The sequence below is a fragment of the Grampus griseus genome, assembly GCF_964374135.1.
Source record: "Grampus griseus genome assembly, chromosome: 4".
Lineage (NCBI taxonomy): Eukaryota > Metazoa > Chordata > Mammalia > Artiodactyla > Delphinidae > Grampus > Grampus griseus.
In genome coordinates this window covers 137,120,605-137,264,783 of record NC_138997.1, presented here as the reverse complement: position 1 = coordinate 137,264,783, position 144,179 = coordinate 137,120,605, and positions in this window count along the sequence as shown.

Here is a 144,179-nt window from a genome sequence, read left to right as displayed (position 1 = left end):
CTCACATGTTTATTTTATTGATCGTTTTTGCTCAATGCAGAGCTCATGACAACCGAATGTCCAAGAATAGATTCTCATTGGGACCCTGATATTTTTTCCTCTTTCAGACTTTTGTTTAGAGTGTGCACACTAATCAAATGTGTTATTTGTTTGAAATACTTTGGAGCACAACAGGCTGTGTAAAAACTAGTTAAATAAATCAGCCCCTTTTAAAATGTTTACTGCCATTGTTTTGGAATTGCTTAGAGGCAAGTTGAAAGAATCTCTCTAGTATGAAAGGATATCAACTTTTTTTCCTCTGTTTTTGAGATGTTCTGTACTGCTAAGATTATCCTCAGGAGATTTTTATAATTGAGTTAGCTTCATCTTCGCTGAGTTAGGTCTATGAACACAAAAACATAACAAAACAAAGTAAAAATAACGATTACATCACTTACTAGTAAAGCAATACTTAAGTAGAACATTAGAAGTCTACAAGAAATGACACCCTCATTTCCATTAAACAAGGTATTTTAAACATTGCCTACATATTAGAATTTCCCCCAGAAGCTCTGTAGAAAATACTGAGGCACAGATTTTACCACCACAAATTCTTAATTGTTCTGTGACAGAGTTTGAGCATTATTTAATTATTTAGCTGTTGCACACCTACTTTTTAAATCTATGTCATTTTACATATGATAAAATGCACTCATTTTTAATTTTTAGTTCATATATTTAAAAATGTTAGTATCTGTGTAATCACCACACATCAGGATATATACTGATAGGATTTTTATTTTCCATTGCCCCCCAGTTCCTTTGTGCTGCTTTGCACTAAACCCACCCATCTATCCTTGGCTCCAGGCCATCACAGATTGGCTCTCGGTCACTGTAGGTTAGTCTTGCCTGACCTAGAATTTTACATGAATAGAATAATTCAGTATGTATTTTTTTTTGTATCTGGCTTTTTTTGTTTGGCAAAATGCTTTTAAGATTTATCCACGTTGTTGTGTATATCCATATTCTTTCTTACTGCACAGTTTTATATTGTGAGTTTATAGTATATATATACTGAGGGACGAATGTATGTATGTATGGGGGATTGGTGTCAGGACCCCTGTGGATGCCAAAATCCGTGGATGCTCAAGTTTCCTACGTAAAATGGCGTAGCATTTGCATGAAATCTACACACATCCTATGTAAATTCAAGTATTGCTTTGGGGGATTTCTGGATTTTTAAGAAATATTTTGGAGCCACGGTTGAATTCGCAGATATGGACCCATGTAATATGGAGGACCAATTATACAGATATATATATAAATATATATTATACAAATATATGTATATATTATGCCTTTTGTTTTTTGAGTTCTTTTTAAGATCTTTGCCTTTCCTGTCTGTCCTATGTTGGGGGAAATTTTTTCTTATATTTATTTCTAGAACTTTTACATCTTTATCTTTTTTATATTTAAGTGTATGACTCCATTTGAGTTAATAACTGTTTGGAAAGAGGAAATGGTTAAGATACATTTCTTTGGATATCCATTCCACCATTCCACCACTACTTAGTAAAAAGACTATTTTTTGTCCACACAGAACTGTGAAAAATCAATTAACATGATTTTGGAAAGGTTTATTTTTTAGTGAATTGAGCAGATGACACAGGTGGATTTTAGCAGAGGTGAATAGTGTATTTCTCTACTCTTTGAATGGTTTCATTTGAGCTGTAAGTCTGTCCTTAAGTGAATACCACACCACTTAGAACCTTAAGAATGTGTCTTAAAATGTATTAGCGTAACTCTTCCAACTTTGTTATATGTCATTTTTATTTTAGCTTTTTTTGTGACTTTGTACTTCCTACAAACTTTAGAACCAGTTTGTCGTCTTCTACCAAAACAAAACCAAAAAAAAGGTTTTGGGGATTTTTTAATTGAGATTATGCTGAATATATGGACCCATTGGGGGAAAAATAAGACCTTTACAGTATCATTTATTTCAACCCATGAAATTGGTTTGTCTCTCCAAATTTTAAGTAGTCTTAAATTATTGTCAGAAATGTTTTGTAATTATCAGTAAATTGTTTTTTCACATATGGTGTTAAGTTTATCCCAAATTATTTTACATTTTTAATGCTAGTTTAAATACTTTTTTTTTTCATTTACTGATTATTTCCCAGTGTAGGAAAATGTGGTTGATTTTTCTTCAGTGTCTTTGGGTATTCCATCAATTATAGAATCTTGCTTTCTGTGAAAGAAAATATTTTTACATCTTCCTTTGCAATAAGCATTCTTTGAACTTCTTGGGTTTTTTTCCTTTGTTATACTAGATAGAACCTCCAGAGAAATGTTACCCAGAAGTGGTAAGAATGGACATCCTTGACTTCTTCAACTTAGAGGGAACACAGTCAGTCATTCACCACTAAGTATAAAGTTAGAAGTAGGTTTTTCAAAGATGCCCATTATCAGAATGGAAATATTCCCTTTTAGTCCTAGTTGTATGACAGTTCTTATGAATGGATGTTGAATTCTGTGACAGGTTATTTCTATATCTCATTGAAGCTGCACTCTCCTTCTTGGGTGGGACTTGAACCCACTCACACCTCAGATTGGGACTTAAACCCATGATCCCTGATTAGGAGGGGACTCAAACCCACTGTCTTTTTTTTTTTTTTCCAACATCTTTATTGGAGTATAATTACTCTACAATGGTGCATTAGCTTCTCCTATATAACAAAGTGAATCAGCCATACATATACACATATCCCCATATCCCCTCCCTCTTGTGTCTCGCTCCCACCCTCCCTATCCCACATCTCTATGTGGTCACAGAGCACTGAGCTGATCTCCCTGTGCTATGCAGCTGCTTCCCACTAGCTATCTATTTTACATTTGGTAGTGTATATATGTCCATGCCACTCTCTCACTTCCTCACAGCTTACCGTTCCCCCTCCCCATGCCCTCAAGTCCATTCTCTACATCTGTGTCTTTATTCCTGTCCTGCCGCTAGGTTCTTCAGAACCATTTTATTTTTTTTTTAGATTCCCTATATATGTATTAGCATTCGGTATTTGTTTTTCTCTTTCTGACTTACTTCACTCTGTATGACGGTTTCTAGGTCCATCCACCTCACTACAAATAACTCAATTTCATTCCTTTTTATGGCTAAGTAATATTGCATTGTATATATGTGCCACATCTTTATCCATTTTTCTTTGGATGGACACTTAAGTTGCTTCCATGTCCTGGCTATTGTAAATAGAGCTGCAATGAACACTGTGGTACATGACTCTTTTTGAATGATGGTTTTCTCAGGGTATATGCCCAGTAGTGGGATTACTGGGCCATATGGTAGTTCTATTTTTAGTTTTTTAAGGAAACTCCATACTGTTCTCCATAGTGGCTGTATCAGTTTACATTCCCACCAACATTTCAAGAGGGTTCCCTTTTCTCCGCACCCTCTCCTGCATTTGTTGTTTGTAGATTTTTTGATGATGGCCATTCTGACTGGTGAGGTGAAACCTCATTGTAGTTTTGATTCGCATTTCTCTAATGATTAGTGATGTTGAGCATCTTTTCATGTGTTTGTTGGCAATCTGTAAATCTTCTTTGGAGAAATGTCAGTTTAGGTCTTCTGCCCATTTTTGGTTTGGGTTGTTTGTTTTTTTCATATTGAGATGCATGAGTTGCTTGTAAGTTTTGGAGATTAATCCTTTGTCAGTTGCGTCATTTGCAAATATTTTCTCCCATCCTGAGGGTTGTCTTTTCATCTTGTTTATGGTTTCCTTTGCTGTGCAAAAGCTTTTAAGTTTCATTAGGTCCCATTTGCTTATTTTTGTTTTTAGTTCCATTTCTCTAGGAGTTGGGTCAAAAGAATCTTGCTGGGATTTATGTCATAGTGTTCTGCCTATGTTTTCCTCTAAGAGTTTCATAGTGTCTGGCCTTACATTTAGGTCTTTAATCCATTTTGAGTTTATTTTTGTGTATGGTGTTAGGGAGTGTTCTAATTTCATTCTTTTACATGTACCTGTCCAGTTTTACCCAGCACCACTTATTGAAGAGGCTGTCCTTTCACCACTGTATATTCTTGCCTCCTTTATCAAAAATAAATTGACTATATATGTGTGGGTTTATCTCTGGGCTTTCTATTCTGTTCCATTGATCTATATTTCTGTTTTTGTGCCATTATCATACTGTTTTCATTACTGTAGTTTTTAGTATAGCCTGAAGTCAGGGAGCCTGATTCCTCCAGCTCCGTTTTTCTTTCTCAAGATTGCTTGGCTGTTCGAGATCTTTTGTGTTTCCATACAAATTGTAAAATTTTTTGTGCTAATTCAGTGAAAAATGCTATTGGTAATTTGATACAAATTGCACTGAATCTGTAGGTTGCTTTGGGTAGTATAGTCTTTTTCACAATGTGGATTCTTCCAATTTAAGAACATGGTATATCTCTCCATCTGTTTGTGTCATCTTTGATTTCTTTCATCAGTGTCTTATAGTTTTCTGAGTACATGTCTTTTACCTCCTTAAGTAGGTTTATTCCGAGGTATTTTATTTTTTTTGTTGTTGCAATGGTAAATATGATTGTTTCCTTAATTTCTCTTCCTGATATTTCATTGCTAGTGTATAGGAATGCAAGAGATTACTGTGCATTAATTTGGTATCCTGCTAGTTTACCAAATTCATTGATTAGCTCTAGTAGTTTTCTGGTAGCATCTTTAGGATTCTCTATGTATACTATCATGTCATCTGCAAACAGTGACAGCTTGCTTCTTCTTTTCTGATTTGGATTTCTTTTATTTCTTTTTCTTCTCTGACTGCTGTGGCTAAAACTTCCAAAACAATGTTGAATAATAGTGGTGAGAGTGGACAACCTTGTCTTGTTCCTGATCTTAGAGGAAATGGTTTCAGTTTTTCACCATTGAGAATGATGTTGGCTGTCGCTTTGTCATATATGGCCGTTATTACATTAAGGTAAGTTCCCTCTATGGCTACGTTCTGGAGGGTTTTTATCATAAATGGGTGTTGAATTTTGTTGAAAGCTTTTTCTGCATCTACTGAGATGATCATATGGGTTTTTTCCTTCAGTTTGGTAATATGGCTTATCATGTTGATTGATTTGTGTATATTGAAGAATCCTTGCATTCCTGGGATTAACCCCACTTGATCATGGTGTATGATCCTTTTAATGTGCTGTTGGATTCTGTTTGCTAGTATGTTGTTGAGGATTTTTGCATCTATGTTCATCAGTGATGTTGACCTGTAGTTTTCTTTCCTTGTGGTATCTTTGTCTGGTTTTGGTATCAGGGTGATGGTGGCCTCGTAGAATGAGTTTGGGAGTGTTCCTCCCTCTGCTATATTTTGGAAGAGCTTGAGAAGGGTACGCATTAGCTCTTCTCTAAATGTTTGATAGAATTCGCCTGTGAAGCCATCTTGTCCTGAGCTTTTGTTTGTTGGAAGATTCTTAATCACAGTCTCAAAATCAGTGCTTGTGATTGGTCTGCTTATATTTTCTATTTCTTCCTGGTTCAGTCTTGGAAAGTCGTGTTTTCTAAGAATTTGTCCATTTCTTCCAGGTTGTCCATTTTATTGGCATATAGTTGCTTGTAGTGATCTCTCATGATCCATTCTATTTCTGCAGTGTCAGTTGTTACTTCTCCTTTTTCATTTCTAATTCTATTGATTTGAGTCTTCTCCCTTTTTTTCTTGATGAGTCTGGCTAATGGTTTATCAATTTTGTTTATCTTCTCAAAGAACCACCTTTTAGTTTTATTGATCTTTGTTATTGTTTCCTTCATACTTTTTCATTTATTTCTGATCTTATCTTTATGATTTCTTTCCTTCTGCTAACATTGGGGGTTTTCTTCTTCTTTCTCTAATTGCTTTAGGTGTAAGGTTAGGTTGTTTATTTGAGATTTTTTCTTGTTTCTTGAGGTAGGATTGTATTGCTAGATATTTCCCTCTCAGAACTGCTTTTGCTGCATCCCATAGGTTTTGGGTCATTATGTTTTCATTGTAATTTTTTTCTAGATATTCTTTGATTTCTTCAGTGATCTCTTGGTTATTAAGTAATGCATTATTTGGCCTCCATGTGTTTGTATTTTTTACAGATTTTTTTTCCTGTAATTGATATCTACTCTCACAGCATTGTGATCAGAAAAGATACTTGATAGGATTTTAATTTTCTTAAATTTACCAAGGCTTGCTTTGTGACCCAAGGTATGATCTATCTTGGAGAGTGTTTCATGAACTCTTGAGAAGAAAGTGTATTCTGTTGTTTTTGGATGGAATGTCCTATAAATATCAATTAAGCCCATCATTTTAAATTTATCATTTAAAGCTTATGTTTCCTTATTTATTTTCATTTTGGATGATGCCCATTGGTGAAAGTGGGGTGTTAAAGTCCCCTAATATGATTGTGTTACTGTCAGTTTTTCCCTTTTATGGCTGTTAGCATTTGTCTTATGTATTGAGGTGCTCCTATGTTGGGTGCATAAATATTTACAATTGTTATATCTTCTTCTTGGATTGATCCTTTGCTTATTATGTAGTGTTCTTTGTCTCTTGTAATAGTCTTTATTTTAGTCTATTTTGTCTGATTTGAGAATTGCTCCTCCAGCTTTCTTTTGATTTCCATTTTTCCATCCCCTCACTTTCTGTATTTGTCCCAAGGTCTGAAGTGGGTCTCTTGTAGACAGCATATATATGGGTCTTGTTGTTGTATCCATTCAGCAAGTCTATGTCTTTTGGTGGGAGCATTTAATCCATTTACATTTAAAGTATTTACCAATATGTATATTCCTATTACCGTTTTCTTAATTGTTTTGGGTTTGTTATTTTAAGTCTTTTCCTTCTCTTGTGTTTCCTTCCTGGAGAAGTTTCTTTAGCATTTGTTCTATAGCTGCTTTGGTGGTGCTGAATTCTCTTAGCTTTTGGTTGTCTGTAAAGGTTTTAATTTCTCCGTCGAATCTGAATGAGATCCTTTCTGGGTAGAGTAATCTTGGTTGTAGGTTTTTCACTTTCATCACTTTAAATATGTCTTGCCACTCCCTCTGGCTTTCAGAGTTTCTACTGAAAGATCAGCTGTTAATCTTATGTGGATTACCTTGTGTGTTATTTATTGTTTTTCCCTTGCTACTTTTAATACTTTTTCTTTGTATTTAATTTTTTATCATTTGCTTATGTATCTTGGTGTGTTTCTCCTTGGATTTATTCTGTATAGGACTCTCTGCGCTTCCTGCACTTGCTTGACTATTTCCTTTCCCATATGAGGGAAGTTTTCAACTATAATCTCTTGAAATATTTTCTCAGTCCCTTTCTTTTTCTCTTCTTCTTCTGGGACCCCTATAATTTAAATGTTGTTTAATGTTGTCCCATAGGTCTGAGACTGGCCTCAATTCTTTTCATTCTTTTTTCTTTATTCTGCTCTGTGGTAGTTATTTCTACTCTTTTATCTTCCAGGTCACTTATCCATTCTTCTGCCTCAGTTATTCTGCTGTTGATTCCTTCTAAAGAGTTTTTAATATCATTTATTGTGTTGTTCATGATGGTTTGTTTGCTCTTTAGTTCTTCTAGGTCCTTGTTAAACATTTCTTATATTTTCTCCATTCTATTTCCAAGATTTTGGATCATCTTTACTATCATTAGTCTGAATTCTTTTTCAGGTAGACTGCCTATTTCCTCTTCATTTGTTTGGTCTGGTGGGTTTTTACCTTGCTTCTTCATCTGCTGTGTGTTTCTGTCTTCTCATTTTGCTTAACTTTCTGCATTTGGGGTCTCCTTTTCACAGGCTGCAGGTTTGTAGTTCCCGTTGTTTTTGGTGTCTGCCTCCAGTGGGTAAGGTTGGTTCAGTGGGTTGTGTAGGCTTCCTGGTGGAGGGGACGGGTGCCTGTGTTCTGGTGGATTAGGCTGGATCTTGTCTTTCTGGTGGGCAGCACCGCATCCAGTGCTGTGTTTTGCAGTGTCTGTGACCTTATTATGATTTTAGGCAGCCTCTCTGCTAATAGGTGTGGTTGTGTTCCTGTCTTTCTAGTTGTTTGGCTTAGGGTGTCCAGCACTGTAGCTTGCTGGTTGTTGGGTGGATCTGGGTCTTAGCGTTGAGATGGAGATCTCTGGGACAGTGTTCACCATTTGATATTACATGGAGCTGGGCGGTCTTGTGTGGACCAATGTTCTGAACTTGGCTTTCCCACTTCAGAGGCACAGGCCTGACACCCGGCCAGAGCACCAAGATCCTGTCAGCCAAATGGCTCGGAAGAAAAGGGTGAAAGAATAGAAAGAAAGAAAGTAAATAAATAAATAAAAAGAAGTCAATTCATTAAAATAAAAAAATGTTAAAAGTAAAAAAAATTAAAATGTAATAAAAAAAGAAGAAAGAAAGAGAGAGCAACCAAACCAAAAAACATATCCACCAATGATAACAACTGCAACAAGCACTAAAAATTATACTAATAAAAAAAAAAAAAAAGCAGGCAGACAGAACCCTAGGACAATTGGTAAAAGCAAAGCTATACAGACAAAACCAGACACCGAAGCATACACATATACACTCATAAAAAGAGAAAAAGGAAAAATATATATACATTATATATATAAAAAAAGGAAGAGAGCAACCAAATCAATAAACAAATCTATCAATGATAATAAACTCTAAATATTAAACTCAGATAAACATAAAACCAGAAACCAGTCATTCACATACAGCAAACCCCAAGTCTACACTTACTCCCAAAGTCCACCGCCTCAATTTTGGGATGATTCATTGTCTAGTCAGGTATTCCACAGATGCAGGGTACATCACGTTGATTGTGGAGATTTTTTTTTTTTTTAACATCTTTATTGGAGTATATTTGCTTTACAATGGTGTGTTAGTTTCTGCTTTATAACAAAGTGAATCAGTTATACATATACATATGTTCCCATATCTCTTCCCTCTTGCGTCTCCCACCCTCACTCCCTCCCTATCTCACCCCTCTAGGTGGTCATAAACCACCAAACTGATCTCCCTGTGCTATGCGGCTGCTTCCCACTAGCTATCTATTTTACGTTTGGTAGTGTATATATGTCCATGCCACTCTCTCACTTCCTCACAGCTGACCCTTCCCCCTCCCCATATCCTCAAGTCCATTCTCTAGTAGGTCTGTGTCTTTATTCCTGTCTTACCCCTAGGTTCTTCATGACTTTTTTTTTTTTTCTTAGATTCCATATATATGTGTTAGCATACGGTATTTATTTTTCTCTTTCTGACTTACTTCACTCTGTATGACAGACTCTAGGTCCATCCACCTCACTACAAATAACTCAATTTCATTTCTTTTTATGGCTGAGTAATATTCCATTGTATATATGTGCCACATCTTCTTTATCCATTCATCTGTTGATGGACTCTGAGGTTGTTTCCATGTCCTGGCTATTGTAAATAGAGCTGCAATGAACATATTGATACATGACTCTTTTTGAATTATGGTTTTCTCCGTGTATATGCCCAGTAGTGGGATTGCTGTGCCATATGGTAGTTCTATTTGTAGTTTTTTAAGGAACCTGCATACTGTTCTCCAGAGTGGCTGTATCAATTTACATTCCCACCAACAGTGCAAGAGGGTTCCCTTTTCTCCACACCCTCTCCAGCATTTATTGTTTCTAGATTTTTTGATGATGGCCATTCAGACCAGTGTGAGATGATATCTCATTGTAGTTTTGATTTGCATTTCTCTAATGATTAATGATGTTGAGCATTCTTTCATGTGTTTGTTGCCAATCTGTATAACTTCTTTGGAGAAGTGTCTGTTTAGGTCTTCTGCCCATTTTTGGATTGGGTTTTTTTTTTTTTTTTTTTTTTTAATTGAGCTGCATGAGCTGCTTGTAAATTTTGGAGATTAATCCTTTGTTAGTTGCTTCATTTGCAAATATTTTCTCCCATCCTGAGTGTTGTCTTTTGGTCTTTTCTATGGTATCCTTTGCTGTGCAAAAGCTTTTAATTTTCATTAGGTCCCATTTGTTTATTTTTGTTTTTATTTCCATTTGTCTAGGAGGTGGGTCAAAAAAGGATCTTGCTGTGATTTATGTCATAGAGTGTTCTGCCTATGTTTTCCTCTAAGAGTTTGATAGTGTCTGGCCTTACATCTAAGTCTTTAATCTATTTTGAGCTTATTTTTGTGTATGGTGTTAGGGAGTGTTCTAATCTCATACTTTTACATGTACCTGTCCAGTTTTCCCAGCACCACTTATTGAAGAGGCTGTCTTTTCTCCACTGTATATTCTTGCCTCCTTTATCAAAGGTAAAGTGACCATATGTGCATGGTTTATCTCTGGGCTTTCTATCCTGTTCCATTGATCTATATTTCTGTTTTTGGGCCAGTACCATACTGTCTTGATTACTGTAGCTTTGTAGTATAGTCTGACGTCTGGGAGCCTGATTCCTCCAGCTCTGTTTTTCGTTCTCAAGATTGCTTTGGCTACTCAGGGTATTTTGTGTTTCCATACAAATTGTGAAATTTTTTGTTCTAGTTCTGTGAAAAATGCCACTGGTAGTTCGACAGGGATTGCGTTGAATCTGTAGATTGCTTTGGGTAGTAGAGTCATTTTCACAATATTGATTCTTCCAATCCAGGAACATGGTATATCTCTCCATCTATTTGTATCATCTTTAATTTCTTTCATTAGTGTCTTATAATTTTTCTTCATACAGGTCTTTTGTCTCCTTAGGTAGGTTTATTCCTAGATATTTTATTCTTTTTGTTGCAATGGTAAATGGGAGTGTTTCCTTAATTTCAAATTACAGGGGTCCCAGAAGAAGAAGAGAAAAAGAAAGGGACTGTGGAGATTTAATACGCTGCTCCTGAGGCTGCTGGGAGAGATTTCCCTTTCTCTTCTTTGTTCGCACAGCTCCCAGGGTTCAGCTTTGGATTTGTCCCCGCCTCTGCCTGTAGGTCGCCTGAGGGTGTCTGTTCTTCGCTCAGACAGGACAGGGTTAAAGGAACAGCTGATTAGGGGGCTCTGGCTCACTCAGGCCCCGGGGAGACAGGGTTACGGATGCGAGGCAAGCCTGCAGCTGCAGAGGCCAGCGTGACGTTGCACCAGCCTGAGGCGCGCCGTGCGTTCTCCCGGGGAAGTTGTCCCTGGATCCCGGGGACCCTGGCAGTGGCGGGCTGCACAGGCTCTCCAGAAGTGGGGTGTGGATAGTGACCTATGCTCACACACAGGCTTCTTGTTGGCGGCAGCAGCAGCCTTAGCATCTCATGCCCATCTCTGGGGTCCGCGCTGATAGCCGCGGCTCGCGCCCATCTCTGGAGCTCCTTTAAGCGGTGCTTTGGATCCTCTCTCCTCGTGCACCCTGAAACAATGGTCTCTTGCCTCTTCAGCAGCTCCAGACCTTTCACTGGACTTCCTCCCGGCTAGCCGTGGTGCACTAGCCCCTTCAGGGCTAACCGCCAACCCCAGTCCTCTCCTGGCGCTCTGACCAAAGCCCGAACCTCAGCTCCCAGCCCCACCCGCCCCCGCCAGTGAGCAGAAAAGCCTCTCAGGCTGGTGAGTGCCGGTCGGCACTGATCCTCTGTGCGGGAATCTCTCTGCTTTGCCCTCCGCACCCCTGTGGCTGCACTCCTCCAGGGCGCCTAAGCTTCCCCATCTGCCACCCGCAGTCTCCACTCGCGAAGGGGCTTCTAGTGTGTGGAAACCTTTCCTCCTTCACGGCTCCCTCCCACTTGTGCAGGTCCCATCCCTATTCTTTGCCTCTGTTTATTCTTTTTTCTTTTGCCCTACCCAGGTACGTGGGGAGTTTCTTGCCTTTCGGGAGGTCTGAGGTCTTCTTCTGCCAGCGTTCAGTAGGTGTTCTGTAGGAGTTGTTCCACGTGTAGATGTATTTCTGTTGTATCTGTGGGGAGGAATGTGATCTCCGCTTCTTACTCCTCCACCATCTTGAACATCTCCCCCAAGAAGGCTTTTTTGTATCACCTAAATTGTCTTCTTTAATTAATTTTTTTTACAGTTTTCGGCAAAGAGGAATGGTATCCTAAGCTCACTGCTAATGGCCTCCTGAACGAGGAGACACACAGGACAGGCACGCTGATCCGTTTGAGTTCACTGTTCTTCTCGTCATTTCTGAGGGCCATGGGTAAGTCACTCTAAGATTTGAGCTCTGCTCCCTTGCATGCAGCTCTCCAATCCAAACAAACTGTATTTTTTTAAAAATTATATTTATAGACACACACACACACACACACACATACACACACACATATATACATACATGTATATTCTTTAGCTAACCCTTGGGTTTCTCAGAGCCATATTAATACCTAAGAGGAATGTGCTTTTGGGTTGAGGATTTTGTGGTATTTTACAGTGTACCTCTTTGCACAGAAATTTTCTTGAGGTTGTTGTTTAATATATATCAGAGAGGGTCCAGGGTTTATTAAAGTTCCCAGAAATGTTCTGGGGTCCCAGAAGGGTTCCAGGATAATTACACTGGAAGTCCACATCAGGTGGCATCCATTATGGGACTCACAAAGCCTTAAGGTAAGCCCACAGCATAAACCACTAGAGGACTTGGGGAAATAGATTAAGACAAGAAATTCAGACTGTTTTGACTATCAAAATCAAAATCTAAATAGGAGTAAGTCAGACTATCAAAAGCCATTAAGGTGTCTACCTAGGGTTCTATAGAGAACTCACCTCCTAAAAGGAATAATGGACCTATTGGTAATAGGTACTTTGAAGCCAAAGTCTCAAAATAGGTGGGCAGAGATCAAGTACTTAAAAGCTGTTAGAGCACTTGCCACTTAATTTTAAGACACCCATGCTAGGATAATTTGGTCACAGAATGGGTTAGGTTGACACTACATCACATACTATCCTCCAGAAGGTTCTGTACAATGAGGTACACTGTAAAACACCCCACAATCCCCAACCCAGTGACACATCCCTCTTGGGTATTAATTTGGCTCTGAGAGAACCAAGGATTACCTAAAGGAATGGAATCCTCAAGTTTCAAAAAGTTGAGAGTATCACTTTCTGGCACATCTGCTTATTTTATGTCTAAGAACTGTGGTCTTGGAAAATCTAGATATCTACAAAAATGGCAAAATCTTACTAAAACAACCTAGAGTTACAATGGACATTATGGGGAACAGTCCAACTAGACAAGATCATTCATTTAAGAAGTGCACCTGAAAGCAAGGATTTCCAAATCCAACAGAATGGGATACCTATTTTAATTGGCATGCAGAAGCCTCCAAAAGACTTGAAAATTTCTAGCTTCATTGAAAGGTTCATTGTAAAAGGCTAAAAAAAAAAATTAAAGACACAGGAAGTACCTAAAACAAAAGACTGTAAGACTGATGTGACTTCTGCTACTGCCCTCTATCTTTATTTACCTGAATATTTAGTCTAATAATTCTCTATCTGAATTTCCTTTCCTCTCTGAAAAGACTGCAACACTCTAAACAAAAGTCAAAGCTTTCCACACCAACTCCAACACCCCCATATCTACCCTTGAAGGTGGGCCCTCCCAGGGTTGATGGGATGTTGAGGGATTCTCTGGCAAAATGCTACCAGTTATTCCCTCTAGTAGTCAAGGAGAAACTAAAATTAAAATGAATGGAAACCTTGCCATATTCTAGTAGATACTGGGGTTACACTCTCTACTTGAAACTTACTCACTCTGGAGCCTGCAGATGGGATCCAGGGAATATTGGCAGAAGCCAGCGAAGGATGAGAATTCTTACTAGAGTCAGCTCTCCTGGATCTCTGTAGTGTCTAGTTGATAGAGGAAGGTAAAATTTTATGTTGCCCCTTATTGGTTATCAATCCTTTTATCTCCTAGGGACAGCTGTTGCCTTCTTGCTTGTCTCATTTTCTGTCCTGAGAACTTGTCTTGGCTTTTTGCCTGCCTGGGACCTGCAGGTTGTTGGTTCTTTCATATGCAGGCAGCTCAACTATCAGGTTGGGGGTCCCAAAATATGTCAAGACAGAAATGTGGGTTGCACACCATTTGGGGCTACATATTGCCAGACAAAATTGGGTGCACTACATTCATAGCTGGGGTCCTACTGACCATTGACAGCTCTCAGGGAATTGTCTTTCTTTCATTGGGCTGTATTTGAGAGTGGCTCTGAAGCTTGGGAAGGTAGTATCTTTTGTACCCTCTTTGGGGATGCCTCTTAGGTCCATGCGGTTGTTTAATACTGCCAAGAATATTTATTGTTTGTCTCAGCTGAAACCTGACAAGATATTTGAAAGGATATATTTTTTTAAGTAGCTCTACAACCCTGGGAGTCAGAAGTTGGCAAAATTGAAAACTGACATTCAGAGCCTGACAGGAACTTTTTTTAAAGGCCTTCTCTTCTAAGCTAAATGAAACTATGTACCCAGAGGGAAAGAAAAACATTTAAAAGATAAACAGCTCTAAATCTAGAATATGGGAACCTTTTGATTTCTGTCTTAGTTGAAGATCTTCTCCCTGATATAAAGAAGCAAACTGATAATATTGTACTTCAGTGGGTGGATCAGTCCCTTGATATCATTCCCGTTGTACCCCCATTCTTTGAGAAATTAAGAACAACTGTTTTACAAATTGAGGACAAACTTGTACAACTTACTTACAAATTGAGTCTTTACAAGAACAGAAAAAGTCCACATATCCTTTTGACCAACCCCAAAAGCTCCCCTATTCATCTCAAAATACTCGTAGATGTCGTAAAAATTCTGGATTTAGGAAACAAAAATCCTTCTTGCAGGAACTCACACTCTTTGTCTGTGCCTTTGCAATGTAAATGTTCTACTTGGTCTTCTCTAAGACCTGAATCTCTTTGAAATGTAAACTCGAGGGATGTAATTTATCAGAAGAAAGAAAAAGGGAAAGGATATTTGAAAACAAGGTGAATGAAGAATCTTAAGTCTTCTCCACAAATATTATGAAAAAGTTTAAGCCATCCGAGCAGGTAACCTTAACTTATTCCATCTGCCAGCAACACAGTTTGGATTCAACTGTTCTTTTTCAAACTAGTGAGTTTTTCATTATCATACCCAACTCATGGCTAAAAATTTAAAACAAAAGCTATGAAAGTCTGTCTGTGTATTTATGTATGTCTTTGTATGCGTGCTATAAATGTATGATTTTTTTCTACCTTTGGATGGTATTATATGTAAAGAGCTCTATTCAAGTTCCCAGGATAATCTTCAGTAAACAAAAGCTAGTTTAAGTTTGTTGGTTTAATTAAAATAGGCATGTCTTTAGAGTTATCAGCATTGAATATAATACTTTTATTCTACTTAGGTTAACCAAAAGTCCAATAAGCTTATGTTATCTCTTACAGAATTTGTCAGCAGGATAGATGACTTAGGTAATGGTTAGCTGTTTAATGTCTCATGAAAATTCCATGAATAATCTAAACATAATTGTTAAGAACAAGTAAATTGAGTAGATGTAAGTAAGATAAAATTTTATAAATGGATTTTTCAGCAATAATTATGCTCTATGGTATGTATACTTAAAAATAGTTTTCAAGATCTTTTTGGCACCTTCCATCCTTAAAGTTATACTGAGTTAAATTAAATGATGGATATTCATTGACTATCTAAATCATTTCCAAATAAGATACTGAAACATTAATTACTGAACAAAGATTTATCCACTTTTGGCTTCCTTTTACAGAATAATTAAAAATATTTGTGTGTATATTAGTAAACACGTTTTGTACCACATTGAAAAATTTACAAGTAAGACTATACTTCTAGAAATTCTGAAATATATTTATAAATCTTCTAAGCCACAGAATGGTAGTATAATAGTTCACAAATTGCTTTCTTCTAATTTCACTAGGAATTAAGGATTCTAAGGGTTATGGATTCTAATTAAGATACATAAATAAAACTACTAGAAATAATAAGGGAAACATGTCTGTGCAAGGGAATTAGGTTATGTTTTTGGTAAGAAAAGGTATGAGGTATGGAGATGTGTTTTTGTTAAGGGAAAAAGAGTAATTTTTTTCTGAAGTAAAACAACCGATTGTTCCAGAAAGAGAAAGATAGAAAAAAGTAGGACAAAATCTGAATGAATATAAACAGTTGTAGAGGGTTTGTGGAAAAGGCATCATGGGAAAGAATTTTATGTGTGGTCAAGCTGGCTAAGGTTAGAATGGATATATTTAAGTTTTGTTTTATTTTTAATGGGTTTTACTATCAAAAGCACACTGGTACAAAATTAGTATTTGATTTTCTCTCCGTTAAAAGGACAAAGTTTTATTAGTTTATTGGTCTGCCCTTAATAATAAATTATAAACCTTTTAAGTAATCTGCCTGGAAAGCAGAGATTTTTGTGTGTCTTACCAAAATAATTTACTGTACTTCATGTTTCTTTATCAGGATTTTGATTACATGAGAAATCCCAGTCTTCTCAATATTAACAGAGCTGAGTTTTTTTTACAACTATGTAGCATTCTATATTTGTTTTCAAAGTCTTTAAATCTTACTTTGATTAAATGGATTTTTATTTTTTTTTGAGAAACTCCCTCCAAATCAAATTCTAAGTAAAGTCTTTTTGACCTTGAACTAACTTTGGGATTTTTCAAAGGGCTCCTGGAATGTCTACAATGATTTGTTCTCTCTTTTTATAAAAAGAGCAATGTTAAACTAATTAGGCTTATTTGATATGTTAAGTCACGTAGTAAACATTCTCAAATGAGAAGTGATGTTTAACCTTTTTTAGGTTATATTTGTAAGTTATTAATATCAGTGTTCTAGAAATTGTATAACATTTCTAAAAATCCAGTATGTCCTGGTATAATTCTATTAGTCATAATTCCAGTTATCACCTTAAAGTGTTGTGTGTCACAAAAATAACCAACATTCCTTGTCAATTCCAGTATAATGAACTCTCATCAGATCTTTAACCACGGGCTTTAAGTCTTTTGTCATTTACAGACAGTTATTGTTTCATTCTGATGCTTTTTGCAAAAGTAAGGGTCATGGAAAGGACCCTAACAAGTACTCTTGACGCTGCTGCCAAATTACAAGGTGTCAAGCCTTGAGTGCATATTTCACAACTGAAGAAGGTTCTACCTGACATCTGCTTCTGTGTAAATGCCAGAGGCCTAAAATCAAATTCATTAAGAAGAGAAGTAGCTGACATTGGGGTAGACTGCTTCAACCCAGGATGTCAGATCAAGAGCATTTCTTTCCATTCATTTTGCCCTCTCTGATCATTCTATTCCTAATTCTTAGACCAGGAAGGTTGTTGTGATTCTTCTGTTCACCTTCTTCCTTGTCCTGGCCAGAAAAGATAATGCCATTGTTCACATATCTTCGGTCATTGGGTAATCCAACCTCCAACCAGCTGTCGGATTTACTGTGATGCTGGTGATCCTGTAGCTCTTGGTGTTCTTCACAAACTTCTCCCTGATTTCCAGTGCCTCAGTTTCTCTGGAACAAGCTTGCTGGATAAACACTTCTGGGAAAATAGAGACACAGTTACATGAAATACATAAATAGGCCACTGGCTTACAGAAGTGTCCCCCTCTTGGGATCATTTCTTGACTTATCTGATTCTAGCTGGTTTGGGTCATGGGTACCCTGGGTCAGGAGTGCTCTATAAACCATGGGCCTTGTTTTGTTGTCTCTCCAATATACTATATTCTTACAAAAGTTTTCAATGCATATAGGCAGCCATCAACCAGCTGACAGATGATCTCTTTTCTGACTGGAATGACAAAAGAGAACAGAAGACTAATCAGCTCTAAGAATAGCCTGAAATCACCTCTTGTGAATACTACTCAGCATGGTATTCACAAGACTGAGAGTCACACTAAGACTGATATTTTTTTATCAAAGCTCTTGAATGGTCAAGAGGATGGTCAAAAGAGGGAGACTGATGAAATAAATTTCTAGGTCCAGGATGGAGCTGCCCCTGCTGGGGGTGCCACTTCAGGAAACCAAAATTTAGATAACTTCTGTGTTTCTGTAAATGTTCCACTTGCCAGGAGATTCAGCATATCCAATCAAACAAGCCCCAGATCCCAAGCCAGTTATAGGCCTTTTCACCCCCAAGTTGACTATGTGGTCTCCACCAATCAGATCTTTTCTATCTTTCTCTTCCTTGTTCTTATTTTTTTAACCCTATAAAAGCTTCTGGCCTTCTGCCCCATTTTGCAGTTCCCCAAAAGGAGGCTGTCCACTTTATGAAGTGGTAAGTAAAGTTTGTGTCACCTAAATTGTCTGCTTTAATCATTTTTTAAGAATATTAACCACTACTATAAAGTTAAATTCATTGCTATCTTAAATTTCGTGAAATTACTTCTCAGCAAAGTCTGTTATTCAGAACCCTTTCTTATAAGTAACAAAAATGAATTCCCAATCATTTAAAAGAAAAATGCATTTACTGAAAGAATGTTGACTGGCTCACAAAACTGATGGGTGTGATAGTCAGGCTCAGAAAATAGGCACGCACCGAAGGAGACTCAGAAGCAAGTGTCACAGCTAGACTCCTGCCACAGGAAGTGGCTGAACAAGGGAAGTGCCACTAACGTTGGACACTGGAGACTAGTGTTGTCATCTCTGCCCCTACCAGCACTGGGCAATATTCCTCCAGTGTATCTTCATCTAGATATGTTTTTGTGCCATGGTCATCACATGCCTGATAAATTCTTCATTATCCCTGAATCACACACTTATGATTTTCTGTCTCAGATGGCCAAGCTCAATCATACACAAATGCCCAATCTGCTAAGTAGGAAGGGAAAGTGAGAGCCAGGCTGTTCAGCTTCTTTGCCTCAGTGGTCAGTACTCCCCAAATTGAGTGGGAGATCAGATACTGGTTTGGCGTGAAAAGACATATACCCCACTTTCACTTATCTTGGTTGATTTCTGTGAAGGGGAGATGTGTCATTTTGCCATCCTTACTACTGTGGCCCTCCTTCAACAACATAGCACACTAGGACCCTGGCCCCTTGCATGAGAAATCAATCTTAGTGAGCCTGTTTTCTATCTTTTATCAAAAGCACAGGTAAAAGAAACATAAAGGAAATCTTTTAGTCAATTCTGAATTTTATTTCCTCCTCCAAATAATCTAAATTCTACCTTTGGAATCAGTTCATCCTTTGAAAATATACATATTCTAATTGTACTGGTTTTGTCCTCAGAGAACCATCATAATAGTGTTGTGTTTTATTTTCTGACCTTTACTTTTTTTTTTCCTGTCCTTTTGTGTCATAAAATTATATGGAAATCGTGATATGTTTACTTTTGTAAAAGCAGTGTTTAGAAACTTCTCATGACATCAGTCTTAAGATTTATTTAAATTTTTGTAGGGGTGAGTGGTTAAATAATTCAGTGTAAGAAAGCTATTAACTTCATCTAAGGAATTGGTGTCATACCGAATCTTAAATAATGTATTCAATACCTGAGAAAGCTCAGATTCAAATATAAAGAACAAACACATTACTGTGTTTTCTTTTTATAGTTTCTAACCACTTGTCATTATTTTAACCAAATTCCAAATATGTGTAAGTTTACCATAAGTTCATTCCAAAAATCGATACGTATTGTGATGTGTGTCCATATTCCTCATGAACCACCTAAAATCTCCTTTAAAAACATGTGGATGATAAGTGATGCCTAAAGAGTTCAGATGAAACAAGAATAAAATGTCAATTAATAAACAGTAGAATTCATTTACTATACAGAAAATCATTAGGGTTTGCAATGTTTGACTTAATATTGGAACTTTTAACATTGTAATTGTAGAAGTTTATGTTAATAATAAAAATTAGAAATGTTAAAATAATAAGAAGTAAAAACTGTACTGTAAATCCCACCACCCAGAGATAAGTGCTATTGACTTTCATCAATATATATATCCTTAGATTTACAGAGATGTTTATCTTTGAAATTTAATTTAATTTGGTATGATTTAATTTCCTGTTTCATTATGCATATTAACAGCGTTATTAGTGTCATGATACAGAATAGTTCTTGATTTCTTTTTCCAATTCCTCCAGTAAACTTACACTCTGATTAATAAATCTACTATACCTATGAGAATAGGTACTTTCAAGAATTTCTTGAATATTCCAGTAAAGTAAAATCACTCTCTTTAGAAGCTTGATCATAATTTTGTATTATTCCATCTTTACTTCGAATTTTCCTCCCTGGTGATATTTGTCTCTCACTATAAATAAACAACAAAGCATTAAATATGTTAATAATGGCTCTGTTGTATAAAATTGACAGGGTTATTTAAAATATTTGTTAACCATGAGAAAACTGGTAGAACTAATACAAAATTAGACTGAATGGCAAAAGAAATATCAACAATTGTCAGTTTACAAAAATATTCAAATGGTGTGTTCATTATTCCACAATAATCAAAATATTTAAAAGAGCAATTATGGTAGATTTTATAAATCTCTGTGGTTGTTCAATAGCATAATAATAGTCACAGTTTTGCAGCCAAGAGGATACTTCTGAAATTGTTTCTATTTCCAATAAACTTGGACTTACAGGACTAAAGCAGAGTAAACTTGAAGAGCAGTCTAGACGCTAGTACTGAGGTATATTTTGTATTTGTAACAGCTACTGCAGTGTTTCAGAACCTATGTTTTCCTTCCTGGAATTTGCAAACAACCTAGACTCTTTCGCCTGACAGAGTAGTTAGTCTTTTCATTTATATTCATCATAAGAGAATAGCACTTAATGCAAGAAATGCCTTAAGAGGATGCATGAATGTAGGAATGCTTTCCACCTTTCCAACACTGCTACTGTATCAGTTCTCATAAGGCAGAGAAACGCTGTTCTTAGGATAAAAAAGAGTTTAAGAGCAATTTTGATAAAACAATTTTTTTCTGAATGATTTTGTATTTTTGTGGTGAAACCCACTTAAAACTAATTCTCTCTCAAATTGAGAAGTTGACAAAGAATTAAGAAAATCATGACTGCCCATCACTCAATTCTAGACAGGAACGAAAGAGGGAACATGGAAGCCTAGAGAGATGTTCTCCCAAACTTATGAAACTCTTTTAAGGAGCTAAAATCATCTTGTAATATTTGAAAGCACTTTATCTAATTAAGGTTCTATTCAATTTGTTATTCTAATCATCTAATGAGTTCTTTCCCATTATCAAAAATTTACTAGATATATGGGCTTAATTGAGGTCTTCAGTAATTAGATCAGGATAATAATCTTTGCATTAACTTAATAAATAACTTATTTAGTCATTTTTTTCTGAATAGACTATATGATATATAATTTGTATAAATTACCTAGCACAAATCCTGATTTAAAGATTCCATATGGCAAATATTCTTTTCCTTTCAATTTTTACATTTCCCACAAGTAAAACAAATTTTACCTAAGTTTATCATAAATCTTACAGTAAACATTATTTATTGTTAATGAATTTACTCCCTTTTAATACTTGTAGCCTGATGGATCACAGGTCCTTTACTAGATAGTGTTGCTACTTCTCAAAACGAAAAATAGAGAGACAGAAAGGGAGGAAGGAAGGAAGGGAGGGAGGGAGGAAATAAGTGAAGAAACCAGACTGACACATTAACATTGAAATGAACAATGAAGTTTTCTATTTGGATGAATTACAAGCTTTCTACAGTAAATTTCCAAATAACAGGTTACAAGTTAAGAAGGACCATTATGTTATCAAAATATGAAAGAAAATATAATGAAAGAAATAAAAAGACATTGTAGAGTCCTTTTCAAAAGATACTCATATTCTTCCAGAATTAGCTGTCCAATAAAACCAGCTCTCAGTTTCTTTTCTCAAGACTGCCAGGGAATTTGGTGTTAGCCCCCAAGTGTGTTTGATCTTCCTGTGACTTCAGTCACTGCCTTGAATCTCAAGGGATGAGACTGATGAAAAGGCTGACTAAATTGGAGTTCTTGTCACCCTTTAATACTTTCTGTACCTCTATCCTGAGTGTTCCCTTCGGATTAGAAAACATCCATGGTACTAGTTATTTTGACGAATGTCAAAAAGCATTGTTGCCTTTTAGCATCAAGTATCTCAGATTTACCTATTCAGTGATAATTTCTCTAATTGTAAAGAGTTCTCATCGTTTTCTGATGAGCTGGATGCCAGCATGACATAATAAAGCCAACAGAAAATCAAAGAACCCAGAAGGAAACTAAAAAGCTGGGAGTCTCAGATGCTGAGCTCCCATGGCTATCATCATTTTCTTCATTATATTAGAGTTGGGCAGGTTACCTGAGTAAGGAGACCTTAGCATCGTCACCCTTCCCAGCAAACCTCCAGTGTGGTCTTGAGGCTTGAGTTTGTAAGCTGCTGAAACACTGTAGTATATACAGGAAAAACATTGAAATTTTTACAACGTCGAAGTATTCCTTAGAGTGAAATAAGTAGTTGATAAAACTATCAAACTATCTAACCTTTAGGTAATAATCAGATTAAGATTATCAATTCATCCATATTAACTCAAAAAATATAATGGGATACAGAATCTGTACAGAAACCAAATGAGGTTTCTACTGATAAATGCAAAGTGCTATGGAAATTTTTCTTAAATTTTTAGTTAAGACTTTTTAAAATGTTTTTTATTTATTTATTTTTATCTGTTGGGCAATTAAAATTTTTCTATAACTTAGTAAGGAAGAAATTAATAAAGGACACCCAACTTAAATGTAAGATTGGTGGCCTGAAATCAACTTTATGAGTAGGGACTTGGCAGAATCCTAGTATTTTCCAGTTAATTATCCTGTAATTTAAAAACTTGGGTTCTGTAGTGTATTCCCATAATTGCACTGCAGTTAACATTCCAGAGTCTTTCAAATTTTAATGAATTCATTATTTGAAAAAATTTCCACAGTTAACTTTAGAGCCAACAGTATATCAATGTATATTTAGTGCAGCTTGTTGTGACACAGATTGAATCAAGTTCAATATCTTGTTCTTAGGAAAATAATTTTTTTTCTTGAGCAACACTGATTACCAGGGAGACAGGGTAAGAAAATGTGAATGAATCCGTGAAAATCCATCCCCATGCTGGGAAACAACAGAGTGCATTCCTTATGGGTACTGTGTCAGTGCCATCATCTCTGTTTACAAATGACAAATTAGAATTAGAATCAAATAAAACAGTTTTGGCTAATTTGTTCCACAACTCTACTAATTATTTGCTAGTGTGAAGCCTAATGAATAAAGTAAAAAAGTGCCATTCCATTGCATTTCTTTATCATTTTCTGCATGGGAAATATAATTTTTTAAATGACCCCTTAACCTACCATGCTAGTGAAATTAGGGAGCATAAAATGCATAATTTTGACAATATTAAAATAGGAGAACATTTTAAATAGATTTGAGCTTATACAGGGCTACAACAAAACTGTGGTGCATGAAATTAAAGCAAGTGAGATAATTTTTTAATCTGAGTGATATTTGTTTTACTGTTTTTCAGAATTCCTACACCTAAATAGGTATACATAAGACTAAAAACCATGTCTTCTCATTTTTATTTTCATATTTCTTATTATTTCATAATTATGTGTTATAAGAGATTAAGATCAAATCCAAAATAAGAATTAGAGGGAGAGAATTAGGGAGAGAGGGAAGGAGGGAGAGAAATTGACTGTTGGATGTGAAGTCTTCAAAATATATATTTGCTCCTACATATAAAGACTTTATGGAATGAAGTCAACCAACTATAACTCAAGCCCAAAGAGATTCATCTCTCACAGAAAAAAGATTAAAGTTCATTAAGAAACTGCATACATATGTAGATATGACATCACAAATCAGTGTTAATTTCTCTGGTTTTTTAAAGAGTTCTCATTGATGAATGTAGTTTTTAGTAAATGGTGTTGTGACAACTTAGTAATCATTAGCAAAAAAGAGAAATTAGAGCCATACTCCACTGCATATTAGAGAATAGCTCTAAGTGGATGAGAGATCCAGAAAGCAAGGACATGCTTCAAAACTAATGGGAACATGTCAAAATGCATAGGATCTAGTGAGAAAGGGGCCCACGGGGGTCAAATTAGTGACAAATACACATCATAAAAATAGAGTAACCAGTTATAACACAATGAATTAAAGTGCATTATGCATGAGTCCATAGTAATACTTTAAAAAAATGGGGAAGGAGAAAAGCTGTTTTCTAACATAGGAATATTAGCTAATACATGTAGTAGGAAAACAGAAGATCAGCATTTGTGACTACTGTAATAATTTCTTATTCAAGCAAAGATTATCAGTGAATGTTAAAATTCATTCACACATGTTTTAAGTAATACCCCACATATTATTTGCAGAATACCAAAGGAAAAAAATTTTTTTTCCTTTCTGATGTAAAGATTTAGAAGGCAATACCAGATAAAATAATCATACCTGGCATTGGTTGATAAGAACAAAATGGTATTATGTGCCTCATAATGTTGTTATGCAACAGGAAATCACCCATGTAGTATTTTTGACACATACACAAAAATGTTTTACTCAAACTTGATTTATGAGGAAAGAATTAGAAAAATCCATATTATATGGTTTTCTATATAATATTTGGCTGCAACTGTTAAGAAATATCTTCTTCCACATCCTACCTGGCTGGAAGAAACCTCCAGCATTATTGTGTCTGCCCATTATGGCTGGTCACCATAAATAATTGTTTCCCACTGTGAGAAAAAAAAATTCTTTGAGGCTTAAGCTATCTAGATGTATCTAGTCGGCCTCTCATCTTGGTTTTCAGGTTCAGAGACTTGGTAACAATGTCTACTGTTAACTTGAATGTGTGAATTACATGTCAGGTTCAACAGCCATGTTCTTTTCACTTCACTTTCAGTGATTTCTCTTCCATCCCACTCAGTACCAGATTCCTATACAGTTCTGTGGACCTCAGCATCAAACAGTAGTACTCGAACCACAAACATAAACTTTAGTGTTCAGCCTTTAATAAGTATCAACTTATTAAAGTGGAATAATAAGAGGGCTCCTGCTGGAGCCCTCTTTCCTTTAAAGTAACCACATCTGTTCTTTAGTATTTTTGACCTGAAACAAATGGACAGTTATTTCTCCAGAAAAAAAAAAAGAAAAAGGTTTAATGAGGATCAGCAGAAAATTGCAGTTCAAGCTCTGCAGTCATGCTGAGCCATGTGCAAGTGCTCACCCGGCAAGGGAGGGAGCACCCTTTTATAGAGGGGAAAAAGAAGTTGGGAGGGCAATAGGGCAATAGTGAACAAAGAGTCCATGACTTTTCATTGGCTGAGTTGTTGCCAGGAAAGAAGAGGAGCCTTTCTTCTGCTGATTGAGCTCTGCTGTCCTTGCAGAGCATGACAGCTTCCCCCTCTGGTCTCCTGACTATTTAATTTAGGCTTCTGTTTATTAATTTTTTATAGTATCATTGGGATCTTCAGTCCCTTGGACCATTCTTTTTTTCTTAGTCTATGAGCCTCAAACTCCTTGTTTTCATGACTTCTTAGCATATGTGTCAGGTACTTCACTTGAACTTTCATTCTTCCCAAATCCTCAACTCCTCCTTTCCCTGAATTTTACACATATATGTTCAATCGTGGATTAGTCCATCCCATGAAGTGGGCATTATTGAGGGCATTTTAAACTTCAGGTAAATAAACAGATAATATTTCAAGGTTTTAAAAATGTATATCATCAAGGAAAACGTACTGTTTAATATAAACAGTAAAATACTTTCTTACCAAAAGAAAATGTTTATTTAATGAGACCAGGCAATAGGCAGTTTATTGAGAGCAAAGAGAAACAGGCAGACTTTTGGCAATTTATACTGGGTCAACATTTGTGGAAAATTTTGCAACATCAAGATCCCTTTAAATTTTTATATATTTGGCTCAGTAATTCTACTTCCGAAAACATATACCAAGGAAAAATCCTGAAATACCATATAAATGCACCACATGCTTATGATTAATTTATTCCCTAAATTTCAACACTAAGACATTTTCATATAAATTAATTTGCTGACATATGATGGAATATAATAAAAATATTTCAACTATTTTTACACAGTTGTTAACACTGGAAAATGATTATGCATATTTAAATGAAAACAGGCTTTTTCCTATATGTCTATCAGATTCAAATAAATTTAAAATGTTCAAAGTAAAATCACCAAAATATTAACAATAATAGTCTCTGAGCAGCAAGAGAATGGGAGATCTGTATTTAATTCTTTGCATTTTAAAAATTTCCTAATTATAGTTAGGAGGCAAAACATTTGTTATGGTTACTCATTTGCTTGACTGTTTAAAATAAATCTTTTAAGTGTTATTTTTAGGAATGCTTATATATTTCAGATATTCCCTTTGTCAAATCAAAAAATCTAGCATATCATGCACCTCCAGCTTTACCTTTAATGTCAGGAATTCCCAATGATTTTACAGTATATGTGGACATGATATGTGCGTGGAGGGGTGGGATGGGCACTGTTTTTCACTGTTCCTGTCTCCTAAACATGGATTCATAGATTCAAATACATCTCTTTGAGAGCCACAAAGCATTAGCCACACAGTTTGATTCCTTTAGCTCTGACCACAAGACCACCAGGTTTCTGGGCAGGAGAGACAGTGACGGGAGAGGAAGAGGATTGCTCTTCCTTAGTGTTGCTTTCTGTCAAGGGATCATAATATTAATTTGATGTCAAAACTCACCCAGGCTCCTAATTCATTATGAGTTACTTATTTTTCCAGTTCTTGGTATGGAAACATAAGTTTAATTTCTATACTCTGACTCACCATACCCTACCTCCACATATAAATAGAAATGTACAATTTTATATAAAAATATAGTTTTATATAAAATATAGCTTCCCTGGTGGCGCAGTGGTTAAGAATCCACCTGCCAATGCAGGGGACACGGGTTCAAGCCCTGGTCCGGGAAGATCCCACATGCTATGGAGCAATTAAGCCCATGCGCCACAACTACTGAGCCTGCGCTCTAGAGCCTGCAAACCACAACTACGGAAGTCTGGGTGCCTAGAGCCCGTGCTCCACAACAAGAGAAGCCACCGCAATGAGAAGCCCCTGCACCGCAACAAAGAGTAGCCCCCGCTCGCTGCAACTAGAGAAAGCCCGTGCACAGCAACGAAGACCCAACGCAGCCAAAAACAAATTAAAAAAAAATACATATATATATATATATATATACATATATATAAAATTTTAAATGTCTACAAAAACCGTTCTTGATTTTTACCTCTTTCTTTACCTATAGATGTAAGCAATTCCCTCCCATGAGAAAAATAAGCAGTCCATTCTCAAATCAACCCTTTTCCTCCATTTGCCTCTTTACTTTCACACCTGATTTACTGTCTAGTTCATACCTCTAACTTCAGCCACACTGATGCACTGAAACTGTTCTCATTGAACCAATAGCTGTCCGATTGCCACAGTAACTTGTATTTTCCAGCTCTTCCCATTCTCTTTAGCATTTGACCTTTTACCACTCCCACCTCCTTGCCAGAACACCCCTCTTCATTGGCTCCCTTGGGCCATCATTCTGACCCTACTGCCTTCTTTGTGGACCCTTCTTCCTTGACCCCTAATTTGAAACTCATGATCTCCTGGAGTCTATCTTGACTTCTTTTCTCACTTTCACCAACCTCTTGGGTGATAACATTTACTTCAGTAATGTAAACAACACCCAGCCCTGCCTATGATGATCCCAGGTAGTTTGCCATCCTGAATCCATCATATGCTAGCCAGTCGCCAAGCAATAAAGGACATTGGCTGGCATTTGAATCATGGGTCTTCTGTCCTTGTTTGTTCACAACATTTTTCTAATTTGCTCATACTTCCATACAACTTTTTAACATTCAGTTCTTTGCCCTACCCTGTTGGTTCCTGGATTTTTTGCTTGTCATTTTCGTCTCCTGAGCTGTTTCATCTGGGTTTTCCATATAGATCTTTGTCTTAGATTGTCTCTCTGATTTCCAGCTCTTAGAATATTTCTCATGACATACCTGCTTTGTAGTTTCCTCAGAACCTGATATACTAGTACTTGTGAGCTCTAGACAAGTTCAAATTGGAAAAAGGTTTCAGGAAATTTTTATGTTTTGCCAAAGACCAAGAATATGTCCCTGACTGAAACAGCATTAGTGAGTTTGTCTACATTTTCCAGTCCCTGACGCTTAAGAATATGGTACTAAAGAGAAAAACACCATGCATACAATATCGTATTTTTCTTAACTGGGATAATCTGCTCTCCAAACTCACAGATCTCACCTCTCACAGCTGTGAAAGCCCACTTCGTTCAGCAGTGCCTTTTTCTGTGTGTTCCAGAGAAAAACTGGACAGCCTATTAAAAAGCCACTTGAATTTAACATGAAGCTGTATATTTTCTGTGATTCAAAATAGGATTCTACTGAAGAAACCAGAAGGGTCTCATTTCTTATATCCTGCTGGCCAGAGAGGAGGAGTGATGAATTAACTAGCTCACGCAGATTGTCCTTTCAGCAATGATTACAGATGTTTTCTAATCATCTTTCCAAGAAAGCTTCATAATGCTGCTTACAATGATACAGGAAAATTTGCAATCTATTTTCTCCAATAAGGGGAAGATATAGGTGGCCAGTGTGCTACGAAATAAGACATCATCATTTCTTCTTTCTAGAATGATCCACAGTCAGAAAATGATTGAAAAGACTCTCAGCTAAATGCTGCACGATAAGACAACTTGTGCTCCACAACCAACCAGCAGGATGAACAAACACCTTTTTATATTTGAATGGGGATGCAGATGAGAACCCATCTATGACTTCTAACTGGTTGTTACTCAAGTTGAATCAATTAGTTGAGGTGGAGCCAGTGGAGTGGAAAGGAAATGATGGAGCACAGCCATCACTTTTCCCCCTACTGTCAGAAGAAGCACAAATGAAAAGGGTAGCATAGTTTTCTTATAGTGAAACCAACCCCATTGTTGTGGAAGCAAAGTGTTTATGGAATAAAGCCTGTTACTAAAGACACCACATTCTGCCCTCCTCAAAAGCCCAAACATGAGGCACCTCAAAGCTATAGAAAACATGAATTCCCTAGTGAAAAGTTTTTTTTTTTTTCCCAGTTCCGGTAAGCATAGGCAGGACTGATCTCCAAACCCTCCTGTCTTAGTCTGTTTGGGCTGCTGTAACAAAGTATAAAAAACTGAATGGCTTATAAACAATAGAATTTTATTGTCCTCAAGTTCTGGAGGCTAGAACGTCCAAGATCATGGTGATGGACCATTCAGTGCCTGGTGAGAGTCCACTTACTATTTCATAGACAGCTGTCTTTTTGCTGTAACATCACTTGGCGGAAGAGGCTAAGGAGCTCTATGAAGTCTCTTACAAGAGCATGAATCCTATTCAGGAGGACTGTACCGTCATGACCTAAACACCTCCCAAAGGCCGCATCTCCTAATACCATCACTTTGGGCATTAGGATTTCAACAAATGAATTTTTAGGGGACACAAACATTCAGTCCATAGCACTTCCAATAATAAACCCTGGAGCTCTGGACGATGATGCTGTTCTTGTAAATGGAGCTACAGTCTCATCACAGGTTCATGCAAAAATAGGCGGACCAAACCAAGAGTGCTGAATTCCACTATGTGATCTGAAATGGGAGAATCCTGCTTGAGTGTACTTCTTCTCAGCCTGTGGGGAAAAAAAAGGTTGACATCGATCCATTGGCAGGTGTTCAATAATGACTTCATTTTTTTGCATTGGGGTACACAATGTAATGGGTGATATTTATAACCTCCCCAAAATGCACAAGCCAGTGGTCTAAGCATGCTTAAGTCCTGCACAGCAGCCACACCGCTAGGCTAACAGGTGTTTCTGAAATGTGGATTTGAGTTCCGTGGCTACATTTTGTCCAGCTGTTCTAATCGTAAGTCAACAAGCACCACAGACCATGCACAAATAAATATATTCTTCCTTTTAGAGGAAACTAAACGAGTGTTCATTCAAGGAAGACTTTCGTATTATGTTTGTCCAATTTCAGCGCCATATTTGAAACAATTCAAACAACAGTAACAACTAGGAACCTCAGGTATTTCCAGATTAAGCCGATCCTGTTTGTTCTGTTCTTCAAAGTTCAAACATGTTATTTACCAGTAAGTCATAAATAAAGATATTTATGATATCTTTATTTATGACTAAATAAAGATATAATTTCAGGGAATGGAAGAAATCACCCCACACCAGAAGATCCTGTAACTGAGTAATTCTACAACAGTTGGAATTAGCCAAGGTAATCAGTCCAAAATAAATGGCCAGTTACTAAATAGTAATGCCTGTTCCTCCTCTGTTTTCCTTACATTAGATTTGCCCCTCAGATTCATGCATCAATTATATATCTACCTCTTTGATATAGCTATAAAATATATTTAAATCTAGGTATGCTGCCACTGATTAAACACATATATTTGCTCTCTTTCAGTCCTTAAAAATCAGTAAGAATTTTAAAAAAATTTTTTCATTAAAATTATATAAAATTGAGATTTTTAAAAAATGACAAAAAAAAAATACCATTGCATACGTATGCTGAAAATTTTACAAACAATAACTGTCTTTAAATGAGAAAATGCTTCCAGTGCTGGGTTGCATGACTCAAGCATGGTCAAGTAGTTAGCATATCCTATCTAAACTAGCAGGAGAGGGCATGTAATGTCACAGGGTTTATTTCTATTCTATTAATCATTCCTCCATGTATTACAGTATATCTAAATTAAACAACATTTCAGTATAAATTGGTTACTGTCAAAATACCAGTTTTTAAAAAAAATCTGTTGAATAATGACTTTGAATTAGATAATCCATAATTATTGTCCATCATTGCTGCACTCACATGAATACACCCTGAAAGCATAAAGAACTTACTTATTTTTACATGAGCCTAGTTGGCTGATTTTGTTTTCTTTTGTTTTGTTTTTTGGTGGGGGGATACAGGAGAGTAGTTATTAACATTTTTCTATTTAAGGATTCTTCATTGTGAAAACCTAAGATGGTGAATTTGTGCTAAATCATTGCAAGCATATCTGATAATCATAATTCTAAACGTAAACTTAGTAGAGTGAAAACACCAAGGCTGCCTTGACCTAGGAAGGGAATGATGCCTTTGGTTTAACAATCTCACGGAACTTTCTCAGTTCAATGCCACCAGGCATTATAACATTATTCTGTAATAAAAACAGAACATGTTTTCCAGCACCTTTTATTTATTAAATATCTCCATACTTAAAAAGTAGTACAGTATAATAGTTACAGCACAGGTTCTGATGGGTTGCAACCTGGGTACAAAGCCCATCTGTGTGTACTCTGTTAATGTTTAGCACCTCATTTAGCCTTTTCTTCCTCTGTAAAATAGCACTTCCTAGGGCTGCTATGATAACTAAGTGGGATGATAAATTTTAAGTGCTTTGAAAAGGATGTAGTGAATGTTTTTAAAGCTCGAAATAATTATCTGTTATCCTCATAAGAGTTCTATTCATCCAGTAGATGTTGAGTACTTGTTGTGTGGTACATATTATGCTAGGTCTTGTGGGGAGTTAGTGCTGGATAAGCACAGTGAGTTTAACCACAAAGAAAAACGCTAAGTGAGGTTCTAAAAATTAAAATTCTTTCAGCATTTGGGTAGGTATTTTTCTTAAAAATTATTTCATAAATATGAACTCCCAATGCTATAAGTGACATTAATAGCATTACTGTCTGCCAGTCCATTTCCAGAGACAAAGTTTAGTTTAAAAAGAAAAAGGCATGACATGAGTACTTTACAGATGTATAAAACTCTCACATAAGTTATTACTGTTTCATGTTGGCAAATGTGGCCTGCTTTCATCATAATATAATGTATTAAAATCCTTCATTTGACTAAACACGGGCAAATGGCACAACAGCTGGTTTTGAAGTATTCTAGAAGACCTTAAAAATTCTGGAGAAGAAATGAGTTGCTAAATGTTGTGATTGAATCACGATTTTCTTGTCAAACATAATTAGCTGAACATGGGAAGAGGTCAGTGGTCAGACTTCTCTGTCAGTCCCCAACCACTGGAAATAGCTTCAGGGAGGCAAGAATCCCATATTTTAAACCCAGATCAAAGGGAAACTATGAAGAAGGGAATAGGCCTTCCACAGCTGCATGGCTTAAAATTTAAAACAAACAAACCAACAAAAAAAACTATGTTATTCAAGCTGTCTTGGCAACAGTTTTCTCATAGGATAATTGTCAATCCTAGGATACATGGATGGTGTGGAAACCACATGTGTTCGCAAGATACGTCCAATACAGTCACTGATGATTGAAGGCATTATCATGTTCCCATTGGCATTTGCCTCCTATAAAGTGAAAAATAACCCTTGTAGTAATCATTCCTGCAGTGACCTTATAACAGCAGAGCTGTTACATGGCTTGTGAAATTTAAAATATGATCCTCTTATGTTCAGCACCGACACATACTATGTTAATTCTCTTTGGCAGTGTTCTTCCTTCTGATGAAAATTCTATTTGCCCACAGAGATACCATGTATATCTTTAAGATTTACTCTTTACTCCAGAACCTACACATGATGACTTTATTCATTTAGCAAAATAAAAAATAATAATAGTTGCATATTTTGTGGCCACCCAAAGGTGAAAGACCTACTGAGCAGCAAATTTACCCAGAAAGAGTAAACTGTGTCTGCCTTCTGTTTTGGGGTGCTCTATTAGTTTTTATACTGAACTGGCATGTCCTATCTCTGATTAGCTTTGTAATTTCTTCAGGACTTTCAACATCAAGGTAGATTTGGTTTCTTCATGTAAAAAACTGGGTTACAGAGTTAACATTCAATTGACTATAAATAATACAACAACAAAATTTTAATTTGCAGATATTTCAGAGAGCTTTAATATATACACATTTCCATTTTCTGCCCCTTGCAAACTTTTTGATAAATGTATGTTTCATCTGTCAAGCAAACTTTAACTTGTTTTAGCTATAGATTGAAAGTCCAACTTATTCATAATTATTTTTTAATCATGTTGTGGTTGAATTGTACATCTCCCCACCCACCTCCAAATTACTCTAGTATGTTGCAGTCCTAACCCTGAGCACCTCAGAATATGATTTGATTTGGATATAGGATCTCTTTACATAGATAATCAAGCTAAAATGAGATCATTAGGGTGGGCCCTGATCCAATACGCGTGGTGTCCTTATAAAATAAGGAAATTTAGAGATAGGCACGCAAACAGGAAGAGAGCCATATGAACATGAAGGCGGAGATGGGTGATGTTTCTACATGACAAAGATTGCCAGCAAACCTCCAGAAGCTAGAGGAGAGGCATGGAACCACTTCCTTTCTCGACCTTAAGAAAGATCTAATCCTGCTTGTTACTGAGTCCAAGCTCATACTTCTTGCCATACCGCAGGCCAACAAATCGAGAGACGAGTTATTGGGGCAAGGAATAGTGACTTTATTTGGAAAGCCAGCAGACCGAGAAGATGGTGGACTAGTGTCCCAAAGAACCATCTTATCCAAGTTAGAATTCAGGCTTCTTTTATAGTAAAAGGGGAGAGGGTGTGTGATTGGTTGTTGGAAACTTCTTGGTGCCAGAGCCCTTTGTTCTTGCAGCTGTCCAGTAGATCTAGTCACAGTGTTCCTATAAACCTCCAACAGGACAATTGTTATTTTCTATTCTGCAACTTTTTATCTCTATATGAATAGAAAAATGTTATGCCTTTAAAGGTCAGAGCCTTGAGAATGGGCTATCGTGGATATTTCAAGCTGTAAGCAACATTCATCTACAAAGGTGTACAGCCAGCATGCCTAAGCACAGGCAGCAGAGCACAGGGGTTAGAGCTAAAGGAACAGATCCAATATGGAGTCAGGTTTGTTCTCCTTTGTTACATGCTGATACTTTGATTTGGGACTTCAAGACTCCAGAACTGTTAAACAATGAATTTCTGTTTGTTGAAGCCACGATGTTTATAGGACTTTGTTGAGGCAGCTCTAGCAAACTAATATAAATTAGATGTAGAGATGAAAAATAAAAATAGAGATAGACTAATTTTGCTGTTGATTCTCTTTTAACATATCCACTTGTTCCCACCAAGAATTGTATTTCTTACATCTAACTGATTCAAGTAAAAAAAATAAGGATTTGGGTCACTTCCAATTTTACTTAACATTACCTTCTACAGTGACTTTGGGGGCAGTGGAGGCAGGGATAGCTCTTCTCTGTCCCCTTGTTGACATGTTCACTAAGTGGAACTTTTGATGATTAACACCACTCATCAGGTCACCTCCTTCCTCCTCAGGTATCATAAAGGTCTCCTGCAGCTCCCAGCAGTGTCATACTAATTCAGTACCCTAGCAAAATTAGCAGCAGGAAACAAACCTTTTGTAATTTTCTTCCTTTATAAATAGCATTGTTCATTCAGTAAAGGATAGCAGTTCCTGCTGTAATTGTTTCTGCACTGAAAAGTTACTTTCTTTCCATCAGTCTTAAAAATCAATCAAAATGAATGCACATACAATCAGCCAGCCTACTGACAAAGGGAACATTCCTTTTACTTTGGAACTCCTCTGATTTCATCTTTCCCAGTGGGTCTGTTGTGCAGGCATTTTTTAGGAAGCATTCAATACATTTAATGTGTCTTGAAGTTGCCACTGGAGAGAGTGGAACTACAGATGGAGCATGGGTGAGAGCATGTGAATCTTTTTATCTCAAAAAAATGATTTTTTTCTCAACAAAACAGTTAATTTTTAATATCATTTGAAGGTGGAATTTGGGACTCTGTGGTTTCCAAAGGTGAATACAAAAATTGTAAACCAAAGGTAGTGCTATGTATAGAAGAAAAATACATAGAAATCTTAATTTCTTAGTATGGAAGGAGTTTCATCTCTGAAGTAGTGTAATACATCTTCTTTTGCAATTGCTGTGAGGAAAAAACATATCAGATTGGTTGATATTTCTCCTTTATCTTAACTCCAAGTAAATAAAATTGAAAAAAAAAAAGGCATCTCTCTATATAGACAATAATAAAGTGATCAAAAACAATTATTTTATACAAATAATAAGAAAAACATTCAGAACAAACTATGCAAAAACAAAATTTAGAGATGAGGGAAAAATAAATGAGTAAACATGGATCAGTATATTTAATGCTATGTATAGAATTAATAATTTCACTGTATAATAGAAGTCCATCATGAGCCCTAACTGAGCTCTTTGCTGGGTTGCAAACGTGTCTCTGGAAATGAACTGACGTGACTGGGCAGAAGTGCAAGCAGAAGAGCTTGGAAGCCCCTTAGAAAGAAATAGTCAAAGTCTTGGGGAAAAAAACTCTTTTAAGGAGTTTGTCTTGCACACCTGCTTAGAATGACAGGATTGTAGATTTCAAATTTCCTGGGTTTTATACATGTCAACTGTTGATTAAAATACATGTTTGTTTCTCCCCCCTTGAATATACCATGTCCAGTCTCCTATGTGCTCAGGACTGACTTTAAGATTGAGACAAGGTAATAGAAAAAAAAAAAAAAACCTGAAAACTGTGTTTTTGTTAAATTTCAATGCTATATGTAGAGAAAAATCAGTGTTGTTTTGAAACTCATATAACATAGTATAACTGTAAAACGCAAGATAAATATTTTCTGTGTATTGACATAGAACATTATATTAAAGACCAGTCAATAATACTTTCTTTTGGTCGGGGACCCAGCACTATTATGCCCAGCACTATTATGCACAAGGGTAGCACTTGTGTAGCACTTCCTGCTAATGATAGTGTCATTTCACTATTGTAGCACTTCCTGCTAATGATAGTGTCCCCGACAATGACAAGGGAGATATATCCTAGAAGCAATAATTTACATTTTGTAGAAAGCAGTTCAGAGACAAATACTTATGACAGTCTTCAAGTACATTCAGGGACCAGTTGCTTTGCTAAATGGGAGTGGCCAAGAAAAAATATGTGCATTGAGAAACAAGTATTTTTTTTTTACAAATTGATTTTTAAATTGCTGCATTCAATTCTATAATTTCCAATTTTGTCTAAGCTTACCACTAGGAAAAAAACAATTTTTAGAGTAGTTTAAGGTTTGTAACAAAATTGTGAGGAAGGAATAGATACTTCCCATGTAACCCCTGCCCACACACATGCATAGTCTCCCCCATTATTAATTTAACTCACCAGAATGATACATTTTTTTTTACCAAGTTTGAACCAAAATTGACACATCGTCACCCAAAGTCTATAGTTCATCTTAGGGTTCATTCTTGGTGTTGTACATTCTATGGGTTTGTGGAAATGTATAACATGTATTCATCATTATAATATCAGAAATTACAGTGTTTTACCCTAAAAATCCTTTGTGCTCCTCCTATTCATCTCTGCTCACTACCACCAACACCCCTGCAAACACTGATCTTTTTGCTGTCTCCATATTTTACCTTTTCCAGAATGTTGTATAGTTGGAATCATACAGTATGTAGGCCTTTTGAGGTAGGCTTCTTTCACTTACTAATGTGCATTTGAGTTTCCTGCATATTTTTTCATGGCTTGATAGCTTATTTCTTTTTAGCTCTGAATGACATACCTTGTCTGGATGCACCACACTTTATCCATTCACCTACTGAAAGGTATCTTGGGTGCTTGGATGCTTCCAAGTTTGGGCAATTATGAATAAAGTTGTTATAAACATCTGTGTGCAGGTTTTCTTGTGGACATAAGTTTTCACCTCTTTGGGTAAAAACCAAAGAGCATGACTGATGGAATGCATGGCCAGAGTCAATGAGTTTTGTAAGAAATCACCAAACTGTCTTCCAAAATGGCTAAACCATTTTGCATTCCCCCCCATTTTCATTCCCAACGATGAATGATTCCTGTTGCTGCACATGCTAGCCAGCATTTAGTGTTATCAGTGTTCTGGATTTGGCTGTAGGTGTTTGGTGGTATCTTGTTGTCTTAATTTACATTTCCCTGATGATGTATGATTTGGAGTATCTTTTCATATGCTTATTTGTCATCTGTATATTTTCTTTGGTGAGGTGTCTGTTAAGATCTTTGGCCCATTTTTAATCAGGTTTCTGTTTTCTTATTACCAAGTTTTAAGAGTTCTTTGTATATTTTGGATAACAGTCCTTTATCAAATGTGTCTTTTGCAAATATTTTCTCCTAGTATGTGGCTTGTCTTCTCATTCTCTTGAATTATCTTTCATAGAGCAGAGGGTTTTTATTTGTTTTGTTTTTTATGAAGTCCAATTTATCAATTATTTCTTTCATAGATTTTTGTGTTTGGTGTGTTGTATCTAAAAGTCATTGCTATACTCAATGTCATTTAGGTTTCTTCCTGTTATCTTCCAGGGGTGTTATAGTTTTGTCTTCTTCATATAGGTGTAGGTCCATTCTGAGTTAATTTTTGTGAAGAATATAAGTTCTCTGTCTAGATTCTTTTTTTTTTTTTTTTTGCCTGTCATGTAGATGTTTAGTTATTCCAGCACTATTTGTGTAAGAGGCTACCTTTGCTTCATTGTATTGCCTTTGCTCCTTTGATCATATTTATGGAGATCTATTTCTGGGCTCTCCATTCTGTTTTATCGATATGTCTATTCTTTTGCCAATTCAACACTTCCTTGATTAATATAGCTATATAGTAAAATTTGAAGTCAAATAACATCAGTTCTCCAACTTCATTCTTATTCTTAATATACTTCATCCTCACCATCTCAGACTTTATACATAGAATCCTCCAAATGGAGGGAGTAGGGGTTTTCTATTTTTCCCCCCAAGTGGGTGAGGGTAGGAGAAAGGTATGTATTTAAAGAATCATATTTAATAAAAGGTTTCTCTTAAAAAGGAAGAGCATGTGCCTCTTGCCTCTCCATATGAACTTTAGAATCAGTTAGGTGATACCCATAAATTAACTTGTTGAGATTTTGATTGTGATTGCATAGTTCAGCATGCTTTTGTGCTAAGAAATCAATCAGTAAAGGCAATATAATACAGATGACCCTTGAACAACATGGATTTGAACTGCGCAGATCCACTTATATGAGGATTGTTTCAATAGTAAATGCTACAGTACTACATGATATGAGTTTGGTTCAGTCCACAGACACAGAACTGCAGATATGGAGGGCCAACTACAAATTATGCTCAGATTTTCTATTGCACAGATGGTTGATGCCTCTAACCCCCGTGTTGTTCAAGGGTCAACTATACTAGCAAAATTTTGGAAAGAGTAATTCCTATAAGCCTAATCTTACTGCTGAGTTGAGAAGAAATGAAAGAATTGCTCCATGACATTAAACTCTATTCTCCATAGTATGTCATCTAAAATTAGGAAACTGTAACTACATTCCACAACTATTTGGTGAATGTCAACTGAAAAACTTCAAAACATAGAGACTGTTCAGCATCAGTATCGTACTATCACATCGTGTTCGTATCCATGTATTTTTGAAGAGTGCCGAAATAGGTGATTCATCTGAACTGCCTGTTTGTTTTGGTGTCATGCAAACAGCTTGCTAAAGATAGTCTGTGTTTATGTTCTCTTGTGATTAAGTTGGGTTATGCATTATTACTTACTATTACTAAAGGCAGATTAAGTTCTAAAAACTGATTTTGTCTACCAAGTTAAGAGAAGTGATGAGTCATGCATTTAAGATAGGGAAGTAAACATAATTTTTTGTTCAAACTTGACACATATATTTAAACTGTAATTTCTTGCTCATGTATGATATCTCTAAAGGAGGCTATTTACTTCATCAAGGCAACAATTTAATGACTAATGTGTTTAAACTCTAATGGCCATATATACCAAAAAGAAAAAATACCTACAAAGGTAGCAAACAAGTTTTTTTAGACTGAGTAAAAATGTCTTGCTATTTATATTATTCTTATTTTTGGACTTGCTGAGTTGAGCAAAAGAACATGAATGAGGATCTAGCTGAGATTATTTATTCAAGCAAAAACAGAATTAGAAAGGGCGGTGACACATACATCATTGCCACTGTTAGAAACAGCTTTGAAAATTCAGTCTCAGTTGAGTGTATTAAACTCTATGAATGACTGGGCAGGCAAAATTATAGTCCACTTGGATAATTACAGTCTACAGTCATATCTAATGGGATCTGCATAAATCAGGGTATTGTTTGCCACAAAGTATATTTATACTTGCCAAATTATTGAAATTGGACATTTACAAAGGACCATTTCAATTCATAAACATGACTTTTTAAATGAATATTTATAAAGCACTTGTTAAAGAAAATAAATTTACTCAGGTAATTTTGAACTGTGATTTTACAGCATGTAATACAAAACCGTTTCTTACTAAGGAAACCTTTACTAAGTGTCTGCTGATGGCAAAGCTCAAAATTAGATATACATAGGATCCTTTCAGCAGTTCACAGGGGAAAATATTTCATAGTATCTACGTGTCAACAACCACAAAAAACACTAACGTAAATTTAAATTCTAAGCCATGGGGCTAATTTTTGTGGAAGGAATAACACCAAGACCATATACATTGGCCACAGATGCATACCGCATACTTGTACAACTTATATAAAGCCTGACAGATAAGTCTACCTATATTGTAGAACTTTCCCAAAAAGTTGAGTAATGATTTATTACAAAAATTATCAGGAATTATGATGTTCAATAAGGGTTTTAGACTACCAAATATTCTACTTTGGAAAGCTCATTTTTTGAATTTGAATCCTTCTTCATCTTATTCAGTATTTCTTTCTTTATTAGTCAAATTAACCTTACAAAACAGATTCTTTTCATAGAGTCTTTGACTGCTAGGGGCATTACCTATTTTGGACAGTAAATATCCAATATAAGGACCCAGTTCCTTAAATCTTTGACTAGCTGTCTATACTCTGTGGCTACTTCTGTTAAACTGATGATTATATATCATGGACAACATTACTGGGAAATGCACTCTCATTTATTGCTAGGACATGGAAAGAAAGGGAAATGAAGCCAATCCCATGACAGAGAAGTTTTTGTGGCCTATTTATTCGTGCTTTCTTCTCAGCGTGGGATTGGCTTCATTTCCCTTTGATCATCCAAGGTTGACTTCTCCTCTAGGTTACTCAGAACTATGCTAACGTAGCAGCTGGTTGAGATGGAACAAGGGCATCTAAGGGCAAGTCATGTGAGTCAGAAGAACATATTGCCCTTTTAGTTCTAGGTATGAACAGTTTATCCTTACTGGCAAAACTTCTTCTTCCACCTAACTCTGCCGCATAGAGGGGTCTAGTTTTGTTGTTGAGACATGCGTTTTCTCCTGCACGTACAACAAAGCCGTAAGTCTTCAGGAGGAAAGACAGTTTTGAGTTTCCTCTAGAGACTGGAATGTCACCCTAAGACTCTACTTAAATTAGGGATTGCTTGTTGTTCCCTGATAGGAGCATACGCTTTCACAGTTGTAATTAGCATCTACTCTGTTTTCTTACAACTTTCCCATTTGTCTTTGACAGCTTAATTTATTTTCATCATTCAAGATTCAATTAAACCAATATATTGTCTTTAAATCTTTTTCTCTCACAGTCTGCATCAGATACTCTTCTCTGAAATTTCTGCATATTTGTGACCAAACTTTTTGTAATATTTTAAAAAACTATATCCCCTAATATGTGAGTTGTCCATACTGCACTCTTGATTCATCTTCATTTGTAACTCTCACATTTATGATGATTACATATGTAGGTGAAAGCATCTGGTTACTTAACTGTGTCTTTTAATATTGAAAGGCATCATTTCATTACTATTGTCTTATATATCTCAATTATATTACAGTTATGTTTTTTTTTTTAAAAAAACTATATTCCCAACTTAACTGTGGGGTCCTGTGTCCAGAAGCCTGGGTCATTAAACTCTATATTCTTAGTACCTACACCTAGTCAACACCTTTTAAGTATATGAAGGGATTGTGATAACATTTGTGAAATTCTTGATCTCTAAGAAATATATCCCACCTGTTCTAAAACTTGAATATAGTTCCTAGGTTGTATTAACCAATTAAGACAATTTGTCTACATCTGAAAGAGAAGCACCTGATTCAGAAAAAGGACATATGGGCATGATCTCAGAGAGACAGCAGTGAGTGGTCCTGAAGAGAGATCTTAGTTCTCTGCCCAGGAATTGAACCTGGCTAGCCTGGATGAAAACCAGGAATCCTAGCCACGAGAGCACCAGGGGCTAGAGGCTAGAAGCAAAGTGAGCCCTGGCTCTTTCCCCCATTTGAAAGCAAGAATGTTTCAAGGAGGCAAGAACTGTAAAAACAGGTACAAAGTTTATTATTAAAGACACAGCACGACGTATGGGAGAGCACACAGAGAAACAGTTTATTTAAGTCATAAGTAGAGCAGAAATACATACCGGGAGAGGAGGGCGGGCGTCCCGAATGCAGAGCACAGTAAAGAGGTGACTGAAATCACTTATGTAGGGCAGTCCTTCTGGATCTTTGTTCACATTTGGCCAACTATCTTGTTTCTTTTTTCACACCTGACTGGTCCCAGGACCCTCTCCACCATGCGTGCACAACTTTTTGTTAAAATGGATCCCACCGCAGAGGCCTGTGGGTGCATGTCCACACCACTTATTATGGGGTGGTGCCCCCTCCCTTTTTGACCCCAAGGAGCCTTCCTGCACATGGACAGACAGGGAAGTTTTTCTTGACCTCAGGAGTGGTCATCTTATCTCTTTACTTCAGCAGAGCTCAGCTTCTGCCACTAGCTTTGTCCTTGGAGTGTCTGGGTAAGAGCAAAGCTTCAATTTTACTCCACTCAACAAACCCCAGCTGTCCAGCCCGCGGGCCCATCTATCTCCTACCTCAGGCAGAGGACTAGAAGGGAAATTTAGAGCATGTTATCAATCTGGGCAAAACCTCCCAGTGCCTTCCCATATTTCAATCTGTAGTTATCTATATACCTTCCTATACTCTCTCCTGTACTGTAAGATATAGAAACCCTAGTATCACCCTTATCAAACTCTCTTTCTGCAAGGATTATTATTGTGATTAACATTCTGCCAACCAAATATATTTATATGAGACTTTTGAGATAAAAAAGAATACAAAATATTGCTTTCTTTCACAGTGGCAGTGCGCAAACACATGGCTTCACAGACATGACATTTTGCAGCAACTTCTAGATTTTTCCCCTGTGAGTGCCCTGGGATACCATCACAGTAAAACATTCCGGTTGTCAAAGAAGGTGGCTTTTACAGAAGCACTGAAAGCATTGAGGGGAAAAATCATCCATATCCAAGAGGTTTATTTTTATGAGGACAAATCTCTGGCCTTTCCATACTGAAAAGAATCTCCTAGAATTATCTTGCCACCAAGTGACTGGATGGTTTCCTTGGACATAAAGCCCTATTAGTGAGTCAGTGTTGACCTTTGCTGTTGGCTGGTAGACACTCGGCAACAGAGGTGGTGGCAGGTGAGTCTTGCTGAGGGAAAGTTCATGTTAAAAGCCTATGTGTAAGCTCCACCTGGACTGTCTTAGCCACACTGAACATGAACCAACTGAGCAAACATCAGGGTGGCAAAGAAGTTATCAATGAATTCAGGCTCTGTCAGCTCAGAAAACTCATCTCAGATTTTCATTTTGGGTCTATTTCTCAGCACTATTGTTGAAATACTGTATGATTTAGTATCTGGCAAAATGTCCAACACAGTATTGTTTAACAATGGGGACAAAGAGGCATAGGTCTGTATCTCAGGAGATTTTCTCTTTGGGGGTACCATTTAATACTCCCTGGAGAATTGTAGGAACTCACTAAAGATGGGATCAAAAAAGTGTTCAACCCCTTCATGACTGAAGATTTAAATCCTGCCAGCTAGATGCTGACTGAGAGCAAAGAAACAAGGAATGGTTAGTGGAAGGAGAAAATTAAAAATGCAAACTGCTACTGTGTGACCCATTGCCGAAAAGAGAGCTTTAACAACTCTGCACGTTTATATTTCTTAGTTGCTTTGTTATGTATATCTTTGTCTATATAAGTCAACTTATCTTCACTCTTCACTTACTAATTTACATAAAGTGTTGATGGTTCATATAAATTAGTTTTTAGGGACTAAGTATATTAAAGGTAGGTTGCAACTGAATTTAAGGAATAATTAATATCACTCAGGGATGGATTTGGTGATTGATGGTACTTTAGGTGCCTATTGTGGGACAGAAATTGGGACATCTTTGTATGAAGAGTAGCCGCTATTATATTAGAAAGAATCATATTGTTTTTAGCATTGCTGCATGATGACATTTTAAACATTGGCCAAAGTGGTTTATATTCTGCTACCTATTATTTATTTTGACACCCAGCATTTGTTTTCAAGATCTCCTGTGCTCTTCTTTCTATCACAAGAGATAAAAGCTGGTAACTAGATTTTTCAGACTCCCTTATATCCAGGTTTCAGTATGACTCTATATTTTGATTTGACTCTAAAGATGGGCTAAAGCCCTATCATTATATAACAAACAATGTATTTTACTTACATGTTTTCAGTCTCCCACACTAAATTGTACAAGAGTAAGGATGTTTTGTCAGTATCTTTCACCATTACACCTTCAGTGCCTACAACAATATCTGACACATATTAGGGGCTCAATAATATTTGTTAGTTGAAATGATTAATAAATGAATGAACATTAAAGCTAAGAGGAACTATAAGAAAAACAATGATTTTATGTGGATTTGCACATTGAAATGTTTTAAAGACGCAAGGATCATCTCAATCTTTTGGTTGCTAACACACAGTTAGACATGGGCTTGGCTAATTTTTCATCTCATAATTTTGCAAGAATATTCAAATTACATCAGAATCTACAGCATTCAAAAAACAAAAGTACAGAAAAGAAAAGAAAAACTGAGATCTCAGGTAAATGTGAAAGTAAAATTTCTTAAATATGTGAAAAAACAGTAAGGAAATAAAACATATGAATAGAAACAAATCTCGTATATTAATGCATATATGTGGAATCTAGAAAAATGGTACAGATGAACCTATTTGCAGGGCAGGCATGGAGACACAGACATAGAGAACAGACATGTGGACACGTGGAAGGGGTGGAAGGGGAGGGTGGGACGAACTGGGAGATTAGGTTTGACATAAATACACTAGAAGGGTAGATATATGAATACATATAGCTGATTCACTTCGTTGTACAGCAGAAACTAGCACAACATTGTAAAGCAACTATACTCCAAAAAAAGAAAGAAAGAAAAAAAAATAAATTAAAAAAAAGAAAGAAAGAAAAAAAAAGAAATTAAAAAAAAGAAAGAAAGAAAAAAAAAGAAATTAAAAAGAAAGAAAGAAAGAAAAATTGCCGGTGGTTGCATCATTGAATAAAGTCACTGATTACACAGGTTAAATGAATGTCACTAACATCTATAGTAAAGAAAAATGATAGTGCAATTCATTGCCTGCAATTTTCTTATCCTAAACACTGGATGTTATTTACTTTTGCCCTTCTACCTACATTAGAGATGTTCCCCCACTACTAGTGTTTATGTATGTTTCTCCTAAGGAATTATCTACCCCTGGAGGGCAAGGTCCACGTATTGCTTATCTTTGTATTGCTCAGGTACAGCATAGCTCTTCTCACAGAAGAGGAAAAATACATTTTATTGAATCAAATTGAAAGGAAACATTTGAAGTGGCTGAATAGCTAGCTAGAAATACTCTGTACTTACTGAGTTCAATTTCATATATGCTAATAGCACATTGACTAAGGGCAAAAAAAAAAGTAACACAAACTTAACTAAAAGTGCAAGTTTTCAATAATGGATTGATAAATGATTCTTCCCTACAGAGGACATTTAATAACATTTAGTATTCCCTTTCAACCAAGCACATCCTTGCAAAATAAACATCGGAATCATTTCTTTCAAATTACTTAAATAATTCTTAAATTAAAACATTTATATCATAATTGCATTGTCAGTCATTTGAAAATTCTTATATCAAAGTGAATATGTATCATTTCAACAATAATTAACCCCAAAACTGTCATCCAAACTTCATATAACCGTCTTTATTTGGACTTAGGAAAAAAGTGCATACTCATCTATGTCTTATTATTCAGCTTTTGACCTTATTTAGTTAATTATATATTTTACGTTTATTATGACTCTCTTTTAATGTAGATGAGTCTCTTTCCCCCTGTAGTGGCTCATTGAACTGATAGTTTTGACATTTCTTCCTCAAAACAGCATGCATAAAGTGTCATCATAAAATCTAATTTACCACTGTCCTACATTTGAATATGACTGTTTCTGTACACTCAGCTTAGTCATACCACTTGTTAAATAAATTTGCATGTCATATGTGAGATTTTTGTTGATGAAATGTATTCTGTGAGAGACTCAATTGTCAAAGTGTTATCTTCATCAGCTTGAGATTTCAAAAGCAAAAATCAACAACCTCTTTCATTTCACTTTTTCTGAAGAACTGTTTTTCAATAACAATTGTTAGATAGCAACGCCCATACTCTTCATTTCAGAAAAAAAGCTTTACTAAAATGGTGCATTTTGGGGGTTAGACTCAATGCTGTTATTTGTTGTAGAAATACAACTCTGAATACTCTCTCTCTATCTATCTATCATTAAATGCATTCAGTAGATATCTGTAAGGCTAAAATGCCAGGAATTATTATTCATTTTAAACTTTATTAAATGGCACAAATTTCACTTAAAATATTTCTACCACTAGGAAAATCTATTACCAGGAAGTTTGAAATGATTGTTGGGTGATTTAGTAAATTGTGCTCTAATTACCTACAATATATGAGAAGCACCACCAAAGTTCTGGTCATTCTGGAGAGACTGAGAAAGAGAAAAAAGAATGCTTGCCTGGGAGCAGAACTGGCTTCTAATATTGGATCTATTTGTAATGATTTAAAATTGTGACGCCCTCATTTACTCATCTGCAAAATGTAGAGTATAACACTTGTCACTTGGTTCTGGTTTATGGTAAGCAGCATTTAAAGTTCACAAAAAGTGCTTTTCATATTGCGAGGTGCACAAAACACATAAAGTAGCATTACTATATCTTCTGTATCTCTGGAGGAGAGAGCAGGTCAAAGTTCAAAGACCTGCAGTGGAACTCCATGCAGCCAAATGGCAGAGCGAGGGCTATGGGCAGCTGGCGAAGAGAGCCTGCAATTGGGAGTCAGAAGAATAGGAAAGATGTGTACTTAGAGTGTGACCTCCAGGCAAATTTTCTTTCTCTCTCTTACGCACATATGCTTCTGACCTATCCTGTACCTAACTTCCCATCTTCCCTTCGGATGTCTCAAAGCAGAAATCTCTGGACATTTCACAGCATTTCTCTTTATCTCTTTATGTTGAATCATTTACCAAGTCCTATCAATTTTATCTCTGGAAAGTTGCCTTTTATTATCTAGTACACAATCCATGTAAAGCTTATATTACATTAATATTTTATATTATTATTTAACATGGTGTTAACTTAATTTCATCATGTATACATGTGTAGCATGATATTTTTGGAATCCATTGATCTCTGAGTTCTCCCCCGTACTCCCCAGCTCAAAAAATTAGTCCTGTTGTGAAAGTAAGTAATCATTTCATTCCACAATACAATGTTGCCAGGTACATTAAAAAAAAAAAGAGAGAGACAAATTTAAAACTGAAATAGAAACAGCACTCTGTAAAACATCATTTTTCTTAACAGAAAATATTTGTGCGCTGTCAAGGGGATGGAATAGATGAGTTAATATGTTTTTGCATATTTAATTTCTGCGATCCTATGAGGTCGGTTATTTTAAAAGTAATTAAGAGGAATTACACAATTACATTTAACTTACACTCATATATGATGTTTAATTTTAAAATGTAACTATATCATAGAGTCAGATTTCAGGAAATAGTGGGTATGTGAACTTAATATATGACTATTTTTAAAAAAATTTTGATTGGAGTATATATGACAATTTTAAAACAGCTTTTTTTAACATAAAAAACTAAATATATTAGTGCTGTGGTAAAAACCCTTTCAGTATTTTTTTCCTAAGTCAAATTCACTAATTAGTCGAAATTTATGATAAAAATCTTCTAAATTTTGAATTTTCAAGCTCCTTAATAACCTTACAGAGAAATGTAAGCAGTGCCTTAGGGTGTGTCTGTTAAAGCTAATGGAACATAGTGTAACATATTCTGTTCATTTAGCTTGTTTTCATGATAAAAGTAGTTAACTATATAGTGAGCTCTTGATGCTAGGAATCAAGTGTTTTTTTTGTTTGTTTTTTTGTTTTTTTGTTTTTGCGGTACGCGGGCCTCTCACTGTTGTGGCCTCTCCCATTGCAGAGCACAGGCTCTGGACGCGCAGGCTCAGCGGCCATGGCTCGCTGGCCCAGCCGCTCCGCGGCATGTGGGAATCTTCCCGGACCAGGACACAAATCCGTGTCGCCTGCATGGGCAGGCGAACTCAACCACTGCGCCACCAGGGAAGCCCCTGGGAATCAATTTGAAAGACTAAAAATATTTGCAGTGTAATAATCTGGTTTAAAAGTTATGGGCCATTTAACTTCTAATGTTATTTTTGAATTTGTTGTTTTTACAATTGTTGTGATGCATTCAGTATCAATCAACTGTAGTAGCAGGTTTTAATAATTTATACATCATGTGCTAAATTGAAGGAGAATTACAACAGAAGTGCCCATGCTATTTCGTAAAGCCCCTCCTCTGTATTCTTCAATTCTGTAACCAAAACTTAAAATTTGAAGGTATCCTTCATTCATATGCCTCATTTGATTTTATTTCTGGAATATGTCTCGTGTCTGTTTTGAACTTTCCCTCCCCTTTAATTTGGATCTCATTGCTTCTCAATTTCACTCCTGTATGAGCTTCAAAGCTTTTCTTCAATCCATCCTTCCTCTGCCACTTTCTTATTAGAGCTTCAATACTTTTATGTCAGTCTTTCACTCAAAATCTCTTTGAAGCTTTCCCCCAATCCTTACTGAAAAAAAAAAAAATTAAAGCTCATAGTCTAATCCCAAAGCTCCCCCACCCCTACACACACACACACACACACACACACACACACACACACACACACACACACACACACACACACACACACAGTCTGGACTCAATAGACGTTTACAGCCTTACCTCTTGCTGTATACCCCTATGTCCCTTCTATTCTAGGGACGTTAGCTTACTGGCCCATTACAACAGATATTCACATTTCTCCAAGGCTCTGTTTTGCTACCAGAGTCCTAATACCGAAATGCCTTTCTTCCTTCTCCTCGCCCTCAGCCGTCGCAGTCTGTTCAGTTTCTAAGTAGACTTGATGGACTTGCTGATTGTCTTCACAGAACTTTTCCTTTCTCGCCCTATTAGGAATTAATTTTCATCTAATTTGTACTCTTTCTGGCATAGTACTTAGCCTGTTGTACCTGAATTAGCATTATTACAGTCCAGCATCATTTTCTCCACTACATGAGTACTTGTCAGCAGAGGAAATCTCATATTCGTTTTCATCTCTTCTTCCTTAGTGCTCAGAGGAAAGTTTTCCATGGAGTTGAATATCAATAAACATTTTTTTGAAGGAAGAAAGGAAAGGAAGAAGGGAGGGAGGAAGGAAATAATATTTCCTGATTTTCCTTTGCTCAGTATTTCCTTTCTGAATTTATACTTTAATGTTCTGATAGTTTATACACATGTCCATTACATATATGTCATGTTTCAATAATGAATTTATAAGGAACCACATGGCAGGTCTTCACTCACACTCCTTGCTCTTCGGAAGTTTGATATTTATGGGCAAGTCTTGCTTAGTGATCCCGTCTACTTATTTGTCATGGGTTGAATCATAAGCTGATAACCAATATCCATAACCCTGTCATCGAAACTAGCCTTACAAAAATCCCTCAACTTGTTCTACACAACGTTCAATCCAAAGCCCACTTTTATCTGAAGAACAAATAAAAACATTCCTTATTTTCTCATGCATAGTTTCCTATTTAATCTCGATTCAAACATTCTTCTACTTAGAATTTCTTTGTTAATTACAGAGAGACTCTGGAAATCACTCTCTCACACATTACTTTCAGATAGTTCTTGAGTTCTTTTCCTAAAGGTATAACTTTGCCACATAATAAGAGTTAAAACAGGCTTTTTTCCCCCCACTTCTATATTTAGTTCGGTATATATTAAAGTGAGTGAAAATAAAGTAGCAGTGTAATAAATGCTTATTACTCTCCAAAATTCAGCTAACCCCTGCAATTTTATGCAGAGATCTAAATGTATTGCTCGATTCACTTAAGATTCTGACTTCATTTTTTTTTTTTTTGGCTATAATTATAGAACCAATTAACTTCTTTTTAATATTATTTATTTACTTGGTTGCTCCAGGTCTTAGTTGCAGCAGGCAGGCTCCTTAGTTGCGGCTCATGGGCTCCTCAGTTGTGGCATGTGAACTCTTAGTTGCGGCATGCATGTGGGATGTAGTTCCCCAACCAGGGATAGAACCCGGGGTCCCTACATTGGGAGTACGGAGTTTTAACCACTGGACTGCCAGGGAAGTCCCAGAACCAATTAATTTTTTAAAGTCACTTATTAAAAACCATATCTTAAGAAATACAATAGTTATTTCTTTTCTTTCCTTTTGTTAAGAATTCCCCACTTAACCTGAAAAGAGCTGGCAGTGTCCCCAGTTAATAAGAATTCCAGCAATAATTGCATGAATTGTGTAATTACTGGCATGAACAGCCTATAGCACTCACATTCACTGCAAATATTTCTTCTTTTAGTATTGCCAGGGTAATTACATGTGCTAGTAGAATTCTAATATAGTTTTTAAAATTAAAAAAAAATAGTTTTGCCAGGTGATATCAGCAAACAGCACTTTTTCAGTCAGAAAAAAAAAAAAAATCACAGAATCTAAAATAACCACATCATTGCTGGCAAAGAATGACTGGGTGAAGAAGCAGCTGTGACAGAGTAAAATTGCAAAGGGACAGTGACATTCTGGCTCCCTGGGTTGGAGTCTCTGATAAGCCAAACCCACTGTGTGGTGTTGGCAAAGCACTTTTCACTTGTCTTATGTGACGCTGTAATTATCTGTCTTCTACAATGTGAATAGCAGTTCATGCCTCGTGGGATTTCTGATAGGGTTACATAAAGTAATGTATGTGAAAGCCCCTAGGATAATGGCTGGCATTTTTACAACAGTAACTGCAGTGTAATGAGTGCTTTTGCCATACCATTTGCTCTTCTGAGAATTTAGTGTGTATCTTCTCAATGATATGCAAACTTCATCTTTCAATATTTGGCTGCATTAAGGACATACCTCTTTTTTTGCTTGATTCTCTTTATAATGAACTCATTTTTTCTTGTTCTGTGAAATTATGGGTCTCCTAATTACACAGTTTTTCCTGTCACACACACATACAAATATTTTTATGCAAATATGCCACTATTATAATATTTTACTAATACTTTTCCAGTCCCAGCTTAATGCACCTAATATACCACTGGTGTTACACACTCCTGGTTTCAGAAATGCTACCCTATATATTGTAACTCTTATCACAGCTCACAACCTCAGAGGGGAGGGAGGGTAGATGTTATCACCCTTTTTGTTTTTTGGGGGTTTTTTTGCAAATAAAAAAAAAAAAAAAGCAAAGAAAATGTAAGTAGTTTTTTTCAAAATAGCATCAAGATTTAACGTGACAGAGCCAGGTTCCAATCCCAGACCTGACTAGCCTCCAGTTCTAGCCTCTTAACACCTCTGTCATGGCATATTTCTCATGAGTAAATCGGTGAAAGTTTCTGCAGCAATCATGCTTCATTTTTCTTTTAAGCTCACACAATTCAGATATATGTTTAATTCATATTATTGTATACCTCAGAAAGAGAAAGTGTTGCCCTAACATGTGATTAATAAAGATATACAAGAAATAGTGATTTAACATCTTTGCATTATCAATCAGAACATTTTCCTTCTGACAGGAGCCCCAATATCAAGAAAGGGCAAACCCAGATTCAGTTATTTTCTTTAAGTGCCCCAAGATCTTTCCTCAGATTTTCTACCACCACCAAATAAAGGTAATTGCTCTAAGGAGGATTTGGTAAATTTCCAAGTGAGAAAACTAGACTGGGATACCTCAGGAGATTCTGTTATAACTTATCAGCCGGGCTGTTTCTGACGTTTTAACCTTGGCCTGTGAACAGATGCTCTGACCTCACCTAGAACGTTTTATCATCTCTCTTCTTCTCTACTTCTTCATATCCACAACCCCTTAGGAGCAGCTAAGGAAAAACTCACAAACAGGTTCCTTTTTTTAACCTAAAATTCTACTTTAAAGAGCTCCAATATTGAGTTTTCCTAACCAAAACTTTATCTTTATATGACATAAAGTCCCCTTCTCTAAAGTTTGGAAATTCTGTGACCATTTGCTTTTTTTAAAATTTCCTGTCCTGTTCATAGAATTCTAAATTCAGCACATTGTGAAAACAATAAGAAAATGTGTGGTAAGGACTATGCATTTTCAAATGTACTTCGAAATGATAACATAGATTAAGTGAACAGCAGCAAAAGTTGATTCTAAAATCAATCTTTTCCCACCTCCTAGAGTAATGGAAATAAAACCAAAAATAAACAAATGGGATCTAATTAAACTTAAAAGCTTTTGCACAGCAAAGGAAACTATAAACAAGACGAAAAGACAACCCTCAGAATGGGAGAAAATATTTGCAACTGAATCAATGGACAAAGGATTAATCTCCAAAATATATAAACAGTTCATGCAGCGCAATATTAAAAAACAAACAGCCCAATCCAAAAATGGGCAGAAGACCTAAATAGACATTTCTCCGAAGAAGACATACAGATGGCCAACAAACACATGAAAGGATGCCCAACATCACTAATCATTAGAGAAATGCAAATCAAAACTACAATGAGGTATCACCTCACACCAGTTAGAATGGGCATCATCAGAAAATCTACAAACAACAAATGCTGGAGAGGGTGTGGAGAAAAGGGAACCCTCTTGCACTGTTGGTGGGAATGTAAATCGATACAGCCACTATGGAGGACAGTATGGAGGTTCCTTAAAAAATAGAATTACCATATGACCTAGCAATCCCACTACGGGGCATATACCCAGAGAAAACCATCATTCAAAAAGACACATGCACACCAATGTTCATTGAAGCACTATTTACAATAACCAGGTCATGGAAGCAACCTAAATGCCCATTTACAGACGAATAGATAAGGAAGATGTGGTACATATATACAATGGAATATTAGCCATAAAAAGGAATGAAATTGGGTCATTTGTAGAGACACGGATGGACCTAGAGACTGTCATACAGAATGAAGTAAGTCAGAAAGAGAAAAACAAATATTGTATATTAACGCATATATGTGGAGCCTAGAAAAATGGTACAGATGAACCGGTTTGCAGGGCAGAAATAGAGACACAGATGTAGAGAACAAATGTATGGACACCAAGGGGGGAAAGTGGTGGGGTGGTGGCGGTGGTGGTGGGATGAATTGGGCGATTGGGATTGACATGTATACACTAATATGTATAAAGTAGATGACTAATAAGAACCTGCTGTATAAAAAATAAATCAAAAAATAAAATAAAATCAATCTTTACTCTTCGTCACTGAAGAATTGGTGATAAGATAATTAATGTGGCTAAGAAAATGGTGGTGGTCTAGTCTAGATTCTTCTTTGTGTTGTCTAATTTTCCTCCTGTCTCATGTGATTTTCTCCATTCTGAGATTTTAGCTTCTTGCTTCAGGGCCCTTATTATCAATTCTTTGATAAAGAGGCCTCATCATCAAAGTACTCAGTTTTTGAATCCATGAAGTTACAAGGTTGCAAAAGGAATAAAATAATTTTATAGTGTGAAATTATGCTACTAAAATATCAGCTTCTAAGATTAGTTCCTATTCAAACATCCACACCTCCACTCCAACACATACATACACACTAAATACAGGCATTTATTCTTGGACATATCTTGCCAATTTTTGGTTGCTATAAACATCTCACGGAAGAATGAAAATAAAAAGGAGAGTGATTACAAGGTGCATTTACATATATCTTGGCAAAGATGCTGAATTTCATGAGTCAATAAAGTGAGATGTTGAGCAAAATTATTTACCGCTTAAAACCATTGAAAATTGTGTGTATGGCAGAGTTCACACATTTAGAATTGGAAGGACCATTGACAAAGATGATGATAAAGGGCTTATGAAAGAGAGTGATTTAAATATCAAGTGATGATGAGAAATCTGTGAAAAACTGATAGAAGTTCTCAAGTGTTTTTATTAATAACTTTGGTAATCTTTCTTTAGAAGCCAAATGTGAAGTGAGGAGTGTCACGTGGTGGCATCCTATGGCAATAAAATGATAATAACATAAATAGAATGTTAACACTTGAATAATTTTTATTCAGTTTAACATTCAGAAACAAATATTGTGGACCAGTTCTCAGCTACTGAGCCACTTCTTTAATACAATAATGTAGAGAGGCAATGACAAACTAAAGAAAGGAAGGAAAAGGAAGGAAGGAAAGCAGGAAGACACTAACTAACATGACATAGAATTAACTATTTAGATCAACTTTTCCTATGTAGTTTCAGAATTCACTGCCTGGAGCAGCAAGTTCTATCATTAGGCAAACATTAGGTATTAAAATTGTAGGTAGAATCAAAGTACATGACCTCTATATATTGTCTCCACCTTGCAGAAAACATGCATATTATTACTAAGACTGTTACTTTTGTTACTTGAAAAGGATTGTTACAACACTTTCAAATTTATTAAAGGAGATATAATAGGGAGATTTCTGGGTGAAGTGTCTGTCTCATAGTAGGGATTGAAAATTCTTAGTTTACTCTCCCTTGAAGATAGCAGAAGACTTGATAACAGCTTATTTGTTCTCACAAATTAGTAGATTGAGTACATGGGTCAAATTTAGGCTCTTGACTATTTATTGGGGAGAAGCCCAGTTGTTACTCCATTTCCTTCCACTTCATCCCTCTTCTTTCAGTTTTCAGAGGAGGACATCTTAAAGTGTAATTGCAAAGTTATACCTTAATGATACCTCATCATTAGTTTTCAACTTTGACCTTTAATTTCACTTGCATATATGGTTTCTATTTCTTTCTAATATAAATATTTTTAAGCCATGTGTGTATATCCTTTTGGTATATATTCATTTCTATATGATACAATTTCATTTAAAGAGAAATAAAACAAGTTATTTAAACCATCACTTTGACATATAAGATTGGACATATAAGATATCAGATTGGACACTAAAGCATTTACTCAATTAAAATAATTGCAATGATATTTTCTTGAAATATATATTCATACTCTAAAGAACAGAATTTTAAGAGGAGAATTAAGAAACATTAAAAATTATACACAGTTTCAACATGCATGTAACTTTGCTTTTATATAATTTATTTTGCAAAAAGGAAGAAAAAAGGAAAAAAATTATCTTCATTTCTCTTCACACAGTTATTTTTAACCAGGTATCACAAAAAGCATTGCTATCAGAGTGCTGAGTTTGTTGAAAACAGAAAATGCTTCTTTAAGGTACAAGTAGTATACAATGAATCTGCTTGATAAACATGATTGCCTAGTCAAAAATTGCATTCTGCCAGAAAGTAACTGTATTTAATATGGCTACCCAAATGTAAACATTTACAGACTGCATCAGGAAAATTATAAATATCTGACACCACTTGGGATGCAGGTGATTATGTTTTAGGCAGCATTTTTATGGAATTTATATTGCATCAAAAATGCTGACAAAATCAAAATTTTATATTATTAAAAAAATATAAGACTGTTCTGTGATGAGCATATTTATTTAATATATGTTTTCTAGTCAAAGAGTTTCTTTTGAAATTACATAGCTATATCCTGTTTTCAGTTATTCTTACTAATGTTAAGTCAAAGTCATTTTTGACTTTGATGGAGGAAAAAATGATTTTAAGAACTATTTTTAGTCAAATTATTTTGGTAGATATATAAAATTCTATTTCTATAGTTCTCAGATGATCAAACTTTTTTTTCTTGCTGTTTAGTCCGAAGAAACTAGAAAGAGTGCTGGTATTTTCATCTGACTGTCCAGTTTGTAAGCTTAGGTGAAAAGTTTTTGTTTCCCCCTTGATATCTATTTATCTTGAACTTTGTAATGATAAGTTCTAAGGCAGTGAATAACCCTCTTTAATAGTGGTCTCTTGATAGATGCTGAAGTCTTTATTCTTGGCTCTGGTGTTCCAGAACGGCTCCAGTTATGTTTGAGTGTTCATCATCGTCCCCCACCCCCACCCCCCGCCACCGCCGCCGCCCGCCGTGGACCACTTTGCACACACCAGATACTATACTGAAGCAGAAGCAGTTCTCCCGGAGTGACTCAATAGACTCATGAAGCTCTCTATCCATTTTCCTTCTCTTTCCTTTCCTCTAGCCTGAAAATCAAAGGATTTTTACACTGCTTCTTCACAATTTTTTGAGTTTCATGAATTGTCAAGTGGTGGAAGAAATTGGGCTGAGCACCTAGAAATCATTGGATCATTATTATTGTTATCAGAAGAAAAATGTTAAAAACAAGGTCGGTTCCTATTAAGATGTTTTGGGATAGTCAGAGATTCCATTGCAGTGACCTATTACCTGGATTATTGGGGGAATTTGTGATCGATCTATGCTTCCTAATATCAGAGAGGACAAAGAATTTTAGCTCAGAAAATCTCACTGTCATCACATACAGGAATAGAAGATACTTTTAGCTAACTGATTCATAAATTCTGTATTGTTTAAAATGTCTTTTTTATTCCTGTTTTCTTTAAAATTCCTCCTTCCCAAACTCACCATTTTACACAATTTCTACACGAGTACCCCAAACCTTTATGTCTTTTTCTAAAAGGGGATCTTTAAATAGGTACCTAAAGTAGGTACATTCCAAATGATTCATATACAAGCATTGATGAATGCTTTATTTTTACTGCCCATTACACTTTTATAGGTAGGAAATATTTTTGATGCAAATTAATAAAAATACCCTATTGATATGAAATACATTGGTCATGCTTCCCCCGTATAACAATTATTACATGATTAAATTACAAAATATTTAAAATCAGTGTGTTGATGTCAGTAGAGCTGTCTGAAAGTGGGCAGAAATGGAGGAAATTAGACGTTGGAAACAATTGTTCATAACTTTTTTGGCTGAGGGTAAACCCTAAACTCCTAGGTACAGCACAGCAAAGTAAGTAGTCTTAATTATTTGAGGTGTCAGAATACAGAACTCAAGGATAATAGAGTAGATTATAAAAACAAAAACAAAAACTATATTAGCAGAAGTCCAGACGAGAGAGAGTCATAGAAGGGTTGAACTCTAAAATTTCTTTGTAAATTTTACAGATCATTGCTTGATCACTGAATTATGCATGTGGCAAGGAGACTGCAGGGTTCCTATAAAGCCAGCAACTGTAATGGGACAGAACTGAGCGGAGATTTCTGCTGCATTCCACTCCAGAGAAAGCAGTTCAGCATCTGTTACAGGGATAAGTTAATTGCCTCTCAGAACAAAAATCAAGCCCTCTTCAAAGCAATGTAACTAAACTTGGGCTATCTACAATATACTATTCAAAATGTCTATTTTAAAGCAAAAAAGTATCAGACACAATAAGGAATAGAAAAACATAACTCATACTCATGAAAAATAATCATGAGTTGTTCAACAGAAATAGATTCTCAGATGATCCAGATGTTGGAAGGAGCAGAAAAGAGCTTTATAGGAGCTATTTTAAATATGTTTAGAACCTGAAGGGAAATATAATGAACTGAAATATAATGTCTCTCTGAAGTAAAATGACAAAAACTAAAAACAAATGGAAATTCTAGAGTTGTACAGTATAATCAATGAAAGGAAAAATTCACTGAATGGGCTTGACAGTAGTGTTTAGAGTGCAAAAGAATAAGTCAGTGAACTTTAAGAGATATCAATAGAAGTTATCCAGTTTGAACGACAGAGACGCAGTTATCAATGGGACAAATTTAAGGGGTCTAAAATTCATGTAATTTGGAAGCCCAAAAGATGAAGAGAGGGACAATAAAACAGAAGAGGTATCTGAGAAAATTATAGTAGAAATTTTTCCAAATTTCTATCTGCAGTTTGAAGTAGCAAAGTGAATGCTAAACAAGATAAATACAAAGAAAACCAAACCTAAATGTTTCATAGCACAACTGATGAAATGCAGAGATATGAAAGGAGCCAAAGAAAACTGAAATACTACATGCAGGGAGACAATAAGAATGAGACTGATCTCTCATAAGAAAAGAAGTGGGAGTCCAGGAAGAAATGGAGCAAAATCTTTTAAGGTGCTGAAAGGAAAGAGAAATATCAATACAGAAATCTTTATTTAGCAACTCTAGTCTTTAAATTGAAGTTGAAATAAAGACCTTTTAGGTAAAAGAAAACTGAGAAAATTATTTTCCAGGAAACCTGCACTACAAAAGATGCTAAAGGATGTCCTTTGGGCTAAAGTGAAGTAACATCAGATAGAAACTCAGAACTACATTTAGACATAGAGAGCACAGGAAATAATAAATATGTGGGAGAGATAGTTCTAATTTTGTAAAAAGACATGACTGTTGAAAATTAAACTTATTCCACAAAATGCAGTTTATAACAATAGCACAAAAAATGGGGAGGTAACTGAAATGATACTGTTATAAGGTTAATATTTTCTACTCAAAGTACTACGACCTTAACTCTAAGTAGATCATGATGAGTTAAAGACGCATACTGAAATCCCAAGATTCGATCACTAAAAGCTATTTAATTAACCCAATAAAATGCAGGAATGATGGAGGAACAAAAAACTGATAGGACAAGGAAAAACAAATAGTAAATGGGGACTAAGTTCAACCATATCAATAATTCTATTAATTAGATTAAACACTACAATTAAAAAGCAGATTGCCAGTGTGGATTAAAAAACATATGTTGTCTATCAAAGATACACTTTAAATACAAAGACATAGAAATATTCGAGGTAAAACGAAGGAAAAAGATATACCATGAAAACACTAATTATATGTAAGCTTGGGTGACTGTGTTCTATCAGACTATGCAGACTTCAGTACAAAGACTATTACCAGAAATAAAGAGGGAAATATCAAATGTTAATAGGACCAACTAATCAGTAAGATTAAACAATTATACGTGTGTATGGACCTAACAGATTTTCACAATACACAAATCAGAAAACTGACAAAACCAAACGAGCAATAGACAAATATACACAATCATAGTTGGAGATTTTAACACAACTCTCTCAGCAATTAATAAAGCTCTACATGAAAAAAAATCAGTAAGGACTCAGAAGATTTCAACAGAACAATCGAATAACTTGACATAAGTGAAATTTACACAATATTATGCCCAACAGTTACAGAATACATACTTTGTCAAGTGCACATAAAACAGTCACCAAGATAAACTGTATGCTGGACCATAAAAAGTCTAAATAAATATCAAAAGAATAAAATGTTAGAGAATGTATCTTCTGATCACATTGGAATTAAATCAGGATCAGTAATACTTTAACTAGAAAATCATCAAATATCAGAAATTAAACAGTACAGCTGGGCTTCCCTGGTGGTGCAGTGGTTGAGAGTCTGCCTGCCGATGCAGGGGACACGGGTTCGTGCCCCGGTCTGGGAAGATCCCACATGCCGAGGAGCGGCTGAGCCCGTGAGCCATGGCCGCTGAGCCTGCGCCTCCGGAGCCTGTGCTCCGCAACGGGAGAGGCCACAACGGTGAGAGGCCCGCGTACCGCTAAAAAAAAAAACCCAAAAATACAGTACAGCTAAAACAATGCTCATAGGGAAAATTTAAGCATCAAATGCTTATATCCAAAGACAAAGTTTTACAACATTGATCTAAAACTTCTTTCTTAGAAATCAAGAAAAAAAGAGTAAAGTAAACACAAAGGAAGTTAGTAGAAATTAATAATAAAGAAAAGAGAAGAAATCAATCTTATCAGAAGAACAGTGCACAAAATTAACAAAACCAAAAGTTGATGCTTTAAAAATATAACAAATTTGAAAAACATTTAATAAAGTGGATCAGGAAAAAAGATGATAAATTACTGATATCAGAAATAAAAGAAGTTATAGTGCTTAGAACCTACAGATATCAGAGTAATAATAAGAAAATATAAACAACTTTATACTAATAAACACCATATTTTAAGTGAACTGAAAACAATCTTAAAAAAAAAAACCCTACCAAAGTGATACAAAAAAGTTACTTGGTTATTAAATATTTGCAACAAAGGAATCTCCAGTTTTCTAAACATAACATATAATGTTTAAGAAGAAATAATGTCAAACTTATATCAATACATACTCTTTCAGGAAAATAGAGGGTAAGAAATATTTCCCAAATGATTTTTCTAAGATAACATATTCCTCATTCCAAAACTTGGTAGAGATATCAAAAGAAAAGAATATTACTGACCAAAAGTCCTCATTAGCCTAAATGCAAAACTGCTTTAGAAAATACTAGAAAATTGAACCTACCACCACAAAAAGCAGGAAGAATATTTTATGAATAATAAATATATATTAAGGAAAGATGGTGTTTTAAGATTATTTTATTTAAACACAACTGGCTACTTTTTAAAGAGGCAGAAAAAATTTCAAAGCAAAGTGAGAATTTAATATTAACATAGGCAACATATTGACTATTAATGATTGTGATTAGTGGGATTGGTTTCCCTATATAATTAACATTCAGGATTACTTAAAACAGTGTTACTTTCTTACAAAGCTAAACTGAAAATTTTCAGATATGTGGAAGATGCTTTGAAAAGTACAAAGGAAATTAATGGTATGAAAAAGTAGACTGGAGTCAGACATAAACTGATTAGTCTCTGAAAATGGTGCTTGAGTGTCAAGTACCCATTCACTGATGCTGTCCCTCTAATTCGTGATGTTATTAGTAAAGTCCCCAGACTCCTGAATACTGAGAATAAAATACATGGCCTGAGGTAAGGTATGAAGTCTTTGATGTAGTAAAAGTAAAAGCCAAAGTCTCAATTCTAAATTAGCTTCAAGAGGGTAAATTATGTGATTATATGAAAAAAAAGATAGCAAGAAAGACAATGGAGGAAGAAGAGGAAGCTAAACGTTTCCAAAACTTGTTTGACCTTTGTGATCACATATTGGACAACCCTTCTGATCACTTTAATGAACCCTAAACTGTGCTGTTTCAAAACCAATAATTCATTTCAACTTACTCCTTTTAATTCAGTGGAACGTATCACAGTTTGTACTGAGATATATGAATATTTTTAAGTTCAGGGGCTTAAGCAGAGTCAGCCAGTAGTTTGTTTCAACACTCCACTTCTTCTTGGATGCCATCCCAAACATACTCAATAGATGTTACAAATGGCTCCCCAGATTTCTTTTTAGGAACAGAGCACTGGTCAGAAACACTCAATGGATTGCCTGATCTTAAGTTCACAATTCTTAATATGGCATTCATTAACCAAACCTACCCCTTTTGATTTACCTCCTGCCAATCTTCTCCTGGCTCCTCTGGGAGTCAGTGTACAATCTGATAATTCCTGAAAATGTTTGCGTGATGTTTTTCTCCATGCTGCAGACATGATTTTTTTTCCTGTGGCTCTTCTCTCTGCCTGGTGTGTAGGGGGACCTAATCAAATTCAACTCAAATCCAATATCCTTCATAATGACATTCTCAGCATCACAGATATCCAGATGAAATATATATTCTTTCTGCTTGGTGTTGAGGTTTAAAGATATCCTTAAATCTTTAAATTAATGCCACTTTTCTCAATCTAAGCTTAGAACTAAAGAATCAATAGACACTGGAGTTATTAAATATCAAAATGTCAGCATTACTACTAATAAGAGTCTGTGTCTATAGGTCTGTTGGTCAAGTAGCCTCAGTCATAGAATAAAAACATTTAATCACCCAGACACTTGGTATCATAATATTCCTCTCATTGTTTAGTTAATAATACTAAAACTCTTTAGTTTTCCAAGGATAGTTCCTCATTATTTAATATATTTTATTTTATAAAACAACAAAAATAGTTATCATGATCTTAATTATCAATATTTAAATATTTCATTCCATTGGGACACAGCCTTAAGTAAAAAAAAAAAAAAAGTTAAAGTGACATAATTCAAATTCAGAATATATCCAGTGTTCTATCCTCTTTCCATGAGAGTCATCCTTTTAATTCTTCTATGACAGAGGACTTAAGATTTCTGTTTCAAGTCTTCCACTTTATCCTTCTTGTCTATGAAGAGAGGAGTTGAAGAAAGGCTTTGGTAGAATGAGGTAAAAACAGTCTGGAAAAACAAATCATCTTATTATAACTATATATACTAATTAATTGAATCATTATGAGCCAGACACTCTACTCTGTCTTTAAAAACACAACTATAGACAAGGTAGACATAATGTCTGTCTTAATAGAAATTAAAGACCAATATAAAACAGACATGTAAACAGGCAGCAATGGTATTATGAAGTTAAGTGATAAATTAGGTGAGCTATAGGGTGTAATGTGAATACATACAAGAGGTTACTTAATTATTCCTTAGGGGGATTTATTTCTTCTTCATATAAGTTTATTCTCATCATTCATCTACTAGCATCGCTTGGAATCAGAGTAATTAAAGAATAGGTAGTTTCCTGAATTAAGTTCACTTATTTTCTTTGTATATGCTCTTCCAACTACTGGAATATTCTTTTCCTGGCAGACCACTTGTACAGTTCTTAGTCAGACTTTAAAGATTAATTTAAAACCATATCTCTAGCAAACATGCGATGAACCACTCTGCCACTAACCTCATACAAAACAGACCCAATGCCAAATTGGTTGTTGCCCCTTTGGGATGCCACTTATCTTGTACATCTCTCTGTTTTTTAATGTATTGTACTCGATGTTAAAGGCTGTATAGCTTAATGACTGAAAATATATACTTAACCTTACTGCTTTTAATGACTAAGAGCCAGAATGTTTGGGTTTGAATCCCAGCTCTGCCATTAACTAACTTGACTTCAGGCAAGTTTTATTTTAAAAAGCTTGACAGAGGACTCATTAGCTTGGAATTACAATAAAAGGGCATGTTTCCACAAAACACTAGATTTTTTATTGATTTTAAGCCAAGGATCTTGGATTCCCAAAGATCTTGGATTCCCTTTTAAGTTAATATAATTTCTTCACACACATTTTGCTTCCTACCTGCTATTGCCACCAGAGTTAAGCCTGCCTGAACAAAACATTGTGGTGCTTCAAAATAGAAAATCGGGTCTCCCCAAATGGGCAACTGTTTTGTGTTAAACTCAGTACAAGGGGAAAGAATAAGGGTAAATGCACCACTAAATGAAATTCCTTGATCCCTTAAATGTCACCTGGTGCCCTTCCTCTTGCCCGTGGTGCTTGCCAGACTGAAAGCTGTGGCATTCATGGAAAGATAAACTCTAACCAAGCTACACAACCCTGAGGATCCCAGGGCTGTGGCTGCTAACCCCATCAGCAAAGTCAGAATCCGCTAAGTCAATACCTGAAGTCTTCACAGATGTGGTTCTCACCAAGATACCTGATAAATTAAGCTGTTTTGGACTGCAAATACTAGAAAACCTAGACTCAAATGTCATAAACATTAAGATAGTTTATTACAAAGTGCAGAGATAAAATCATTTCCTCTTTGGTCAATTCAGTATCTTCATCAGGGGTGCAAGTTCTTTCCATTTTTTTCTGTTCACTCATCCTCAGGGTATTTGTTCTCTTCTCTTCAGCTGAAAGATGGTTGCAAAAACTCCAGGCATCATATTTCTACACACCAATGTCTGGAGGCAGAACAAAGATCATCTTTTCCTTAAGTCTTGTTTATGACCTAGTTAATCTTTCCACTACCAGAAGGCTTCTAACTTCTCATTGGCTGGATGGTTGGAATTGGGGCACAATGGCCCACCTAAGGCATTCACTGCAAGAAGAAAATAATTACATATTTTATAATTAGAGAAATACCAAATTGAAAATGTTAAACATTTATATGGCCATCAATATTTTATGGCTGAGACAAAATCTATTACCAAAAATAGTGATTTCATTTGTGTGAAACTTTCAAGAACCATTTGTAATCTACCGAGAAATTGCCTGTTTTGTCATTCACATGTTCTAAGATGTTTATTATTTTACAATTTATTCCTTTGGAGATTTAAATTTTTTCATAATTTCTATGGGCATTTATAATTTCTTAGGCATTTAATTTCTCCATATGTAGGTAAATTTCCAGAAACTGTACCGACTTTACAGATAACCGAGACCAAAGGAAAGGAAAAAGAAAAGGAAAGTGTCCTCTAAAATCTCTCATTGACAATATGGGTGATAAATTATCAAATTTCAAGTAAAGCATGGCAGTTGGATAGAGGGACATAGTCCAGCTTAATACTGTAATGATAAAGTTTCACTTTGGTTGAATCAATTAAAATTAATTATGTCACTATAATGTGGTCACTCAGAGGACAGATTAGTTGAATATGTTATAGATATTAAGTTCTGTTGGACAGTGGAAGGAAATAACAGTTTAAAAGAGCATCTAGGTTACATATACTCGATCTTATTTTAGTTAACATTAGAGAGTATGACTTTCATTATTCACATTTGTATACTAACTAGAGGAACTTCTTACTCATAGAAAACTCATCATGTTTTGGAATGCCTCGTGTCTATAGCCAGCCTTGAAGTAAATGCCCTTGAATGTGGCTGTTAATCTGAGAGAAAATAGTTTATATTTTTAGAGACTCTCACCCACTTCAGCCACAGATCCATGCCTTCATTACTGATGAATATAGCTTTACAGTAGGTTAGTAGAGGAGCTTTATGTATCATTATTTTAATAGCATCACTTTTCTAAAGAAGGTACATTTAGCAATGTGAAATGTTAGCGATCATGGGTCTCCTCTTTCATCCGAGACACCAAAAGCACTTAAAAGACATTATCTCATTATCCCTATAACAGCCTCTGACAGAATTGGCTTGTAGTATAATTCCATTTTATTGGTGGATAAAGTCATGCACATTATGGTTTTATAATTTAGCTCAGCAGCTGGCCTACCCTGGCAAAAGAGATTTCAGCTTTACTTCATCTTAGAAAGTTGCCTCATTTATGTCTTCACACTTCTAGTGCAGACATGACCTTAATGTTCCCAGAAACCAAGTATTTAAGTGGTCATTTGTCCAATGACTTTTTTTTCCTGAAGAAATGTTTCTGAATTATACTTTATTTCATTTTGACATGAAAGAGAAATAAATAATATTTTGGATAATGGATAGAAATTGAATTGGGTCATTTTCTAGATTTGAATGAATACTTTAGCAGTATTTTTTTTTGTTAGTATTAAACAGCTTCAGTTACTTTTACTAGTTACTTTAAATTATTTAAATACATAGCATTTTTTAAAAAATACATAATTTTTTTTTTAAGAATCAATTTTATTTATTTATTTTTGGTTGCATTGGGTCTTCATTGCTGTGTGTGGGCTTTCTCTAGTTGCAGAAAGCGGGGGCTACTCTTCATTGCGGTGCACGGGCTTCTCATTGCAGTGGCTTCTCTTGTTGCGGAGCATGGGCTATAGGTGCATAGGCTTCAGTAGTTGTGGCACGTGGACTCAGGAGTTGTGGCTCGTGGGCTCTAGAGTGCAGGCTGAGATGTTGTGGTACATGGGCTTAGTTGCTCCGCGGCATGTGGGATCTGCCAAGACCAGGGCTCAAACCTGTGTCCCCTGCATTGGCAGGCGGATTGTTAACCACTGTGCCACCAGGGAAGTCCCGAAAATACATAACTTTTAAAAGTCAATTGGACTCAACCCTTTATCAGACATATGCAAATTAAATCCATGACACACTTCTTTCGCATGATCCCCCTAGGAGTTAAGGAAAATTGTCTTAAATTTAGTCTAAGATAAACAGACTAAAACCATGAGGACATAAGAGCTTTAACTAGAAGAAACATGTCAATTTATTGAAAACCATTTAATTGACTCAAGCAGAGGATTGCATTATCCTTTATCAAGTTTTACAATTATTCTATTTTTTTTAACCATAAGTAAAAGGTAGGCAAATCCAAAATATGTTTTTGCAGTGGTTTCACAGGTTTACTCATGGAAATCTGAATCATATTTTGCCCAGGAAAGATTAAAGAGACTTTATAGTTTCTAATGGATAACAATGTTAATCAGTATACAGTGTATAGCATGGGGAGTCCAAGGGTGAGTACGGACAGAAAACGGGAACATGGAACCATAGTAATTATTCTGTGCCTATTTCTTGTCTCAATTTTCCAAGGAAGATTGTATTAAGTACCTTTTATAAATGAGGTATACTTCAGAAACCAGGTATATACAAATATAATTCAAACATGAGTGTGCCCTTCAAAGAGGTATGTATGTTTATTACCATAAAAATTAAAACCAAGGACTAGTGCCCACAGTGAAAAGAAAGTATAGATCAACATATACTTTTGTACTTTACAACATGTACTTTTTTGTACTTTAATTTCTTTTCTGGATATTAGAGATCTCACAAATCTATTATGGCCCCAAAAGGGACTGTTATGTGCTCCAGTATTATAGAAAAATCTGGAACGAGAAAAAAGTAAGACTTTTTCAGCTTTAAAAGTAAAATTAGAATACACACTTTATGATGAAAGCTTTTATACATTTAATGAAAGCTCTGGACTTCACTAATGTAATAGAAAATACTGAAAGGATTTTTAACAGATGTTTAATTTTGACAGATAAATTATGATTGAGTTCTAAAAACTTGGGATTTTGATCTATTATTAGAAAAATGTATTAATGTTTTCATTTCAGGACTGTAAGATTATAATAGATTCCTTTTCTATTCCAGAGAGCCATCCAATTAAAGTTTTACTCTCAAAGATAATAGCATTTTGATTTAGGTTCAGAATAGGTGTATACAACCTTTTTAAAAATTTATTTTAAAAAAGAATCTTTCAATATATTTCTCCATTCTCATATTATAAAGGTAGAAACTGATCTTGTCTTGGAAATAAACCAAAATCAGGCTTTGATACAACCCCAAATTAACATAAAAATAAATCAAACTGTGGCAGTGTATAAATTTGACCCAGATTGTGCTCAGGTCTTAAGATAAGTCCTATACGTGTAGTGGAAGAATTGCTTTTGACTCAGAAAAATACTATTATTACTTCTGTGTTTAAAACATTACCCTATTCTATAATGGCTCGCAGTATGAACAGAATCAAATACAGCCTTCCTTGAAATATTCAAATATAAAGATTGGTTACCAAATATCTGCATTAAAGAAGATACACAGCGTTGCACATGGTTTTTATGTGGTAATCTAAGCCAACCTGAAAAAAAATGTTTGTTTAGTGCCCTGAGGGTCAAAACTGCTGGGATCCCTGTTCAGACAAGGACAGGCGGGGGATTCCAAAGATGACTGTGGAGCTCCACAGTGTAAAGGTGGGATCATTTTGACAGAAGTGTGTCAGTTCTGACCTTAACTCCCGCTGAATGCCTTGTTCCTGTGAGAGAAAACCTCTCTTCTGCTGAACTGTTCAAAATTTATTTTCAATGTGCATTTGCTCTGCTCCACTCTGTCTGAAAATATATGCAGACAAAGTTGATTGACAGCCCTTTAGTTGCCATACCATGAAGGTTGAAACCAGAAAGGCTACACCTCTAATTCACTGACAGCTGAAAGCCACAGAACCTAATTTCTTAGGTTCATCCTTATATCTCTACTCATTGTCCCAAGAGGAAAACAAATAATGGGGGATTACATAGGACTAATGGACTCTATATAGCACAAGGGTGTAAAGATGGAAATCACAGCCATGAATTCTCTGCACTTCTGAGAAGAAAAAAAATCACATTTATTCAAGTACTTCTCACAAAGATGGCCGATGAAATCATTTCATTTACCAAGAAGTATTTCTTTCCCAAGGAGGAAAATACATAGGGCACATTTTCCATATAATTTAACAATTAGGAAAAGGTAAAACTTGTCTATAATAAGATATTGAAGTTCTAGCATAAACTGTCAACTGGCTCATGAAATATTCAAACCTAACACCATTTTCTTTTTCATCTCTAAAATTCAGGCTGTGCGAGCTAGATTCTTGATTCCCCTCTCCTTCTTGCATCTAGTATGATCCTATGGAAGAGTTTTGGTTAATGAATTACACTCTGAAATTAACTCCTGCTTTCCTTCCCTCTTCCTTCCACCTTCTTACATAAACAGGAATGTGACAGTAAGATGCCATAGACATCTTACAGTTATCAAGAAACACCCCGACAAATGAGAGGTATCAATTTGAGAGGTATTGATTCTCTATATTCCTTTCTCCCAATTTCTTGTTACATGAGAAAACTAACCTTCTTATTTAAGCCCATATGGTATGTTGAATAACTGCCCTCCCTCCAGAGATGCTTTCATTGTAATCCTCAGGACCTGTGACTATGATACCTTTTGTGGCAAAATGAACTTTGCAGATGCAATTTCGTTAAGGATTTTGAGATGGGACTTTAGTCTAGATTACTGGGGTGAGCCTAATGTAATCAAAGGGTTCTTATAAATGAAAGAGGGAGGCTGGAGAGAGAAGGTCAGAGTCTGAGAGATGTAAAGATGCCACATTAAAGGCTTTGAAGACGGAGGAAGGGTCCATGAGCCAAAGAATATGCACATCCTCTAGAAACTAGAAAAGGCAAGTAAACAGCCTCTGCTGGAAGGACACAGGCTTGCTCACCCATTTGAGATCTCTGAAGTCTAGAACTGTAAGTGATAGAATCTGTGTTTTCTTAAGCCACTGTGTCACTGGTAATTTGTTACAACAGTTACCAGAAACTGACCCAGCCCTAATTTCTATTATTTACAATATAACTCAATCTTTTGGGTTTTTTTTTTAACATCTTTATTGGAGTATAATTGCTTTACAATGGTGTGTTAGTTTCTGCTTTATAACAAAGTGAATCATCTATACGTATACATATATCCCCATATCTCCTCACTCTTGCATCTCCCTCCCACCCTCCCTATCCCACCCCTCTAGGTGGTCACAAAGCACCGAGCTGATCTCCCTGTGTGATGCTGCTGCTTCCCACTGGCTATCTGTTTTACATTTGGTAGTGTATATATGTCCATGCCACTCTGTCACTTCATCCCAGCTTACCCTTCCCCCTCCCCGTGTCCGCAAGTCCATTCTGTACATCTGCATCTTTATTCCTGTCCTGCCGCTAGGTTCGTCAGAACCTTTTTTTTTTTAGATTCCATATATATCTGTTAGCATACAGTATTTGTTTTTCTTTTTCTGACTTACTTCACTCCGTATGACAGACTCTAGGTCCATCCACCTCACTACAAATAACTCAATTTCTTTTTTTTTTCTGGTTGAATAATATTCCATTGTATATATGTGCCACATCTTCTTTATCCATTCATCTGTCGATGGATACTTAGGTTGCTTCCATGTCCTGGCTATTGTAAATAGAGCTGCAATGAACATTGTGGTACATGACTCTTTTTGAATTATGGTTTTCTCAGGGTATATGCCCAGTAGTGGGATTGCTGGGCCATATGGTAGTTTTATTTGCAGTTTTTTAAGGAACCTCCATGCTGTTCTCCACAGTGGCTGTACCAATTTACATTCCCACCAACAGTGCATGAGGGTTCCCTTTTCTCCACACCCTCTCCAGCATTTATTTTTTGTAGATTATTTGATGATGGCCGTTCTGACCGGTGTGAGATGATACCTCATTGTAGTTTTGATTTGCATTTCTCTAATGATTAATGATGTTGAGCATTCTTTCATGTGTTTGTTGGCAGTCTGTATATCTTATTTGGAGAAATGTCTATTTAGGTCTTCTGCCCATTTTTGGATTGGGTTGTTTGTTCTTTTGATATTGAGCTGCATGAGCTGCTTGTAAATTTTAGAGATTAATCCTTTGTCAGTTGCTTCATTTGCAAATGTTTTCTCCCATTCTGAGGGTTGTCTTTTCGTCTTGTTTATGGTTTCCTTTGCTGTGCAAAAGCTTTTAAGTTTCATTAAGTCCCATTTGTTTATTTTGGTTTTTATTTCCATTTCTTTAGGAGGTGGGTCAAAAAGGATCTTGCTGGGATTTATGTCATAGAGTGTCCTGCCTATGTTTTCCTCTAAGAGTTTGATGGTGTCTGGCCTTACATTTAGGTCTTTAATCCATTTTGAGCTTATTTTTGTGTATGGTATTAGAGAGTGTTCTAATTTCATTCTTTACATGTAGCTGGCCAGTTTTCCCAGCACCACTTATTGAAGAGGCTGTCTTTTCTCCATTGTATATTCTTGCCTCCTTTATCAAAAATAAGGTGATCATATGTGTGTGCGTTTATCTCTGGGCTTTCTATCTATTACGCAATGCTAATTTAAATAGTTGCATAAGGATTCTTAGATCTCAATGAAACATTCCAGAGAAAGACCCCAGGGAAAACTGTAAAGTGAATTAAAATTACTCCAGGGGCAAATGGCTCTTCTTTTGTTCAGGGATTCATGCTTAAACATTTCTTTAATATGGAGAAATTTTTAAAAAGCAGTGCTTTTCAAGAATGACCTAACTTGTTTGACAATTTCCTTTTTTTTTTTCCCCAACAATGGTAAAATCACAATGGACCCACTTTACTGAGAATGATCGATCCTTTAGTAACGTCCTTCAAAGGTTAGCCATTTACTTAAAGTGGATGTTATATGTAAATGCTCATTTAGTAATGTCTTAAGCAAAATGATGTATGTGTATGTATGAACACACACACACACAATTCTGAGTTATCAGAGAGGCCACCAAGTGTGTCCGATTCTTCAGAGGCTACCACAGTCCTGCCTCCTGGTATACATGTGTTTGCATAATCTCTTCCCTTGTGTGTGGGCATGGCCTGTGATTTGCTTCCGACCAATAGAATATAGGAAAGGTGATGAGATGTACATGATTGCATTATATAAGATTGCAACCTTGGTCTTGCTGCAGCCTCTCTCTTTCCTGGGTGGCTTTAAAGAGACTCATGTGGTGAGGAACTGAGGATGCCTCTAGTTGCTGAGTGTGACCTCCACCTGAAAGCCAGCAAGAAGCAAGTTCCCCAGGGATCAAAGTATAGAAAACACTGCAGTGAAGCACCTTCAGTCTCTGGAAATTGTGGGGTTTTTAAAATTTTTTATTAGCTGAACAACAGTACTCTTATTTCAAGGCCCCACCAAGTTAATAAAAAGAAAGAAGACTCTAAGCCATTTATACAACCCTGACTCAAGTCTAGCCTGGCTCCATCCATCCAGTTGTGTATTAGTCCATCCATTAATCCATCCATCTATTCACTCAGAGGGAAGATGACTTCAGTGTGAATTGTCTTCCAGGTTCCAAAGCAGGAATTCTTGATGATGCAGGATGAACAACAGAGCCTAGCCTCATTAATTGCATATTATCTGCCTTACCCTAAATTTCCAAGACCAAACTAGATCTATTTTGAGGGCATATAAATCAATTCTGGACCAGCATTGTGTCACTCAGCAGCCATTTACTCTGTGGCTAAAGTTAACTCTAATATAGTTATATCGTCTGATTCATTCACTTAGAAGTAAATCCCTTTAAGAGCCTAACATAGCACTTAAAATTATGAGTATGTGGTGTTGATCAAGAACTGCCTGCATTCAAATTTCAGCTATACCAGTTTCTGGGTTTGTTACCTTAAGTAAGTGACTTACCTAAGTGTCTGTTTCCTCATCTGTACAGTCAAGATAACCACAGTTCCTACCTGGTCAAATTGTTGGGAGATCTAAATGAGGAAATACGTAAAACATCTGGAACTACCCCTAAAAAGAGTTTAATGGATGTAATATATAGTTATGGAAGCAGTTTTTTTTTCTCATCCCCTAGTCCACGGGAGGCTGGATTGTCCCTTAAACACTACAGGCCCTTTCAAGCTACTTCTTTCCCATGGGGGTGAGGGGCTGTCTGTTTGGTAGATGCTGGAGGAACAAGTGTGTACTCTTCTTCGTCCAGTGCCTCCCTCCCTCCTTTCTCTCGGGGATTTGGCTGTCTCCCGGAAGCGCCTTTTCTGTTCTAGTGCTTGATGCCATAGACTTTACAAGGACAGCTGTGTTCCATTAGGGGAAGATCAGCTATTTTCTAGCTCTGTGTTACAGGATACATTTACCTAATACTGAGTTTCAGTTTTAAGAACATATGTGTGATTTTAATGAATGTTTGTAAAGCATATCTTTTAATAGTTAGGAATGTATTTCAGGAAGAGAATACCAGTCAGAAGATGATTTTTGAGATGATACATGGGGAGAGATCATATTTTTTTATGTTCTACCATTTGTCAGTAAAATTTCAACTGCCTTAGTCTCAGAGAAATAAAGAACTTCATGATTCTCAGATAAGAAAAACTTGGTAAATAGCCTTCATGTGTACTCTAAAGATCCCATGTGATAATTTCCCCTGTATTAGTTTATGGCTAATATAAGAAACTAGACTATCCACATATATAATTAATGACTCTTCTCAGTAAACTGGAAATTAATTTGAAAAAAAGTTACTAAATTTTGTCCAAACCTATTTACTACATACAATATTTCAACTACTAAATTGTATAATTTTGATTATACTATTTTAAAATGTTCTTAAGTACTGTCATACACCACAACTGATTGTGTAAGTGGTGTTCTTTTGATAAGCAATTGATGATAGGTATCAAGTGTCTCCAAATATTTATATACTTTAACCAAATCTTTTATAATCTTCCCTAAAGAAGTAATCAGAAATAAATAGAATATTATTTCATCACATATAAGTTTATTAAAACAATTTGAAATTGTGAAAAATTGAAAGAAACTTCAATAGTTAATGATAGAGGAAGGCTTAATAATCTTTGCTATAGCCATAGCTTTTAGTGTGTAAGTATTCCAGTTAATGGCTAAAAATTCTAGCTAAATGGCAAGGATAAACACATGTGTGATAATCTTAAGTTAAAAGCAAAGTTTCTAAATGTATGTGGACAGTATTATAGCAGCAATGTTGAAACAACATAAATACCAACCATAATAGCAACAATCTACACAGAGGAATTAAACTGGGAAGGAAACTCCAATACAAAGTAGGGATTATTTCAGAGTGGTGGTTTTCAGGCTGTTCCCCAAGCTTCTCCCACTTTTGCTGTATTTTCTGTCTTCTAAATAACTACTTTGTTTTGTAATTACTTTTTTAAAAAAGTTATTACCTTGTTATTAGGAAAACATTTTCTTATTTTACTTGTCTGTTTAAAAATTCATTAAAGAGTACATTCACTGGTCAAAATTTTGCTTAGAAGTAGAACATAAATCCAGCTTATCGCTCTAATCAACTTTTTGTCCCTAGTTAGTGTGGATTACAAATCTCCACAGTACGTTTAGAATATTTAATGCAATGTCTTTGATTTAATTTTGAGATAAAGTATAGCAGGGTTTCCTTATGCACTCCTGTGTATCAGCAGGATCAAGATATGAATGCAAGTAGCTTGTTCAGGTGGTGGCAGGCAACGCTTCTCCTGCACTGCCCGCCTGTCCAGCACCAACACCCACCTCAGAGCTAGCTGCGTCTGCTGGTTTGCCCAGGCATTTGGACTCTGTGCACGGTTGGGGTTCAGATATGTACAAGGGGGTCTAGTGAGCTCATCGTGGAGGGGCACAAGCAGCCTGGGAGAAGGAATCCAGCACAATTCACTGGACCTGGAATGAAACACTCAGTTGTGGACAGCTCCGTGTCCTGAGGAAGAAACAACTGCTCATTAAGACAAAAACAGTTGTAAGATCTAGGCCCTTAAGCAACCTTGTGGTGGGATCTCCCTAAAATGTTCATAGATGGAAAAGTGGGGACCTTTCCCTACTGGCAAGGAGAAATGGGAACTTTGTCCATGTCCTACAGTAGGGTACATCATTCTACAGCCCAAGAAAGGGGTAAATGCAGCAGCAGGGCCAGATGGAATGTAGGCGGGCATCTGAGGCAGATTGTGGGGAGCAATGAGGGCGTGGTCGTAGCAGTCCCCCGCCCCTCACGCAAGTGGGTGTGGCTTATGAATCTCCTGGGTGACAGGAGTGGTCAATGGCAAAGCAGTGTTTCCTGAGGCTGCGGGAGGTTGTGCACAAGTGTGAGGACTGTATTCCAGGGGCTTGATCAACAGGTTCCCAGAGTGAATTGAACACTCTGGGAACTCCAAAAAAATAAAAGAGAGAGAGAGAGAGAGAGAGAGAGAGATGGAAAGCAACCTCAGAAAAGAAAATGGCATGCTGCATTTCTGCAGTTAGGAGATCATCCAACTAGCACACTGTGAATCTGACTTTTAATGTGGTTTAATTAGGTTGGTTTGGTTTGAGGACATTCAAGTAACTTTTTTTCCTCTTTCATCTATCAAAATGCAAGTGAAGATGTATGTGTTACATCTATATGATGTTTTTGCAAGATTATAGTTCAGTAATGCTCAATACATTTGCAATTACAACACATTAAAATAGTCTATTTGATATGCTGATACAAACCTGACCCAATATACTTGTTACAATTTGCATTTACGTTTTCAATAATATTTTAAGAAAGATTTGATAATGTGATAATGCCCCTTGAAATAATTCACCATTCTCTTGGTTGTCAAAAAATGAAATAAATTTGGAATTACAGGGCACATGTGAGCCCTGAATCAGAGCTGGAAGATGCCTTAGAGATAATGCACTTCAAGGCTCTCATCTTATATGCAATAGGTATGCAAAAGCTAGTGTAGAGAATTAATTAACTTACCCAAATCACATAGCTAGTTAATAGCATGCCTGAAGTCACATAACTAGGCAGTGGCAGCAATCTTGAATCCATGTCTCCACTACAAAGCACTGCCAACTCCAGTTTTGTTTCTACTCTCTGATAATTCAGAGAATTTTTCACTAAAAATGAAAAATGGAAATTGACCTGAGACTGTGGAAAACAATAGGCCAGTTAATACTTCACTGGATCAGTTATGTGGATGTACTTGTAATCAATAAAAGGAGTGTGTCACTGTGGTAGTCAACTTCTCTTGGAAGTATTTCTGTACAAATCAGGCCAGTAGGCAATTAGTAAATCTCATGAATTTCATTTCAATTGCCCTTTGTTGTATTTTGAAAAATTAAAGTGCTCCTACTAAGAAATTACTTATTACTTGTATTCTCAGATTTTGATTGTAGGAAAGTGGTCCACACCTTTGATGGGTCCCAGAATAGGCTGCCCTAAAATGTCCCTCAATGGCATATTGATTATTTTGAATTAAAGTTACTTAAGAAATGGCTGGTATAAGAGGGACACTCTGACCTTCCTGTCTCCCTGAAAGTAAGAAATCAATCTCTCATGTGAAAGGTATACTCCCTGCATCCAGAGATGGAAGGACAGACACCCTTATCACCAAATACAGGGAATTCAGGCCAAGAAGTCTATGTAAACAAACCTGGAAGATACCTTAGAGATAATGCACTTCAAGGCTCTCATCTTATACACAATAGATATGCAAAAGCCCGTGCAGAGAATTAATTAACTTGCCCAAATCACATAGCTAGTTAATAATGTGCCTGAAATCACATTATTTTATCTCCTTGCAGGCTTACACACATGGTTTGAGAATAGGATTCTGCCATAGCTCCCTAGGTTTCTATCACAGTTTCAGGTTGTAAATTGACTATATTTCATATCTTCCACTTGCCTGTGCAAGGCCTCTCTCCATCCTTTTCCTCCCTATCCTCTGCCTAAGAGGCAGAGCTGTATGGCCAGAATCAGCAGAGCTCTCATACCTTCCAGCCTTCAGCCGGACTTGGCCAATGGCAAGCTTCAGAGAATGTTAAAGGACTGATATTAGAGGAATGATATCTTATGGCAGAGAAGTCCTGAGAGAGACCTTCAATTGGTTCCTTGCTTCTGGAAGCCATCTAGTGTCACTCAGGAGACATTCTGGATCTGCCATGGTTATGTACCCCGATCCTTAGACGCCTGAGCTCTGTGCTACTTCTGTGTTCACCAAGGGGCAGGAGTCTGCTTTGTACTAAAGGGCCTGAATCAGGTGATAATGTCCATGTAGAATTTCAAGACTGTGGTCAGCAGGTAGTTCTGCTTCTGTAACCCAGGATTCCAAAATGAAGTCGAGCTTTAATTACTCTACAGTTGAACAGAGGAAAAACACTAATCTTGTGTCTAAAAAAAAGACCTCTAAACAAACCAGGATATTGCCTTCCTAAATTCAAGTGCAATTGTATCGCTTTACTTTACAGGAATAGCTGGAAACATCTTGTTGTAGCTGAGAAATATTTTAAAGAATAATGCATATAGCCCTATGCCTTACAATACTGTAGCCACTAGTCACATGCAGCTAATTAAATTAAATTAATTAAGAGTAAGTTTAATTAAAAATATAGTTCCTTGGTTGTACCTGTCACTTGGCTATTGGTGACTAAATTGGATAGCATAGATGATAGAATCTTTCCATCATTGCAGAAAGTTCTATTACAGCACCATATAGTTGCCACTATGGAGACAGAATTATTCAAAACATATTTAGGGTCAAGAAATACATTTTGGGTCAGTTCTGTAAATGTTCTGGAGCTTGTTCAAGTTAACAAAGCAAACAAAGAAATAAAAGTAGGTGATATTTATTGCATACCAATAAAGTGCCAGGTTCTTCTCGTGGATTAGCTTATTTAATCCTCAAAAATCCATATTACTTGCATATTATTGGTATCCCACTACTAATATTTTTACAGCTAGTAACTGCCGCAGATAAAATTAGAATCCAGCTAATCTGACTCCAATGCCTGGATCTTAACAGTCACACTCTACTGCCTACCTAATAATTGAAAAAATACTGAATTATTGGGTACTTTTTTTTTTTCTAAGAATGAGAAAGACCAAGTAATCATTATCAAGTAAAATAAGATATTATTCAATACCCTGCATGTATACAATATTTCTCAAAAAACTTTTAAAACGCCTTTATCATATGAACTGAATACCATTATCAATGAAAAACATGAATCAATAGTCAATCTAAGAAAGCAATGGAAAATTTTATTTGAGCCAACCTGAGGATTATAACCCAGGAGTTAGTCTCTCAGAGAACTTTGAAAACTGTTGGGAAGAGGTAAAGGGGGAGCACAGTATATATGTGATTTTGGTGAAGGGGTACATGCAGTCAAGCACATGTCTCAGTAGAAGGTTGCTGCTGGCTATAGTTAATTGTTTAGTGCTTTTCTTTTGTTTTTTATTAATTTTTATTGGAGTGTGGTTGCTTTATAATGTTGTGTTAGCCTCCACTGCACAACAAAATGAATCAGCCATACACATACAGATATCCCCTCCCTTTTGGACTTCCCTCCCATTTTAGTGCTTTTCTAAGTATGGGAAAATGCAAGAAACAGGGTTCACAAAATCTTCTCTTGAAAATATTTAACTGTCTGAGGACCTGTTCAGTCAGTTTTCCCAGACTTTTCCCTGACCTTCACTCTGAACTCCTTTTAGGGTATATTGTATATCAGCGACGGCAGTGACTAATGACTTGATTATTGTAGAACTGGATGGTAGGCAACATTCTCTATTTTGCAGTCCCTTTTCTTTGGTTCTTAATTTCCACTAAGGTTTGGGAGCATTTTGTAATCAATTTGTCCCATGGCACTAGGAATGCTCATTCCCAGGTCAGGTGAGGATTTTGTTGATAGACTACTCAGTGTGCTATTACTGGACTAGGCTCTGTTAACAGTAACCAAAAGCCCCTGGACCACCTATCTTTCTAGTCTGTTATGGTCCAGGAAATTGTGCCCTCTTGTTGCTTCTTCCCACATGCTAGAGTTACACTATTACACAATCATCTATCTTATGGAACTATATTTTTCATCAATCATTTCAAGTTGCCTAATCATCATTCATTTTATCTGAGGCTCAGTCAGTCACACATTTGGTAATGCAAGAAACAGTGATCTTGTAAAATAGGCAGAATACAAGTAATATAGCTAGTAACATGAATAAGGTCATAAGTAAGTATTTAAGCTAAGAGTTTCCATTAGGTGTGGACCAGCATCTCCCCAGGTCCTCTGATCAGTCTGTTCTGCACCAGTCACTGTCCTTAAGGGAAATGATATATTGTCATTGTACATAAAGTTCACCAAAGATGACTACATGTAAAAGGCAAGTGGTACATCATCATGACCCCTTACAGGATTAAGAAAGGAATGTTATCTTCTAAGGAGTTTACATAGCTGGTGCCAGAAGAAGAAAAATTGATCTTCATGGTTGAGCAGGTATTTCTAACTTTGGGGAGGTCTCGTTAACACATAATGCAGCTGCACAAAGCACACTAGAGGGGAGGGAGGAGGCCAAAGGGCAGAGGAAAGGTGTTATGTTTAAATTTTTATTGTCTTGCCTTAAAGTGTGTATTTTTATTTCATCACCATTTGTTCCTTTTATGTTAAAAAAATCTAGAGTATATTCTATTTTATTCAAAAGAGATTGGCCATTGTTAAAAAAGTACTGTTAATTTTGGACAGAATTTGGGGAATATGTTACTGATACAACATTCCTTCACAATCATCAGTAGGAAGTTTATGTTGTTTTCTTTTTTCTTTTTCATAAATTAGCCACTCTTAAAGCCATCTCAGTATTAAAAAGAGTAAGAAAATAAATTGGAATAACAGTTGATGATTTAGTTCCCCTAAATTATTTGCTGAGTCAATCAAGGCCTTAATTAGCATAAGGTTAAAGTGCATAAGGAAAAAATTATGCCTAGTATATTTGCAAAGCCATGATTAAGAAATGAATATTTTACTGATGCGTTGCATTGTTAGTACATTACTAATTATATTCAAACACATGACTTGATCTTTAAAGAAATTTATTTTTTGTTATCTCATAAATTATGTCTTTGGAGCACTACAATGGCCCCTCTACTTACACAGTATTAGAACATATAGAGGAAAAGTAAATTCAGTTAATTTAATGTCTTATTATAGCAGCAGTTTATAGATTACACAACTAAAATTCATTTTATTTGCGTACTTACAAAGGTATCTTTAAAATCATGAAATATCTTTTGACAGTAGAAGTGTCTTTTTGCAAACAGAAAACTCCTTCATTTCTTTTCTTATTGGCAGCAGTTTAGTTTTGCATAAGTTAGTATTTCCTGCTGTGCGAAACATTAATTCAGAAAGGAAGATTGACAGCAACTTAAGTATTCAAAGGCCAAGTTGCATAGATCAGACCAGATTAACTTCCTTACTTCCCAATATTTAAATAGGATATTTTTCTGATACCCTCGAGGTTTCTGGAGATTGCGGCACATCATTCTGTCTTCTAATTGCTCATCATGTTTCTTAACTTTATGGAAAATGACAAGTGAGATTTTCCACAATATGCCTCTTCTACCATTGGAGGAAATTTAAATTTTTCTAAAAAGCAGGACAATAGATCATCATTCACTGTTGTTTTGAAGTTTGAAAATGGCCATATTTTCAAATATTATTTATTAATTTATATTAGGACATTAAAAGTAAGAAGCATATTGACTTTTTTTCAGTCATGTTTCTAATTAGTATCTCTGTAATATCCATTTAATTGACAAGTTATACACTGTGTAGGAAAGAATTAACTCAGTGTGGCCTGGGTTGTACAAACCCTATACATTCCAAATAAAGGTTTAGCCCTTGACCAGCTCCTGGGACATAACTTCTAAAACCTTGGAGTTTCTTGCTTAGTAAGAGTGTTTTTGTTTACCTGGGGTCTTGGGCCACACCAGGTAGTCTATGCTAACAATCTAATTTAAGGCGGAGGTCTTGGGCCATGCAGTATCAGTTTGACTTCTGGAGGGACTGGAGACTGAAGAAATAAAGCCAGGCAGGCAGGCGCTCCATGCCTCCATGAACAACCCCCAATAAAACCCCTGGTCACCAGTCTTGGGTGAGCCTCCATGGTTGGCAACACTCCATACGTATCGTCACACATATGTACTGGGGAGATTGAGTATTGTCAGCATAACTCCACTGGGCGAATACAACTGGAAGCTTGTGCCTGTCTCACCTGGATGCTGCCTTATGCCCTTCTTCCTTCGCTAATTTCAGTCAGTATCTGTTCACAATAATATACTGTAGCTGGGAGTATATCAACTTTTCTGAGTTCTGTGAGTCCTTCTGGTGAATCATTAAACAGGAAGGTGCTCTTAGGGACCCACTGGACACACACAAACAGGCACATGCACACACACTTCTGTGTGTCTGTGTGTTTGAAAGAACTTTTAAGATCCTTCTACACTTCACCTCATAGAATCATAGAATTAGTAACTTAGGGTCATGTGAAATGCAAAACCCACATATTGTCTCTTTCCCAATGACTGCCGAAGATTATCAGATAAAAATACTCTAGTATGAGATTTTCACGTTTTAAATATTGGATATGAATGGGGTATATTCTAAATTACAATGGCATTTCTTACACAAGATTGTAATGCACATGCATGAGAGACACTATGAAGTAGCTTATATGAATTACACTCACGTTAAGGAGATCAGCATGATGATTTGATCCTATAAAATTAAAACTGTTTATGAAACCAAGCTGGATCCTTCAGGGCCTTCCCCTGTACAAGCCCCTCTATGTCTCCTTTTTGTTTGGCCTTACCCAAGTTCCAAAGAGCAGACTTAAGCAGTTAATGCTTAGAACAATAGAGTCACAGGACTCCTAGTTCCTCCTGAAGGGGTATAGATAACAATCTAACATATATCTTTGAGCTGTTCTGAAGAAACTAAGACCTCGCCCAGTAGAGGATGGTGACTACATGCTGACTATAAGCACATACAACCCAGACTGGTTCCAACCAGTCGGTGGATAATTAAGATTCCTGAAACATACTCTGTTACCCCACCAGCAGCCAGTCAGAAAAGCGTCCATGAGCTGATCACATGTTCTATGACTCACATCCCTTGATGTTGCCTTTAAAAGCCCTTGCCTGAAAGCCATCAGGGAGTTTGGTGTCTTGCCATAAATTTTGTACTTTCTTTCCCCACAACTCGGAGTCAGTAGATTGCCTTTGTTGTGGGTCAGGTGAGTGGACCTGATTTCAGTTTGTTTGGTAACACTTATAATAGCACGAACCATGAAACAAAACTCAGTTGAGAGCCTAGACAAAAAATATTTCCAATATATGCAACAAAAAAAGGAAAGCTATAAAGTGGTCTTACTTAAAAAAGAAAAAAATGGAAACAAATCATGAGTAGACATTGCACAATGAATAAATGTTAATGGCCAATAAATAGTAGGAAAGTTGCTTAGATATAGCTCTAATTATGAATCTTTAAAAATGTGGGGTTTTTTTCTAGGAAGGCAGATCGTTTGACAGTTTAGTTTTCTTTAGATTTTTTTTTTAGAGCAGTTTTAGGTTCAAAGTAATATTGAGCAGAAAGTACAAGAGATTTTCCGTGTACTATATCCCCTGCCACCATACATGCACGACTTCTGCTGTCATCAACATCCCATAACAAAGCGGTACATTTGTTACAATTGATGAACCTACCATGACATATCATAATCACCCAAAGTACATAGCTTACCTTGGTACATTCCTTAGTAAGTACATAGCTTACTCTATGAGCTGGACAAATGTATAATGACATGTACCCATCATTTTAATATCATACAGAGTATTTTCATTGCTGTATAAATCCTCTATGCTCAGCCTATTCATCCCCTCCCTCACCCCCACCCTTAGCAACCACTGATCTTTTTACTCTCCATAGTTTTGCCTTTTCCAGAATGTCATATACTTGGAATCATACAGTATGTAACCTTTTCAGACTGGCTTTTTTCATTTAGTAATATGCATTAAAGATTCTCCATTCCTTTTCATTGCTTGGTAGCTCATTTCTTTTTTATGCTGAATAATATTCCACTGTCTGGATGTACCACAGTTTATTTACTCATTCATCCACTGAAGGACATCTTGATTGCTTCCAATTTTTTGGCAATTATGAGCAAAACTGCTATAAACATTCATGTGAGTGTTTTTGTGTGGACATAAGTTTTCAGATCCTTTGGGTAAACATCAAGGAGCATGATTTCTGTGTCTTATGGTGAGAATATGCTTACTTTTGTAAGAAACCAACAAACTGTCCTCCAAAGTGGTGTACCATTTTGCATTCCCATCAGCAATGAATGAGATTTCCTGATGCTCTACATCTTCATTAGCTGGTGTTGTCAGTCTTTCGAATTTTGCCCGTTCTAATAGGTATGTAGTGGCATCTCAATGTTGTTTTAATTTGCATTTCCCTGATGACATATGATGTGAAGCATCTTTTTACATGGTGATTTGTCAGCTGTTTAGCTTCTTTGGCGAGGTATCTGCTATGATCTTCAGCTGATTTTTTAATTGGGTTATTTGTTTTCTTACTATTGAGTTTTTTAAGTTTTTTTCTTAATATTTTGGATAACTGTCCTTTATCAGATGTGTCTTTTGCAAATATTTTCTTGCAGCCTGTGGCTTGTTTTCTCATTCTCTTGACATTGTCTTTCACAGAGCAGAAGTTTTAAATTTTAATAAAGTCTACCTTATCAATTGTTTCTTTCATGGAACATAACGTTATAGTTGTATATAAAAAGGCATTGCTATACCCAAGTCATTTAAGTTTTCTCCTATGTTATCTTCTAGGAGTTTTATAGTTTTGCGTTTCATATTTAGGTCTATGATGCATTTTTAGTTAATTTTTGTGAAGGTTATTAGTTTTGTGTCCAGATTCATTTTTTTCCTTGTGGATGTTTCAGCACCATTTATTGAAAAGACTGTCTTTGCTTCATTGTTTTACCTTTTCTCCTTTGTCAAAGATCAGTTGACCACATATATGTGGGTATATTTCTGGGCTCTCTATTCTGTTCTATTTGTCTATTATTTTGCCAATACTACACTGTCTTTCTTAGTGTAGGTTTGTAGTAAGTCTTTAAGTTGTGTAGTGTCAGTCTTCTAATTTTGTTCTTCGTCAGTATTGTGTTGGTTATTCTGAATCTTTTGTCTCTCCATATAAACTTTAGAATCATTTTGTCAATGTGCACAAAATAACTTGCTGGAATTTTGTCTGAGATTGCATTGAATCTATAGATCAAAGTGGGAAGGAAGGACTGACGTCTTGACATATTGAGTCTTCCTTTCCATAAACAGGAATATCTCTCCATTTATTTAGTTATTTTTTGATTTTGTTCATCAGTGTTTTGTAGTTTTTCTCATGTAAACCTTGTATACATTTTGTTGGAAAAATACTTAGATAAACCGCATTTTTGGATGCTAAGGTAAATGGCATTGTGTTTAATATCAAGCTCCATTTGTTCATTGCTAGAATACAGGAAAGTGATTGACTTTGTGTATTAAACTTATATCCTGCAATTTTGCTATAGTTGCTTATTAGTTCCAGGAGGTGTGTGTGTGTGTGTGTGTGTGTGTGTGTGTGTGTGTGTGTGTGCGCGAGTGTGATACTTTTTGTCATTCTAGGAGTTTTTCATCATTCTTTTGCCATCCCCCCCAGTTGTTAACGCTCAGAATTGTCCACATTGAGCCTTTAGTGATTTCTCAGTTACAGTTTATATCTTCCTAACCTGGCATTGGTTCCTATAGTGATTTCTACTCATGAATCTCTGCTCTGGTGAGCTGTGATTCCCTATATTTGCCTGTTTGTCTCTCCAACCTTATGAGTCCTAGAAGAGTTGTTGATTTTTTAGTCTGTTCAGCTTTTTACTTGTTATTAGTGGCAGTTTCTAAGTTCCTTACATGTGGAAGAGGAAACCAGGAGTTCAAAGTTTTGTTGTTTTTTTTTTTCAATCATAGAATACAACCTATTGTATAGTCACTTTTTTTTTTTTTTTTTTTTTTGCGGTACGCAGGCCTCTCACTGTTGTGGTCTCTCCCGTTGCGGAGCACAGGCTCTGGACGCGCAGGCTCAGCGGCCATGGCTCATGGGCTCAGCTGCTCCTCGGCATGTGGGATCTTCCCGGACCGGGGCATGAACCCCTGAATCGGCAGGCGGACTCCCAACCACTGCACCACGAGGGAAGCCCTGTTTAGTCACATTTATACAAAGAAAAATATGCCGGTGTACATGCATGTATATGTGCACATAAATACATAGAAAACCAGTTTGAACAGAATCATATCACATAGTTAAAATAATTATACCTGGAAAGGTCAAAAACAAAGCGATGGGAGTTGTGGCCCTGCCATGTAGGCCGGGATAGGGAGTAAAAATATTTTGACATTTTACCTTATATATTCCTTTACTTTTTAGATATATTACAATAAACTTTATTTTTGCATTTAAAATATTTTCAATTTAAATACAGTTTGTAATTTAAATGTCTATTTCATGATAGTCTTGATAGACCAACTTGAAATAGAGCTTAAAGAATGCGATAATAATTTTCTATTACCTGCAGGTGAGAAAACAAATTCCAGACAAATGCAGATACAGATACAGAGTTAGTATTGATCTAAGAATAAGATTTCTAGATAAGGTCGCTCACCTAAAATTCAGTTCTCTGTTTCGTGTATTCTGTTGATTATCAGCAGGATATAATGTTCCTAACCTTAAGACGACTGCTGTTCTATGACTGGTAGGTGCTTTTGTGCTTTCTTAAACTTTATGAAGCACAAATTGCAGCACATGGCACTAATCTTGATAATATAAGACTCAGACATGTCTTCTATTATATTGTGAGCCTTCAACTTCTGTTGTACTATTTAAATACTTTTGCATCAGGACCCTCTACCCCCATTACACATATACACAGAACAATGCATCTTATCTTGCGAACTAGGAAATTGAAGTTTACAGTTTAGATCTTTGTAATTTGCTGAAACTCATATAACAATTACTATAAAGCTAAAATTATCACTGGTATCCTTGACTCTCAATCCAGTACTTTTTCTAGTACAAACATAGTAGTTCTAAAGTGCTAGAGAGGTCTTCATGGGTTGGCACTAAACATTTACTGCTGGTGAGGGACTGATTAGTCTCACTTCTAAAAATAAGTATTCGCTTAAAAGAAAAAAAAAAGAATCTACAATACAGGTGCCTTTTAGCTATACTGTCAGTCCTTTTGGAAAACTTCCATGATACATCAAAATGAAAGAAGATAATACTTATTACAACATTTACTACATACCAGACACAGTTCTCAGTGCCTGGCATTTCTTAAGTAATTTAATCCTCACAACAAACCTGTAAGGTAGGCAACCTTCTTATCGTTCCCCTTTTACACATGAGGAAGATGAAGCAATGAGCCCTCAAATGGCTTGCCTAAGGTACCAGTGGAAGTTGTGACCGAGCCGAGATGCAAACCTAAGCAGTGTGATTTGCGTGACCTTTTTCTTTTTTTTTTTTTTTTTTACATCTTTATTGGAGTATCATTGCTTTACAATGGTGTGTTAGTTTCTGCTTTATAACAAAGTGAATCAGTTATACATATACATATGTTCCCATATCTCTTCCCTCTTGCGTCTCCCTCCCTCCCACCCTCCATATCCCACCCCTCCAGGTGGTCACAAAGCACCGAGCTGATCTCCCTGTGCTATGCGGCTGCTTCCCACTAGCTATCTACCTTACGTCTGGTAGTGTATATATGTCCATGCCTCTCTCTCGCTTTGTCACAGCTTACCTTTCCCCCTCCCCATATCCTCAAGTCCATTCTCTACTAGGTCTGTGTCTTTATTCCCGTCTTACCCCTAGGTTCTTCATGACATTTTTTTCCCTTAAATTCCATATATATGTGTTAGCATATGGTATTTGTCTCTCTCTTTCTGACTTACTTCACTCTGTATGACAGACTCTAGGTCTATCCACCTCATTACAAATAGCTCAATGTCGTTTCTTTTTATGGCTGAGACATATTCCATTGTATATATGTGCCACATCTTCTTTATCCATTCATCTGTCGACAGACACTTAGCTTGCTTCCACGTCCTGGCTGTTGTAAATAGAGCTGCAATGAACATTTTGGTACATGACTCTTTTTGAATTATGGTTTTCTCAGGGTATATACCCAGTAGTGGGATTGCTGGGTCATATGGTAGTTCTATTTGTAGATTTTTAAGGAACCTCCATACTGTTCTCCACAGTGGCTGTATCAATTTACATTCCCACCAACAGTGCAAGAGTGTTCCCTTTTCTCCACACCCTCTCCAGCATTTACTGTTTCTATATTTTTTGATGATGGCCATTCTGACTGGTGTGAGATGATATCTCATTATAGTTTTGATTTGCATTTCTCTAATGATTAATAATGTTGAGCATTCTTTCATGTGTTTGTTGGCAGTCTGCATATCTTCTTTGGAGAAATGTCTATTTAGGTCTTCTGCCCCATTTTTGGATTGGGCTGTTTGTTCTGTTGTTATTGAGCTGCATGAGCTACTTATAAATTTTGGAGATTAATCCTTTGTCAGTTGCTTCATTTTAAGATATTTTCTCCCATTCTGAGGGCTGTCTTTTGGTCTTTTTTATGGTTTCCTTTGCTGTGCAAAAGCTTTTATGTTTCATTAAGTTTCATCCCATTTGTTTATTGTTTTTATTTCCATTTCTCTAGGAGGTGGGTCAAAAAAGGATCTTGCTGTGATTTATGTCATAGAGTGTTCTGCCTATGTTTTCCTCTAAGAGTTTGATAGTTTCTGGCCTTACATTTAGGTCTTTAATCCATTTTGAGCTTATTTTTGTGTATGGTGATAGGGAGTGATCTAATCTCATACTTTTACATGTACCTGTCTAGTTTTCCCAGCACCAGTTATTGAAGAGGCTGTCCTTTCTCCACTGTACATTCCTGCCTCCTTTAATAAAGATAAGGTGTCCATATGTGCATGTGTTTATCTCTGGGCTTTCTATCCTGTTCCATTGATCTATATTTCTGTTTTTGTGCCAGTACCATACTGTCTTGATTACTGTAGCTTTGTAGTATAGTCTGAAGTCAGGGAGCCTGATTTCTCCAGCTCTGTTTTTCGTTCTCAAGATTGCTTTGGCTATTCGGGGTCTTTTCTGTTTTCATACGCATTGTGAAATTTTTTGTTCTAGTTCTGTGAAAAATGCCAGTGGTAGTTTGATAGGGATTGCATTGAATCTGTAGATTGCTTTGGGTAGTAGAGTCATTTTCACAATGTTGATTCTTGCAATCCAAGAACATGGTATATCTCTCCATCTACTTGTATCATCTTTAATTTCTTTCATCAGTGTCTTATAATTTTCTGCATACAGGTCTTTTGTCTCCTTAGGTAGGTTTATTCCTAGATATTTTATTCTTTTTGTTGAAATGGTAAATGGGAGTGTTTTCTTGATTTCAGTTTCAGATTTTTCATCATTAGTGTATAGGAATGCCAGAGATTTCTGTGCATTAATTTTGTATCCTGCTACTTTACCAAATTCATTGATTAGCTCTAGTAGTTTTCTGGTAGCATCTTTAAGATTCTCTATTTATAGTATCATGTCATCTGCAAAGAGTGACAGCTTTACTTCCTCTTTTCCGATTTGGATTCCTTTTATTTCCTTTTCTTCTCTGATTGCTGTGGCTAAAACTTCCAAAACTATGTTGAATAAGAGTGGTGAGAGTGGGCAACCTTGTCTTGTTCCTGATCTTAGTGGATCACCATTGAGGACGATGTTGGCTGTGAGTTTGTCATATATGGCCTTTATTATGTTGAGGAAAGTTCCCTCTATGCCTACTTTCTGCAGGGTTTTTATCATAAATGGGTGTTGAATTTTGTCAAAAGCTTTCTCTGCATCTATTGAGATGATCATATGTTTTTTTCTCCTTCAATTTGTTAATATGGTGTATCACGTTGATTGACTTGCGTATATTGAAGAATCCTTGCATTCCTGAATAAACCTCACTTGATCATGGTGTATGATCCATTTAATGTGCTGTTGGATTCTGTTTGCTAGTATTTTGTTGAGGATTTTTGCATCTATGTTCATCAGTGATATTGGCCTGTAGCTTTCTTTTTTTGTGATATTTTTGTCTGGTTTTGGTATCAGGGTGATGGTGGCCTCATAGAATGAGTTTGGGAGTGTTCCTCCCTCTGCTATATTTTGGAAGAATTTGAGAAGGACAGGAGTTAGCTCTTCTCTAAATGTTTGATAGAATTCGCCTGTGAAACCATCTGGTCCTGGGCTTTTGTTTGTTGGAAGATTTTTAATCACAGTTTCAATTTCAGTGCTTGTGACTGGTCTGTTCATATTTTCTATTTCTTCCTGATTCAGTCTCAGCAGGTTGTGCATTTCTAAGAATTTGTCCATTTCTTCCAGGTTGTCCATTTTATTGGCATAGAGTTGCTTGTAGTAATCTCTCATGATCTTTTGTATTTCTGCAGTGTCAGTTGTTACTTCTCCTTTTTTCATTTCTAATTCTATTGATTTGAGTCTTCTCCCTTTTTTTCTTGATGAGTCTGGCTAATGGTTTATCAATTTTTTTAATCTTCTCAAAGAACCAGCTTTTAGTTTTATTGATCTTTGCTATCATTTCCTTCATTTCTTTTTCATTTATTTCTGATCTGATTTTTATGATTTCTTTCCTTCTGCTAACTTTGGGGTTTTTTTGTTCTTCTTTCTCTAATTGCTTTAGGTGCAATGTTAGGTTGTTTATTCGAGATGTTTCCTGTTTCTTAAGGTAGGATTGTATTGCTATAAAGTTCCCTCTTAAAACTGCTTTTGCTGCACCCCATAGATTTTGGGTAGTCCTGTCTCAATTGTCATTTGTTTCTAGGTATTTTTTAATTTCCTCTTTGATTTCTTCAGTGATCACTTCGTTATTAAGTAGTATATTGTCTAGCCTCCATGTGTTTGTATTTTTTACACATCTTTTCCTGTAATTGATATCTAGTCTCATAGCATTGTGGTCAGAAAAAATCCTTGATACAATTTCAATTTTCTAAAATTTACCAAGGCTTGATTTATGACCCAAGATATGATCTATCCTGTAGAATGTTCCATGAGCACTTGAGAAAAATGTGTATTCTGTTGTTTTTGGATGGAATGTCCTATAAATATCAGTTAAGTCCATCTTGTTTAATGTATCATTTAAGGCTTGTGTTTCCTTATTTATTTTCATTTTGGATGATCTGTCCATTGGTGAAAGTGGGGTGTTACAGTCCCCTACTATGAATGTGTTACTGTCGATTTCCCCTTTTATGGCTGTTAGTATTTGCCTTATGTATTGAGGTGCTCCTATGTTGGGTGCATAAATATTTACAATTGTTATATCTTCTTCTTCTATCGATCCCTTGATCATTATGTAGTGTCCTTCTTTGTCTCTCCTAATAGTCTTTATTTTAAAGTCTATTTTGTCTGATATGGGAATTGCAACTCCAGCTTTCTTTTGGTTTCCATTTGTATGAAATATCTTTTTCCATCTCCTTACTTTCAGTCTGTATGTTTCTTTAAGTCTGAAGGGGGTCTATTGTAGACAGCAAATATATGGGTCTTGTTTTTGTATCCATTCAGCCAATCTGTGTCTTTTGGTGGGAGCAGTTATTCCATTTACATTTAAGGTAATTATCGATATGTATGTTACTATTCCCATTTTCTTAATTGTTTTGGGTTCGTTCTTGTAGATCTTTTCCTTCTCTTGTGTTTCTTGCCTAGAGAAGTTCCTTTAGCAGTTGTTGTAAAGCTGGTTTGGTGGTGCTGAACTCTCTCAGCTTTTGCTTGTTTGTAAAGGTTTTAATTTCTCCATCAAATCTGAATGAGATCCTTGCTGGGTAGAGTAATCTTGGTTGCAGGTTTTTCTCCTTCATCACTTTAAATATGTCCTGCCAGTCCCTTCTGGCTTGCAGAGTTTCTGCTGAAAGAGCAGCTGTTAACCTTACGGGGATTCCCTTGTATGTTATTTGTTGTTTTTCCCTTGCTGCTTTTAATATGTTTTCTTTGTATTTAATTTTTTACAGTTTGATTAATATGTGTCTCAGCATATTTCTCCTTGGATTTGTCCTGTATGGGACTCTCTGTGCTTCCTAGACTTGATTAACTATTTCCTTTCCCATATTAGGGAAGTTTGCAACTATAATCTTTTCAAATATTTTCTCAGTCCCTTTCTTTTTCTCTTCTTCTTCTGGAACCCCTATAATTCGAATGTTGGTGTGTTTAATGTTGTCCCAGAGGTCTCTGAGACTTTCCTCAGTTCTTTTCATTCTTTTTTCTTTATTCTGCTCTGCAGTAGTTATTTCCATTATTTTATCTTCCAGGTCACTTATCCATTCTTCTGCCTCAGTTATTCTGCTATTGATCCCATCTAGAGTACTTTTAATTTCATTTATTGTGTTGTTCATCATTGTTTGTTTCATCTTTAGTTCTTCTAGGTCCTTGTTAAATGTTTCTTGCAGTTTGTCTATTCTATTTCCAAGATTTTGGATCATCTTTACTATCATTATTCTGAATTCTTTTTCAGGTAGACTGCCTATTTCCTCTTCATTTGTTAGGTCTGGTGGGTTTTTATCTTGGTCCTTCATCTGCTGTGTGTTTTTCTGTCTTCTCATTTTGCTTAACTTACTGTGTTGGGGGTCTCCCTTTTGCAGGCTGCAGTTTCGTAGTTCCCGTTGTTTTTGGTGTCTGTCCCCAGTGGCTAAGGTTGGTTCAGTGAGTTGTGTAGGCTTCCTGGTGGAGGGTACTAGTGCCTGTGTTCTGGTGGATGAGGCTGGATCTTGTCTTTCCGGTGGGCAGGTCCACGTCTGGTGGTGTGTTTTGGGGTGTCTGTGGAGTTATTATGATTTTAGGCAGCCTCTCTGCTAATGGGTGGTGGTGTGTTTCTGTCTTGCTAGTTGTTTGGCATAGGATGCTCAGCACTGTAGCTTGCTGATCATTGAGTGAAGCTGGGTGCTGGTGTTGAGATGGAGATATTTGGGAGATTTTCGCCATTTGATATTACGTGGAGCTGGGAGGTCTCTTGTGGACCAGTGTCCTGAAGTTGGCTCTCCCACCTCAGAGGCACAGCACTGACTCCTGGCTGCAGCACCAAGAGCCTTTCATCCACACAGCTCAGAATAAAAGGGAGAAAAAGTAGAAAGAAAGAATCAGTAGCAGTAGAAAGAAAGAAAGAAAGGAGGGAAGGAGGGAGGGAGGGAGGGAGGAGGGAAGGAAGGAGGGAAGGAAGGAAAAAAGAAAGAAAGAAGATAAAGTAAAATAAAATAAAGTAAGATAAAATACAATAAAGTTATTAAAATAAAAAATTATTAAGAAAAAAAATTTTTTTAAAAACACGTATGGATAGAACCCTAGGACAAATGGTGGAAGCAAAGCTATACAGACAAAATCTCACACAGAAGCATACACATACACACTCACAAAAAGAGGTAAAGGGGAAAAAATGATAAATCTTGCTCTCAAAGTCCACCTCCTTAATTTGGGATGATTCATTGTTTATTCAGGTATTCCAGAGATGCAGGGTACATCAAGTTTATTGTGGAGCTTTAATCCACTGCTTCTGAGGCTGCTGGGAGGGATTTCCCTTTCTCTTCTTTGTTCGCACAGCTCCCAGAGCTCAGCTTTGGATTTGGCTCTGCCTCTGCGTGTAGGTCGCCGGAGGGCGTCTGTTCTTCGCTCAGACAGGACGGGGTTAAAGGAGCCGCCGATTCAGGGGCTCTGGCTCACTCAGGCCGGGGCGGGGGAGGGAGGGGCACGGAGGGCGGGGCGAGCCTGCGGCGGCAGAGGACGGCGTGACGTTGCACCAGCCTGAGGCGTGCCGTGCGTTCTCCCGGGGAAGTTGTCCCTGGATCCCGGAACCCTGGCAGTGGCGGGCTGCACAGGCTCCCGGGAGGGGAGGTGTGGAGAGTGACCTGTGCTCGCACGCAGGCTTCTTGGTGGCGGCAGCAGCAGCCTTAGCGTCTCATGCCGTCTCTGGGGTCCGCGCTTTTAGCCGTGGCTCATGCCCGTCTCTGGAGCTCCTTTAAGCAGCGCTCTTAATCCCCTCTCCTCGCGCACCAGGAAACAAAGAGGCAAGAAAAAGTCTCTTGCCTCTTCGGCAGGTCCAGACTTTTCCCCGTACTCCCTCCCGGCTAGCCGTGGCGCACTAACCCCTTCAGGCTGTGTTCACGCCGCCAACCCCAGTCCTCTCCCGGCGCTCCAACCGAAGCCCGAGCCTCAGCTCGCAGCCCCTCCCGCCCCGGCGGGTGAGCAGACAAGCCTGTCGGCCTGGTGAGCGCCGTTCGGCCCTGATCCTCTGTGCGGAAATCTGGCCGCTTTGCCCTCCGCACCCGTTGCTGTGCTCTCCTCCGCGGCTGCGAAGCTTCCCCCTCCGCCACCTGCAGTCTCCGCCCGCGAAGGGGCTTCCTAGTGTGTGGAAAGCTTTCCTCCTTCACAGCTCCCTCCTACTGGTGCAGGTACAGTCCCTATCCTTTTGTCTCTGTTTATTCTTTTTTCTTTTGCCCTACCCAGGTACGTGGGGGGTTTCTTGCCTTTTGGGAGGTCCAAGGTCTTCTGCTAGCGTTCAGTGGGTGTTCTGTAGGAGTTGTTCCACGTGTAGATGTATTTCTGATGTATCTGTGGGGCGGAAGGTGATCTCCGCGTCTTATTCTTCCGCCGTCTTCCCGGAAGACCCGACCTTGTTCTTAACCCTTATTCACTTTGCCTTTTGGAGAGTAGAAATCTCTCTGAACTCCCTACGTGTTTGACTAAACTCTGTTTTATGGCATCACAATAAAGAAGTAATTGCTTAACACGGTGCTAGTCACATGGTAGGAACTCAATTTTTAAAGCTCATTATATTGTTTGTTTTGGGTTTTGTTTTTTTCTTTTTTCTGTTGAAGTATGGTTGATGTATAGTATGATATAAGTTTGCAGGTGTGCAGTATCGTGGTTCTCAATTTTTAAAGGTTATACTCCATTTAGAGTTATTGTAAAATATTGGCCGTATTCCCTGTGTTGTACCTGTATAACCCTGTAGCTTATTTTATACAGAATAGCTTGTACCTCTTAGTTCCCTACCCTTGTATTGTCCCTCCTGCCTTCCCTCCCCCCGCTGGCAACCTCTCTTATCATGTTCTTTTGAACTTGCTCCTGTTCGTAGCCCTAGCTTCCCTATTAGACAGCAGACCTCATAAAGGTGGGAACACATGTCTTATTTTTCTTTGGGTCTCCTACTGGGTCCAGAATTGTGATTTACCTGAAGTAGGTGCTTTTTAGACATTTGTTAAATAAAGAACGAGTAAATTAATGAATTAAAGATGAAATAAATTGCCATATAACTCAATAAATAAATGAAGGGAAGACTTTTTCAGGGAACATACTTGGCTCAATATTAGAAGACAATATCTTAAGATATCACTAAAGATTTCCTTTGAGAAAATAGTGTCATTGAATGTTTTCATTCCTGCTAAGTGTGCACGTACGTGTGTGTGTGTATCTCGATCTGAGCTCAGTGTGGCTGTGGCTGCTTCAAGATTATTACACTCAGGAGAGGTTAGTTAGACTAATTTCCCCCAAATTTAAATGTGGATGCCTCCTTTAGGTACTGTAAGTGAGGTTAGTGACACGTTACCGTTCAATCCTAGTTGGGACCATTTATACGCTAATTATTAAGCAAAGACAGTCTAAAAAACAAATATGCAACTCTACTCAAGTCACTTTTAAAAAACATTGTCCTTATGGTCACTGCTATTTCTTAACTCATCTAGAATGGCTTCTTTGATCCAGTTATTCCCTATGTAATTTTTCTCAACTTAGATTACATTGGAAAAGAAATTAGGTTGTTGTACGTTTTCCTTCTCTGACTGTGTACCATTCACTCCAGACTACCCCACATTTTGTATGACACACTAAAACAGAGGGAAATACCTGTTGCATAATGTTCTCAGAATTTGCACATAAATAATATTAAATAAACCAATACTCTGTAGTTTGAGACTTTATGATAGTTGTAATCGTGTCATGATCATGATCATTTTACTTTTTAGCAGGCGCTTTTATTTCATTTAACATTTTTAGGTACCTGTGAAAAGCATAATACCACATATAATGTAAATACCTCTTGAAAGAGATATACTATTGAATCAGTTATTATTGGGTTCTACTTTTGACATATTTTTTTCTCATTAAGGAGTGTTTTGTCTTATAGTGTCTGTGTTGAGAGCCACTGAAATGGAATCATTGAACGTAGTGCAGTCACAGGCAGGAACAGAATGTCACTCTGGTTAAGAAAGACCTGTTTCATCTGGAGTTTTTGCTTAAAAGTTGTTTTTAACCTGTCCATGTGAGCAAGAGGCTGTTGATTTCAAGACAGATTAATTCCTTTCTAAAACTTGCCTCTGTTCTTTAGTCAGAAAACTTAGACGTGAGCTTTGTCATTTCTTGTCCATAGCAGTTGGAATAGATTTATTTTTTCCCCTTAAAATGCTAGGGCCATTGGTAACCTGATAACACAAGCTTCCTCCTATTTATTCATTCACTCAGCAATCCTTTATTAGGCAGTGACCATGTGACTGATTCCTAAGCAGAGCTCTACTTTAACGTGGCTAATAGCCTTGCCAACAGAGGGTAAGGGTGAATTCCTACAGGAAGGGACTCTTGTGTTCTCTATTGAAATGTATTGAATATTTAATATATTTTATCTGTTTTTTTGAATAGCTAATGCATGCCTAGAACACAATTTAAAAGGTACGCATAGATGCACCTTTCAAAAGTAAATCTACCTCCCACTCCTATCTTTGGGTCATCCTTTCTCTTCCCTGTATACAGACACATCTGCCAGTATGATGGGTGGGCTGTATGTACAAGAATTTGGTTGTAGGAGGGCATTTCTGAGGTGAGGGCAAGGGGAGCAAGGATACATGTAAAAATACAGGGCCATGAAAGGTGAAGATTTGAGGAATTACGGAAAAATATTTCAGAAAATCTGGGGCATAAAAAGTGGTTTATTGGGGAAGAGGAAAGAAAAGCTGGTACAAGAGTATGCTAGAGGCAAAGAGCTGTAGTCTGCTTTTGAAGGCAAAGCACTTTCTATTTTTCAATATTTTAAACATTCATCATCACACATATATTAATATAATGGCCACTGAATATAATAAGATTTAACCTACATTTATTGAATACCTGATAATACTAGGCATGGATATGAAAACGTAAGCAATATATGGACTCTTCCTTTCAGGCATTCTCTACCAGTTGAGGTAAACAAATACATTTATGACACTATTTGAGGAGAAATAATTAAAAACAAAATCTCCTCCCAACACAGGAAACCTCTCCACAAAGGCAGAAGAGAAAGTAAACAGTTTTATTATTGAATAAACAGGAAAGCAGATTGTGATTCCCATCACAGGAAATCCACTAAGAAATGGCAAAGACAGAAAGGAATCTCACCCTTTTATATAATTAGGCAGATACAGCCCATCACATGCATGTTCCCAAGATAAACAATACATAGTCCTCACTGAGAGGACTTAACAGCAGTATTTTTCACATACAGTTCATCCTAAATGTACTGGGTAATTGGGATGATCTTCTGTGCTATCCAGAGGAAAATAAGTTCTCATATCTTTATGACAGGTGGTAGTTTTGCGGCTTAGAGCAAGGCTCCTACCCTCCCAGGGCTGCTATCTTCCTTGATGATTACTTTTTTTTTTTTTTTACATCTTTGTTGGGGTATAATTGCTTTACAATGGTATGTTAGTTTCTGCTTTATAACAAAGTGAATCAGTTATACATGTACATATGTTCCCATATCTCTTCCCTCTTGCGTCTCCCTCCCTCCCACCCTCCCTGTCCCACCCCTCTAGGTGGTCACAAAGCACCGAGCTGATCTCCCTGCGCATTACATTTTAAGGACTCAGTTCCAAGGTCCTTGAGGAAGACTCTTGTGGGCCATAAACTTGGCAAGAGGCTTATTTAGCAGTTAAAAGCATTTACATACATGTCAAAGAGAGAAAACTTTCAGTGATAAGTTTTCTAAAGTGAATGTTCTAAGAAAGTGAGAGAATGGAAGTCTCTTTCCTTATTTTCAACAAAGAGAATTATTTTTTTTGTTTTTCAGTTTGTATTTACCATTAGAGCCCTCCCTTTAGTACTACAATATAGTGACACCACAAATTTCTAACGCCATTGCTATATTCACCTTTCTCTGGACAGATTGTCACCCACTAAATAACTAGCAAGTGCATAGCAGAAGACAACGTGAAGCAATAGTCAGTCTGATCGAATAACAAAATTAATAAATTTCAAAAAAAATCCATACATTGTTTGTCTGGAGTAATAATCTTTGACCATATCATACAAATGGTATATGGTTAAATCAAATTCTTAATTAGCAACACACAAAACTTTTTTTTAGTCATACATTAATTTTACAAATATTTGTGATGTCTTTATACTTATATTTTCAAATGAATTACTAGTAGTTCAAATGAATAACTGGTAGTACCTTATAAAGTCTTAACCAATCTAAGCCTAAAGGATAGCTTAACACTGGAGCGTGATAATCTAAATTTTTAATTAAGAGTTTTCCTTGTGAGGCCCAGTATATTTCTGGCCCTGAATTCCAGTCAGTTACATAAGTACTATCACTTTTGTGCAACAATTTAGCCCTTTAGTATTTGTTCTATCTTCCCATGATTGTTCCTAGATGTGAAACACAAAGACACTTGTGACCAGCATCTAGGATTAAAGTCTTATGAGGCACTCACTGAAAGGTACAGATTGAAGTCCAGTGTTTAATGTATATGGCTTTAATTGTTTCTGAAAACAAACACACCCTATGGGCCACTTGTTTTTTTTTTTTTTTTGCACTGGGTCAAAATTAATAGTCACACAGTTACAATAGGCAACTATTATAAGATCTACATGACTAACAGGCATTCACCTTTGTTTACCTATCAATATTGGGATTAAAGATAGCTAGCATCTCAAAGTTGATCAAGTGACATTAGAATTGTCTTTTCAGAATCTATATATAAGTGCCAAATTTCTGTTTGTCTATTATTAGTGTTTTCTTTTTTGTTCTTCATCCTTTAATCATACCAGTAAATAAAAAGTTTTGGGGTCAGATTTAGAGCTTGAGTACCTGGATGCATATTAGTTACCATTACTTTCTTATTATCAAAAATTACTAATGAAGATAATCCATTTTTACTCTATCGGTAGTCAGATATTTTAACTTCTAAATCCAGACCCTGTTTATACTGGAAGTACAATTTAGAACTGATTGGAAATGAGACTCTGGGAACCATTTCTAGGAGTTCCGAAAGAAAAAGTGATGTAACAAATGATATGTTTGTTTTCTAGTAAAATGTGATTCTTAAAGTAACTGAAACAGCTCTACTGTGAATAAGACAGCAGTGCATCTGTGAGAACAGTAATAAGTTTGCTAGAATACCTACATTCAGCTACGTTCAGTACCAATATCAATCACTCTGGAAAACTAAAATTTCCTTTGTGGGAACTGCAATCTAGTCATCTTAAGAGGCTCCCATGGAGAGCACGACTCCATCCAGTTTTTTGTTCATTTGTTTTTCGTATTGATAGCAACACTTGAAAGGGTCTCTCCCAGTATGATGACAGCCTGTCTTTTCCTTGCTGTACAACATTTCTACGTAGATGAAATCTGGGCAGTAGGAGTGGCTGACTTCTTCCAGGTCCTTCTAGATCATTATGGCTTTATGTCTCAGCGTTTCTAAGGAAAGAAACCCTGCTAAGTATTGGACATAATCATGACAGAATTCAATGAAATCATATACAGACTGTTGTATCAGACCAACGTTTACCGTCTTGCCACACATAAATTTAAAGAAAAAGCTTCCGTGTTTGCTGGTAGGAACCGCTCTCATTTTTGACAAGGCTAGTGGTAACGCTGAAGACCGTCTTGACATAGGGTTTCAGAACCTTAGCTACTGAGTTTTATACAGTTTGATTTACTCACTCAATTTTCTAGAGCACTAAGGACTTCAGGAATCTGTAAATATTTGCATAATTACTTGCCAAAAATAAAATTACTTCCTCTGTCTGATTTAAAGGCTCTGGTAACCCAAAAGTAGAAATTATATTTATTGTGAGTCTTTACCATCACCTGAAAAAAATTTTTTTTTGAAGAAGGAAAGATTTTAGGCCTCATACATACCATAACTAGACAAAATCTCTTAACCTTTCACAAATATTGGCTTTATGAAGCCCAGCTGCCACCTGGCTTTTGGAAGAGTTGGTCAGGAAGAACGTTCTGTGCTTATCATGGGAGTAGCCTATAAAGAATTCTGTTGACAAATAGCACATTTAAAAAATATATTTGTAATAATTGTATCCCTTTGATGTGCTTTAAGAGTCTAGTGTCTTTAAAATCCCTGTTTCATTCAGCTGATTCTGTTGATGACACAGAACAGAACAAGCAGTTGGAAACTGTGGTACAGGAATTATTTTGTTAGGTAATATCCGTAGTCCAGTCAAATTTCTTTTAGTCCCTTTTATAATCCATTTTCTTTTGTTTAGCATATTTTTTTAAGTGAACAATATTTCTTATTGCATCAAAAAGGGAGATTCTAAGTTTGGAACTTGCCATGTTTTAACAGCAACTTCTGCAGCTCTGTCAGCAAAACGAATCCCTGATATCTGAGCAGGCAGTTGTAAAGTCTCTACCACATCAGCTCTCACTTTTCCATGAGATATTCTTAGTACCCAGAGACGTAAAAAAATCCTCCATTTAAAAAAAAATCGCTTTGTTGTATGACAGATGCCAAACATATTTATTAGTAGTAGATATAGTCTATATATTCATTTAAAATCCAGAACCAAGAAATGCAGCTCTAGTAACTGCTGTCAGCTTGACCTGCTTGTGCGGACCTATTTCTGTAGTCTGCATGGAGTCTCCGTGGAACTCCCTTCAGAGGTTGGCCAGAAGGGATTATTCCCTTCAGTGAAGAGCCAGCACAGCTGTCTTTAATCTTTTTGCTTCGTTGTCTAGATCTACATTGTGCCCAGCTGAGTAGCTGCTGCTAAAATTTGAGTACTAGTCCCTCCCTGCCTTCCTATCACCTTTTTCCTTAATGTGCACTTTGATATTTGGCAAGACAGCCAAGATATGCCTGGTTAGGGCCAAAGGGCAATTTTGATCTGCCCTTGGATCCATGCCAATAATTTCTGAGAAAATCTCAACAAACTACCGATTAAGTCAATCAGGGGCTCACCTCTCTTCTGGACACACCACTGCAACTTCTCCCAGCTGACCTTTAGCATAAGGCTTCAGTATTGCCATCAGCAGCCCCTTTTAGGTCTTATTGACCTTAGACCTTTCGCAGTTGTGGGGAGTGCCAGATAGTTGGCTTCCCTTGCCCACCATACCCTTTAACGTGGTCATCTTCTGGACGCTGATGTATTTGCTCCATCTCAGGAGCAAAGTCTGCTGTTTGCATAAGTCCATGCAGTACCAGTGAACACCTCCAGCTGCGGGACTTTAAACTAATAACGTGCTGCTGAGTATTTCTGCAGCTTTCCGGAGTCACAGGGAAAAGACTTTAAATGAATAACAGCAGCTGCTGAGAAAGGCACATCAATTACCCAGGAATCGTGGGTAGTTTCTCAATGGTGTCAGCTTTGCTGGCCATCCAAATAGGAAGGGCTGACTTCCCTTACAACAGGAAGGGATGATTTTCCTTTATATAAGAAAAATGTAAATTGTGTGGCACTTTGGTTTCCCTTCCTGTGTTGACACTTATCAGCTTAACATCCTTGTGTGTTTGCCTTTTTTCCAAGTTGCCTCTGTATGGAAGCACAGTCCTTTATCCAAGTTCTCAATTATTCCCAGGTCAGGTCGCTTGATCGTGTCTGCTTTCGTAGCTCCATAATGTGTGGAAGAGAAGGTACCCATGGGAAGGTGAATCTGGCCTAAGACATGAATGGACACAGGGCTAGGCCACAAGATGGGCAAAACCTGCGTCCTCAAACAGGACAAGTAATGTGTTACTGGTTAAAGAGGTTGTACCTTTGTTCCTTTTTGTAGGGAAATTTACCAACTAAACAAACTACCCATCACCTCCCCTCCCAGAAAGTCGATCTGAGTCAGGGAGAGATAAAGAGACACAAGAGAAGCAGAGGGAGTGGGGAAAGAAAAGAAAACAGTAGAGTGCTGTGAAAGAAAAAGTGCCCAGGGAAAGCCGCCCCCAAATACGCCTCAACGGCATATTAATTATTTTGAAGGTTACTTAAGTGTCTACTGAAGAAAACCGCACAACCTAAAAGTTGCAAGTTAAGTTTTATTCAGGGATCTTACTAAGGACTATAGCCCAGGACACAGCCTCTCAGATAGCTCTGAGAAACTGCTTAGAAGAGACAGGGAGAAGCCAGGATATATAGGAGTTTTTGCTGGGAGGAAGGAAAAAACATGTAGTTGAACATCAAAAGATTAGGGCTAATCACAAAAAACAGACATCTCGAGTTAATGATTTTAGTGTATTTCTGTGTATGGGAAGATGCAAGAATCTGAGCTCACTAAAAGTATTCCTTAGACTTGCATTTTAACTATCTAAGACCAGTATACAAAACACAGAATGTTTCCTGTTTTCCTCCATCCTGAACTCTCCTCAGGGTCCACTGTCTGGGGGTAGCTGCAGTGGCTGATGTCTTGATGGTGGGCAACATTTGTTGTTTACTGGAATGGTAGGCAACATGCTTTGTCCACATAAGAAACAACCCACGCAAAGAGGTGAAACCAAGCAGGACCTTGTGGGGCTCCTGAGCACGAAGGCCTTTCTGTCCCCCATTTCTTGTTTGTAGAGAACAGACTCCAGCCTCCATGACCTTCCTGGGTTCCAAATGGCAGGTTTGAACAGTTGCCAGTTGGGGAAGAGAGGGGGTGCAGAGACAAGGGAGCAGCAACAAAGAAACCACCTGAGGCAAGATTAAAGGAACCAGAGAAGCTCATCAAAACTAGGAGACTACCTGAGAGGAGATTAAAGGAGTGCAGGCCCTGCACACACGCTAATCTTATCAGCAACCCCACCCTAAACCATTGCTATAAAAACTCATCATCAATTTCTCTTGGGTTGGGACACACAGTTTTCAAGGGCAGGAGCCCACTGTGTCCCCCTTTGCCTGGCAAGACAATAAAGTTATTCTTTTTTACTTCACCCAAAGCTCTGTCTCTAAGGTTCCATTTGACACTGGTGCACAGAGGTTGAGCTTTCAGCATCAGAGGGACACTTTGACTTTTCTCTCTGTCTCCCTGAAAGCAGGAAATAAATGTCTCATGTAAAAGGTACATTCCTTGCTTCTGGAAGTAGCAGGGCACACTTATCCCCAAAGATAGGGAATTGGGGGCCAAGAACAAACCACACTACTTCTTTAATATCCCAAGCCCAAACTCTGTTTAGATCCTTCACTGATTAACCACCCAAAGCCTAAGTTTCTTTGTCCTGTTGCAGGGGAGGAAGACATTTTCCTCTACCCTTCTAGGTTCTTCTGGCTGGTCTAAGAATTAAATTGACATGAGATAGATTAGCAGGAGGAAATCAAACAAACTAACACGTATACATGGGAAATACCCAGGAAAACTGAGCAACTCTCCAAAATGGCTGAAGCCCTCACCTTAAAAGGATGTTGGGGGTAGTGGTTTGGAACTTCAAAGGGGAGGAAGGCAATTTACATGGAGATGAAAAAGCAGATATTTGGTGATGATGGCAGGAGCCATTAAAGAAAAGGAACAAAGGTACCTGTAGCAAGAGGGAAGATAGGGGTAGTCATTACAGTGAGTATAAACATGATGTACATTCTCCCGAGTCAGAAGACAGAGACTCCCTGCTTTTTGTGTCTATCCCTGATGCAACCTTTAAAACAAGAAAAGGCATTGGTCTCTCTGGAATAAAAGGAAGCTCCTAGGAGTAAGAGGTGATGGGAGCCCTAGAAGAAATGGGTAAGAGCTTCCACCCATAAGTCTCAACTCATGTCCTGTCCAGGGACAGTGGATGTGAGGTTCGTACAGTACGGCATCAGTCACAAACAGGTATCCACAAAGACCACAGTCCTCACACATCCACACTCATACACACAGGCACATACACATCCCAGCAGTGAGATGAGATGAAACAGAACACTGGAGGTCAGAGGGGTGAGGGAAGGCAAATTTCAGGTTCCTTATTTAGGAGAAGACCGGTGTTAAGAAACTGAAGGATTTATAAGTTCTTAGTTCCTCCCAGGGAATAATTTTGTTCTCAGTGATCGATAAAGAATCAAGAAGCTTCCTTCAAGTCCTGCCGCTTTCCACCTGATGACTGCACATTTATTCTCTGTGTTTGCAGTGATCTCGTCCTTCTCCCGTGGAATCTCTAGATTCCTGATTGGAAACTCTGCTTGCATCTTTTACTTAAAACAAGGATGCCAGCCCAGAACAGTGCCACAACAAATGCCATGCTCCAACCACTAGACTCTGATAAGCGAAGTAGAAATAACCTTTTCCTTTCTCCTGTCCATTTGCACTAGTGAGAAGCAAGTTGGTAAATAGGAAAATCAGCACAACTCAGCCTCCAAAAAGATATCAAGAAGACACGCAGAGCCCAGAGCAATGCTCGGATCAATAGGAGTGTGGCCAGGAAGGTGCTCCCCCAAGCCTCTTTCAACTTCAGAAGCTAAGGTACATGCATTCAGAACTTTTCTTAGTGGTAGAGTGTCATGACTGATATAGATTGCCACTGCCTAATTAAATGAGATAGTAGATTAACACAATGGAATTTGAATGACAATCTGAATAATTTGAAAGTTAAAAAAATAAGTTTATATCAGTCGTTGCTGAGTATTGGTGTGGCTTTCAGAGATTGGTCTGTCTAATCCACACAATACTGTTTTATAGTTAATTAGCAAAGTATATGTAATACAAAATATCAAGAGATCTGATAAAATACAAACATGCATGATTTTTGACCATTTTCCTCTTGATATTTGGCCCAAATAAAAGTATATTGTATTTCTATATACAAACCTATTTTTAGAAATACATATCAGAATGAATCAAAATGTAAATTGATGTGTTAAGTATTAATAAATAATTATATTTGGTTGAGGAATCACTTTAGAATTTCACTCTTTGAGAATATACGTCTGGTAGTTTGACAGAATCTTTTAATTTTCTATTGGAGGAAAATTTTTACTGTTAGAACATGTATCTCCCTTTACAAAATGCCAAACTTTTACAAAATTTGTATGAAATTATTTTTCTTTTTTATTCCTTCAGAATTTCATTCTCATCTGACAGGTTTTACAATATATAATTTTATAGTTATAGAAAGAAAGGTAGAATTTTAATTTGATAAAGTATAAACTTGTTTCAAATCAATTCAGATGAAGCATTTATTCTTCATAAGAGTTGAAATTAGTTTTTATTGTAGTTTTGTTTTAACCATATCTTAAATTTTGGCTTTCTGCCATTCAATTCTGGAATATCTCCTAAATCTGTGATTCCATGATTGCAAGCCTAGACTGGCACTCATCATTATCTCCTACGGTGAAGATATATGTTCTGATTCTTTAAAATTATAATTTGTGAAATACACCTCGTGAGAGGTAATTCTTGTTGCATACTCAATAGCCATTTTCTCCCTTTTCCATTGAACCACATTTTTCTGTGTGTGTGTGTGTGTGTGTGTGTGTGTGTGTGTGCATGTATATGGGCAGCAGTGTGTTTTAGCCCAGTAAAGAGGTAATAAAAGGTTACATGGCAGGAATAGAGGCATATGTAACAATATAATGACTAGGTCTTCAAGCAAACATTTTACCATGAGATAATAGGTCTTAGAAAAAAATATCCAACCAAATGAGGACGACAGAGCATAAGTGGATCTTTGATGGCACAGTGAAGCTACTGAAAGAGTTCCACAATGGCACCTACCTTCAGACTCTGTTAAGTAATCAATGATTTTCTTATTGTTTCAGTTATTGTTAGTCAGATACTCTGATTCTAGCCAATGAAAGAGCTCTTAACTGATACAGGCACAGTATATCCACACTCATTTCTATAAGTGAATTATGGGAAATAGGTTATCAACCTGAAAAGCAATTTCACGTGATCTATGTTTTTCCTACTTATAGATATAACTAGGGACTCTATTATCTTGAACTAATGCAAAATGTGTTTTATTAAAGTAATTTTAAAGTAGTCACAGACAATGAAAGTTTTAGATTTTTGTCAGACTTTGAATCTGCATTTTTAATAATGCCGCATTTTTATTGTTTCTAATTGGCACATGTTCTTGTATCCACTCAAGAGCAGTTTTCAAAAAAAAGTTGGGGGGATAGAATTATCCTCTAGGTCAGAATAAAATCTTACCTAGAAATATGGACCATTATATAATACATAAAAGCAGAGCTGCTTTGATGGAAGATAGAAAGGGATATAGTAACATTTTCATGTCAGATTTTTTCATTTTCCCTTGTGAAGAACAGTTTGAAAACCGTGTCCTACAACATTCTACTTTAACTGTATCTACCCATCTAACTTCTGTTCTTCCTCTAAAATCCAATTCAAGCTTGTTCTCCAGTTGTTGGTGAAGTTTTATATAGTACAGCATTTTACATGAAAAGCAAACTAGTTTCAGCTCCCTTTGTCATATATTTACCTTATGGAGAAATACGACAAATATAGTATGATATTGCTTGGAGCCTGACTGATTTCTCAACTATCCATCCTCTCTTGCCCTTGCTTTTTATAATTGCACATAATTCTTGCTTGTCACATGATGGCTTTAATTTTTTATATAATGAACCAATGCAAATATATTAGAACACTTTTCACCTTTAGTGACTATAATCTAAAAATATTCATCTGCGAACTCTGAGTATCTAATGACTCTTTAGGGATCACTCTTGCACCCTCCGCTTTCAAGCTAGTCTACCTTATTGGCCTCCTGTCTGGTCTCCTACTTCTCCATTTCACTTCAGGTACTTGCAGAAATTTGAGTCTGCCTTGAACCTCAGCCTAACTGACTGGTGATCAAGATCCCTTCACTAGTTATTATCATTTCCTTCTTTAAGATTAATTATTGATTCTCTTTAGCAATGCTCATTTGAAATCCTTGAGACCACTGTTTGGCCAACAAAATGTTTTTGTAGAATTAAAATTCTAGTGGGTATGTAGTGGTATATCATTGTGGTTTTAATTTCACACTTTTTCTGATGACTAGAGTTCTTTTTATGTGCTTATGGTCATTTGTGTATTTTATATTGTGAAGTGTCTTTAAAATTTGCCCATTTTACAAAATTTGTTTGTTATTGTTGAGTTATAAAATTTCTCTATATATGCCAGATACAAGTCACTACTCAGATATTTACTTTTCTATATATATTTCCAATTTGTGGCCTTTCTATTTTTTTAAAGTGCATTTGTTTGTTTTTTTAAACATCTTTATTGGAGTATAATTGCTTTACAATGGTGTGTTAGTTTCTGCTTTATAACAAAGTGAATCAGCTATACATATACATAAATCCCCATATCTCCTCCCTCTTGCATCTTCCTCCCACCCTCCCTATCTCACCCCTCTAGGTGGTCACAAAGCACTGAGCTGATCTCCTTGTGCTGTGCGGCTGCTTCCCACTAGCTATCTAGTTTACATTTGGTAGTATATATTAGTCCATGCTACTCTCTCACTTCATTCCAGCTTAGCCTTCCCCCTCCCCATGTCAAGTCCAAGATTTTTTTAAAAATAAAGTACACTGTACACACTTTTTCCTTTTCTGATTCATAATTTTTTGGGGTCTTAAGATCCTTTGTCTAACCCAAGGTTGAAAAGGTTTTCTTGTATATTTCTCATTTTCTTCTAGAAATTTTATAGTTTTAGCTCTTAGGTTTGGGTATATGATTTATTTTGAGAATTTTTTATATAGGTAATGTATTGAGGATAATTTATTTTGATATGAATATCCAGTTGTCACAACATTGTTTAAATAACTTAACTCTTCCAATTAAATATTCTTGGCATCATTGTCAAAAAATCAATTGACCATAAATTAATGGGTCTATTTCTGGATTCTCTATTTCATTCAGTTAATTTATATGTCTATCCTTACACCAGGTATGAGTTTGTTAGGGCTGCTGTAACGAAGTGTCACAAATTGTGTGACCTAAACAACAGAAATTTGTTGTTTCACAGTTCTAGAGACTAGAAGTCCAAGGTTGGTAGCACCATGCTGCCTGAAGGTGCTAGGAAAGGGTTTGTTCCAGGCCTCTCTCCTAGCTTCTAGCATTTTTTTGGCTTGTGGAAGGATAATTCTCATCTTCAAATGGCATTCTTCCTGTATGCATATCTGTGCCCCAAATTCTTCCTTTTCATAAGAACACCAGTCATATTGGACCGAGGCCTACTATAATAACCTCATTTTACCTTTCTATGACTTCTAAATAAGGTCACATTCTGAAGTGCCAGGGGTTAGGACTCCAACATAACTTTATGGGGTGGGGGGAGGGACACACTTCAACTCATAATGTACCACTACAACAGTTTTAATTACTGTAGCTGTATAGTAAGTTTTGAAGTCAGGTAGAATAATATATCCAAATGCATCCTTTAAAAAGTAGCGATTCTAATTTTTCCCATTTATATATAGTGTGGAAGTTCAGTAGGAGTCCTACCAAAAATTCAGGACAGTGGTCCAACCTGGAGATATACAACTGTAAGTTGTCATCATATTGATGATATGGAAACCATGAAATGAATGAGATCACCAAGGAAATTAGTATAGATAATGTAGGGGAGCAAATTCGCCACCCCAAAATGTCTACTTAGCATGCATATTATTTTGAACTGAAAACAATCAAGAAAGAAAGAAAGAAACTTTGACCTTCCCCCTTATTGGCCTAAAGAATTTAGATAGAGGGCCTATTACAGGAATAGAGCTATTACCATAGATAACTATAATACGAACTAGGTGTGTAGACAGAAGGAACCTAGCAAAGTCTGTTAAAATTCCTCTCTGTGTCTCATTGTCTCTGCATGGCCCAGCAAACATTTGTGCACCAAATATCTGCTTTTCCATCTCCATATCAGTTGCCTTTCCCCGCTTTGAAGTTCCAAACCACCACCCACAACATCCTCTTAAGGTGAGGGTATTGGCCATTTTGGCTTCGGTAAGTGTAGTTTGGTGACTTAGATATTCTGATTGGACAAGGTCAAATAGAAACTAGACAACGCAAAAAAAGCCTCAAAATGTATGGAACTCCTTTGAGAATTTGTGCTAAAAAGAGGGGAAAAAAAGAGAAAAATGGTAAAGAAACATCAAGAAAGTGATTTTTAGAGAGAAATAGTATCTAGTTTTGAGGCTCAAGGGAAAGATGATAAAACTGATGCCACATGTGAGAGAGGAGAGAATTTCTGGAGCAATATTCTTGAGTTGATGAAAAGAGGTGCAATAAAATGCACAAATGGACGACTGGCCCTTGCTAGGAGCAGAGATAATGTATACTAAGAGACAAATTATGTAGACAAGACCAAGGAGATATGTAGGTACAGTGGTGAGAAATCAAGAATGTTTAACTTGTTTCTATTACCTAATTGACAACAAAAGCAAGGTTATCAGCTGAGAATTAGGAAAAGGAAGGATGTTTTCTAGGTTTAAATAGGGAAGAACACTATGATAATTAAACAGGAAAATAAGAACGTCAGTAGATTTAGGAGAGATATTACAACTGTTCAGCTTAGTGATGACTGAGGTAAAATAAAAGCAAACAACATGGTTTTATGTTTTTCTCCAGTCGTATCCAGCTAAGCAATTGCAGACACGTAATGGATAAAGCTTTGACATAATCAGAGCAGTACTTTAGCCAAAAAAGCCTTATTAAGTAAGATAACCAGAAGAATTGAGGACTTGTTTGAGGCAGTGATTTTAGTGGCTGACCATGAAATTTAAGCTAGGTAAGAAGGAAAGCTAAGAAATGAGGTATGTAAGGACACAGAAAAAGTAATAGAATCAGTGGATTGTGGGATCTCAAAATCAATGGAATTGGGAAACTAGATAAAGTGAACTGTTAGCATACTTGCGCCTCCTACACTTTACTGAATCTACCTTTCTATTTCTACCTTATTTTAAATAAGTATTATGTTTGTTGTGTGCTTCTTCCATTTCTATAATTTTATTTCTATAGCATTTCCATTTTAAACCATAAAATTTGGTACTGCAATTTATATTTTCTTATATTTTCCAGTAAATAGTAATGTTTCGTTTTTCTCACTTGTGTAGAAAATGTCTCTAGAACAGAGAATATGCCTCTATTTCACTGTTGAAAAATTAATTTCAACTTAACACAAACTCACACACGTGTGACAATTCACTAGATGAATTCACAGTCAGGTTTTATTGGTTTACAAGATAATAACTCATTTTTCTTTTAAGAAGCTTGACAGTATTCTTAACGAAGAGAGAACATATCATGAGGAAAGAATAGTCCAGAAATTATTAGTTAATTTTAAAGAATATGTTGAGTTGCCTGAGGCGTGCAGAATGAGGGGGTCGAATATATAGGAGAGGTATGATAAGCTATTTTTCAAGGACCCTGAAGACTTGGGAAAGGGTGAAGTCACGTTACTTTCAACATTCCTCTTTTAGTTGGTAGATAAAGGAATATTTGGGTGTAAATGAAATAAGATTTTCTTTTATGGGTCTAATAGATTGAGTGTGAACCTGCTAGATAACTTCAGTGTTCTCTGTAAAATAAAAGATGATTTCAACCTCTAAGAAAAGAGTTAGCTGAAAAGGATAAGGTTTTAAGGAGAATGGAGAAAATTTTAAATAGGTAATATGGAGAATGGATAGATGACTGAATCAGAAAGCATAACTAGATATCTGGGTAGAGTGCAAAGCACACTCTAGGTTTGTGTTCATGGACTTATATTGGTTCCAGTGTAGCAGCTGTGTGAGTTAATATCCAAGTAGCATTCTGCAGGCCAGGTGGAGTAATAGTGTATAGGGGGCATTTAGGATATACTTGGTGGGTGAGTAAAAAGGATAATGGAACGAGAGAATTGAGAATATTAGCAAGAAAGGACAAAGTGGAGCACGCTGGAGATGGATATAAAAGTGAGGGTCAAAACAGAAATGGAGTTTGATAAATTAGATAAAAAGAAAGAACAAGGGAATAAAGGTCTCAGTTGATAGAAAACAAGAAAGTAGAGGCAGCACCGGGAAGAGGAAATGAGGAAAGTAGAAGATTGCTGTTCGTGTGGAAATTTTGATTTTAAGCTCTTATAAAAGGACTCATTGTGAAGGTGATAAAATCTAATATGTTGCCATGTCTGAGGAAATTAGCAGTAAAATTCACTTCTAAGCATATTGTTGAATACCGGTTTATGTTCACTGGTTGATCGTAAGCTAATGTTCAACAGACTGATACTCAAAGTTAAGTGGCTAACGCTCCAAAACGTAAATTCAGTTTCTAGTAAATCTAGATACGTAACTGTCTGAGGTTCAAGTTTCCTTTCCATTCTTTTGCTCATATTTTCTATAGTTTCTTATTGATATCCTGTAAGCACTAGTCTCTCTGAAATGCAACGGCATGAATTTTGCTTTTATTTGTTATACTTTCATTTTACCACAGTTACTGACCGTAAAATGGCAAAAGCCCACTCTAAAACTTTCAAGACATCTAATCATCTGAAATAAAATAATAAATTTAATAATTCAGGTTATATACATGTGAATAAAAATGTCACTCGTGGAGTTCTTAAGATGTTTCAGGAAAAAATAAACTATGGGAAATGGACACCTTAATTTTATTATATCTAACATAAATTTCTACTAATGAAATTAAAAAGTGATAACCTTTTTTATTGTTTTCACTTATCTTTAGATAAAGTCTTCAATTTTAGCATTTATATTTGTAAGTGTGCTGGGTTGTCAGTTTAACTGAACTAAAAAGTGTTGATTTGCCCCCAACTTTTTCTACTCAGTGTATGAAATTGCTTTCATTTTAAATTACTGATATTCAATCAGAAGAGGGTAACAGTAGGGACACAGTGCTTGGTGATTTCACATAACTTCAGTCACCTTTCATCCAAAGAGACACTATATTTAAAAGAATAAAAAGAGACTTTCAAAAACATTAGATTGGTTTTGTTGGGGAGGAGCAAATTTCCCCCTTATTCCTCTTGAATTCTTTTGGCTGGTCTAACTGAATTGACACAGGACAGATTAACAGGAGAAAAAAAAAATTAATTTGTACATATGGGGATCTCATAGAAATAGTACCTAAGAAGTAACCAAAGCAGGCAGCTTTAATACTTTATAGACAAAGAAACAATAAATTTGTGAGGAATTGACAGGACAAAGAAACTTAGGCTTTGAGTGCTTAATTGGTGAAGAATTCAAACAGAGTTTGGGCTTGAGGTAGCAAATTAATAAAGTAATATGGTTTGTTTATATAGCCCTTTAGGCCCTGAATTCCTTACCTCTGGTGATAAGGATGTCTGTCCACCTCTTGGTACAGGGAGGGTACCTTTCATATTGGCGATTATGGGATCAGGGAAACAGAGTAGAGGGTCAGAGTGTGCTTTTTGCAACAGTTGTTTTTAAAGTAACTTTAATTCAAAGTAATTAATTAATATGCCACTTTGTCATATTTTATGGTGGCCTGCTCTGAGCTCCAACAGTTCAAAAATATTAGACTAATTTTTGCTAGATTTTGATCACACAGATGAACCTAATGGCATAATATGTTGATTACTAATAAAGTCATTTAATATTCTACACATCTGCATATTTATCAGTTCTAAGTGCAGCCTTGCAATCAGCAATATCCCCATGATGACTCTCCTGTGGTGCTTGGCAAGATAATATAATGCCTGATGAGCAGTCAGGCACTCTTAAACCAAGAGGTAGTCAGCTTTCAATTTTGGTACAAATGAAATGAGCTCACTCTGCTGCCCTAGGCCTCAGAGTCAGCACGGAGTGGGGCACCCCCTCAGCAAGGAAAACCGAAGCAAGTCTCATCGTTTAAAAGAAATCTGCAACCTTTCCAAAATATTTTAAAAAGATGAAACAGATTGTTATGCACCCATTAGTAATATATACTTAGGATTAAGTATCCCTTTTCAGTGAAATAGTCTTGTAATTTAAAAAGTAGAGTCCTTATGAGGTGTCGTATGCATAATAAAGCATTGTAGTAAACAGTTATCCCCAAAGAACTGCAGCTCACAGATCATTCCTGGGGCATGATGATGCTTTGAAGAGGGTGTACATTCCTCACATCAGTGTCATCAGCACTGATGGAGTTACACTTGTGTACATACTTTACTGTTTATAATGCAATGTGCTGGAATAAGACCCTGCTATATTTGCTTTTCTATTACTAAGCCAGGAACTCAAAAGCAAAGTACTTTGGGGAAAGTTGAAGTACAGTCTGTGTATCCCTAACCATACTTTGTTGTAACTGCCTTTCTAATGACGTTCCCTCAGGGTATGGAAGAAGTGCAACTTGTTCACCTTCTATCACGACCTAGATTGGGACCTGGTATATTTTAGATAGCTAAATTGTTACCGAACTCTGTTACCCAACTCAGGTTCAGATGCTTATTGCTCAGAAACCAATAATTGAGAGGCAAGTGTCTGTAGAAAGGAGAGATACTTTAATCAGAAAAGTGAGCAATCTGGGGAGAAGGTGAAATCATGTCCTGAGACCAACTCCGAAGATTCTGCTGCGCCATAACAGTTTTTAAAGGAAGAAAAAGGCGGTGGGAGAGAGAATCTCAGTGAATCATCGAGGCAGGAGGTTGGGTTCTGCATCATTCTCCTTTGCATGCAGACTGGCTGACTGTCTTCTCGTATGTTATCTTGCCCACTGATCTGTCTACAGGATTGCTAAAGGGGCTGTTGAGGGTGGAGAGCTAGTCATTTTTTAACTACGTAAATCCTCATTCTTACTTCTTTTTATCTAGGAAAAGAATCAACAGGTTAGGCAAGGCACGTGTGCACTCAGGAGAGCATAGGTCAGGAGTTAGTTTCAATTGCTTAGTGATCTCATTCCTATAATTGAGTTCTTTTAAGTTTAGAGGGGAACAGAAATGGACAAACAGGAAAGGGGCAAAGGATCTGCTTTCATATGTATTTCTTCTTCATACCCTATTTGAGCCCCTAAAACCCTTGTAATTTCCTAAGTGGTAGGAGTAATAAGTGTGTCTCTTGATATTCATAACAAATCCTTTGCAACCACACCTGAGCTTATTTTAATGAGGTAGCTATGGGAAAGCACCTAAGGGTGGGGCCTTGTTGCCAAGGGAAAGAACCATGTGAGGAGGGTTGGAACTTTCAGCATTCTCTGGGGCTATTTAATAAAGCCTACATTAAAAAAAAAAAAAAAAAAGAGGAAGTTCAGAGAGCTTCCAGGTTGATGAACACATGGAGCTATGGGGAGAGTGGTGCACCCCTTCCCACATACTTCGCCCTAAGCATCTCTTCCATCTGGCTGTTCCTGAGTTGTATCTTTTTATAATAAACCAGTTGTCTAGTAAGTAAACTGTTTCTCTGAGTTCTGTGAGCCACTCTAGAAAATTTATTGAACCCAGGGAGGAGGTCCTGGGAACCTCTGATTTATAGCCAGCCAATCAGAGGCACAGATGACAACCTGGACTTGACATTAATGTTTGAGTGAAGGGGCTACAGTCTGCTGGGGCTGAGCCTTTGCCTTCTGGGATCTGACACTATCTCCAGGTAGTGTCAAAATTGAGTTATACCTGTGGGACACCCAATCAGTGTCCTTGATAACTGGAGAATAGCTTGGTGTGGGAAACCCCCCCACATGTCTGGTGTCAGAAGTATGAGTGTGGTAGTAGTGTGAGAGTAAAAACGGAGACACAGAGGAAGAGTGAGTCTTTTCCGACACATTGGACACACAGACACACACACAGATATAGGCAGATGTAGACATAGACGTAGACGTGGATGTAGACGTAGACGGATATTTAACTAAAATGTTTTTGTTTGCTGACAAGCATTTTAGATTCATTTATATATTAAATATGTGACTTCCTTAGTTATTAAAAATTAATTAAATGTTTTTAAAGTTGTTTCCAGTCTTTTCTCCCAATTTTTATATTTCCCAATTTTTTCCAACAGTTGAAAGATTGTATAGCATATATGTCCTTATAAACCAATACTTTCAACTCAAACACTGTGTTTCTAATTTAGTAAGCATCAAAAATAATGAACAATAATTTTAAAACTTATCCTCCCACTCTCAGGTTTGGGAGTTCAAATTTCCACAAAAAAAAAAAACAAAAATGAACTTTCTAATATTTAGGGTACACCATAGCACATTATGAAATTGATATTTTTTAGGATATAGAACATGAACTTATTTTTGTCGTAAGATTTCATCACACTCAACTATTCTAGCTACTAAGGGACTGTCTTTTGAGCAGTTTCTAGAATCAGCCTCACCCCAAACTACACAGCACATTCAGATCTGATATATCACAGAGAATAATGTTTTTACCTCAGTAACCATCAGTCCTACCCCAATACAGACTTGCTGTGTGCAAAATCTGCTTTCCTCTGCTGGCCCAAACTGATTGGACCAGGCCTAAGGATCAAATATAAAGAAGTCAATTCATAAGCCATTTTAATTGCTTAAAATTGCAGTAAATTTTACTTACATAGGATTGAGCTTGTCGGCCATTTTCTCTCTTCAGAATATGATTTGGGAAAAATGAAAAGAATCTGAAAGTTGGTGAGGGTGAAGAGAGTCCATGCAGAAACTCAAATAATGAGAAGGCCAAACTATGAGTACAATGAACATACAAGTACAAAAAAGGCTATTGGGCTTCCCTGGTGGCGCAGTGGTTGAGAGTCCGCCTGCCGATGCAGGGGACACAGGTTCGTGCCCCGGTCTGGGAAGATCCCACATGCCACGGAGCGGCTGGGCCCGTGAGCCATGGCCACTGAGCCTGCGCGTCCGGAGCCTGTGCTCCGCAACGGGAGAGGCCACAACAGTGAGAGGCCCGCATACCGCAAAAAAAAGAAAAAAAAAAAAAAAAAAAAAAGGCTATTACTTCGTACGAAGTTCTAGAAACAGCTACTCAGTTGAGTGTGAGGAATTTGGCTAAAAGAGTCTGAAGGGTTGAAGTAGAGTAAAGTAATCATCGAGCCATGAGCCATGTAGAAGCAAAGCTTGGGAGTTAAGATCCACAGACACTGAACAATGGGATGTTGTGCCAGTTATCAATTTATTGCCTCTTAGTTCATCCTTGATTGTTTAATAATGGAAGCGGACCCTGTAATTTTTGGTCAGCTGACACATTGTTAAGCTTTGTCAGCAGAGGGCACTGAAAGAGGAAGAGGTTTCTTCTTCTAATGTGCCTGTTTTACCAGGCTCCTCTGAGGTCGGGGAGATGGCATTTCCAACACCAGGCATCTGCATACCTAGAGGGCAGCTGCTTCCCCCATACATCCTCAGGAATCTTCACATCAGAATGATGCCACTCAGATGGCTTTCTGTCAAGGACCAACTTGTGGCACCTCTCCATGGGTAGCTTCCTTGGTATCTCAGAGGACAGAGTTTTGCCAGCATAGAACCCTGGAAAACTTCTCCACCATCCACTGATCTCTGGCTGCCCCTTCTCCAGTGAGGTCTTTATCTAAGCCCTGGGTGGGGGCAGGGCACTCTTGCTGGGGTGCTCTATCTCAGCCCTGGGGTTAGTGGTTACTCCTTATATATGCTGTTTCTATTTTTTTTTATTGTTCCTTTTAACTCTTAATAATCAAACTCCCATTACTCCAATCTCCTGTTAAAGTTAATAATTACTTACATTAAACTTTCCCTGTCCAAATTACTGTATACTTTGCTCCCTGATAGGTGTCTAACTGATACAGACAGCAACAAAATAGCTTCGTTGAATGTCCTCCATAAAGCCTGCTTATAGGATAAAATTGGATCCATCCAGGAGATTCTTATGTATTTATTATTACTCTTATAATTCCAGAAAAGAAAAAATGACTTGTACGCCTTATGAAATCATATTTTTACTTATTCACATCTGTCAAAAGTCAGCGGTGGGGATCTAGAAAGTATCCAGGATGAAATTAGAGGGAGTGAAAGAGAACTTTGAAACACTCTCACTTTGTTTTATTAAAAAATAATTTTTTTATCATGGATTTTCTTGTATCATCGGTAATTGAGAAATCCTACTTACAACCCAAGATCTTCAAACTTCTCTTCTAATTTAACTGGAAGTGTATCCAGTTCTTTTCTAATTTCTGAGTAGTTGCTACCATGTCAAAATTGGTTGGGTCAATGAGGGTCCTTCCTTCCAATGTTGAGGCTGGATATTTGCAACTTCCTAGAGAGTAAACACAAATATCTACATTCAGTCCCCTCTTCTGGAAAGCAAGGGTTTGTGATAACTGGATGGATGATGGTGAACAACGACAGTCAGCTACTCTTTGCTAAAACAAAGCTGAAGCCAGACCTCTTCTAGTCCTTTAATTATGGGGATATTCTGTGGATGGTCCTTATTTTTACAACATCCAAATGGGAATTTGTTTATTCCTATGCACTTGGATTTCTTTGTTTGAGATTTCAATTCAGTTCGAAAATTCTTACGTTTACGTTATACATCACTTAGACTTTCCCAGTCTGCCCCTGACCCTGGGGTGTGAACTTCATTATTTTGTCCCATGCCTGGAATATTACTGCAGATGCCCTCTTTTCCTCTTCAACTATGACTAATTTCTCCAGCAGAAAGAATGAGAAAAGATCTGGGTTGTGTTTATATCCACTATTATAAATTGTTCCTACATAGTCATTTACACTTTTCTGATCTTTACATCTGAGTTCGTCAACACCTGACAGATGGCTGACATAGTCCTTGTGTAATGTGTACACTGCTGCTCTGATTGATGATCTGTAATCTTAAATTATAATCTCCATCAGTATCCACCTTGGCTTAAATACATTCCATGGCAGTGATACACGTCTGCAGAGATATCAGTTCACATAACTCTGGGTCCAGGAACAGAATCTGGTACCACACTGCATGTTCACATTTTAAAATGTCCCATTGATTATGTCATATTCTCCCTGTAATTCGAAATCCTTTTCTTTGGTCCCTGACAATATAATTATTGAAAAGAGTACCAAGTTATTCATTGCAACTAGCCTTCACCAGCAGTTCTAAAACCTGAAGGATAATAAGTATTTAGTTTGATAATAAGTATTTGGAAGGATAATAAGTATTTGGTTTGAATGGTGGAGTCATTCAGAGCTTTGAATTAATCTAACCAGTCCTGATATTGACATCTTCTCGTTATCAAATAAATTCAAGGTTCTTGGAAGTTGGATATAACAGCTAATTTTCACTTTAACACAGCAGGATAGTTTTAGGTGTCTATATTTAGTGCTGTACATAGTTTTAATTCTCTAGCGGGTGTAGACAATCTCTGTCAATTATCTCCAAATTTGCAACTCCGACTTCAGAATATTTTCTGCACTATCTTTTTGACTTTCTCGTGTTATTCAAGAACCATCTTTTCATGTTATTCAAGAACAATTTTTAAACAAGGATACTGGTGAATATAACACCTTTGTTCCCCAAAGTTGGATAACAGCCGATGAAAATTGTTGCTGAAGCAGCTATTACCAGCGTGGGGGGTTTATTCTGTGGATTCGTTTCTGCATAGATTTCCATTAACGGCTAAAATAATTTAAATGGAATTTCATTTGTATTTAGTTTCTCAAAGAATATTAACCCATTCATCACACCGACAACATTCCTCAAAAATCTCTCTCCTTCCCAGTTCACGTACCTTCTGTAGTTATTCCAAGCCTCTCACTTGCCAGATCCTTACGTTCTTTTGTTTATAGCCTCATCTGGCTTTTCTTTGTCTTCTCTTAACTATTTTCCATATTTATTTAGCAACTAGGCTAAAATTTTTCCCATGGGTAGGATTTGGTAGGAAAGATGTGAATGTTCATACACTGATATTTTTGCCCTGTTGGAAAATAATCCACCATTATTTTGAGTAGCCTGCTTTTTTTAATTGCGGTAAAATATGGTAACTGCTTTTTATCCCTGAGTGTAATGATTAAAGAGTCGCACATGAAAACCCATTCTGAAAAGGAGTTGCGTGTAAGAAATGCCAACACATGAAGTAAATATTTTTACAGTCTATACCATTGAAGTACCTTCCATGACACCATCAAATTTTAAATGCATATTTTTCTTGGTGTTCTTTATAAGTCAGGATTCCCATTCATTGAGAAATGCAATATGGGAATTTCCACTAATCCAAATGTGAAACAGCTAGATTGAGAATATATCCAATGTCATAGGGCACTTGTTTTATATTAATTTGCACCTTTCCAGGGAAAATAATGGAATCATAGCTTATAAGATTTCTGTCTTACCTTTGAGCTACTCTTAGTTTTTCCAATGAAATAAAACCATAAAATTAAACTGAATCTGTCTAAAGATTTTTGTTATGGACTGAGCGTTTGTGTCGCCCCAGCTGTCATATGTTAAAGCCCTATTCCCCAGTGTGATAGTATTTGGAGGTAAGGCCTTTGGGAGTAATTAGGATTGGGTGAGATTGCGAAAGTGGGAACCTCATAATAGTATCAGGATCCTCCAAAGAAGAGAAAGAGAGACCAGAGCTCTGTGTCTTTCTCCACCAGATAAGGACAAAGTGAGAAAGTAGGGTATGTAAGAAGCATGTTCTCACCAGGAAACTTAATCGTGAACTTAGCAGCATCCAGAACCATGAGAAATAGACGTCTGTCGTTTCAGCCGCCTCACCTATGGTATTTTGCTGTAGCAACCCCACTGATTAAGACAATAGTCTTTGTTGCTAACACTAGTCATAATTGGCAGGAGTGGTTTACTTTTGCTCAACTTTTGATGTTTAACAACATAATTACCTTTTAATTTGGGGAGATTTAAGAGTGCTCTCTGATTCCAAAGTATACAATTTTATACTTAAAGAGTGGACTTTCAGCACTCTAATTCCACTTCTAATGCACATTATAACAAAGTAAGATTCAGTTTCGTTGCACTAAATATATACACACTTATTGTGTTATACATGTATATCCATAAATACCACATAATATATAATATGATATATTTATATACAATATATATTGGGCTGGCCAAAAAGTTCGTTTGGGATTTTCTGGAACATGGAAAACCTGAACGAACTTTTTGGCCAACCCAATACTATATAATTATTATTGATATATATTATGCGGTATTTATGGATATACATGTATTATGCAATAAATATGTCTATATATGTACTTATTGTATATATATGGATATTTATGTTACTTGAGAATAAGGAGTTAAGTGAGTGTTTCTATAAGACTAGGTTAATAATTAACCTTAAAGGTTTAGAGTAAATTAAAGAAAGAAAGGCACTGAGGCCATCTTGGGAGAGCATTTCTAGAAGGGAAGAGGGGCTATTTGATTCTCACTCTCCAACTAGAGTTTTTGGCACACACGGTTGCTGCAGTTCACGGGGATCTGGGGAGCTACTTTTCATTCTTAGCCAGGAGAATTCTGAGAAATGGTTGGAAAATATTTTCTCTCTCTACTCGCAACTATGTATAGCTGATATCATAAAATGATATTTTACTCCTGTGAATAATCACTTAGCTTTACTGAATGTCTACAGCCTATAGTATTAATGAATAAAGATGGAAATATGCACAATTAGCTAAAATAGTTAAGACCTGCAAAAAGTATATAGGCAAGTAGAATTTATGAGAACGTACTTAAAATCTAAGAGTCTGTTGGAAATACTAGAATTGATGTACTTAAAATTTTTCGCTTCACTTTTATTGAGCTAAGTGTTTGATAATTAACTCTAAGTAAAATACTATTCCAGCAGTATGAGAGTGGTCCACTTTCATCAATGATACAGTTGCTGCTACTTTGAAGTTGGATCTAGTCTACCTTATCTGTAACCAGCAGGGATAGATTTATAATCTTGAAATTTTCTTTGAAGTATTTTTTGTCATATATTTTTAACTGTGAAAGAGCAATACAGTCAGATCAATCAGAGCTAAAAACAAAACGTTAGCCATTCATTTTCACATTAAAATTTCAGTCATATTGATTGTCCTAATTTTCCATGTGCTAGCTGCTTTACATTTTGTGTATTGATAACGTGGAACACTTCTAATGAAGTATTTATAATCGGTGAGAGATTGAAATAAATCAAAGCACTGCATATTTAGAACAACTACTCCATGTGACAATTCTGCATAGGGTATATAGAATTTAATGAGGTGCATAACATTTGACAGCTGTTCATGAAGTAAAAAATTGTTAGAGTGCATGTTAACCTTAGCGCCTTGTACTCCACTCTTCTTAAGTAATTAGACCTGTGGAAAAGAACCTTGCAGAACAGTCAAAGGCTGTGCATTCTGTAGTGTAAAAGCCAGAAATTCATTGTTTGCCCGTGTCAGAAAACATTGTTTCCCCATTAAGTGAGCTGGCTAACATAGTTTTAAAAATCTATTAGGGATAAGAACAATAAACTTTCTTATTTTGGTTTACAGTGAAAAAAGTCAGAGAGGATTAATTTTGATTTCTTATTTTTAGATAACATTAAAAAAATTTTTTTTAATATATATTTATTTATTTTGGCTGCGTCTGGTCTTAGTTGCGGCACGCAGGATCTTTTAGTTGCCGCATGTGAACTCTTATTTGCGGCATGCTTGCGGGATCTAGTTCCCCAGCAGGGATCAAACCCAGGCCCCCTGCATTGGGAGTGAGGAGTCTTACCCACTGGACCACCAGGGAAGTCCCTATAGAACATATTGATTCGCATGTACTCAACCCATCATTGTAAACATGCTACTGCATATTGAATGGTTTGTTTGTTTGTTTGTTTTTTAAAACTACCTTTCAAGGTGATTACTATTCCACTGTTAATGATTTGAAACAGGGAGGATTGTCCCCCTGAAGAAGATGGTAAATTAATGAACCTGATGCAAACAATTTGGTTCCAAAAGATGATGCTTTAAATTATACCCCCTGGCTAAAAGAAGTTAAAATTTGGAAGAGCAAACTTGACCGAAATGCAATCTTAACAATTTGTGAGAAAAGAAGTAATTTTGTCCCCTACCACACTTCCTTCCACTGTGACAGAATTGATTTGATAAAAATAAAATCTAATTTTGTCCCAGATTTAAAAGTTTCCAAGTCCCCCAAGTGATTCCCAAAACGCTGATAAAGTTTTTACTTGTCTTTAGACAGAAGAGAACAAAAAGGACGATGTCACAAGTTGTGCGTGAAACTGATTATGTTCACTTCATCAAACTACTCTGTTTTGATATTTTCCACTTTTATTATTTTAAAATGGCTTTTTGGTTTTGAAATAATGGAGTAATAAAGGTGTTGTTATTTCCTAATCTTACTTGTAAAACTACAAAACTGATAGTCTTATGAGTCACTTCCATCTTCTTTTTGTTCTATTTTTTTTCTTTGCTCTTCTTTCTCTTACTTTCTTTTCTTTTACGTTATCTATCTGTGAATTCAAATTGGTGCAGTAACTGGCTAGTCGATGAAGTTAAAAATCCCCGACACGATATTCCAGGCCTTATTTTTCCAGATCCATCTTTCATAATCTCTAAACAAATGCATACTATTCAGCCGTATCCAATTCTTACTCTTCTGTGCCTTTGCATTTGCTATTGTTTCTTCTGAAGAGGCTTTCCTCCTGGCTCCTTCACATGCATTTAAATTTTTTACAAAGGTGTAAATCATACTTCAAGACCCTAATATCTCAAACACATTTAAACATCCTTCCTTTCTACTCTCTTGGAATAGCCTGTGATTGCACATATGCGTTGCATTTTTACTTTTTTGCATTGCAATACTTCTGTGATTGCCCTTGCCACATTGCATTATAATTTTTTAATGTGCTTGGCTTTCATAACGTGATCTTCTTGAGAACTGGAACCATGCCTAATTCATTCTTGTATTTCCATTTCTTGGGATATAATGTATGCAGCAGTCAGTTAATTACAATTTCATGCATGAATTCCTGATTAAATGAATGAATGTATGAATGAATGAATGAATGAATGACTCATCATAGCTACCGCTAGTGCTGACGAAATTACCATGAACGTGCCTTATTTGCTAATTGTACAAAGATGGGATTTAAATGTTTACATTATTTGGTCCAGAGATTTTCAACTCTGTCTGTGCTTCATCACTTGTGGAGCTTTATGTCTGTGTTTGGTCCTCAGTCTTAGACAGCTTGATCTGTTGTTTTGGGGTGGGTTCTGGTAATTATATATTTGTTCCTTCGTTTTAATTTTTACTCATGATTCTCTGTGCAGTCAGAGTGAGAACAAGGCGGATCAATAATTTCAAAGGCAAGTCTCACAGTGTAATTGGCTCAATATTAAGAACTTAGGAAATACAAATAAAAGTACAGCAATAGTGCCTGACTTGAAGTCTTCCAATACATTTTGATTAATTGTAGAGTGACAATTTGACAGTAACTCATACATGCTTTGCATGTAATTTTATTTCAGTTAAATCATATCTGCAAAACTTAGTCTCAGACAGAATTTAGGATATTTGCCAACATTGAGGACATGATTAAATACCTCCCTGACCGAGTAAGGGACAAGATGACTGGTGCATGTGATGGGGTTGGGGTCTACAACTACAAATAAATTCTGCTTTGATGTTTGTGCTACAGGATCTGTAGAGTGATTTAGTGAAGTTATGATATCTTCAGTTCAACCCTGCACAGCGTCTCTTGAATAGGGAGTATTGCTGTGACTTGATTCATCTAGTGACAGTTTGTGGTTTCACTTTTTGAGAAGGACGGTAAAATAAGATTTAGTTGTAATGATATGTACAGTATAGATTTTCATAAAACCTTCTCTCATAAAATACCTGAATAACTTTCCAAGGGGTAAGAAAGAAGAAAAAAAAATGAGACTTTATGACAAAAATTATAAAAGAGGTTCTGCTTTGAAGGCCTGCCTGTACTGGAACACCAATAGCATGCATTAAAGTAGAAACAATCTTGATGAAGCTGCCTATCCGATATTATTGTTCTTTCCTCTTACTTGATTTGTGGAATAGCATCCATACAGATGTGCGTTTCCCAACATCATTTTCGACATGATTATAGGCTTTTGTGTCTTGGCTCTAAATCATGATGGATAGTTACTGGACAACTCATAGAACAGGTTATTTTACACATAAAGTTTTTTATGATTTTAATTTATGTTTTAGCACTTAAAATGATATACTCAAATATCAAACATATGTTAAAACAAAGATACAATAATTAACATGAATTTTATCAGTAAATAGAAATGCTATGATAAGTAACTGATATTATTCTATGTGGGTTTACAATAGGATTTCTCAACCTAGGTTCCTGGTTTAGGTGAGATATGGTTGTGGGTAGTGTGAATGATCACATACAAAAAGGAAATATTGGGCTTCCCTGGTGGCGCAGTGGTTGAGAGTCCGCCTGCCGATGCAGGGAACACGGGTTCGTGCCCCGGTCCGGGAAGATCCCACATGCCGCGGAGCGGCTGGTCCCGTGAGCCATGGCCCCTGAGCCTGCGCGTCCGGAGCCTGTGCTCCGCAATGGGAGAGGCCACAACAGTGAGAGGGCCGCAAAAAAAAACCACAAAAAAACAAAAAGGAAATATTTTTGTACCTTGTGTAAGATCTTAGCACTCACAGTGATGGAGCAGCCCCATTATCAGAGTTTTTAGAGGTTTTTTTCATTCCCAGATAGCAGTGTGCACAAGCACTGTGCTCTTTGGTTGTGCTCGTTCTGTTTTGAGGCCACGTAGGAGAGGCTGTTTATAATTGATGAGTGCTGTTTACACGAAGGGGAGGAGAAGAGGCCAATGATACTAGACTCTCCCTCCCAAATCATTTACCCTAACCTCCTGTTAGGCAGCGCCAGCTGATTTAGGAAAACACGAGAGCAAACATGCTATACCATCCTAAAAGAAAGTCAGAAAGTTCAATTCGGAAGAGAGTTTCTATATGTTGCAACTGGCTACTCCCTTTCATACTCTGCTATTGTTGCGACTGTCGCGTAATGTGGATCGTGTATGTTAGCAGTGAATTGTATTGTGAGGTTTTCATATTTTATTTTTTGCAATTTTCTCTTTTATTTATGATATACTTCTGTTTTATATCTTATTAGCCTCTTTTTTTTAAAACAAAGATGTCTTTGTGTTAAATGCAATGGTTTTTGAAGATGAGGTGTGAAAGAAAGAGGATTCTATGTCTAAGCCAGTGAACAATTCTGAAAAGGTTGGCGATGAACAATTACAATTTTCTGAATCATTTCAGAAATATAACAAGGACACAGACACCAAAAAAGCCTGCTGTTACAATGAAAGTTTCTCATTCTTGGGCTTTTCCTGGGCAAAAAACCATGTTTCCTATTCCACTGTATGGCAAATAAACTAAAAATGCAGGAATGGCTCCAGCAAAATTGAAAATACGCTTCATTACAAGGTACAGCCTTTAGACACTTTAAAGGTGCTGATTATTTTAAACAGATATTAGAATGACAAAACTAAAGTTTTCATTTAAAAAAGTCACATTAGTGAAAGCACTCAGGAAGCAAGTTGTTTAGTAACCAAACTTATTGCCCTGAGAAGGGAAAGTCACACAGTTGGTGAGAACCTAATAATGTCAGTATCTAAAATGAAAGTGATTAAAATGCTACAACAAGATGAAGTAGGAGGATTTGGAAAGGTTCCACTCTCAAACAGTATAATACACATGTTACTATCATACCACAGCATGCTGAAGAAGTTTTGTGTAATAATCTGAAAAACAACAGCTTCTTTACCAGGTTGGCAAGTCTTGAGATTTCCCCAGTAAATGTCATGCTATAGCATTTGTAAGATTTGTGAATGATGGTGAGATTCAAGAATTTTTTTTATCTACTGCAAAGAGCAGACTGAAGCAAAGGCCAAGACATTTGTAATGTTTTCCCTCTTATCTGCAAACAAAGAGTTTGTTCTGGAGGAAATGTGTTGACATTTGTGCTGATGGGGCCCCAAAAATGCTTGGTTCCACGAGAGCTTTTATATCTCTTTAAATGAAAGAAAATCCTGAGGTAGTCACAACAATGCTTTCTTCCTTGAGAAATGCTGGTGACAAAAGTACTTGAAGGTGAAATTTTCAAAAAGTTGTGAACGATGCTACAAAAATCCTTTATTAAACAAAGACCAGTTTTACTTGAGACTTGTTTTAAAAATGGATGTACAAATGGGTGTCAAAGAGCACATAAATTTGCTACACACAGAAATCCAGTGGGTTAACAGAGGAGCAGTGCTCAACAAGGTGTTTCAGCAGAGAGGTGAATTGAAGGATGCACTCAAGAAAATAGTAGACTTGATTCAGTGGAGAATTTCAAGATAAACTATTGCTGCCAAAACTGGTCTGCTTAGCAGATGTCTTCCCACACAAGGACCAGTCTAACAGGCCTTTGTGAGGTCTTACAGAAAGTGCTCTAAAAGGTAACAGAATCTTTTTAAAAAATGATCTGCAAAAGGAAATTGAAGTGGTTCTACTCCTGCTTGGACTTGAGTACATGAAAGGGAATCAGTAAGCCTCAGGAGTTGTTGAAAACCACCTGCAAGACCTATAGGAAAGAACTGAACAGGGTGTGCCTTCTCTTTTGAATACAAGGGTATGAATAAATGAAGGACCCTTTTTCTGAATCTTCTGCTCAGGCTGAGATCTCAACTCAGTCAACAGGAAGAATTTTGTGAGCTGCCATCTGCTCATAGACTAAAGGTGAAATTTGCTAGTCTGCCCCTACACAAGTTCTGGGATTCTGTTGAAGTGTGTTTGACATTCACAGGAATGAAACGAATCTTTTGCTGTAGTTTTCAACATCTTACATATGTGAACAGGCATTTTCTTGCTTAACAAGCATCACGAGCAAGGAGAGAAGTGACCTTATTTCAGTTTTCTGTGCTTAAGTTCTACCTAGAATCCGATATCTGTGGAAAAAAAGAAAAGACAGGTTGCATAGTAAAAAGGTAAATTTCATTTTAAAATAATACTTTTTATACATATAGTGACCTATTAAGAAATCAAGAAACCAACTTGTATGCATAATAATTTAGTTAGCTGCTACAATTTTATTTGAAACTGATCATGTTACTCAGTAAGAAAATGTTTTTTCAAAGTCTTATGTGAATTATGTCTTAGGTTATATTTCTATTGATATTGCCTTGCCTTTGTTTGTTGTTGTAGTTTTACTACTTAACATGTAAATAAAATTTCATGTTGTAAATAAAACTGATTAAAATAAATTCCAGCCTATATTTAAATAAAACCTATCAAGTCTATGTGTAGAAAAATATAAATCCTCTTTTGGCTTAAGTGTGCTATTTAATTTATATTATATATATAATATAATATTTGTATTGTATATATTATTATTGTATTAATATATTATTATTATTATTTTTCCATGAGTTTTTAAGAATTAATTAATTAATTTTATTCTTGGCTGCATTGAGTCTTTGTTGCTGCATGTGGGCTTTGTCTAGTTGCGGCGAACGGGTGCTACTTCTCGTGGCACAAGGGCTTCTCCTTGCTGTGGCTTCTCTATGTGCATGGGCTTCAGTAGTTGTGGCACATGGGCTCAGTAGTTGTGGCTTGCGGGCTCTAGAGTGCAGGCTCAGTAGTTGTGGCGCACGGGCACAGTTATTTGCTGCACGGCATGTGGGATCTTCCTGCACCAGGGCTTGAACCCGTGTCCCCTGCATTGGCAGGCAGATTCTCAACCACTGCACCACCAGGGAAACCCCGTGAGTTTTTAAAATTTATGAAAAGAAAGAGTAGTTTCAAGAAAGTGAGCCAAGCTTAATTACATTTTTTTTCTATAAAAGTTGGCTAAAAATTTATTTTTTAGTTCTAAATAGGGGAAAAAATTGTCTACCACATACTACATACCACATATCCTGTACCGTATCACTACCATATATTACATCATCAAAATTTTATAGAGTAGGAATTTGTGACAATACTTTAAGGCCTACTTGGATAAGTTTTAAAAACAAGGAATTCACGTAGGAAATTAAGAGGAAAAAAAAAAGAAATTGAAACTAAAGTTTTCTTTCATGGCACTACTGCTATATATATCATGGGAAGGAATAATCATACAAAGAGATAAATCTAACACATTGGCTGAAATTGTATTTATTTTCTATTGTGGTGTAACACATGACTACAACCTTAGTGGTTTAACAATCATCTATTTATAAGCTCATAGTTCTTTAAGTCAGAAGCCTACTATGATGGGGCTGGATTTTCTGCTCAGGGTCTTACAAGGCCAAAATTAAGGTGTCTGCAAGACTGTTGCCTGTAAGTTCTGGAGAATAATCCTCTTCTAGATTCTTTTTTTTTTTTTTTTTGCGGTACGCGGGCCTCTCACTGTTGTGGCCTCTCTCGTTGCGGAGCACAGGCTCCGGACGCACAGGCTCAGCGGCCATGGCTCACGGGCCCAGCCACTCCGTGGCATGTGGGATCTTCCTGGGCCGGGGCACGAACCCGTGTTCCCTGCATCGGCAGGCGGACTCTCAACCACTGCACCACCAGGGAAGCCCTAGATTCATTCTTGTTGGCAGAATTCATTTCTGTGAGGCTTGCTAGCTGCTACCCCATCAGCACCTAGAGACAGATCTCCAGTTCTTGCATGTGGCCCTCCCATCTCCAAAGTCAGCAACAGTGCATTGACTCCCCCATGTGCTTTGAAGATCTAACTCCCTCTTCTCATATCTGGAGAAAACTCTTTACTTTTAAAGGGTTCACCTGATTGGGCCAGACCCACCCAAATAGTCTCCATCTTTATTTATTTATATTTAGGCCTCACCATGTGGCATGTGGGATCTTAGTTCTCCAAACAGGGATCGAACCCATGCCCCCTGCAGTGGAAGCGTGGAGACTTAACCACTGGACCGCCAGGGAAGTCCAAAGATTGATTTATTTTATTTTTATTTATTTATTTATTTGGGATCCTAGTTCCCCAAACAGGGATTGAACCCGGGCCCTGGGCAGTGAAACTGTGGAGTCTTAACTTCTGGGCCACCAGGGAATTCCCAGCCTCCATATTTTAAATTCAAGTGACTTGACACTTTAATTAATCCCATCTGCAAAATTCTTTCATACCAATAGGTCGATTAGTATTTGATTGAATAGTCACAGGATGGGAATCTAAAATGTTATATGTGGAATAATAGGTATGAAATTTATGCTTTTAATGTGAATTATTTGAAATCTGGGTTAAAATGAGGTCATATTGGTATAGGGTAGACTTATAATATCGTATGACTGATGTCCTTATAAAAGTGAAGTTCGGACACACAGACACACAGGAAAGATGCTAATGTGAGCACCAAGGATTTTAGGTCATCACCAGAAGCAAAGAGAGAGGAATGGACCAGATGCTCCCGCAGAGCCCTCGGAAAGAATGAACCCCATTGACACCTTGATTTTGAACTTCTGGCTTTCAGAACTGTGAAAGAATATATTTCTGTTCTTTTAAACCACACAGTTTTTGATATTTTTGTTACAGCAGCTCTAGGAAACTGATACAAATTCAAAATAATCCCACACTTTTTATGATGGGCTTTATGATCTGACCCTACCTTATCTTATTTTGGTTTTCAAATAAACCCAGCCATTTTTCACCTGAAGGCTTCTGATACTCTGTTTTCTCTGCCTAGAAAGTTATTTTTCTCACACTCCGAATGGCTAGCTTTTATTCATGGATTTTATCAGTTACTTACTATAATATTAATCTTATTTCAAAGTAATTAAATATCAGGTCCCATGCTAGGATGGAGACTATTTTAGTTCATGCCAAAGGTCTATTGTTGAAAATTTTACTAAAAACAGGTTTTTACTAGAAGTATAAAGAACATGGAATGATTTAGAGGAGCTAAATCGTGAAGGGTAAATGCCATTTGCCTTGAGAGCATTTCCTAGTTTCTTTTGTGCTCTAAGAAATAAACTTTCTTCCCATTCAAGTACAACGTCTTTGACGAAAGAACCGTTTTTTATTCCCTAGTATGTAGCACATATACGATATATACGCCATATCTTCAGTATATGTTATATTCCCATATATGATTTTTAAAATTGAAAATTACATAAGTGACTAAATTAATAAGTGATACTGCCTTCTATATATGCATGCTTCTCCTTGTCATTGCGAAATAACATTATTTTAAATAATTATATTGTGAATATATATTAATTTGAATGATATGATTATTTTCATTAAAAACACATAAAAATACCTCAGTTACATGACCAAAAATCTTTATTAAAATGTGTATTTAATAAACAAAAACATGTTTAAATGTCTTTAATTATTAAATGCAAATATTCATTTATTTCTAGGCTTAAGAAACATAGGTGATATATTAAATGTTCTATTAATAACTTTGTCAAGTATTACAAATAGTATTCAAATATTCAAACTATCAATCCATGCTACAAATGTAAAAATATAAAACATGAAAATAAGCTACAATTGGCATAGTGATTTCTGCTTCATGTTTCTTTCTTGTGGATTTAGAATGAAATTTGATAATATTTGGAACACTGGCAAAGCTTCCAACAAATCACTTGTAATTCTGTATATTTAAAAAATTATTTTCCTATTATTGCAATTTTATATCACTTGAACTTGCTAAACTTTCTCTAGATATCTGCACTTACCAGCAATGTTTTTGCAAATTGTTGTCATATCTTTGGACAGATCCATCTTTGCTAACTGATGGAATACTAGGTTCTGAAATTTCCAATTATCATATAAAACTTGAAGCTCATCTTAACGTCTTCTGAGACATATAGTAGTTTGGCAGCCAGTCAGTGTCCTGTATATTGATAAACTGACTAAGGACAAATTGACAAATTGATTTGAAATATTTTTAGTAAAGATACATTTGGCAAGCTTTAAAGTACTTTAAAGTACCTAGAATCGTCAAAAGAAAATTAGAAAAAGAAAACAAGTTTGGAGGCTTTATACTGTCTGATTCAAGACTTTGTTAAAAATCTATAGCAATCAAAATGATATGATACTGACTTGAGAATAGAAAAAAAATTAATAAAACAAGTAGAAAATTTGTAAAGAAACCCACACATATGTGATCAAGGGATTTTCAACAAAGGTGCCAAGGTACGTGATGATGGAAAGAAATTATTTTCAATAAACTGTGCTAGAAAAATGAATATACCAATAGGGAAAATAAAGGAAAAAGACACTGATTCCTGTCTTACACTGCAAATGAAATTTATTTTGAGATTGATCGAGATTAATCATATATGGAAACAAAAAAGTAAGAACCATTAAAACCTGGGAGAATATCAAATGGTTCAACATCTTTGTGTTTTGGAGGAAGTATTTCCTAGATTGGGACACAAAAAACATGAAGCATAAAAGGAAATGTCAAGTTTCTGTCCAATATATTAAAAGGAAATCTCAATGTCTTTCACTCACTAAAATTAAATATTATTGCCAATCTTGATATAATCTTTGGGGAATACTGTGTTTACTTTCAGCATTATTTTCAATTAACCATGATACCTTAATTCAGTTTCAATCTGTTTACTGTCTGGATCAGCTCAATTTGTTGGAGTAAACAACAAATTAGAGACAGCTATGTGATATATTTTGCATGGATTTTCACATCTTCTTCTACTCAAAAGAGCTTTTCCTATTGACTTCCATAGGAATTCACATTCCTAAACTTTGTCTAAAGTTTGTATTATTAATGTACTATACATAAATTAAATTAAAAGCTAAAGAATTGTTCTGGGAGAATCTGGATCACTTCACTTGAGAAAAGTTAAAGGAACCTGTATAGGGAAGGAACCATGGGAGTACCACAGGTAGTTAATGTGAGAAGAGGTAAACTTCCTACTTTTATCTGTATTTGAGATTGTTTGTTCGTTTGTTTCTGCTTTGTTATTTTTTATTGATGTATTTCAGAAGGATTATTTGAGTTGGGGTTTAGCAAGATGAGTTTATTTTGTCATTACAAAATTAAAGAGACTCTGGATAAAATAAAGAAGAATGTAATAGAAGTTTGGGATGGGAACTAGGTGCCCTTTGGGGCCAAGGAAAAAACAAAACAAATTTAAAAAGGGAATCAGACTGAAGGAAAAAAAATATCTAAAGAGCTGGAGGATGAGGTAAACTGGAGAAACACACACTCTCCCCTAGATGGAGATGATTGTTTACATTGTTTTTGAGCATGCCAAAAGAACTTAGAAATCCACACTTCTGGCTGAATAAATTTGATTTTTGAAAATTAGCTCAATTTTTAAAAATTCTGAATGATGTAAAGAAAATATTCCTTGGTATCTGATCACCTGGCAACATTAGATCTGAATGAAGGCAGAAGAGCACAAAGCATTATTTATGTTGAATAAATAACACAGTTGTGTGTATTGCAGTTTTTTCAGATGTTTACAGAAGCTATTGGATTTAATCAAAAACAAATTTATTAAATGTATTATTGAATGCATAAGAGCTCTTGTCAATGAGTGTCAATCAACTTCCATTAAGTGTTTCTTTTTTTTACTGTAAAAGAAGGGAGGATTTTTCTTATATTCATAGAATTCCATTGATATATATAGATATAGATTGATATATATATATGATGTATATACATTTATATATATATATATATATATAAAATTATAAGCCTTTCGAACTGGAAACATTCATGCATTGATCTTACATCAGAGCAGATTGAGGCCTATTAAAGTTCAGAGGACCAAAGAGCTGAATGAGATAATTTTACAGGTAATTTTACAGAGCTGGGATTAGAAACTGACTTTTCCAACACTTTGGTAAAGGCAGTTTCTTTTGTCTTACCCCGACTTTCCACTGAGTGATAGAGGAAACAGACTATAAGGTGACAAAAGACTTACGTGTAGAGTACTTGTGTCATACGGTCTGTGTATTGTCATAAGTTATTAAAGCAAAAAAATACTTCCTAGTATCTATATATTATTTAGATAGGTAAGAATTCATATTTGTTTGAATTATTTGTAGCAATTTCAGGATTACTATTCATAATTAATTGCTAAAAATCGAAGAGTGATGAGAGTAGAGGAAGAATGCTTCTAGATTTGTTTTGATACTACTATTCCTGTTTATTATGGGACACATACCTAACTAGTTTTCCCTTTACATAGAGAGGCCCGAAAGAGTTTTGCTTCCTTCAAGCTCAAGTTATCATATAGTTTTTATCCTGGGTAGATATTATGCACTGCATTTTACACACATAGTTTTGCAAAAATATAGAGCAACATAAATCGATGTTCCCCGAGTTTCTTAGAAAAGAGAAGATGATGAATTACATAAAACAGAAATAGCTAGAAGTGGGAATTCTTGTGTTTTCTCCACATATCATGGGAAATGATGGAAGAAGAAAGTATAAATTCTCAAGGACCTGAAAGAGTGAATTCAAGTTCATAATGAGGTACTTGTCCTACCTACCGATCATCACTATAACTATCAAAGTATTACACGAGTATCTCAAAAGGAAAAGGAAGGAGGGAAAGAAGGAAGGAAATTAAAATAAATAGACCCCTTAAATTCTCCAGTATGACTCAGTCCCTCCTCCATCTCTCCATGCAGAGAGACATGGTAGTATACATATCTTCCCAACGTTTGCTCTTTTTACCTCTTCTTATAACTTGAAGTAATAAAAATGGAGAATCTGTATTATATGCACGGGGAACTTGCTCATACATGTTTACAATATTGGCGCTCGTTTCTTTTTTTCTTTTTTTATCATCAGTGGGAGAAATGGCACGGGCTTTAGGTACGCAGTCAGAAGGCGTGTGCTGACTCCGCTGGCTGCAGATCCTCTCGGCTCCCTTTCCAGTGTTTCTCAACAGGCTCTATTTGTTTTTTCTTTTTTAAAAAGTTTATTTATTTTATTTATTTATTTTTGGCTGCGCTAGGTCTTTCTTGCTGCGCGCAGGCTTTCTCTAGTTGCCGCGAGCGGGGGATTCTCTTGTTGCGGAGCATGGGCTCTAGGCGCGCAGGCTTCAGTAGTTGTGGCACGCAGGCTTCCGTAGTTGTGGCTCACGGGCTCTAGAGCGCAGTCTCAGTAGTTGTGGTGCACGGGCTTAGCTGCTCCACGGCATGTGGGATCTTCCCCGACCAGGGCTCGAACTCGTGTCCCGTGCCTTGGCAGGCGGATTCTTAACCACTGTGCCACCAGGGAAGCCCTCAACAGGCTCTATTGACCTTTGGGGCTGCACAAGGCTATCTTATGCAATATTGTAATGATCAATCGAGAACATTTAACCAATATTAAGATAAAAAATGCCACTACACATTTACAAAGCATCTAATTAAGAAATACTGCTTTGGGCTTCCCTGGTGGCGCAGTGGCTGAGAGCCCGCCTGCCGCTGCAGGGGACACGGGTTCGTGCCCCGGTCCGGGAAGATCCCACATGCCGCCGAGCGGCTGGGCCCGTGAGCCGTGGCCGCTGAGCCTGCGCGTCCAGAGGCTGTGCTCCACAACGGGAGAGGCCACAACAGTGAGAGGCCCGCGTACCGAAAAAAAAAAAAAAAAAAGAAGTACTGCTTTGATAATATTACTCTCAAAAAGCCAGAAATTTACCCCAATCCATTTTCCATTGTTTATTCATCATGTGTCTTTTACTTTCAATATTTAAACAATTTTACAAAGTTATTTTTAACATCGTCTACCTTGAGTTTTAACCATTTTATGCATTTGTTACTCTCTGTTGAAAGAAGCACTTTCTTATGCTTATCCTAACTATACATGTTCAGCAACTACAGCGATTTAACTAGCATTTATTTTCCTCTTTGCCATTACAAAGTGATTTCACCTCATTTTCTCATTTAAGCTTCATTATAACCTGTGAGATAGAGGTTTTTTATCTCTATTTAATAGATAAAAATGTGCTTCTAAGTTTCAGTTAATTGACAAGATCTCACTAGTATTAATGCAGAAGTTAAACTGGGAAACAAATCCTCCTCTTTAGTGGAGCTTTGCACTGCAAGTGTTACACCCATGCAGAATATTTTAATAGCATAACATTTAGTTGTCAATTTGTATAAAATTTACATTTTATTGTCTACTTAACTGTTGAATTGTTAAACACTGCTGCCATAATCTAAAATACAGGCCATATAATATCACTGTTTATCATCCTAAATACTTTAGACAAGTCACTTCAACTTTAACTTTCACTTTCTTCCCTTGATAAATAAAGAATCTGGGCTTACTCCAAAAGGTGGTAGAGGAGACTAACATCTAAACATATGCAGGGTAAACATATTCAGACACTGCTAAATACTGGTATTATCTCATGCCTTTCAATTAAGAACCTACAGATAATGCAGGGGAAGCAAATGAAACTACATGATGTCTATTACTCTACTTCCAAAAAGCTACTCTTTAAATTAATCAGTTAACGTTTTCTATGGCAAGCATTAGTCTAACAGAAGCAGTTCTCTGTGTGCAATGTGAAGAAGGCAGCAAGAAATTCCCATTCTAGAGGGAATGATTTCTCAGCACCTCCCAAGGCAGATTGCTATGATGCCACTTTGTAATGTTGGTGTGACAAACTCTGAATTCCCACAATGCCTAATCTATACCAATTAAAATGTAAAGATAAACATAACAGGTATTTCCTTTGGCCACGAACCTAGAGGTACAATTATGGTACAGATTAATAGTATAGCAATTATTCTGCGCCTCAATCACCCAAATTCTTTCTTTCAGCATTGAAAAATGGAAGGAGCCACTATTAAGGCTAATTTCGACTAGATTCTGCCCACCCCTTACTCCCCATAACCCCTAAAGTTATTTCTATTTCCAAGTAGCTGCATTGATTCTTGATTGATTTTGCTGATGTCACTCAGAGAATTGACATACTTCCCAGAATATTTTGCAAAGAATCTGTGCCTCCATTGCTAATTGCATTACTACCATGTCTGTATTCAAGGAGGGCCTCTTTCAACTCTGGCCAGGGACCCTGGCACCAGGAAAGAGCCATAATAAGGCAGTACAAGCATTTGCCCTAGGCTAAACCCGGGAGCCTTACTACCACAGGACTATTCCTTTGCTAGTGTTCCTATCAGTCACTGAAACCATGACTCACTGACTTTGTGTTATCCAGGCCTTTTCATGGCAAAGCTTCCTTTTGAAACCATTACCATTTTTCTGTACTAGACACTAATGTGATTTACAATTTCTTTTTCCTTCTTTGCTTTTTCTCCCCCCCTCCATTCTGTTTACAGACATCAGAATATAGGTACAATACAGGGTCAAAATTTTTGCTTCCTATGTTGGAGTATTTATTTATTTCTGACTTACAGTTGATGTATAATAATATATAAATGATAGGTGTATAATATAGTGATTCGTAAGTTTTAAAGGTTATACTCCATTTGTAGTTATTATAAAATATTTGCTATATTCCTCATGTACATTATATCCTTGTAGCTTATTTTATACTTAATAGTTTGCATCTCTTATTCCCTTACCCATATATTGCCCCTCCCACCTTGGAGTTTATTTTTTAAAATATCTTATCGATGAATTGCTTTGTCTAAGCGTTAACCTCTGAGCAACTTCTGAGGACTTATCCCATCCCATTTATTTTTGTCAAAGAGAAAGATAGTTTTTTGGATTACCTTATATTTTATTTTATTTTATTTTTTTTTTTGGTACGCAGGCCTCTCTCTGTTGTGGCCTCTCCCATTGCGGAGCACAGGCTCCAGACATGCAGGCCCAGCGGCCATGGCTCACGGGCCTAGCTGCTCCGCAGCATGTAGGATCTTCCCAGACTGGGGCATGAACCTGTGTCCCCTGCATCGGGAGGCAGACCCTCAACCACTGCGCCACCAGGGAAGCCCCTTATATTTTATTTTTAAAGTTGTATATGTATGCATGTGTGTGTGTCTTTGGGTAATGTATTCCATGAAAAATATTTTTTAAGGTAATTAACAGTAAACTTTAAAACAGGATTTCAAACTATATTCAGTTCTATTAAAATTAGTTTTTTCTTTCTTTGAAAAATGTAGAAAATAAAATTGATCTTTACATTTACTACTAGTGTTTACATGTGTACGTGTGCTTTTACAGACAACCTAATACTCTTACCTGGAAGTGGGAAGACCAGTACAAGGGACAGAGACCGTGTTTTTCCTTCTGACTTTGCAGTGTAGCAGTGGAGAAAATGAATGGGTTAAAATGATTTGAGATTAATATCGACAGCATACACACACATGACAAACTTTCTGCAGGAGGGTAGACAGGTGAAACTAGGGCGTTGAGGGTGGCTGTGAAGTCACCTGCAAAGAAAGCCATGCAGGCCAGCAAGGAAGAAGTCAATTTCACGTAGAGGAAAGTATTTGAATTTGGTTGAAGCCAGGAAAACACTTGCTTTAATATTTTCCTCAGCCAGTAATTAGAGGACAGAATAAGGCAGTGAGTTTAGGAAAAAGAGATGAAAAGGGCCTTTGTAAGTTTAGATGAAAGCAATGGGCACTAAAATACAGAGAGGGAGACTTTTGAGTAAATGAATATATTGAAAGAGTTTTTTGAGGAAAAAAATAGTTAAACCTTATCTGTGTGTAAGGTGCATTGAGTATGAATTCACTAGTGTCTGGAAAGAGCAAGAAAATGATTGCAGGAAATGAAGTGTGATGATGAGAGCTCTGGAAATGGAGAGAGAGTGTGGATATAAAACTTTTCAGAGAAGTAAATAGCAAAACTTAAGAGATACGAAATGGAGATAGTTTTAGGGGAACACTGAGTCTACGAATTGAAAGCAAAACGTTGTGCATATGTGCATATATTTCTGTGGGATAAAGATCAATGGATTTTTATCAGGCTCTCAAAGGGATTCATGTCTTTATTATTTGAATATAAAGAGCAGTGAAGGAGCAGATGTCAAAGAAGGAAACACTGGAGAAAGCTGGTAACCTTGAAAGTGATGGTAAAATATGGGAAAGTGTGAATTAGGGGTGAAGTTAATTGAGTTTATCTTTAACATGTACATTTCATTAAATCCTTCGGCAAACTGAAACTAACAAAAGGAAAAGAAAGGGGGGCAATTCTGAGAATATGTGAAAATTTTGTAATATAATAGCTAAATTATTTTAACTGTTATTGCATACTGAAACCTTCAATATTTCAAGTTAATCATATTCACAGAAGCACCATAAGTATCATTTTTTCCATCGTAAGCTGTTTAAATGACCTTTTTGAACAAGGCATTGTATATGGGATTTATTTTTGCAAATACACAGCATTTGAGTAACTAGTAATCAAATTTTGGTGTAAGTGGGGAGATAATGGAGTAGGGAAAATTGAACCTAGGACAGTTAAGCAAATTGTAATTGTCAGGGATGAGGTGGTAACTGACCATTTCAAGAGGGATTCAGAAGCTGACCACTCTTTGGTTGATTCACCAAATTATAGATTCAGAAAAAATAATTTATCACTTTAATCACTTCAGATTCAAAGGCCCTAATTACAAAACATGAATGATAATTAATTGCTGTACCTAAAATATACCTGGCATGATAATTGAAAATACTTTCCTAAAGTGGGTAAATGTGTGAAACTTGTTTAAGAGATCAATTTATAGGCCCAAAGGAATTAGGTGGATGTGTTAGAATTCTAAGATTTCCCCAAAGACCTCCTGCTCTTTCTGGTGTCTATGTCCTGAATAATCCCCTAGCTGAATATGATGGGTTTTTCTCCCAGGAGTAGGCTATGTTCTATGCCACAGTTGACTTAGAGAGATTTCTCTTGGTAGGCCTGATCTGATCATATCGGCTTTTAAAAGGAGAGTTTTTCTCGGATGGTTGCAGAAGAGCAACTCAGAGGTTTGAAGCATGAAGCATGATTCATTGAGCTGTTGCTGGCTTGCAGTTGGAAGGGACCATGAGAAAAGGAACTTAGAGTTGCCTCTAGAAGCTTAGAATGACCTCCAGCCTGCAGTCAGCAAGAAAACGGAATTTGCATTGTATAACCGCAAAGAAATGAATTCTGTCAACATACAGGAATGATTTGTGAGCAGATTTTTCCCAGGAGACTCCAAAGGAAGAGTCAGCCTGGCCAACACTTGATTTTGATTTCAGTCATGTGTTATTCTAAGCAGAATGGCAAACTAGACTTCCAACTACAGAAGAGTGAGGGGTTAAAAACCAAGGCTACAGTCCCAAAATGGAATCGCTTATGTTAAACCCTACATCACCAAACTGAGATTTGACTTAATTACAGTTTCAGCTTTCCCAGAAATGGAATCTTAAAACAGTCAGTCAGGAATTGCCTGATCAGCACTTGTTAGATAATCTGCCTGATAGACTCTTGCCATTAAAGAAGAGTAACCTTGCAATAACCAACCCACTTTTTTTGCCTCGTTCCTTGTTCCCTCTTCCTTTTGCTTATAAAAGTCTTTCACTTCGTATAACTCCTCAGAACTCTTTTCTGTCTGGTAGCTTGGATGCTCCCTGATTGGAATTGATTTTTGCTCAAACTCTTAAAAATTTTAATATGCCTTAGTATATCTTTTAACAGAGACAGTAAATAGGTGTTGATTTAGGCTACAAAATTGCTGGTGAGAAAGTAGACAAAGAATCAGAATAAACAGTTTCTGTTCTTTAAATGTTAACGTTGTTTCATTCAGTGAATATTTGCAGATTTAAGTGACAAACGTCAACTTCCCACCAATCCCCATCTTTTGGAAAGCAGCACAAGTTTTGTTTGGGAAACTATCTTTCCTTACCATTTAAAGGTACTTTAATTTGCAAGCAATTGATCAAACCCAAGCTCTAGGGTTGGAGGCATAATGAACGTAAATGGTATTAATCTTGTCCAGTGCAATTATTTCAGATTCTTGCACACGTCCTGGGTGAATCTCAGGGCAATCATCAGGACTTTTCCTGAAAGTCTTTGAAAACAAAGACTTTTTAGCTGTACAAAAACACAGAAACGTATTGCCTTAGTGGTGGCTCATAACCTTTTTAATAATAGGAGGAAAGATCTGTCCAGTGGAAGTGAAACCATGGAACTCAGATTGGCACTTGAACCCATGGTCCTTTAATTGATATCACACACCTGGTCTCAGGACTTAATGAAACAAGTTCTTGATGTCTTGTCCCAGAAAGAATTCAGTGAGAGACAAAGTGACAGGTCAGAAGTGGATTTACTTAGAGAGAAACAAACTCCACAGACAGAGAGTGGGCCATCTCAGAAGGCGAGAGGCCCCGAAACATGGCGTGGCTAGTTTTTAATGGGCTGCGTAATTTCATAGGCTAATGGGTGGGAGGATTGTTCCAACTATTTCGAGGAAGGGGTGGAGATTTCCAGGAATTGGGCCGCTGCCCACTTTTTGACCTTTGATGGTGGGCCTCGGAACTGTCATGGCACTGATGGGTGTGTCACTTAGCATGCTAGTGTATTACAGCGAATGTATAATGAGGCTCAAGGTCCACTGGAAGTCAGATCTTCCACCATCTTGGATCTAGTTGGTTCTAACCAGTATTTGTCATGTCCTATGGCTATGTCATTCTTTTAAAGGTTGTGCCCTGCCCCCGTCCCTCCTTTTTCAGAAGTAAACCCAGGAAGTAGGGGAAGTAAATGGAGGTTAAGTAAAACTTTTTGAATCACGGACAAACCCTTGCCAAGAACACTGCTAGGCAATTACTTTAGCCCATAATTCCCTTTATTAAGTCCACTTGGCTCTCCTCTCTGCTATTTACAACCCAAATCCTCCTACAATAGTCAATGACCTTCACTCTGACACTCTTTCTATCTAACTTACAATGCATACTCCCCAGAATTTTCCCTAAAGCAACACTGAGTTTTTCCTGTTCGTTTCCTCTTTCTTGATTTCAATCACCAAATGCTTCTGTCATTCAGCATTACCTTATCTTAAAACTGTGAGTATGAGTTCATTTTATAGAAAGAGCATTTTAGATTGATTTCTTCCTGATGAATCAAGAAGAGACATTTCATCATCAATATATTTTAAAAGTGTGTCTTAGAATGGACACTAGAAAGATCCCCACAGGTGACAATTTCTTTCACTTATTTTCACTGTTGTAATCCCAGACAGAAAATATTTTATTACAAAGCAAATAATCTGCAAAATCTCAGCTTGAATTGTGGACCATTGTCTCCTAGGCTATCCTGCAAGTACTGTTAGTTTGAAAAGTACAAAACGATCTAAGTGCACAAACAGTTATATAGTCGTTTGAGGTTGCAGTGTATCCCTTTACTATCAATTGGGAGTGAAGATCCCAATCTCCAAATAAACATAACTTATTCCTATATTCTGATTTATTGTTTTTCATGCAGCTATTTTTTTTCTTTTAAACTTATCTTGCTATTTCTTTTTTCCTCTGGTTTTAGATCATGCCAAAGAGAATGGCAAAACGTCTGCTCCTCACTGAAACCTAGAAGATAAACTCCCACAAAGCAATAAGCTTTAAAATATACAGAATATACTTATTCAAGCAAAGATACATGGGAAAGTCAGTCGACTTGTAATTGACAGATTTAATGGCCATGAATTTGAGAAAGGGAGGTCTGAGCAGGCTGCGTATTATTTGCTTATCTACATTTAGAACATTGTATTGCATTTGTTTTTCTGAATTTGCAGCAAAGTTAAACAGGAAGAATTTTCCTATTCACCATATACACCTGAGCTATGAACCACAGTAAATCCCCTACATACGAATGAGTTCTGTTCCGAGAGCGCGTTCGTAAGTCCAGTTTGTTCGTGTAAGTCCAACAAAGTTAGCCTAGGTACGGTACCCAACTAACACAATCAGCTATATGGTACTGTACTGTAATAGGTTTATAATACTTCTCATACAAGTAATACATAAAAAGCAAACACAAAAATAAACATTTTTAATCTTACAGTACAATACTTTGAAAAGTACAGTACAGTACCAGCTACATCACCACTGCTTTTACACTTGCTTCCAGACATCCTGGGCTTGAAATAAAGATACTGTACTACTGTGCTCTATACAGTACTGTACAGTAAAGTACACAAAAGCACAGCCACTTGTAGAGGATGCATTCACGTGACGATGTACACCAGACACATGAACTAAGTTACATGATTGGACATGCAAACACACATTCCCACCTTTGAAAGTTTGCGACTTGAAAGTTCGTATGTAGGAGACTCACTGTATAGTCAAATGAAAACTTATCTCTATTATTTATGATTCTGAGTGAAAATGATAAATCAACTGCATGCACCCTTTGCAGTATTATTTATAAAATTAACTGGAATCCATGAAAACCTGCGTGTGTTTGAACCAAATAAAATAAAGTTGGAAAGGGTAGTTTTACCTTTGCCTCTATCACAAATGTATCCTAGTACTCTATGAGACACTGGATGAAAGATCTAGGATTGAGATGAGAAGGATATATGCCCCAAAAGCTTAGATCACCTCTTGAGGTATGGCTTGCTTATCTGTCAAAGACCCTGGGTAGTATACTGCACCGTGAAACTCATTTGTGAGTTGCAGAAGCACTTTCACCTAACAGACAAGTTTTGAAAACGTAAATTGCTCCTATAGATACACTCTCCACTAACCCCTGAAGAAGCCTTTAGCCATTTATGCTGATAGCAACAGACATTGCTTCATCCCGTTCCTGCTATGTATTACATTTATACTGCAAACATAAAATAGTGGGAATAAATTTTGTTTAAAAACATAAAACTTTAAGAGTTTTTACCTTCTTCACATACCTGAAAATTCTCAGCTAAACTAACTACAAGGAAACATATTTATTGATATTTACTGCATATAGGATTTAGTACATTTTTTGTGATTACTAAAAATTAGTAGTACTGATCAGCATAAGTCCACACATGTTCTGGTAGTTTCTGTACTGAACGTATGGTTAAGGCTGTTCTCTGCTCCCTGGTTTTTGTGTGCATAGTTCAGCATATATCTGGAAAAAATATTGCCAAAGACAGAAAACCAAATTATCTTAATTATTTTTACATTCTACTGGTAAATCCAAAGCCATGTAATGTGGTTATCTTTTTCCTGGATTTGTTATGTTAATCCCTTTAATTAAACCTTAAAGCCACAATATGCTGGCATTTAAAAAGCTGCTGACTGAATCAAAGCCAAAGAATTTACAGAGAACAGATGATACTATTCCCCCCAGGCCAGTCTCAACATCCAAACCTCAGCTTTAAGAGGCCAAGGCAACTGACGTGGTTATAGGCCCCTTGTCTAGGAACTCAATGCTGCCAGGCTTTGACTGGCCCCCTGGGAGATCTTTCCGTTTAACAATGCTTCCCACTGACCCTGGAAGGCAAAGACCAGCAGGGTTGGGTTGCTATTCTCTATGACATACTGGGATACTTGGACAAGAATATAATCTTGTTTTTAGCTAATGTGTATATCGATTTTTTAAAATTGAAATATAGTTGATGTCCAATATTATGTTAGTTTCAGGTATACTACATAATGATTTGACGTTTGCATGTGCTGTGAAATGATCACCATAAGCCTAGTAACCATCTCTCTCACACAAAGTTATTACATTATTATTGACAGTATTCTTTATGCTATATCTATATCTATGCATATAAACATATATATACTCATGACTTAATATATAACTGAAGGTTTCTACCTCTTAATCTCTGTCACCTATTTTGCCTACCCTCCTCAAACCCCCTCTCTCTGGCAACTACCAGTTTGTTCTATCTATGAACCTGCTTTCCTTTGGTTTTGTTTGTTTTGTTTCTTAGATTTAACATATAAGTGAGATCATATGGTATTTGTCTTTGTATAATTTCACTTAGCATAATACCCTCTAGATCCATTTACACTGTCACAAAATGGCAAGATTTCATTTTTCTAATGACTGAGTAAAATTCCATTTTGTGTGTGTATATGTATATACATATGTATATATATATATATGTGTGTGTGTGTATATACGTATACATATGTATATACGTATACACATGACATCTTCTTTATCCATTTGTCTGTCGATGGACACTGAGGTTCCTTCTGTATCTTGGCTATTGTAAATAATGCTACAATAAACATTGGAAAGCATATATCTTATCCAATGAGTGTTTTTGGTTTTTTTTGATAAATACTGAGAAGTAGAATTGCTAGATCATATGGTAGTTCTATTTTTAATTTTTTGAGGAAACTTCATACTGTTTTCCATAGAGGTTGCGCCAATTATATTCCCACCAACAGTGCAAGAGAGTGCTCCCTTTTCTCCACATCCTCATCAACACTTATTTGTCATCTTTTTGATGATAGCCATTCTGACAGGTGTGAGATGGTATCTCACTGAAATTTGATTTGCATTTCCTTGAAGATTAGTGATCAGAAAATTAAACATCTTTTCATGTGCCTGTTGACCATCTGTAGGTGTTCTTGAGAAAAATGTCTATTCAATTCCTCTCCCCATTTTTTAACTGGGTTGTTTGTTTTCATGATGTTGAGTTGTATAACTTATTTGTATATGTTGGATATTAACCTCTTATTGTTTGCAAATATATTGTTGGCCTTTTCGTCAGCCAACCGAATGTTGATAGTTTCCTTTGCTGTGCAAAAGCTTTTTAGTTTGATTTAGTCCCATTGATTTGTTTTTGTTTTTGTTTCCCTTGCCCACGTAGACATAGCCAAAATAATATTGCTAAGACTAATGTCAAAGAGCATACTGCCCATGTTTTCATTTAAGAGTTTTATGGTTTCAGGTCTTATATCTTAAGTCTTTAATCCATTTTGATGTTACAAGGTGTAAGAAAGTAGTCCAGGTTGATTCTTTTGCATGTAGTTGACTAGTTTTTCCAATGCCATTTACTAAAAAAGCTGTCTTCCCCATTGTATATTCTTGCCTCCTTTGTCATAGATTAATTGACTGTATAAGTGTGGGTTTACTTCTGGGCTCTCTGTTCTCTTCTGTTGGTCTATGTGTCTGTTTTTGTGCTAGTACCATACTGTTTTAATTACTATAACTTCATAGTATAGTTTAAAATCAGGGAGTGTGATACCTTCAGCTTTGTTCTCTCTTAAGATAATTTGGCTATTTGGGGTCTTCTGTGTTTCCATACAGATTTTAGAATTATTGTTCTAGTTCTGTGAAAAATACCTCTGGTATTTTGATAGGGGTCACATTGAACCTTTAGATTGCCTCAGGTAGTATGGTCATTTTAACAGTATTAATTCTTCCAATCCATGAGCATGGTATATCTTTCCATTTGTTTATATTATCTTCAGTTTCCATCATCAATGTCTTACAGTTTTCTGAGTCCATGTATTCACCTCTTTGGTTAGATTTATTCCTAGGTATTGTATTCTTTTTGATGTAATTGTGAATGGGATTATTTTCTTAATTCTCTTCCTGATTGTTATTAGTGTATAAAAATGCAACACATTTCTGTATATTGGTTTTTTACCCTGCAATGTTACTGAATTCATATTTTACTTCTAATAGATTTTTGGTGGCATATTTAAGATTTTCTCCATATAGATTCATGTCATCTGACCTACAGTGACAATTTTACCTCTTCCTTTCCAATTGAATTCTTTTTATTTCTTTTTATTATCTGATTGTGTGGTTAGGACTTTTAATACTATATTGAATAAAAGTGGTGAATGTGGGCATCCTTGTCTTGTTCTTGATCTGTCCCTTTCTCTCTTCTCCTTCTCATACCCCTATAATGTGAATGTTAGTATGCTTGCTGTTCCGGAAGTCTCTTAAACCAACCACATTTTAAAAATTTTTTTATCTTTTCTGTTGAGTTTGAGTGATTTCCACTAGTCTGTCTTTCAGTTCACTGATCCATTCCTCTGTATCAGCAAATCAACTGTTGATGCCTTCTAGTGTAATTTTAATTTTAGTTATTAAATTTGTATTCTTCAGCTGTTTGGTTCTTCTTTATATTTTCTAATACTTTGTTAAAATTCTCACTGTTGTCATCTATTTTTTTCCTGAGTTCATTGAGCATCTTTGTGATCATTACCTTGAACTCTTTATTGGGTAGATTGTTTATCTCCGCTTTGCGTTTTTATGTTTTTTTTTTCCTGAGGATTTTTTTTCTCTTGTTCCCTTGTTTGGAACATATTCCTCTGTCTCCTCCTTTTGCCTAATTCTCTGTATTTATTTCTATATATTAGGTAAGTTGGTCATGTTTCCCAATCTTAGAGAAGTGGCCTTATGTAGGAGATGTCCTGTGTGTCCCAGCAGCTCACTCCCCTCTGTTTATCAGAGCTGTGTTTTAGGGGTTCCCCCTATGTGAGCTGTGTGGGCCCTTCTGTTGTGGTGGGGCCAACAACTGTGGGTATGCTCGTAGACAGGGCTGCCCCGGCCCTGTGTGATTCCTGGACCAGCCTTGTGCAATGGCTGCTGGCCCTCTGGTGGGTGGGGCCAGGTCCCGGAGCAGCTGGCTGCAAAGCCAAGGGGGTCCTGAGGCTGGTACAGGCCCTCTGTTGAGCAGGACCAGGTCCTGTTTGCTGCTGGCTGTGGGGCTCATGGGGGTCCCAAGGCTGGTGCTGGTTTTTGGTGGGCAGGTAAGCCTTTGATAATAGACTAAAGGGAGGACTCCAAAATGTCATTTGCTAGCACCAGTCTTTTTGGGGTAAATCCAGCTTCCAAAAATGGCTGCCATCAGCATCTGTGCCCCTGGGAGAGTCTCAGTTGCCTACTGCTGGGAGATTCTCCAAGATCAACACTTAGGTCTGAATCAAGCTCCTTTCAAATGACTGCCTCTGCACGCACCCTTAAGAGAAGACTCTGTTTTCTACAGCCCAATGGCTTTCCCATATGCAAGCTTCTCTGGCCTTCAATGCCAGACGTTCTGGTGGCTTGCCTTCCTGGTGCAGGATACCCAGGCTGGGAAGCCTGATGTTGTGGGGGGCAGATCCCTTGCTTCCTGGGGAGAACATCTGCAATTGTGATTATCTTCCCATTTGTGGGTCACTTACCTAGGAGTGTGGGTCTAGACTACACTGTGTCTCCACCTCTCCTATTCATCTTTTTGTGGTTCCTTCTTTATATCTTTATAAAGACTTTGTAGAAAATCTTTTTTGCTAGTCTTCAGATCATTCCCAGATAGTTGCTCTGTAAATAGAGCAA